Here is a 144,179-nt window from a genome sequence, read left to right as displayed (position 1 = left end):
CCCTGTTATCCTGATTATCCTTTCCAATTGCAGAAGGAAGCATCCGCAAAGTATGTGACATATTCAGGAGTGTGGAATTAGAATCATGGAATTGTGACAAAGGAAAGGTTATGTATTGGCTCATAGGGGGCAAAGTGTGGCACATCTCCCAATTAAGTGGTATGATTTGTCTCAATTTGTCTATGTTCCCCTCTCTAATTATTCAGAACATTGGTGCAGCCCCACCCCCATATATCATGGCTTATCCCCCTCGAATTTAATTAGACCCTCTCTTGCAGACAGCCCATCAGGCTGATGATCCCGAGAAAAGAACAACAGATGAATTATAGGGGAAACCAAAACCAGCTTTCGATGGAGACAACCCAGAGTGTCGGGCACTTTAATTGAGACAAATACAAGCAAATACAAGCAGAGGCACCATTGAGCATCTTCAGTAGATGAGGACGGTCAGGTAAGAAACCGCATCAGATGCATCTCACCTGCAAAGTTCTTTAACAGGCAATTGGGAAGCACCCCCTGGAGGCATTCTTCACAATTATCAGAGGGAAACATGCTCCTAAAAAAACTTCAAGAATTTTTCACTGAGAAGGAGTGAAGTCCTCATTATCCACATCCATAGTAGTGATAACCATCTTCTGCACTTTTGAATGTTCCAAGTGCTTCTCATCCATTATCTTCTTGCAATGAGGTCTGAAATGGCTGCTTCCTCTCTAAAGAATCATGGAGATTTCCACTGCAAGTATTCATGGGAAACAGCTTTCCCATGACTCTTAGATACGGATGCAGCCATTACAGGCTGTGAAAAGTAAGTACTTTTAAAATTCTCCCGGGAGACATTTTTCAAGGTAGAGTCACCAAATTTGCAGCATAGCTTCAAGGGAGTCTCCTTGCATAAACCCCAAAGTTTGGGACAGTTTGGAACAGGGGGTCCAATTTTATGAGGTCCCAAAGGGCTCACCCCCTCCATAGAGAAGCATTGTAAATTTTACAATGCTTCTCTATGGAGGAGGGGGGTGACCCCTTTGGGACCCCATACAATTGGACCTCCTGATCCAGTCATCACCAAACTTTGGGGTTCATGCAAGGAGAGTCAAAGGGGTCACCCCCCTCCATAGACAAACATTGTAAACTTTACAATGGTTCTCTATGGAGGAGGGGGTGACCACTTCGGGACCCCATAAAATTGGACCTCCTGATCCAATCTTAACCAAACTTTGGGGTTCAAGCAAGGAGAGTCCCTTGAAGCTACCCTGAAAACTTGGGAACTCTACATCCAAAAATGCCTCCCCCAGAGCTCATTAAAAAAATTCCCATAGGAAAAAGCTCGGGGAAAGCCGAAGGGGGAAAAAGCCGAATAGCTATTCAGCTGATTCGGCAATTGGCTTTATTCCCAGTTTTAACATTTGGCTTTAATTAAATCTGAAAGGTTTATTTTCGGTTTGGGTTTATTGATATGCACAACCCTAATAACCTAGCTTAATTTCGGTCAGCCCAGATTAGGGTTGCCAAGTCCCTCTTTGCCACTGGTGGGAGGTTTTTGGAGCAGAGCCTGAGGAGGGCAGGGTTTGGAGAGGGGAGGGACTTCAATGCCATAAAGTTCAATTGCCAAAGCAGCCATTTTTTTCCAGGTGAACTGATCTCTGTCTCCTGGAGATCAGTTGTAATAGAAGGAGATCTCCAGCCACCACCTGGAGATTGGCAACCCTAGCTCAGATCTGTGTTTCCAGTGATCAGCTCAGAATTTGCCACTTTTCGACTATACACATTAGCATCAGAGATTTCACAGGTTTCAGACTGCATTCATGCGGTTGACACTGTGAGTTGCTAAGAAACCTGCAGAAGCAAATCAATCCCTGTGCAACTGAAGTGGGCCTACAGAACAAGAAACACACAGCAACCCAGGCAATGGCATTCGTCTGGACAAGCTGATAAGCAAGCCCTCTAGTTACAAAGGATGCTTCCTCAAATTGGCCTCCTTTGACAAGTCTGCTCTGCTTTTGCTCAATTTATCTGTTCAAGCTGAATGCTCAAGCCTGTTGATTTAGAAGAGACCAATGGAACTGAAATCCAGAATCCATTTTATATACCAACTAGCACAGATAAAGGTTTACATCAAAACAGAACCAAGGGGTTTATATTAGGCACATCAATCTGTTATGGATAGGATTGCCAGGTCCCTCTTTGCCAACGGTGGGAGGTTTTGGGGATGGAGCCTGAGGAAGGCAGGGTTTGGGGAGGGGAGGGACTTCAATGCCATAAAGTCCAATGGCCAAAGTGGCCATTTTCTCCAGGCGAAGTGATCTCTATCGACTGGAGATCAATTGTAATAGCAGGAGATTTCCAGCTAGTTCCTGGGTGACCTTGGGCTAATCACTAGGGTTGCCACCTCCAGGTACTGTTTAGAAAAAAACAGTACTCAGCTCTATATGCAAAAATATCAAACAGTGTATTACAAAATAGTGGAGACAACAGTGAAGTGCAAACAGAAACTTACTTACAATCCTAAACACAGATTATATACACGTATATAGGGATATCTTCTACAGAGTCTAACAAGACTTCAACAAGGTCTTTAGTAACAATTGTTTTTAAAGACTAAACAATATCAAAACGCCGAAGTTTCGAAAGCAAGGGAAACAGTCCTGTTTATCTTGGAAGAATGGTTCGATGAGTAAAGTTGGGAAACATTTTCCAGAATTTTCAAAACGTTTTTCGCAGAATTATGCTTCTTCAGCCTGATAATAAAATGTTCATAAGCTTCCATTTACTATGTTATTAATAACAACAACCATTTTTAAAAAAATAATAATTAGTTTGCAGGCATATAACAGACAAAAATAATACCTGTAATAATGAAATTCATGGCGCCATGTATTGGGCTGCTTCTGTTTTCTTTCAAAGGTTCTCTTGTGACTATGTTAGTGTGCTTCAGTACAAATACCAAAACTAATTGAAAGGTCAAATCACAGGTGTTATGTTTTTCAAAGATAGGAGCCTAAGCTGACAAGCGAAAAGAGAGGGGGAAAGAAAGGTCCTAGCAGATATCTAACTAAGCAATAGAAACTACGGTCCTTACAGATGAGTAAATAGGTTGAATGAGATTTAAAAAGGTCTAGCTAAATATGACATGTTAAATCTAATTCGGTATTCAGTGTTAATGTATTGAAGAGATGTATAAATTTGCATTCTTGTCTCAACAAGGTTTGTAGAATGTTAGAAGCATTAAATTGACGGTTTTTAAAGACCCAGATGATGAAAAAATGTAGGTCACTTTCGTCATGTTTATTTTCCAAAAAATGGGATACAAGCGGGGCATCAAGGACTCTATTGCGAATTCTAGAGTGATGCTCACCGATACGAAGTCTTACTGGTCTTGTGGTGCTACCCACGTAAAATTTCGAGCATGCACAAGTAATAATGTAAATGACATTATTAGTGCCACAATTGGAAAAATGCTTCAATTTAAACTTGAAAGAAGTGGTGACAGAACTGAATTCTTTGACAGACAGGCTTAGGGAACAGACACTGCATGTCCCACATTGGTAATGCCGTACTACTGGAGGATTGGGAACTGGCGAAAGAACGTCAGACCTGACTAGTCGATCCCTAAAAGAACAGGATCTTCGTAGACCAAAAACGGGAGTCTGGGAGCATCCTGGTAGACTAGAAATGATATGCCAATGTTTCTTTATGGTATTTTGTATGGCTGTAGAATGCTGGCTGAAAGCTAATGAGCAGAAAATATTTGTGGTTTTAGACTTTTTTTGACATTGTAGCAGGCTGTTACGATCAGTCAGATCTGCTCTGATTTTAGCTTGTGTTATTACCTCCTGTGGGTAATTTTTCTTCAACAAGGAGGTTTCAAGATTTTTAGCTGCTATGTTAAAATCTTGAGATTGGGTGGCATTGTGTTTTAAACGAATAAACTGACTGAAGGGTAAGTTCGGTTTTAAATGTTGTGGGTGGTAGGATGTGAAATGTAATCCAGAGTCACTAGCCATGGATTTTCGATAAGGTTTGACTGCAAGTAATGACTCTGTGGTGACAAAAACTTCCAAGTCTAGAAAGGCAATCTGTGTGGAATGACAGCTGCCTATAAATTTTAAATGAGGATCTAGAGAATTGATCCATGTTATAAAGGAGGCAAAAGATGTTTCAGAATCAAATATATATAGCAAGTCATCCATAAAATGCTTGTACAAAATTATATTGTTTCTAAAAGGATTGTTATTACAAATAAACCATTGTTCAAAATTGACCATGTAGATGTTAGCTATGGCAGGGGTGCATGCCACGTCCATGGCTACGCCACTGGTTTGTAGAAAAAAAATCTGTACTGTACCTAAAAAAGTTATTTTCAAGAACTACCGTATATACTCGGGTATAAGCCGACCCGAGTATAAGCCGACCCCCCAAATTTGAGGCCAGAAAAGGGAATTTCTTATTGACCCGCGTATAAGCCGAGGGTCAATAAGAAATTCCCTTTACCGGCAATGCTGCGCTCTAAAAGGGCGGCCGCCATTTTAAAGCGCAGGGCCCCTGCCCCAGATCGCCCTCCCGACGGCCTCCCAGGCCCTCCCGCCCCACCCCACCCCACCCTCAGTGCCATTCAAGGGGGGAGGGGGAAGAGCCCCTTACCTGGAAAGGCAGCGAAGCGGTGGCGGCGGCGCGGCCTTCCTGGGCTGGCAGGAGGCCCCCACCGGCCGGAGGAAGGCGCCCAGGCGCGCGGGTGGCGGCGGTGCGGCCGGCGGGGGCCTCCTGCCTGGGCGGGAAGGCCCCCCCCCCCGGCCAGAGGAACGCGCCCAGGCGCGCGGGCGGTGGCCGCGCCACCGGCAGGGGGCCTCCTGCCTGGGCAGGAAGGACCCCCCGGCCGGAGGAACGCGCCCAGGCGCGCGGGCGGCGGCGGCGTGGCCGGATCCCCAGAGTCTAAGATGTAGGATTCTGTTGCTTTTGCAAATGGTTGGAATTAGTAATCAAGATATTGCAAAATGGGTTCCAAAAGAGAGCCTCTGGAGGATACAATAGGTCTTCTAGGGGGATTTTTGTCACGTTTATGATTACGAATTCCAACCATTTGCAAAAACATATGGCCCATGGGCTGGATCTGGCCCCTTGAGAGCTCTTATCTGGCCCGCGATCCAGCCAAGGCAACCTCACGCAGCTCCCACTGCTCCCAATCTGGGCTGGCAAGGCATGGCCCGGCCCGACCAAGTGACATTTATGTCATATCTGGCCCTCATAACAAATGAGTTCGACACCCCTGCCTTAGATCATACTCTGCCTGTCTTGAAGTATAAGGGCTCATACTGGGGAAAACCCTTACTCAAAATGTTGGGGCCAGTGGAGCCCCTTTTATATTGTAAATTTGTAATTTAGGAGCAGAAAACTAAAACCCAGGGTACTGATGTTACTCTGAGGGAGATGCTAACGGGGGTAGGATATGAAGTTTTCTTCTTGGTTACTGTTTGGATGAATTTCCCAGGCCAGTGACAATGAGAGGGATATTTCTGAGTGGGCTGGAATGCTGAGTTATTGTCCTGAAAACACTTCTGATTTAACCTGGCCTGGTTGTGAGGGGTCCCTGAGAACCACAGAACAATTTCTTGACAGGAATGTGACATCTTTCCCATGCCCCATCTGGAGATGCACTTACTCTCATGTAGTCCTGATCATGAGTTGATATCAGATGGAGTCTCCTTACACCTCTGGCTCCATAGGGCCCTGGGATCAAGGGAAGCTCTTCGGGTAATGGCTACCAGCAGGGAGGAGTCTATAGTATCCTTTCTGTACCTCCATGTTGGGGGGGGGAGGAATAAAGGTGTTGAATGTCTGCCTGTCATGGAGCTGTTAATGACAGAAGACTCTGCCAGGAAAAGAAAGTGGTAGTCCTAGCCCCAGCTGAGTCTTCTTCCTCCATTGCTTGTAGGGTTGCCAGGTCCTTCTTCACCACCGGCGGGAGGTTTCTGGGATGGAGCCTGAGGAGGGTGGGGTTTGGGGAGGGGAGGGACTTCAATGCCATAGAGTCCAGTCGCCCAAGCGGCCATTTTCTCCAGGTGGATTGATCTCCATCGGCTGGAGATCAGTTGTAACATGCAGGAGATCTCCAGCTAATACCTGGAGGTTGGCAACCCTATTTGCTTGCCAGTTTTTGACCAGACCTGCTCCTGTGCCCAGTCATCTGTCTGAAATTCATAAATTTACCAGGTAAAGGTTTCTACATCATTTTATTACAGAAAAGCTTCTACTGCTAAAAATTGTAGGTCAGGTTTCTGATAGAGGCACAGGAGCAGGGGCAGTTAAAAAGTTGGCAGCTCTAAGAATTAATTCTCCACTAGTGTATCACTGTTCCTTTAAGACAGAATAATGAGCCCCAACTCCTAAATACCGATTACCTGCTATTCCTCTATATAAACCACCCTTGCTTGTCTTCCTTTCATTGTGCTGCCTGGATTGGTGTATCTCTGCATGAACAGATCTCCTGCCAGCCTGTGTGAACTTGAGTCTCTTATCAACTTCAGAGTCTGATAAGCCTCTCATGAAAACAAATAGTTTCTATTTTTCAGTTGAGCCTCAGACATAGATTTTTTTTCTTTCCTCTTTCCCACTCCTGCTGACTTTATTTCCATTTGTCAGAACACTCCAAACCTACTCTCAGTTGGAAACTGAATTGTCTTTCTCCTCCGTATTTCCTTATTATCAGTAAAATATGTTGTTTTTCTCTCTTTCTATCAATGCTAAATTTAAAGTCGGTCTTGGAGTCTAGCAGGCACCCAGTTCTTCTTTTTCAATCCTGATTTCAGTATTGGCTCTTGGTTCAATATACACAGCCAGCTTTAGATATCTGTGGGTGTGAGAATCCTGGGGGTTTAAAAGCAGTGCAGAATGTGGTGGAAAGACCCGCATTGACCTGAGAAAGTCCTGCGGACTACACACAGAGCAATCAGCATCTATACCACATAGTCAGTCAAGAAGTAGCATAACTTACTATATTAGGAAATTGCCTTATTGTAAGCTCATTGTTAGATATTAATCCCAGCCATGGTAGTATAAGAATAATAGTGCATAACAGGGGGAAATAGTAGGTTTATTAAGTTTCCACATATCCAATTTGACCTTTTAATTTATACCTAATAGTTTTGGAATAATAGAAATTAGATGGGTTGTCGACCCGCTTCAGATATTTACAGATAAGTGTCTTGTCTGAGATGTGTATTATTAAGTATGTATATTATGTGTTTTGTATTGTACTTTTTTTTTGTTCTGTGTTGTGCTGAAGAAAACAAATAATAAAAAGAAGAAATAGCATAACTTTTTTTAAAAAAGAAGAAGTAGCATAACTTGATCACAAAACACCAACAAAACACCAAGCACATTTTGGATTAATCTGCCACATTGTTAAATTCACATATTTATAGTGGAGCAATTATTTTTAATAGTGTGTGCTGCCTACTGGTGAACGTGCTTTATTATTATGAATGGTATGATTAAAATTCACTTTGGTTTTTTTATTTGTATATTTCTCTGGCCTCTTTACTTAACCCTTACCTCATCTTGTTTCTTTGGATTGAGTACTTTCTTTTCTCCCACTTTTGTGTTTGTCCTCTTGTCAGTCTGCCATGGTGCTCCTGCAGTCATCTTGATCCTGGGCTTCCTAGAGGCCCCTGGTTGGCCACTGTGTGAACAGACTGCTGGACTTGATGGACCTTAGTCTGATCCAGAAGGGCCTTTCTTATGGAAGAAAGTTTGAAAGAGGGCAACCAGCAGAGCGAACAGGGAAAATAACCATAAGAGGAATTAACTCTTATGCACTCTTTGCTCAGCATACAGCGTAGAAGAGAAAAAGAAATGTATAATAGATTCTAAAACCTGAGCTCCACAGGGACATAACCTCTGCTCTCAGGGAATCCCCCTGAACTCCGCTGAAGGGAATACATTAAAACAGAGGAGCATGCCTATTATCTTAGGTGCTTTGGAACACAGGCAGGATAACGCTGCTGCAGTCGTCTTGTTTGGGGGCTTCCTAGAGGCATTTGGTTGGCCACTGTGTGAACAGACTGCTGAACTTGATGGGCTTTGGTCTGAATCAGCATGGCCTTTCTTATGTTCTTATGTTCTTAAACTAACAAAAACAGCCTATACTAAGCAGGAATGGTGAGATAAAGATTTATTCCAGGAAAATGGGGATGGAGGCAAAAAAGACACATTTAGCATCATAGGATCATAGAGTTGGAAGAGACCACCAGGGTCATCTAGTTCAACCCCCTGTACAATGCAGGAAATTCACAACTACCTCCCCCTGACACCCCCAGTGACCCCTACTCTATGCCCAGCAGACGGCCAAGATGCCCTCCCTCTCATTATCTGCCTAAGGTCACAGAATCAGCATTGCTGACAGATGACTAGGGCTGTTGAATTAAAAAAAATTCGGTATAGTTCAGATTCGGCTGAATTCGGCCTGTTTAGATTCGGGATATGCCAAAGTCCGAACTCCCCCGCTTTGGGTCCGTGCAATTCGGCGGGAATTCAAAGTTCGGGAAAAGATTTCGGCCGAATAAAGCCATTAAAAACACAACCGCGCCTTTCTGCGGCTCTGGGGGGGCATTTTTGGGGGTAGAGGTCCCAAACTTTCAGAGGAGCTTCAAAGGACCCTTCTTGCCAGACCCCCCAAGTTTTGTAAAGATTGGGTCAGGGGGGGCTGAGATATGGGCCCCGAAAGGGGTCCCCCCACCCTTAATGTGCATCTCTGGGCAGAGCTTGCCGCCCCATGCACAAAGCTCCCAGCCCCGACAAACAGCTGATTAGAGCAAGGGCGGGGCAGGTGCTAAGAACTTTGCAAAGCAACACAACTGCAAAGCAACACCTTTGCAAACATGCAAAGGGCGGGGCAGGTGTGAAGAATTTGGCAAAACAATACAACTGCAAAGCAACACAAGCACGCAATGCAACACCTTTGCAACAGTGCAAAGCAACACCTGGGAGTTTGCAAACCATGGAAAGGGACAGAGGCAGCTAGCTATGCATAATCAGCAGGAGGGGGTGGAATTTCTCCTTTTGCATTGGACTTGGGACCAGGCAGATGCATTCTTTAAGTCACCATTTGAAAACCAGTTTTGAGCAAGCATCAAAATTATCTAACTGATCTTATGAATGAGGGAAAACCTGAAGACATAAAAATGAAGCCCCCCCCTCAAACCAGGGAGAGAGAGACTGGAGGGGGAACACACACCCCAGGCAGAACCAGCAAAAGCCCCCTTTGGCTTCCCCCCCCACCCACAGAAACTGCTCCCTCCCCACACACACACAGACTCTGCTTTCCCTCCCACACACACACAGAAAAGAAAACTTACAGATTAAAGCCCCCAAAGGGGTCTTACTGTGGCTGTCTTCTGTTCCATCAGGAGGGGCTGGGAGGCTGGGTAATCCAATATGATTCCATTTGTATCCAATATGAGATCCATATGTATGCATCTCTCGAGGGTGATCCATTCATCCCAATAGGGAAAAGGGGAAAGCCCATATCTCAGGGGGCCCTGACCCAATGTTTACAAAACTTGGGTGGTCTCTTAAGAAGCCTGTCTGAAGCTCCGCTTAAATTTTGGGGTCGGCACACCCAAAAATGCGCCCCCTGCAGCCACGGAAAGAGAAAAGGGGGGAGCCGATATTTCTGCCCCCACTGAACCCATCTTTACAAAACTTGGGTGGTCTCTTAAGAAGGATTGTCTGAAGCTATGATAAAAGTTTGGGGGCTGCACCCCCAAAAAAGTGCCCCCTGCAGCCACGGAAATGGAAAAGTGGGGAGAGGAAAAAGGGGTGGAGCCCATATCTCGGGACCCCCTGACCCAATGTTTACAAAACTTGGGGGGGGGGTCTCTTAAGAAGCCTTGTCTGATGCTCCACTGAAAGTTTGGGGTCGGCACACCCAAAAATGCGCCCCCTGCAGCCATGGAAAGAAAAAGGGGGGAGCCCATATCTCGGGACCCCCTGACCCAATGTTTACAAAACTTGGGTGGTCTCTTAAGAAGGCTTGTCTGAATATCCCCTGAAAGTTTGGGGTTTGTACCCCAAAAAATGCACCCCCTGCATCCACGGAAAGGAGCGAATGTGCACAAGCACCCCCGCACACACACACAAGGATTTCCCTCTCTCTCTCTCTCTCCCCGGCCGGGCCACACATCAGCTGATTCCTCCAGTACTCAATCCTGACTGATTGGCTAGAAGAAGACCCAGCTTGGCCACCGATTGGCCAGGGGAGGAGAATGCTGCTTACTGAAGGTTATGCTGCTTACTGACGGCCCCGAATTGGCCGGATTTATTCGTGAACTCCCGAACTCGCTGAATTCGCCCCCCTTTTCCTGCCATTTTTGAGTTTGGTTCATCCCGAACTAAAAACCACCGAATCAAGGGAAATTTGGCTGATTTTCAGTTCGGGCCGAACCAAATCAACAGCCCTACAGATGACCATCTAGCCTATACTTAAAAACCTCCTGGGAAGGAGAGCTCACCACCTCCCAAGGAAGCCTGTTCTATTGAGGAACCTCTCTAACTGTTAGAAAATTCTTCCTAATGTCTAGACGGAAACTCTTTTGATTTAATTTCAACCCGTTGGTTCTGGTCTGACCTTCTGGGGCAACAGAAAACAACTCAGCACCATCCTCTATATGACAACCCTTCAAGTACTTGAAGATGGTTATCATATCCCCTTTAAGACTTCTCCTCTTCAGGCTAAATATACCCAGCTCCTTCAACCTTTCCTCATAGGACTTGGCCTCACCATTCTTGTTGCCCTGCTCTGAACACGTTCCAGCTTGTCTACATCCTTCTTAAACTGCAGTGCCCCAAACTGAACACAATACTCTACAAGAAGCTGCCCATCAAGTTCTTCTGTACTCCCTATCACTACTCCATCTCATACAGATGTCAATGAAAAACCAAGATCAGCAATTACCTACCCTCTGGCTCCAAACACTAGTATAAAGATCAGATCAAAGCCAGCTCAACCATTGTTGGGAAAGAATTAGATAAGGCAAGACTTAGCCTAAACGTAATTGCTGCAGATCAGGCTATGGTTGAAATTTGCTTCATGGCCATCTCCGCTTGCAGCAACAATGAGGCTACACATCTAAATGCTCCAAAAAGAGCATGCAGAAAATCAGTATGGACATTTTAAATAAAAGTTTTAAAATCCAACTTAGGGCACTGTATAAAAATGGAGCCATAATTTTTTTTTGCCAAAGGAAGAAAAGCATCTCTGAGCAGTTGCAAGATTTATTCTAGCACTGACCAAAGCCTGCTTGCAATGCAAATGCCAGGAGAGAGATGGATGGAAATGTAAGTGACAATAATTATGTAGCAAATGTGAAAGATGATGGGCATCGAGAGCAAATGACATTGACGCCCAAATCTGGCCTTAGAAAAAGCATGATTGGTAGTTAACTTATAAGATTCAATCTTACAATATTCAGCTAATATTTTTTAAGGTATGGAGAAAACCAAGTAAAACAACATCATTGGCACATTGAGTGACCTGTCAATTTAGGGGACTAAAGGGCTACACAGAAACCAATTTCTGTGGAAGGTCATAAATGATAAAATTAAAGATTGGGGGTGCAAGAACACAGCCTTGGCATATGCCCCTAGTAGCAGTGACCAAATTGGAAAAAGAACCTTGGTGCTAAGTAGGGCTGTAAAAAAAAAAAAAATTCGGTACAGTTCGGATTCGGCCGAATTTGGCCCTTGTGGGTTCGGTACGTGCCGAAGTCCGAACTCCCCCACTTCGGATCCATTCAATTCGGCGGGAATTCAAAGTCCGGAAATAAATTCGGCCGAATAAAGCCATTAAAAACACAACCGCGCCTTTCCGTGGCTCTGGGGGGGGCATTTTTGGGCTTAGAGGTCCCAAACTTTTGGCAGAGCTTCAAAGGACGTTTATTGAAAGACTCCCCAAGTTTTGTAAAGATTGGGTCAGGGGGGGCTGAGATATGGGCCCTGAAAGGGGTCCCCCCCACCCTTAATGTGCATCTCTCAGCAGAGCTTGCCGCCCACGCACAAAGCTCCCAGCCCCGACAACAGCGGAGAAATTAGCAAAACAACTGCAAACACAACCTTGTTAAACAACACATTTGCAACACACAACTGAAACCTCCCCCCTCAAACCAGGGAGTGAGAGACTCGAGGGGGAACACACACCCCAGGCAGAACCGACGAAAAGCCCCCTTTGGCTTCCCCCCCACCCACAGAAACTGCTCCCTCCCCACACACACACAGACTCTGCTTTCCCCCCCACACACACACATACACAGGAGAAAAATTATAGATTAAAGCCCCCAAAGGGGTCTTACTGTGACTGTCTTCTGTTCCATCAAGAGGGGCTGTAATCCAAGATGATTCCAATTAGGCACGGAACGTTTTGCTCTGGAGAGGAGATGCACACAGGATCGGCTGCTCCATTCATCCCAATAGGGAAAAGGGGAAAGGGGAAAGGGGAAAGCCCATATCTCGGGACCCCCTGACCCAATGTTCACAAAACTTGGGGGGTATCTTAAGAACACTGGTCTGAAACTCGGCTCAAAGTTTGGGATCTGCACCCCCAAAAATGCACCCCCTGCACCCATGGAAAGAGAAAAGGGGGGGAGGCGATATTTCTGCCCCCACTGAACCCATCTTTACAAAACTTGGGTAGTATCTTAAGAATAATTCACTGAAGCTATGCTAAAAGTTTGGGGGATATATCCCCAAAAAAGTGCCCCCTGCAGCCACATAAATGGAAAAGGGGGAGGGAAAAGGGGGAGAGCCCATATCTCGAGACCCCCTGACCCAATGTTTACAAAACTTGGGGGGTATCTTAAGAACACTGGTCTGAAACGCCGCTCAAAGTTTGGGATCTGCACCCCCAAAAATGCGCCCCCTGCAGCCATGGAAAGAAAAAAGGGGGGAACCCATATCTCGGGACCCCCTGACCCAATGTTTACAAAACTTGGGGGGTACCTTAAGAAGCTTCATCTGAAGTTCCAGTGAAAGTTTTGTGTCTGTACCCCAAAAAATGCGCCCCCTGCAGCCACAGAAAGGAGCGAATGTGCACAAGCACCCCCCCACACACACACACGAGGATTTCGCTCTCTCTCTCTCTCTCCCTGGCCGGGCTGCACATCAGCTGATTCCTCCAGTAATCAATCCTGACTGATTGGCCAGAAGAAGACCCAGCTTGGCCACCGATTGGCCGGGGGAGGAGAATGCTGCTTACTGACAGTTATGCTGCTTACTGACGGCTGAATTTGCCGAATATATTCGCGAACTCCCGAACTCGCTGAATTCGGCCCCCCCGGTTGCCCGCCAGTTTTGAGTTTGGATCCGTCCGAACAGAAAAGAACCGAATCAGGGGAAATTCGGTTGATTTTCAGTTCAGGCCGAACCGAATTGACAGCCCTAGTGCTAAGTTATAACATACCTTCAGTGAGAAAGACATATTTTGTTGCTTAATTAGAAATAACGGTCTAGCGGGCATTGTCGCTTCTAGTTTCTTCCACAATTACATTATATAGATTGAATCAAACACCAGCTGTAAATCAATAAAGGAAGCATAAAACTTTCCATGTGTAAGCAATGAAAATTCCTCTGCCAAATGAGACAGAACTTCCATATGATGCAAAGCAGAGCTCTTTCATGAAGCTAGGGTTGCCAACCTCCAGGTGGTGGCTGGAGATCACCCACTATTACAACTGATCTCCAGGCGACAGATCTTGCAAATTGAAGGCTGTGGCTTCCTTTATTGAGTCAATCCATCTCTTGTTGGGTCTTCCTCTTTTCCTGCTGCCCTCAACTTTTCCTAGCATAACTGTCTTTTCCAATGACTCTTGTCTCATGACGTGACCAAAATACGATAGCCTCCATTTAGTCATTTTAGCTTCTAGGGTCAGTTCAGGCTTGATTTGATCTATAACCCACTGATTTGTTTTTTTGGCAGTCCACGGAATCCGTAACACTCTCCTCCAACACCACATTTCAAAGGAATCTATTTTCTTCCTATCAGCTTTCTTCACTGTCCAGCTTTCACACCGATACATAGTAATAGGGAATACGATGGCATGAATTAATCTAGTCTTGGTGGCCAGTGAGACATCCTTACACTTCAAAATATTTTCTAGCTCCTTCATGGCTGCCCTTCCCAGTCTCAATCTCCTTCTGATTTCTTGGCTGCAGTCTCCCTTTTGGTTGATGGTGGAGCCAAGGAATAGAAAGTCTTGAACAAAAGTGGCCATTTTCTCCAGGGGAGCTAAATTCCTTGTCTAATCCCTTGCTGGTCTCCCTAACACCGTGTTGGCGAACCTATGGCACGAGTGCCACTTCCGGCACGCGTAGCCCTCTCTGCCGGCACGCGCAGTTCCTCCAAGCCGCTGGCCTTTTCGGCTCTGCCCTGCCCCGGATGGGGGAGGCTGTAGCCCAGGGGTGGGGAACCTCCGACATCATTGGCCGTGGCCCCCGGACTCTCCCACAGAAGCTGCCGCTGGAGCGTGCGTGGCCAGCCAGGAGGGTGGGAGAACGGGGAACAGAAGGCAAGCGCCTGCACTCGGCATGGCCGGCAGCTTCTCCGGCGCCCTCTGGGCCTGAGCGGGCGGAGGGGCGTGGCTGGCCGGTGAGTGCGAAGGAGGCGCCCTCTGCCCCACCCCGCTCGCCTCTCACAAGCCTGCCGCTGCCACCGCGCCCCACCGCCACATCCCCCCCTTGGGGCAGGCAGGCAGGCCGGGTGGGAGAACCCCTCCAGGTGGGGGGCTTAGGGGCCTGGGCAAGCCAGGCAGGCAGAGAGGGGCGCTGAGCTAGGCTGGGCTCCCTCCCTCCTTGCCAGACGGGCCTCTTTTCCGCCGGAGCTCCACTCTGAAAGGGGTGGGTGGAGGCGGTGGCGGCGAGGCCCAGCCGGGCGGGGGATCCTCCTCCTCCTGCTGCTTGCCCCTGGCACGTGGGAGGCGGCGGGACCCAGCCCCGTCCATAGGCAAAGGGCGCAGTGGCAGGGCTGGTGAGCCACAGGGCGGCAAGTCAGGCGGAGGCTCTGGGGCGCCTCCCTCCCCTCCCTCCCCTCCCTCCCTCCCTCGCTGGCGGCCGGCCCGGCTGGGTGGGGGCAGCTGTCAGCGGGGCAGGATTTTTTTTCTTTTTCCCTTCTTGTCCCCCTTCGCAGCTGGTGCCTGATTGGGGAAGGCTTCTGGGCCCTTGTCCATTCCCCCCTTTCCCCCCTTGCATGCCTTCCTGCGCTCCGCCCAGCTGGCTGGTGGGCCTGAACCACACCGCCGCATTGTTGGCCTTCCTTGGGCTGCTCTGCCTCTCCTGCCCCTTCACCCTTCCTCTCCCAGCTCCTTCTCCCTCACCCAGGACCTGCCTCAACCCCCCATGGGTGTGTAGGAGCGGGGCAGGACACCGAGCCTCCGCGGGTAGGGAAGGGTCTCCCGGCGCCCCGTGCGCAGCGGGCTGTTCTGCGTGAGCACCCCCCACTTCTCTGCTGAGGGAGGAGGCGGGGGCCGTGTGTGTGTGTGTGTGTGTGAGAGAGAGAGAGAGAGAGAGAGAAAGCAGGAAGGCTTTTCTGTCTCTGGCCACTCAAGCATGGGAGGTTTTGCCTTGGATTTGCTGCTCTGTAGATGCACATTTTCCCCATCCAAATTCTCAAAACTCATCAGTAAGTCCCCATTCAGAGTTTTGAGAATCCGGATGGGGAAAATGTGCATCTGGAGAGTGGCAAATCCAAGGCAAAACCTCCCATGCATAAATGGCCTCTTTCTTTCTCTGTCTCCCTCCGTCCTTTTCTTTCCCTACTTTTCTTTCTCTCCCTAGCTCCATTTCTTTCTTTCTTTCCCTCCCTTCCCTTTCTTTCCCTCCCTTCCCTTTCTTTCCCTCCCTTCCCTTTCTCCCTCTTCCCTTCTTTCCTTCCTTCCTTCCTTCTTTCCCTCCAGCGGCTTCTCCGGCGCCCTCTGGGTCTGTGCAGGCAGAGGGGCATGCAGTCCTGTTCCACCTTTGAAGGGCCCACAAGCCATCCTCCAAACACCTTTCCATTTGTCTTGGTATGTAGAGAGAAAACACTAAGGAACTAGTTGCCAATCTCCAGGTACTAGCTGGAGATCTCCTGCTATTACAAGTGATCTCCAATAAAGATCAGTTCCCCTGGAAAAAATTGCCACTTTGGCAATTGGACTCTATGGCACTGAAGTCCTTCCCCAAACCCCGCCCTCCTCAGGCGCCACCCCAAAAACCTCCCACTCATGGCAAAGAGGAACTTGGCAACCCTAGCCTCCCCCTCTGGGCCCCCTCTGGGGGTGGTATTCAGGTTAAATTGCCGCATTGGCACTCGGCGATAAATAAGTGGGTTTTGGGTTGCAGTTTGGGCACTCGGTCTCTAAAAGGTTCGCCATCACTGCCCTAACATGTATGTGGAAGTTATTTGAGTCTATTAAATTAAAGTTTAGTCAATTAAAAGAATGTGTTCCTATTTGCTCAGCTGCATGCCTGCTTTATGTTTCCAAACATACTTTTTTTTCTGTTTCACACTTCATGGTGTTTTCTGCTGCTACTACAGCAAATCCAGTTCCAGTATAAAGTGTGAAACAAACAACCTTAAAGACAGAGCTGGTTTTACCATGAGACAAAGTGAAGTGGTTTTCTCAGGTGATATATTTTAGGTGGCAAATTAACTGATATTAATCATTACCTTTCCCCACCACCACCACCTTTTTTGTGAATGCCACTGGATTATTTGCCATCGAAACCAGCCCTCTCTATGGATATTTTATTTATTTCAAACACTAATATCCTACCTTTCTTAGTTCTTGAGGAAGCGTACAGTATTAAAACTGCTTCCTCTCAGAACATCTGAGTTTCCCCTGCGGCCCCTTTAACCCTTTTGAGGATAATGTCCATGTACTTTTTTAAAGCCGGGTGAAAGCTTCTCTGGGGAGTTTTTTTTCCAGTGTGAAAATGGCAGAGGAAATCTTTAAAAGATTGACAAAGCAACACCAGAAGCTGCATTTACAAATGAAAAAATAAACATGCAAGAAACCCTAACAAGGAATTGAGCCCTGAGGTATCACAAATTGCAAGTTCTCTATTGATTAAAAAAACACCCATTTTTTTGCATTGGAAATTTGATACAGTCGCTCCGCTTTTCTCTAAATGTGTGCAGGTGAAGCCTTGAAAAACACATCATAATCACACCAATCAGCTATTTGGCAGGGGATGGGGAGGACGGGGAGGGAGGGAGAGAGAGAAGAGTAGCAATATCCCCTCTTTCCCATAACAGTTTATCAGCATAGATGTAGATTTTAAAGCAGAGATTGGCATACACCACCCAATAGGGGTGCCTGCTCTGGGGTGGGAAATACCAGGAGATTTGGGGGATGGAGCCTGAGGATGGCAGGGTTTGGGAAGGGGAGGTATCTCAAGCAGGGTACAATGCTGTAGAGTCCACTTTCCAAAATGGCCATTTTCTCCTGGTGAACTGATCTCTGTCGCCTGGAGATCAGCTGTAATCCCAGGAGATCTCCAGCCACCACCTGGAGGCTGGCAACCCTACCATCCCAGGTAGAAGAAGAAGAGTTGGTTTTTATATGCCGACTTTCTCTACCACTTAAGGCAGAATCAAACTGGCTTACCATCACCTTCCCTTCCCCTCACCACAACAGACACCCTGTGAGGTAGGTGGGGCTGAGAGAGTGTGACTGGCCCAAAGTCACCCAGCTGGCTTCATGTGTAGGAGCGGGGAAACAAATCCAATTCGCCAGATTAGTGTCTGCCGCTCATGTGGAGGAGTGGGGAATCAAACCCGGTTCTCCAGTAGTAGAGCACAGAAGAACCATACCCACATTCATTGCCTCATCTACCTAATGGCAGGTGCCTGGAGGTCTTCCCTCCGGCTGAATTGGGGGTGCCTGACTCTGCTCTTCCTCTTCCAACAAAGGTTTTCTGATCCATCTCTATTTCACCTGCTAGTTAGTTGAGCAGTCTTACAGAATGGCCCAGAAATGCCTTTTCAGGCTGTCCTTCCACTCCACACCTGCATCTTGTCTACAGCACAACAACTAAAATGATTGACATCTGTCAATGCTGAACCTTCATCCTCATTCTTTTTTTATTTTTCTTAGGTAATTGCATCTGAATACTTGTGCTCCCAGAATAGTCATGCTATTCATATTTGTTCCTGAATGCTGAATACAGATTTAGAAAGGTCTATTTTCAGCTTGTGTTACTCTGTCATCATGTGTCAGCTGTGTCAGGATCCCCCTCAAAAGATAAGGCATGGGATGATTCAGTACAAAATAAGTGCACGGTGGAGGAGGCCTGCAATGGGAAAAGAACACTGCCCCTTTAATTACCCTTTTTAAATACATACGTGTATGATTTCCAGTTTCCTGAAATGACAATCACTGTCTTCAAGTTGCAAATAAATAGACCTCTCTTTTAATTTAACAAAGCAACCCAGGAATAGTATGAGAAGTCACAGAGACTAGAGGGTGTGAGCTGATGGTTGTCCACCACCATTCTCTTCCTCCTTTCCAATCCCATCCCAGTTGCCCATCCCACTCTTCTTTCCCTTATGCTGTTCCCTCACAGTTAACCTTCTCCTTTTCTGGAGGACCTCTTTTATTTTATTATTTAACAATCCAATGATCCAGAAGACTTGGACAGAAGCAATCGTATCAGATGACTTCTTTACCTACTCTATCAGATGACTTCTTTACCTACTCAACCCTGTTGCTCTTCCTCCCAGCCAGTTAGAGATGGGCAAAACACTCCCCAGTTCAAGGCAATCTGAAAATAGCTTGATTCAGAAACACCATCACATTCCTTATGAGTACGGCTCAGTGGTAGAGCACCTGCTTTGCATGTAAATGGTCCTGGGTTCAGCCCCTGGCATTTTCAGTTGCTAAAGGATCAAGTGTTGAGGAAAATCTGAGACCCTGGAGAGCAGCCACCAATACTGACCTTGATAAACCAATGGTCTGACTCTTATAAGGCAGGTTCATGTGTTTGGGAGCCAACATGGTGTCGTGGTTAACATGGCAGACTCTAATCTGGAGAACTGGGTTTGATACCCCACTCATCCACATGGACCCTGCTTGGTGACCATGGGCCAGTCACAGTTCTTTCAGAACGCTCTGAGCCCCACCTACCTCACAAGGTGCCTGTTGTGGGGAGAGGAAGGGAAGGAGATTGTAAGCCTCTTTGAGACTCCTTAAGGTAGAGAAAAGCAGGGTAGAAAAACCAACTCTTCTTCTTCATTGGGAGCACAAGTGGATTTCCTTTACCTAGCCTGGTCTAGACTAATAGTAGTGGTGATAGAAGCAACATAGTGCATTGTCATACAGGAGGGTTTTCTTCCTTGCTCCTCCTTTGACAGCTGTAATGCTGGTGGGGCTGTAGCTCAGTAGTAGGGTACCTGCTTTGCATGTACTAGGTCTTCTGTTCAATCCCTGGCATCTCCAGTTAAAGGATTCATGTAGTAGCATGAGACCCTGGGGATTCGCTACCAATCAGAGTAGACAGTACTGACCTTGATAGATCAGTAGTCTGACTCAGTTTAAGACATCCTCTCAAACCATGGAGGATGTGTCTTCATAGTGGTTGTACACCATGATCTATTCAGCGTGTGTGTGTTAAGTGCAATCAAATAGCTTCTGACTCATGGTGACCCTATGAATCAATGTCCTCCAAAATGTCCTATCCTTAACAGCCTTGCTCAGGTCTTGCAAATTGAGGGCCATGGCTTCCTTTATAGAGTCAATCCATCTCATGTTGGGTCTTCCTCTTCTCCTGCTGTCTTCAACTTTTCCTAACATTATTGCCTTTTCTAGTGAGTCTTGTGTTCTCATAATGTGACCAAAGTATGATAGCCTCAGTTTAGTCATTTTAGTTTCTAAGGAGAGTTCAGGTTTGATTTGATCTAGAAGCTCACTTATTTGTCTTTTTGGCGGTCCACAGTATCCATAAAACTCTCCTCCAACACCACATTTCAAATTAATCTACTTTCTTCCTGTCAGCTTTCTTCATTGTCCCGCTTTCACGCCCATACATGATATATGTAATAATAATTTCAAAGAAAGATCAAAATGACCGTAGCATTTTAGTTCACAAAAGGCGGTAGTTCACAAGGGAAGACGCCACATGACAGAGGTTTATAAGGTCATGAATGATGTAAAGAGAATGAATGCTGTTCCTTCCACACAATAAAACTTGAGGACACCCAATGAAATTGGTTGACATAAGATCAGGGAGACAAACAAAAGCAAGTACATCAAGCAACATGCAACTTCAGAGTTCTTTGCCACAGGGTCTTCTGTCAAGAACATGGTTCCCCTGCCCTCACCGTAAGGAAGCCAAGGTGGCAGACATCCTCCCCCTTCTTCTACCTTAGCCTCACAGTGATCCTCTGAGTTAGGTCAAGATGAAAGGGTGAGGCTGGCCCTAGATTACTCAGTGATCTCCATGGCAGATGTTTAGAGGAAAGGACTTCTGTGAACTGCTCCATCAAGTATATTTTGAATGGTACTGTCCCAGAGAGTTGCCTGGTATGTCTGAGTGGTATAGCCAGCTCTGTAGTGGCTGTTCTTTTCCTGTGGCCCTACTTTATGTGAATGAACGGAACACCTTGCAAACAGCATCCTTAAATTCTCTAATGCCACCTTAAACTCTCTAATTCCACCTTAAACTCCCTACTCACAGAAAGCTGCAAATGTATCTGGTGCCCCCAATAAACTCATTTTGCAGACTATTTCCTTTTTAGATCTTTTCCTAGCCTCTTTAGTTGTGTTTTCAGAGTCCCAGGCAAGTGCAGTAAAAGCATAAGTTATTATAACAAGAGAAATACTCTTTGAGCCAGATACATTGCTTCTAGCACTGGAGTATAATATTTCCCACTGATAGCAGGCAACAGGCTGGCCGCAACTTTCATTTACACCATCCAGATAAGAGGAGCACACAGAACTGGGAGGTAGAACAAATGTGCTTGTCATGTGTTTCAGACTTTCAATTTTCTCTTGGATGAATTTTCTTTGCAGCTTCAAGACAGAGGTTCTTGATTACTCTTGCAAGAATAATCTCAGCTTTTCTAAGTGCAGGATAACAAAAGGAAATAAATTTGCTTGGTGAAGAAACTGTGAACGAGAGAATCGTAAGAGCAGAGGCTGAATGTAAAGGGAAGTTTGAGAGATGCATCAAAATGGAACATCTGGAACAAGGGTAAAGGGAAAGATTGAGCTCTAAATTCAGCATTGATCGAATTCCAGGTTGAAGTAGGGTTACCATCCTCCAGGTGATGGCTGGAGAGCTCCAGGGATTACGACTGATCTCCAGACGACAGAGATCAGTTTACCTGGAGAAAATGATGAGTTTGGAAGGTGGACTGCATGGAATTATACCCCACTGAAGTCCCTCTCCTCCTCAAATCTAGGCATCCTCAGGCTCAACCCCCAAAATCTCTAGGTATTTATCAACCTCAAGCTGGCAAGCCCAGGTTGAAGAGGCATTTGTGGAAGTTTTTTTTTTTTTTTATCAACCTTTGTGTTTCAGTACTGATCATCTTTATGTATGAGGTAAAATACTTAACACCCTGCTGTGGCTGGGGCCATGAAGGCTTTCTTAGGGTTGCCAGTTTCCAGGTGAGGTTTGGAGATCTGCTGGAATAACAATTGTTCACCAGACTATAGAGGTCAGTTCCACTGGGGAAAATGGCTGCTTCGGAGGATAGTGTGGCATTATATCCCCTTCCCAAACTTCGTCCTCCCCTGGTTCAATCCTAAATCTCCTTGAATTTCCCAAGTTGGTCGTCTAGCAAGGAAAGTTATGTTTGCCAGTTCCTAGCATGAGGCCTAGGAAGGCCCAAAAATTCCCATGGGACATGTGCCGGTTGCCAGACTCCCTTATTCTTGGGATAGGGTTGCCAGCTCTGGGTTGGGAAATACCTGGAGTTTTGGGGGATGGAGCCTGATGAGGGGAGGGTTTGGAGAGGGGAGGGATTTCAACGCCATAGAGTCCAATTTTTCCAGAAGAACTGATCTCTATTGACTGGAGATCAGTTGTAATAGCACAATATCTCCAGCTAGGACCTGGAAGCTGGTAATCCTAACACGCTCCCAGCGTGATACAGCCACTTCCATTCGGGACTCTCTAGCCATTTCCTCTATGGCAGTGATGGCGAACCTTTTAGAGACCGAGTGCCCAAACTGCAACCCAAAACCCACTTATTTATCGCCGAGTGCCAATGCGGCAATTTAACCTGAATACCACCCCCAGAGGGGGCCCAGAGGGGGAGGCTAGGGTTGCCAAGTTCCTCTTTGCCATGAGTGGGAGGTTTTTGGGGTGGCGCCTGAGGAGGGCGGGGTTTGGGGAAGGACTTCAGTGCCATAGAGTCCAATTGCCAAAGTGGCAATTTTTTCCAGGGGAACTGATCTTTATTGGAGATCACTTGTAATAGCAGGAGATCTCCAGCTAGTACCTGGAGATTGGCAACTAGTTCCTTAGTGTTTTCTCTCTACATACCAAGACAAATGGAAAGGTGTTTGGAGGATGGCTTGTGGGCCCTTCAAAGGTGGAACAGGACTGCATGCCCCTCTGCCTGCACAGACCCAGAGGGCGCCGGAGAAGCCGCTGGAGGGAAAGAAGGAAGGAAGGAAGGAAAGAAGGGAAGAGGGAGAAAGGGAAGGGAGGGAAAGAAAGGGAAGGGAGGGAAAGAAAGGGAAGGGAGGGAAAGAAAGAAAGAAATGGAGCTAGGGAGAGAAAGAAAAGTAGGGAAAGAAAAGGACGGAGGGAGACAGAGAAAGAAAGAGGCCATTTATGCATGGGAGGTTTTGCCTTGGATTTGCCACTCTCCAGATGCACATTTTCCCCATCCGGATTCTCAAAACTCTGAATGGGGACTTACTGATGAGTTTTGAGAATTTGGATGGGGAAAATGTGCATCTACAGAGCAGCAAATCCAAGGCAAAACCTCCCATGCTTGAGTGGCCAGAGACAGAAAAGCCTTCCTGCTTTCTCTCTCTCTCTCTCTCTCTCTCACACACACACACACACACACGGCCCCCGCCTCCTCCCTCAGCAGAGAAGTGGGGGGTGCTCACGCAGAACAGCCCGCTGCGCACGGGGCGCCGGGAGACCCTTCCCTACCCGCGGAGGCTCGGTGTCCTGCCCCGCTCCTACACACCCATGGGGGGTTGAGGCAGGTCCTGGGTGAGGGAGAAGGAGCTGGGAGAGGAAGGGTGAAGGGGCAGGAGAGGCAGAGCAGCCCAAGGAAGGCCAACAATGCGGCGGTGTGGTTCAGGCCCACCAGCCAGCTGGGCGGAGCGCAGGAAGGCATGCAAGGGGGGAAAGGGGGGAATGGACAAGGGCCCAGAAGCCTTCCCCAATCAGGCACCAGCTGCGAAGGGGGACAAGAAGGGAAAAAGAAAAAAAATCCTGCCCCGCTGACAGCTGCCCCCACCCAGCCGGGCCGGCCGCCAGCGAGGGAGGGAGGGAGGGGAGGGAGGGGAGGGAGGCGCCCCAGAGCCTCCGCCTGACTTGCCGCCCTGTGGCTCACCAGCCCTGCCACTGCGCCCTTTGCCTATGGACGGGGCTGGGTCCCGCCGCCTCCCACGTGCCAGGGGCAAGCAGCAGGAGGAGGAGGATCCCCCGCCCGGCTGGGCCTCGCCGCCACCGCCTCCACCCACCCCTTTCAGAGTGGAGCTCCGGCGGAAAAGAGGCCCGTCTGGCAAGGAGGGAGGGAGCCCAGCCTAGCTCAGCGCCCCTCTCTGCCTGCCTGGCTTGCCCAGGCCCCTAAGCCCCCCACCTGGAGGGGTTCTCCCACCCGGCCTGCCTGCCTGCCCCAAGGGGGGGATGTGGCGGTGGGGCGCGGTGGCAGCGGCAGGCTTGTGAGAGGCGAGCGGGGTGGGGCAGAGGGCGCCTCCTTCGCACTCACCGGCCAGCCACGCCCCTCCGCCCGCTCAGGCCCAGAGGGCGCCGGAGAAGCTGCCGGCCATGCCGAGTGCAGGCGCTTGCCTTCTGTTCCCCGTTCTCCCACCCTCCTGGCTGGCCACGCACGCTCCAGCGGCAGCTTCTGTGGGAGAGTCCGGGGGCCACGGCCAATGATGTCGGAGGTTCCCCACCCCTGGGCTACAGCCTCCCCCATCCGGGGCAGGGCAGAGCCGAAAAGGCCAGCGGCTTGGAGGAACTGCGCGTGCCGGCAGAGAGGGCTACGCGTGCCGGAAGTGGCACTCGTGCCATAGGTTCGCCAACACGGCTCTATGGTTTCCATAGAGTTTTCAGAGGAATTGGCTAGAGCGTCCCCCAAGCACAGAGGGAAAAACCTCCTGCTGGTAAGAAGAGGGGACCTGGCAACCCTAACTCTAAGGTCCACGTAGAAAGCCTGAAAGAGTACACTCAGAGCGACAGAAAGAGACAGGAAGGGTTAGGGGATGGGTCCAATTAGGACGGAGGACATCATGGCTGCTAGCCGAGCAGAAAAAAATTGGTCACAGAGGCCCCAGAGTGAGGAAACTGACTTGTATGTGCAAAACGTAATAAACATATTAAGCATGAAGTATCTAGTATTTGCAATAGTATGCAAATTTGCAATGGTATGACATGTCCCTGTTGCACCCACCTTTCTCCAAAATGAGTTCAAGGTGGCTTAAAGCACACAGACCCTACGGATTCCAAAAACAACAGCAAGAATAAAATCAGGTAACAGATTTACTTCCAAATGTGTATGCTTGAGGAACAGAAAATGGGCTTGACATCCTGTATGCTACTGTGCACAAATGGTGGTAGTCAGCTAGGGAGAGGGAGAGAGAAGAGGGGTCTGGGTTTGTCTTTCCTGCATTCGCAGCTGTGCCCAAAGTCAAATTTCAAAAGTGAAATCTGAAAAGATTCCACATTCCAAAACTCATTTCCAGTTCTGAAATCTTGCTGAATTTTAAATTTTGTGACTTTTTTTCAATGCCTTTAACGTCTTTGTGACAGGTATGACCTCAGCATGGATTTACTGGCATAAGCCTGTGCCAACAATGCTCACTGGAAATTAAAATTGGTGGATCAAATAAGTAAGCCATGCTACAGAGGGAGAAACTGATTTTTGTTGTTGTTCTACTTTGGTTATTCAAATTGAAAGCTTTATTTATTTGTCTGTTTATTTGTTTGCTTACCTAATGTGTTTTTTTTACTGGGAAGGTTGAGAGCAGAAGGTTGAAATCCAGCCAGACAGTTCACTTTATCTCACCAAGATTAATGTCCAGCAGAACCTTAAACATGATTTCCAGGGTATGAGCTTTTGAGAATCAGAGCTCCCTTTGTCAGACATCTTGTTGGCCTTTAAGGTGCTACTGCACCTGAATCTTGCTTTTCTACGACAGGCCACCATGGCTACCCACCTGAAACTATCAATCTTACCAAGTTCTTTTCAGTACCCCGGCTTATGATCCACATGGCTTTGTCCATGCAGGTCCCATGGTCTCCAGTAGAGTCTTTTTGCTGATAATTTTCACAGAAAAGTTGGTTGGGCCAACCCACCGCTTCTAAACTGCTGTGTTTTCTGTAGCTAAACTGTTATCATTTCACAGACAGGTTCTAGCCCTATGTTTTCTCTGAAGTACATACCTTTCCACGAAACGTGCTTCTGAGCCAGTCTGCTTTGGGTGGCAGCCTGAATAATAATTCAGAAGCATCCAGTGATGTATAGCTCATTACTGAGATGATTTTCAGAATAGAGTTCAGAGATGAGAAGAAGTAAGCTGGGGTTGGCTTATGAGGAAAAATGACTGCTGTATTTTATTATCGCTGTTGCAGAAAACAAATATCTAGTGCAGAAATGGGCTGACAAAAAGTAAGGAATTAAGAGGAATGAGGGGACTGCTTGCCCGCTAAAACAGTTTTAGGGAAAACTTACCCATTCGGATCAAGTGATAAAAACCTGATGGAACTGTTATCATGACTCAAGTCTATTTACTGTAAACCGATTCCCAATTTGTAAAGCCTTTTCCCTGCCATGTTCTTTGTCTCATACATATGACATTGTCTCTGCTAAGTATGAAAAGTGCCTTCAGGGCAATAAGTTGTTTGCTCTCCAGCAAAAGAAACAGGAACAAAGCTTCCTGCAGGGTTGCCAGTTTAAATCAGTACATCCTTTTGGACTTAACTCATCATTAGACTTATCTAGTTACTTATAGGTTCATTAGGTATCCCTCATTTAACACAATAAATTTGTTTTGGCATATAGCAAATTATACTTTGAAAGTCATTGCAGAATACATACCGCACCCTTACATGTGAAAAAAACAGCCTGTATTGAATACAAAAATGCCTATATTGTAGCTGTGTTCTGGGAACTTGTGATTAATGGACATATGAGTCACATCCCGTGAACTACAAGCTTGTGGTCGGGTAAGTGCATAATAAGTTCATTGTTGAGGAATATGGTTGGTTACCTTGATAATTATTTTGAGGAGTCATACTTCATCCAGCTTTTTATTTCTTATAGATTATATGTATTACACTATCTGAGGAAGTATCGAAACAAGATAAAACCAGTATCTTGTCATTTTAGCAAGCTGCATTCCATCTTGACCAATAACTTCAACTGGTCTCTGCAGCCCAGCATATTTTTTCAGTAAGAGCTGCAGTACTATTAACTAGCTCATTCAGCTGCTCAGAGCTGTCAAGTGCTTCATTCCAAACGGCGCAGAGAATCCATGCTGCCATTTTTGAAAGGAAGAAAAACCTCCCAGCCCAAGATTTACTACTCATGGGGAGTCACACCACAGTTTATTGTGGAATTCAGTTACAGTTCGAGCATAAATCATCATCATTTCGCCTTTAAAGAACGGAACTTTAACCACAGAGGACCTTGAATTAAGCACACCTTAGTGCTCATTCCTTTTCTTTTTAAGGCGTTGCCCTTTTTTTCCCTCTTCGGAGGACGTGCGGCTGCACTGATTGTCAACTGTACTATACTATATTTGCATGCTGTACGTGATTGAATAATGTATGCATAAAAGCCAATATGTATGCTTGACTGTGGAATCTTGTGAGAATGTACATGTCAGGAGACTCCTCAAAAGCATGGCAGATTTCATGATGCCTGTAATTTGGGGAGTGAGGGTTTGGTAATGAAAGCCCCACCACCTTAAATTGTGTTTTAATTTTTAAAATTTTCATGGCAAACCTAATACAAATCTTCATTGCAACATTTAATAGGAAATAATTTGCATTAATAGTTTTATGATTCTCCGGCCACTAGAGGACATAATGAGCATTGTAAAAGAAAGGACATTTGATAAAAGTGTCTTCTCTGACACAAAATATTCCTAACATATTCTTAGCCAATGTTTCCTATTAATTGTGAGGCAGGATGCATTGAATTTGATGTTACAAATCAGGCAGAAAAAGATGTACGTGGTCACTTTAAGAAGAAAAGTATAGCACAAAGATATATTAACACAAGCAGATATTGTGCATTAGGAGGCAATACATTGCATCTATCAGGCCCGTCTAGAAATTGATTTATTAATAGGGTTGCCAGGTCCCTCTTCGCCATCGGCGGGAGATTTTTGGGGCAGAGCCTGAGGAGGGCGGGGTTTGGGGAGGGGAGGGACTTCAATGCCATAGAGTCCAATTGCCAAAGCAGCCATTTTCTCCAGGTGAACTGATCTCTATCGGCTGGAAATCAGTTGTAATAGCAGGAGATCTCCAGCTACTACCTGGAGGTTGGCAACCCTATTTATTAAACTGTAGTTACTTCCTTTCCCCCCACCCATCTTTAACCCTCTTCTCTGGACATACTTGCAGTCATGCTTTCAGTGCAAGCAGTTCACTGGAGAGTAGGATTGCCAACATCTAGGTGGTGGCTGGAGATCTTCCATTATTACAACTGATCTCCAGGTGACAGAGATTACTTCCCCTAGACAAAATGGCCACCTTGGAAAGTGGACTCGGTGGCATTGCACCCTGCTGAGGTACCTCCCCTCCCCCGCCCCCTCAGGCTCCACCCCCAAATCTCCAGGTATTTCCCAACCCAGGGCTGGCAAAACCTACTAGAGAGAGATCAAATGCATTGTCATGCATGTGTGTACAAGATCATAGAAGAGTGCCAATTCTCAGCTTCAATAACCTTTCCACTAGTAGGGTTGCCAGGTCCCTCTTTGCCACCGGCGGGAGATTTTTGGGGTGGAGTTTGGGGAGGGGAGGGACTTCAGTGCCATAGAGTTCAATTGCCAAAGCGGCCATTTTTCTCCAGGTGATCTGATCTCTATCGGCTGGAGATCAGTTGAATTAGCAGGAGATCTCCTGCTACTTCCTGGCAGTTGGCAACCCTATCCACTAGTCTATATGACTCTATTTCTCCCCACTGTAGTACCTATTTTATGTTGTAGAGCATTTTAGAAAGAAAAAAACATCTAGATACTGATCTGAGATTTTTCGCCTGTTACAGCTTAAAACCAATAAGTACATGAAAACAAATTTTGATAAGACCTTGAGCTGACAAGAGGCTCCTTTCATTAGCCTTTTTTAATACGGTAACCCCTAACGGGTTAAATTCAGCATGTGATTTTTCAGGGTTTCTGTAAGTTCTGACACACTCATAGGAGGGAAGGAGGATCGAATCCCAGGTTCCTCTGTATATTACTTATAACACCTGTAGCTAGTGGAGGATTGCATGAAGGAATCCAAACCCAGAGAGGTTTAACGGGAAGCTGACGCAATGTCATAGTGCTAGATTTGAAAGCATTATTTAGGTAACTTTTGAAACACATTATATAATTTATGTTAAACACAGTATTAAAATAATTTGTTAAATGAAACTGTAAATGTAACGTTTATTATTTGTAAAAAATTGTGATTATGACACCTACAGGAGAATTGGCTTTTGCCTAGAAAGAATTTGAGCGGCATAAATTATTTCAACAAAAATTTTCGAATCAATTATGGGTGACTGAAGAAGAAGTGAAACAGGGACGCCTTACTGGAAACCTGTATCACCCCCACCCTACATACCAGAGATGGACTCTATATTGCATTGAAACCACGTTACTGTTGTGATGGACTTTATATTGCACTGAAGCCGCATTATTATGTGATTTCCTATTTTGTATAAGTTTCTATTCATAAGTATGTTTTGTGTATAAATTCAAAGTAACATAATCAGAGGAGAAATACAATATTCAAATGAATATTTAAGAAGCAGTGTTTGACTATAATTTAGCCATAAGAGCTGTATATATATTTTTGCCATAGACTATCACAGCTCAAGTTTTTCGCTTAACTTATTTTGACTGCTAACCTCCAGGTGATGGCTGGAGATCTCCCGCTATTACAACTAATCTCCAGGCAACAGAGATCAGTTCCTCCGGAGAAAATGGTTGCTTTGGCGACTGGACTCTAATGCATTGAAGTTCCTCCCCTCTCCAAACCCCACCCTCCTCAGGCTCCACCCCCAAAATCTCCAGGTACTTTCCAACCCAGAGCTGGCAGCATGGTGTAGTGGATAAGAGCGGTGGTTTGGAGCGGTGGAGTCTGATCTGGGGAACCGGGTTTGATTCCCCACTCCTCCACATGAGTGGTGGAGGCTAATCTGGTGAACTGGCTTTGTTTCCCCACTCCTACACACGAAGCCAGCTGGGCGACCTTGGGCTAGTCAGGCTTTCTCAGCCTCACCTACCTCACAGGGTATCTGTTGTGGGGAGGGGAAGGGAAGGTGATTGTAAGCCGGTTTGATTCTTCCTTAAGTGGTAGAGAAAGTCGGCATATAAAAACCAACTCTTCTTCTTCTATTTCCATGCCTCTCTGCAGTTTACTGTACAATGTATTGTGGTCCACCACTTTTTATCTGCAAGTGTTAGTGCCAGTGGTAAGGCCAACAGAACACTGTCCAAATGAGGGTCCCCAAGTCAAACCAAGAATCAGAGAAGACCTGATTGTCTCCTTAGACTCTAATCTGGAGAATCGGGTTTGATTTCTCACTCCTCCACACGAGTGGCGGACACTGTTCTGGTGAACCCAGCCGGGTGACTCTGCATTAGTCACAGCTCTCTTAGAGTTCTCTCAGCTCCACCTGAGCATATCTTTTGACTTCAGTACTATCTGTTGTGCCCTGACCTGGATTGCCCAGGCTAGCCTGATCTTGTCAGATCTCAGAAGTTAAGCAGGGTCAGCCCTGGTTAGTATTTGGATGGGAGACCACCAAGGAATACCAGGGTTGCTATGCAGAGGAAGGCACTGGCAAACTACCTCTGTTAGTCTCTTGCCATGAAAACCCCAAAAAGGGTCGCCATACGTCGGCTGCGATTTGACGGCACTTTACACACACACACACACACACACACTACCTGTTGTGGGGAGGGGAAGGCAAGGTGATTGTAAGCCAGTTTGAGTCCTCTTTAAGGGGTAGAGAAAGTCGGCATATAAAAACCAACTCTTCTTCTTGATGCCCCTTCAGGCCTAACAGTAAGAAAGATGTTGATGTTGATTATGTCCCAATGGCCTGCTGGGCTAATGTACCCAATCATTTTTCCTAGATAGCTTTATTTCTCTTTTCCTTTCACACAAGTTCCTGGTATACTACATCTCTGTCTTTAGACAGTGAGAGAGTTGCTATATAAATTATACAAAGTGCTATTTTTATCCTGAATTGCCTGCTTTGAAGACAATCTAAAATTAGAGGCATTTGTTAGGGTAATGCATGTTTGCAGAGCAGTAAAAGCAAACAGAACCTGGAAGGAGAAAAATGGAAAGAAAGGCTGCTTGGTTAAGCCAGTCTTCTCTAAACTGTGTTTCACAGACACCCTGGAGTCCATTGAAAGCTTGTCAGGGCTCCTTAATACCTAAGGACTATACCTATACTTTGAATTTTCAAGTCTGGTTGTTCCCGCTTGATTGTTGTAATATATATTGTACATAGTAGGATAGATTATTTCGGTTGTTTGTTCCTAGTGTATAGTTGTGACTCTATGTTATATGTTGTAGCAATATAAACATTTGCACTTTGTTATATTCATTTGCTCCTGTACTGATTTCCAAACCTTTAGATATACGCACAGTGGTACCTTTTTTCTTTCCAACCTCCAGGTAATGGCTGCTAGTCTCATGGGATTACAACTGATCTGTTCACCTGGAGAAAGCAGCCACTTTGGAAGGTGGACTCTATGGGGCATTTTTCACGGTAGATTTTGCTTCTGTTTTGCCACGGACTAAAAAAACACACGATTTAAATGTTTTTTTTCATGGCCGCGATTTATCCCTGTCAATCTCAATGTAGTTTTGGTTTTTCATGGGAACAAAGCACGCTGTATTTGACAACGGTTTGGTCTGTCCCTTTTGCAGGAGGCCTCCCCTTCCAACAGGCTCATTGTTTATGCCTGCCCCCAGCTCCGCCCCAACTCCGCCCAGCAGATTACCTTGTGCGGTTCACCAGCCCCACTGCAAAAAACAAGCACCAGTCCCTCTGGTCTCCTCCATTTTTCTTCCACCCTCGCTCTGTTCTGCTTTTGGAATAGTCAGATTCCAAATTGGGGGGGGGGGGCAAGGCAGCGCTTTCCTCAAAGCTTCCCTCTATTTTCTATAGGTGTGGAACCCATTGCCCTTTAATGATAGACAGGATTTTGGGGGGGGGGGCAGGGAATCCATGTGCCCAGAGAAGTGTTTAGCTGAAAGTGGGAATGGCAGGGGGGGTGGAGAGGAAAGAAGGCCTCTGGCTTGCGCGCCGGCCATGATCCGCCCACAGTGCATCGAGAGAGAGGAGGGAGATAAGAGCAGGCTAGTCGCCCCTCTTCAGAAGAGTGATGGGAGGAAGTTTTGCCTTGGGTTTTCCGCTCTCAGGGTGCACATTTTTCCCATCCGAATTCTCAAAAATCCCCCTCCCTGCTGGGGTAGAGGGGCATGGCGGGGGGGGGAGAGGAAAGAAGGCCCCTGGATTGTGCGCCGGCCATGATCTGACCACAGTGCATCGAGAGAGAGGAGGGAGACCCAGAGCAGGCTGGCCACCCCTCTTCAGAAGAGTGATGGGAGGGAGTTTTGCCTTGGGTTTTCCGCTCTCAGTGCCTTCAAGTCGCAGCCGACTTATGGCGACCCCTTTTTGGGGTTTTCATGGCAAGAGACTAACAGAGAGGTGGTTTGCCAGTGCCTTCCTCTGCACAGCAACCCTGGTATTCCTTGGTGGTCTCCCATCCAAATACTAACCAGGGCTGACCCTGCTTAGCTTCTGAGATCTGTCGAGATCAGGCTAGCCTGGGCCATCCAGGTCAGGGCAGCCTGAGCTATAGTATACCTTAGTCCTAAGGGAACGAATAGTGTTCCTGTTTCCCGAAGTTTCCTCAAAACTACTTTTCTGTATTTGGGGTTTTTGGTTTCTGATGCACGGCAGAGCCTACAGCGAGCTGTTTTTGAAGAAGAAAAATATTCCCAAGGCTCTTCTGGTTTCATTTAAAAAAAAAACCTGATTACCCTGGAAATTCTGAGATAAAGTAACTAGCAGAACTTTTCAACTAAAACTCCCCAACTTGCTCAATAGGAAGCTTTGATGAAGGGTGGTGGTGGTAAAAGAATCCCCACCAAGGATTGAAACAAGATGATCAAAGGTCTGCTGCTGTGAAGTTTTTTTTTTGGGGGGGGGGGACTCAGAAGCTGTCATTATTTGACAACAGCAGCAGCAGCTAAAATGGGTCAAGACAGCCCAGAATAATTTATAAAATAAAGGAGGAAAATTAAACTATCAAAATAAAGCTGGCGGTGGAAAGCGTGCTCTCTCCTCTTCTGTCTGTTTCAGTGTGGATAATAGTTTCTTCAGGTAGGCGGCTGTGTTGGTCTGTGGTGAAAGAGCAAGATTAGAGTCCGGGAGCAAAGACCGACAAGATTTCCAGGGATTAAGCTTTCAAGAGTCAGAGCTCCCTTTGTCAGCTATCTGACAAATGCAGTATGGATAGGGTTGCCAGGTCTCTCTTCGTCACCAGTGGGAGGTTTTTGGGGTGGAGCCTGAGGAGGGCAAAGTTTGGGGAGGACTTCAATACCATAGAGTCCAATGGCCAAAGTGACAATTTTCTCCAGGGGAACTGATCTCTATCAAGCTGGAGATCAGTTGTAATAGCAGGAGATCTCAAGCTACTACCTGGAGGTTGGTAACCCTAAGTATGGATGATGTCACCAAAGTTCTCATAAGAGAAACATACTATTTGCTTCTTCTTCTTTTTTATTGGTTGCCGTCAAGTCACAGCTGACTTATGGCAACCTTGGTGGGGTTTTCAAGGCAAGAGACGTTCAGAGATGGTTTCCCATTGCCTGCCTCCATGTCACAACACAATTTCCTCTTTCCCTCCTTCTGTTAACCCCCAAATCCGCTCCCATTTTCCTTCCTCATTCTCACCTTCACAGCCATTGACCAGCCTACCTTTTATCTGCCTCCCATCTTCAGCTATATTTACTATTTCTTTATTTTATTTATAACCCACCTTTCTCTACAGTGGGCACCATAGCAGCTTACATTGTTCTCTTCTCCTTTTTTCTCCTCACAACAACCCTGTGAAGGTATGTGACTGAGCTTCCACACAGCAAGATAGGGATTTGAACCCGAGTCTCCCAGACCCTGCTGTTAAGCTCTAACAGCTACACTGCACTGGGTTTCATAGGGTGGCTGCTGTTGAAGAACAGCAAGCAGCCAGACCTTGGTGAGTCATGCAAGTCAGGTGGTATTAAGTCACCCAGTGGATGCTGTCAGGCCTGCCTCTGATGAGTTTTCCCTCAAAGGCCAAATACGCCCTGGGAAAGACTCTGCCCCTTCTCCCTGCCTTTTACTCACAGATACCAAGCCTTGGAATGCTGTGGTTGCCTAGCAACAACCACTGAGGGAATCTGTTTGTTAAAGCTACGTAACACTGAACTGATGTCATGCTTGCTTCAAAGGATGGGTGGAGAGTGAATAACTGGAGTTGGGGGAAATGGAGTGGGAGGCAGGGTACTAAACAGTTTCTTCCATGGCATACACATCCTTAATAGTAATCTCTGAGTTTCAACCTTGGAAACTCTACAAAGTAATCATGATTAAAGCATTTTTTAAATGACTGTGCTGAGTTCACCTGGATTGTTAGTGAATTCTGAACCAATGCTGATTATAACTGAATTCCCATTAACTGTTTGCAGTAGGCAAAGTTCAAGATGAAGGTTGATGGGAAGAATTTGAGACAGCCAAACTGGTCACAGCAACATGCTCTAAAATAATGTTTCTAAGACTTATGCTAGCTGATGCATACTTAAAAAAAAATAGAGTTGGAGGCATACTTAACTTTTATATCAAAGATCTATTTTTAGAAAAGTGAAGTTGTGTTTCTCCTCCCTTTCTGTCTAGCATTCTTCTGACAGATGAATCCTGGGAGAGTGTTCATTTTTTCCAGGTCTTTCCCACCAAAAGAAAGAAATGGTTGTTTGCCCCCAAACAAGCTTTCAGTTAGAACCAAAGCTGAACCAAAACCAGTTTCAGCAATGTTGGACGGATTGTGACTCAGTGGTGGAGCATCTGCTTGGCATGAAGAAGATCCCAGGTTCAATCTCCACCATCTCCAGTAAAGAAAAGATATGCAGTGGCATCATTCTCTACCAGCCAGGTGTAGTGGTTAGAGTGTCCAACTAGGATGTGGAAGACCCAGGTTCGAATCTGCCATGGAAGTTTGCTGGGTGACATTGGCCAAGTCAAACAGCATGATGTGGTGGTTAGGAGCAGTGGACTCTAATCTGGAGAACCGGGTTTGATTCCCCACCCCTCCCCATGAGTGGCGGACTCTAATCTGGTGAACCAGGTTGGTTCCCCCACTCCTCCACATGAAGCCAGCTGGGTGACCTTGGGCTAGTCACAGTTCTCTTTGAGCTCTCTCAGCTCCACCTACCTCACAAGGTGTCTGTTGTGGGGAGATGAAGGGATGGAGATTGTAAGCTGGTTTCATTCTCCTTAAAAGGTAGAGAAAATTGGCATATAAATACCAACTCTTCTTCTTCTCAGCCTAACCTACAGTACAGTGTTGCTGTGAGAATAAAATGGAGGAGAATGACATAAGCTGCTTTGGGTCCGCATTGGGGAGAAAGGTGAGGTATAAATAACATAAATAAAGTCATAGTTAGACTTTCTGACTGTAGTTAGATGGGATCTCCCATGTGACGAATATTTCTAAAGTAGTCACAGGGGAACAATTTACTGAACAGAACAGGAAAATGGTGACTGTAGCCGCTCAATAATTCCACCCCACCTAGGGTTGCCAGGTCCCTCTTCACCACTGGTGGGAGGTTTTGGGGGCGGAGGCTGAGGAGGGCGGGGTTTGGGGAGGGGAGGGACTACAATGCCATAGAGTCCAATTGCCATAGCGGCCATTTTCTCCAGCTGATAGAGATCAGTTCACCTGGAGAAAATGGCTGCTTTGGCAATGGGGACCTGGCAACCCTACCACAACTCTGCCCCTGAAGAGGAAGGGGGGAGAATACGAAGCGCAGACTCCTGCTGCTGCTGCTTCTCCTGAGATGATGGAGTGCCCACCATAATCACTACACTAAATCGAAACTATTGATAATTCACCACAGACCTTAAAATTTTGCATTAGGGATGTCCGTAGTGAATTAGAAACTTGTGACAGGTGATGTGGAGACAATTCAGCCAGAAGCCCCGGCCTGCTCTTAGTGCTGTTGACTGTACACAGCTTCAAATTGCTGCACTTTCCCCCCTTTTGAGACTCACTCCTACATCGAAGATCAACTGTAATAATACTTTTTGCCTAAGGGATCTGTGTTTCCGCATTCTGGAACTGCTCCATAATTGCTAGCCTGCCATAATTCATATCTATACCCAACTTTTACATCTGTGTCTCTAAGACAACATAGCATTTGAAAGACAAAAGATGTTACAGACCAAGGCAAAACTACAGAAGAGAGGAGTGGTATAAAATCATTACTTGCTTGAGTATACATGAAAGAAGGTATATCAATAAAACCGTTTCAAAAACGGATCTGGAACGTTTCCTTGATAAACTGTTCAGTGTTGCACCCTCCAAAACAATGCCCACTTTAGAAGAAGAAGAGTTGGTTTTTATATGCCAACTTTCTCCACCACTTAAGGAAGAATCAGACCGGCTTAGAATCACCTTCCTTTCCCCTCCCCACAACAGACACCCTATGAGGTAGGTGGGGGCTGAGAGAGCTCTAAGAGAGCTGTGACTAGCCCAAGGTCACCCAGCTGGCTTCATGTACAGGAGTGAAGAAACCAGCCTGGTTCACCAGATTAGTGTCTGCCGCACATGTGGAGGAGTGGGGAATCAAATCTGGATCTCCAGATTAGAGTCCACCGCACCAAACCACCGCTCTTAACCCCTACACCTAGGGCTGCCAGGTCCCTAGTCTCCACCAGCTGGAGCTTTGTGGGGGCATGTGAGACACACGCGCGCCCTGTGAGACACGCGTGTGCATGCCCCGCATGACTCACTGACATCACTTCCAGGTTTACCCAGAAGTTATGCAGGCACTCTAGCAATCTCTGCTGAAACTTTATGGTTTTCTTAGAGTTTCTGTGGAGGTTGCTAGAGCATCCACAGCACTTCCGGGAAACCCTGGCAATTGGCAGGCCTAACTACACCATGCTGTCTCTTTAGAAAACAATCATTGTTATTGGACCAGTAGCTCCCCACAATCTCATAATTTGTCATTTCTATGTCCAGAGAAGACTCCTAATTCCATGCCTTCCCACAGAAGATTTAACTCTAAAATGACACCTAGGAAGATATGGGGAAAGTCTCAGCTTTACAATTTTGTCCTCACCAGTAGAGTTCTGTGGAAGAGCAGGCTTTACCGGCCCAGTTCCTGAAGCCTATTAGATCAAGGGTGCTTGTTCTACCTGCCCCATTAAGCCTCCACACAAGTACATCTTTGGCTTCTGTCTGAAACCAGGAAGGGTCTATTCCAAATGGAAAAACAAGCACAAAATTAAATGGTAGGCTGCTCATTTCTGTTCGGGTTGTAACTGGAGCTGATGCCTCAGTCTTCCCATCTTGGTTATGCTACTGGATTTTCCCACCACTACCACTATTTGCAAGCAGGGATATGAAGGATGTTGGATAGATCTGGAAGGAGAGCAGGAATGAAGAGATGGGGGAGAGGGGGACAAATAGGGACAGGGAAAACCTCACCTGATCCAGATCTTATTTCCTGCATTCTGCAGATGGCATCTCAAAGTGGCATCCCTGAAAACCTTCTTCTCACATCCCACTCCTGAGTTGTCAGAAAGCGATCATACCGAAATTGCCAGAGGGAGCCCACTGGAAATCAACATGCATTCTGACAAGTTTTTCACCTTCTCCTAATTAACCTATATTGAGAGGATAGCACAGATTTCAAGAGCACCCTTTTCTGCTTTCCTTAAAAGCTGTGAACAGGAAGGAACTGCCTACAATAATACGGAGGGAGGACAGCGCAGAAAGCAATAACTGGGCATGGCGTAGGGGTCACCGGGGGTATGTGGGGGAAGTAGTTGTGAATTTCCTGCATTGTACAGGGGGTTGGACTAGATGACCCTGGTGGTACCTTTCAACTCTTATGATTCTATGATAACTTCCTCAGGCTGGAGACTCCCCACAAATCAGTGCTATGCATTCATACTGTACCCGATCGTTGTTGTTGATGATGATTTGTTTGTTTATTTAATTTATATCCCGCCCTCCCCAGCCAAAGCTGGGCTCAGGATAGCTCACAACATTATATATAACATAACAGCAGATGCTTCCAACTGTATCCAGATCTCTGTAACACATACTGCAATGTAGCCTGTGTTCTACTGGTCATTAGGCTGTGCATTTCCACATCCAACCAATGGTAGCAAATACTGTGGAGCCAATGCAAGGTGGGGAGGAGATGGCCACATCCAACTATAGGGTAAGTTGCACTTTATGCTCCGAAGGAATTGAGGGGGAACTCAGTGTGGGGATACTTTATGTAGCAGTAGCAGCATGTATGCAGAGGACTGAAACCTAAGAGAGTAAAGCATTATTTCCACATTTCCATTGATATTGAGGCACAAAAGAAGATGAAGTGGAAAACTCGAAAGAACAATTAACAGGAAAAGCATTTTGCAGAACAATACTGAAAATGCTCATCATTCGCTTGTACCATTTGAAGACAAAGAATTAGCCCAATTTGTTTAGCTTTTAGCTGATTAATGTACCGAGCTGTGTCTTGACAAGAATATTAGGATGCTCATGGGCTTGCGCACCACTTCAATAAATAACGTGGCCATTTACTATTCATCATTTCACTGATGAAGCCCAACCTCTTATCTGCCTATGCACAATGCAATGTCGAGAGATTAATCGCTTGGTTGCCGAAATCAGCCACATTGCAAAGGGAGCCTTTGCAGAGAGCCCTCTTGCAAGGAGCCCAGAAGACCACACGATTACCAAACCAATAGAAAAAAATAAAAATGTCCAGCCATCTGATGTGTAGAAGAAGACTCATATAAACCACGGAAACAATCAGCATGGAGAAATGGTGTCGTACCCCCCCACACCCCCAAGGAGACCTATCAGTGGAGGTTGGCCGTTTCCTGGGCAGGCCCCCACCACGATGATGCTCTCAAGTGCATTATTTTATTAGTCTTTCTTTCCCTAGATTTAACAGCCTCTGGCTATCCATCAACTACTTCACACTTTAAAAAGGGGAAATGAAATTTAATTTTTCCTTGACGCTATAAAGAGAAAAGTTGCCACATTTCTCACGCAGTTGACCAATCCATTTGACAGCAGATAACACAGTATCCGCTTCTCAGAAAGTGTCTTGAGCTGTTTTAACCTGGGAGTGATATATTTATTTTTTGCAATTTTTTTTGTGGACATGCTAAAACAATGTGGTGCTAGGGAGTCTATTTGATCTGGACAAAACTGACATTTTCGTTCTGCTGCACTAAGTTTATTGTATCGCCCTTGTGTCTCGACTGAGTCTGGGGCATTACATCTCATCCATAAGAAAGTTCGTATGAACTTATGAGTTTCTAACCAGCGGAAGGAGAAAGTTCTGTTGAAGGGTATCTGGAAGGTGAACATTTATTATTTGCATCCTTAAACACTAAGGACAAATCCTCATTTAAGATCTTATTTTGTAATTGTTGACAGCTTGCTTTCTGAGTACTATTCCTTGCAGCTTTCAGTCGCTCTTTTGGAAGGGAAAATCTTTACTATTAATCTTTCCATAGAAAGGTGTGAGACCTTTTGGGACACAGTGTCCTTTTATGCATGGCTGTTTTCCTAGCCGTCACTCCTCCAGCAAATTTGGGTATTTGTTTTGATTATCCATGCTGTTTCTGACCATCAGAGGTCACCTCGCTCTTCCCCTGTGTTTCCCTGCTTTTTGAAATTTGAGATAAAAGAAGGCCCCTGAAAATGTGGGCAAAACACAGGGAAACGCAGGGGGAGAGTGAGGTGGCCTCTGATGGTCAGAAACGGCATGGATAATCAACACAAAGAACCAAAGTCATTGGAGGTGTGATGGCGAGGAAAATAGCCATGCACAAAAGACCAGAAAACAGGTGTATTCAGAACTGACTTTCAGACAGCATGCATCCCACCAAGCATTCTTGTACCATCATCCATGGAAGCCTAAACAAGCACAATGGAAGGGTTGCCAGATCCAGACTGGAAAACTCTTGGAAGAAGAAGGAGGAGGAGGAGGAGGAGGAAGAGGAGAAGGAGGAGGAGGAGGAGGAGGAGGAGGAGGAGGAGGAGGAAAAGGAGAGGGAGAAGAGTTGGCTTTTATTTTTATAAACACCTTCCATTCCCCTCCCCACAACAGACACCCTGTGAGGTTGGTGGGACTGAGAGAGCTCTAAGAGATCTGTGACTAGCCCAAGGTCACCCAGCTGGCTTCATGTGGAGGAGTGGGGAAACCAACCTGGTTCACCAGATTAGCGACCGATGCTCATGTGGAGGAGTGGGGAATCTCCAGAATAGAGTCCACTGCTCCAAACCCCCACTCTTCACCACGACACCACCCTGGAGATGTAGCCAAAGATGTAGCCTGGGGAGGATACTGGTCTCAGTGGGGTTCAATACCTAGAGTCCACCCTCCAAAGCACCCATTTTCTCCAGGGGAACTGATCTCTGTCGTCTGGAGATGAGCTGTAATTCCAGGAGATCCCCAGGTCCCACCTGGGGGCTGGCATCCCTGGCAATGAGCTCCACTGTGTTATGATTACATTTCTGGGAAGAGAAATTGGTGTTAGGACACCAAAATCAGGAACTTGTTAATCATAGAGTTGGAAGGGACCACCAGGGTCATCTAATCCAACCCCCTGCACAATGCAGGAAATTCACAACTACCTCTCCACACACACACACCCAGCGACCCCTGCTCCATGCCCAGAAGATGGCAAAAAAAATCTTCCTGGATCCCTGACCAAGCACCTGGTCAGATACAATATATGGGTTGGATCCAACTGGCTTTCCCACTTGTAAGGGAAAAAATGAAGCAGAGAGTCCCCTTTGACTTGCCCAAAAGCTATGCTGGGGATCATGGTACCTGTATGGGAAAAAAGGCATATGCAGCAGGAGCCATAGTAAGGAAAGGAATTAGGTGAATTGATGGAAAAAGCTGGGTGCATGTACATTTGACATGGCTGGCCACTGACTGTACAGGCTTGATTCAGAGATATTGTTGATTTGACAGCTAAATCTGCCCCCCCCAGTGACCCAAGTATCCTTGTGGAATGACACAGTTTTGCCTCTCTCAAAACACTATGGTGAACTGAAGCTAACTTATTTGCTCCGTAGAATTCAACATGTGTCGGAAAACAAACCATCCCTACATGAATAGCCCTGCTCTTCCTCTACAAGACCTCACCCTGTGATCCCTAACCCATGCTTGTTTGTGATCTAGAATGCAACTGAAGACTAGCTTCTCCATTGCTTTGAGTTATAAATGCAATAAGAGAGACAGACAGACAGAGACTAATGCTCACATTCCTACATCCACACTAGTGATGATGCAAATTTCACTGTGACACATTTGATGGTCAAACTTACCATGTTCAAAGGTAGCAATCAGATGTGAATGCCCGCCAAACGGGTTTGCGTCGGGTGTTTCCAGAACTGCGCGTACACAAGGAAGCTGTTGAATCAAACTAATTGTCAGCCATTCGCATCACCAAGGACTACTTAGCCAAATACTGAAAGGTAGGACTTTACTGAAACACAGCATTTAACAATGGCTGATTTATATGATTTGTGAGTGATCTAATGGACTATTTAAACAATTGCCTGGTGAGCAGAGCAGTTATGTAGCAAGGATGGAAAGGTAAAAGACCTCATTAGGGCAGTGTTAGAACTAGGGCTGTCGATTCGGTTCATCCCGAACCGAAAAACAGCTGAATTTCCCCCGATTCGGCAGTTTTTAGTTTGGATGGAACCGAACTCAAAAAAGGCGGGAAAACAGGGAGCCAAATTCAGCGAGTTCGGGGTGTTCGGCAAATAAATTCAGCAAATTCGGGGTTTGGTGCAGCAGCATAACCATCAGTTAGTAAGCAGCATTCTCCCGCGGCCAATTGGTGGCCAAGCAGGGTCTTCTTCTGGCCAATCAGTCGTGATTGAGCACGTGAGCCCAGCTGCTGCACGGCCCGGAAAGAGAAAGAGAGGGTATCTGTTTGTGAGAGAGAGAAATCCCCATGGGGGGGTGCGTGTGCACATTCACTCTTTTCCGTGGCGGCAGGGGGCACATTTTGGGGGTTAGAGGTCTCAAACTTTCAGGGTAGCTTGAGGGGACGCTTCTTGCAAGAACCCTCAAGTTTTGTAAAGATTGGGTCAGGGGATTCCGAGATATGGGCCCCGAAAGGGGTCCCCCCTTAATGTGCATTTTTATTCCATTTACAGCACACATTCAAGCCATCTCGTGGCTGCAGGGGGCACATTTTTTGGGGTGCAGCCCCCAAACTTTCAGCATAGCTTCAGAGGAGATTTCTTGTAAGAACCCCCAAGTTTTGTAAAGATGGGATCAGGGGGGCGAAATATGGGTCCCCCCCTTTTCCCTATTGGGATGAATGGGATCAGCCGATCCTGTGTGCATCTCGAGAGCGGCAAATCCAAGGCAAAACCTCCCGTGCTTAAATGGAATCATATTGGATTACCCACTCCTCCCAGTCCCTCCTGATGGAACAGAAGACATCCACAGTAAGACCCCTTTTGAGGCTTTAATCTATAATTTTTTCCCTTATGTATGTGGGGGGGAGAGAAGCAGAGTATGTGGGGGGGGGCAGTTTCTGTGGGGAGGGGAAGCCAAAGGAGGCTTTCACCCGTTCTGCTGAGGGGTGTGTGACAGCTCACCTCTGCGGGAGTGTGTGTACTGCTTTTAAAGTTTTAAAGTTTAAAGTTGAGTCTGTGCAGCGGCTAGCGAGTCTCTCTCCGCTCGGCACCCAGGCCGCGCCTCCTCCTTAGTGTTTTCCCCAGTTTTTGCCCCTAGCCTGGGGTTGAGTGCAACGGGGCGGCTTGCAAGAGATCCCCTGCGTCTTGGATTTTTTCCCTGTTTGGGGGGTGCACCGCAGCACCGTATTGGTTGGAGAGGTGGGGGTGTTGCTGGTGAGACTTGCTTGAGTTTGGTGGGGTCGTATGCATAAGGGGGGAGCGTCCCTCCACCATGAGAAGAAGGAGCAGGGCAGAAAATACAAACTCTGGGGAGGGGTTTTTTGCACGGTCTATTTTGCTGCTCGCTCAAAAATGTTTTTGCCTAAACAAGCACAATGGATTGCCTGATCCCATTCATCCCAATAGGGAAAATGGGGGAGCCCCATATTTCGCCCCCCATCCCATCTTTACAAAACTTGGGGGTTCTTACAAGAAGACTCCTCTGAAGCTACGCTGAAAGTTTGGGGGCTGTACCCCAAAAATGCGCCCCCTGCAGCCACGGAATGGCTCGAATGTGTGCTGTAACTGGAATAAAAATGCACATGGGGGGACCCCTTTCGGAGCCCATATCTCGGGACCCCCTGACCCAATCTTTACAAAACCTGAGGGTTCTTGCAAGAAGCGTCCCCTCAAGATACCCTGAAAGTTTGAGACCTCTAACCCAAAAATGCCCCCCGGAGCTGCGGAAAGGCTCGAATACGTTTTTAATGGCTTTATTCGGCTGAATTTTTCCCCAAACTTGAAACTTGGCACCGAATTCCAAGGATCCGAATCGGGGGAGTTCGGACTTCAGCATTTCCCGAATTAAAACAGACCGAATTTTGCCGAATCCGAATTTTACCGAATTTTGTTTTCAACAGCCCTAGTTAGAACCTCCATGCGCAAAAAGCTAGTTGAGCTGTACAGCATGGTAAGGAATACAGTGAAACAATGTATCCAACGTCCACAGATGGATCGACAAACTGTTGAACCAATCATTTAAAAATCATGTCTCTGTTTGCAAACTGGCAAACCGGGCTCAAGCCAAACGGGTGTGGTTTTGTGCATCTGTAATCCAGGCCCCCTTTATGCAACGTCCGTAGAGAGATGTCCACGCTCTTTCCGACAGAAGTGAGCCAAGTCAGATGACAAGCAGTTAAGAATTCTCACAATATAGTATTTTTTATTGACATCAGTGGCATACATTGGAATATAATAGGGTAGTTTTGCACAACCTTTCCCTTTGGAGATGGATTTCTTTTTCTTCAAAAGACACAGATGTTCATAATACAGGTAAGGTAACAAGAGGCACAATACCAAAAACAAGTTTACAATTTCATTTTTTACCACTCTAGATTTCTGTGGTTCTGTTCAGGTGACCAGCATGGAATGTCTGCATTCAGCTTCAATAATAAGCTTAATTCATTGTTTTAAAAACTCATTAAAGTTCTGGGGGAATTTTTTTTTAAGTATATCTTAGACTTGCTTTCTGGTATGTATTTTTAAAAGCCCCCCCTTCCCATTTCATTTTAAGATCTAGCCCAGAGTGCACATTAGTGAGCTCTGTCTGGAATAGGTGGACTTTTACGGTCATTTATCCAGGGCTGTTTTCCCACGGTCACCTCGCCAACTGCTCCGGTGCTTCATTTTGATTATGCATGACTTTCCCGACCATCAGAAGTCGCCTCGCTCTCCCCATGTGTTTCCATGAGTTTTGCCTGCGTTTTCCGGATTCTTGCTAAAACAGCATCCAGAAAATGTATGGAAATGGGCAGGGAGAGCGAGGCGACCTCTGATGGTTGGGAAAGGCATGCATAATCAAATCGGAGCAGTCGGCAGGGGTGACCGCAGTCAGCAGGGAAAACAGCCCTACATAAATGGCCATTTCATCTGTGTCATTCTATACGGAAGGGGGCCTGTCACACCTGTTCCCCTGAACAGGTCCTTTCCTGGATGTGGCTGTCTGTCTCTCTGTCCCAGGGCTCTGTCCCAGTTATATGTTAATCCAGTCTCTTGATAAGGAGTGTGCAGTTGCCTCACTCAAATTGCATAGCATTATTCCTGCCTGATCCTGCTTTCATTGGGTTCTCTCAAGATCACGAGTCTTGTTGTCTTCTACGGAACTGATTATATTAACATCAATGGAGGTAGGGTTGCCAGGTCCCTCTTTGCCACTGGTGGGAGGTTTTTGGGGCAGAGCCTGAGGAGGGTGGGGTTTGGGGAGGGGAGGGACTTCAATGCCATAGATTCCAATTGCCACAGCCACCATTTTTTCCAGGTGAATTGATGTCTATCAGCTGGAGATCAGTTGTAATAGCAGCATTTCTTTGATTTAGTTATTTTAACTACTTTTTTGGCAGTTTTAAAAAAATACTTACCTTTTGGTGTAAGGAAAACAAACAAACCCAATTTGGTCCAAATTTCTTCTGGTTCGTTTGAAGAATATTGTGGCTTTCCTTTCCAGAAAGACAACTGTTTGGTAAAACTGGGGGCAGGGAGCTTCTAGGGACAAAGGGATTGATACATACATGCATTTTCTTTTCACCTTTCATGCCCTGTGTGTATAAGAGGGCTCTAGGCTCAAGCACTGGTATTTAGGCCTTCTGTAAGACAGAATGAATTATACCCCACTGAAGTCCTTCCCCACCCCAAACACCGCCCTCCTCAGGATCCACCTCCAAAATCTCCAGATATTTCCCAACCTAGAGATGGCAACCCTAGAGAAGAGGGACGTCAGCAGGGCACGATGTCATAGAGTCCACCCTCTAAAGCAACCATTTTCTCTAGGGGAACTGATCTTGGTCATCTGGAGACCAACTGTAATAGCAGGAGATCTTCAGGTGCCTCCTGGAGGTCGGCAACCCTATTTAGGGGTCTGAATGCTTTTCCACATTAAAAAAAAAAACAAGTAAAAAGCCAACAAATCAAGTGGTGAAGTTATAGCACAGTTTATTCCTTCACTCTTGTACTTTTCTACATATGCAGTGACCTTTCTTAAAAACAACAGGTGGAGATTTCAAAACAAGAGCCATCTCACCCGCAATCTAGAAGGGACGCATTTCATTCTAATGCCTCAGGACTCTACCATTTCATTCTGCCACCAGGACTGGGGACTGCTGTTCCATGAGAAATTAGGGAAGTCCTGTCAATCAGCATCAACAGCACCGGCCTATACAGACATATTAGTCAGATCGGTTTTTGTTTTCAAAGAGCTGCTTCTGTTACTTGGGGAGGAGGGAAGTGAGGAAGATCAGCACCAGCTGAGAGTTCTATCAGAACAAAATTTGTTTCTCCCTCCTTGCAGGTATTAAAACCCTCAAGTGGCCAGAAGTATTTTTGGCTGGGATGGGGGGAGGAAGTATGGGAAATTTTGCTGGCAGCAAATTAGCAGCAGCTAAATTGCATTTGGGCTAAGCTTGGACATGGCCAAAGCTAACAGCTTCCGGTTTGCAGCCACTACCGTTGGATCAATCAGTAGGGTTGCCAGGTCCGTCTTCACAACCGGCGGGAGGTTTTTGGGGCAGAGCCTGAGGAGGGTGGGGTTTGGGGAGGGACTTCAATGCCTAGAGTCAAATTGCCAAAGCGGCCATTTTCTCCAGGTGAACTGATCTCTATCAGCTGGAGATTAGTTGTAATAGCAGGGGATCTCCTGTTACAAATGTGGGAAATGTTCTTTCTGTAACCTCATCTTACCTGTTAAAGAATTTACTTGTATATCTACAGGCTTTATGTTTAAGATAAGAAGCTTCAACAATTGTGACTCCAGAAATGTGATTTATGTCATCTGTTGTTCTTGCCATCTTTGGTACATTGGAAAAACCATTAGAGCTATTAAATACAGGGTGGGGGAGCACCGCTCCTGTATTAGAAATAGAAATCTGGAAGCTCCAATGTTCCAGCATTTTTTAGACAAGGGCCATAGTGACAATGACTTGGTGTTTTTTATTCTTTGGCGTTATGAGAAACATAGATTTAATCAGACAGATGTTGATAGGTTATTGCATCAACAGGAGGCTAAATTCATATATATGTTTAATATGGTACAACCACATGGTCTTAACACTTCACTTAATTTGACATCTTATATTTAATGTTCCTCCTGTAAGGTTCCTTTAATGTTACTTTGCAATGTCATTTTGCTGTGTCATCTTTGCCACTTACCTGTCAGCACCTCTGCACAGGTGTGGATAATTAGGGCAAGCCTATTTGCTCCCTGAGGACACATCCGTGCAGGGAGAACGCTTGAGTTCCATTCAGCATGAGAACTAGCTAAGGTGCAGTCTATGTGTAAGTAGTATTGTTTGATTTTAGGGCTATGGTCTCTGTGATTCCTTATGTTATTTGTGTGGTATGCTTTGTACTACGATATTGCAACAAGTGAAGTTATATTTGGCATGCACATGTCTTTCTTAGTGAATCCTGATGAAGGTATCCATCGAAACAGGAGAATACCAGATCCCTGTTGAGAGGGGTTCACGGGAACTACGTTGTCCACTAAGCAAAGTCTACTGATGGATCATTGAACCGAGGACTAAGTCCAGCATTTATATTTCACACTCCAGGGAGGTCATACTACTTGGAACACTGGTGCTCTCAAGGAGTAGCTTAGAATCTTGCTTGGACCTTAGCTCTACATTTCATGCTTGGACACTTTGCTGCATTGTTTTTGTTTGTTGCAGATTGTATTTTGTTTGTTGATATGATATGGTGACTTGCTTTGTTATTTAATAGACTTTTTTGATATGCTAACGGTGACTGGATTATTACCTTGTATATATATATATATGTGTTTATATATATTCTTGGCTACTGCTGTACCTGTTTGCTTAACTACCTGGAGGCTGGCAACCCTATCAATCAGCCCAAGGCATATTTTTGTTTTTATCGATTGGTTGATTTATATGTGCCTCTTGAGAACCCCTCTGTGAAGAAATGCGGGATACAAATATTTAAATAAATAAATAAGTAGATAAGTTAATTAAAAAGGGGGATGCCAAACATTTGTTTTTGTGCGGCTCCTTTCCATGGGTAAAAGTAACTGTGCTCTTCTGGCAATGGGCACAGTTTTGAGACCAGAGTGAAACCACTGCAGAGCTCATCCCAGTCTCCAGCCATTTGACTGGATCCTGTATAGCAGTTCAGACTAATAAAGTTCTTCCAATATCTAAACCCACAGATATAATTCTACACGACGCTATCTGTATGAGTGTGTTTATGAATGAATATGCACAGCCAAGAATTTTTTGTTGGCTCTTGAAAATACAATTCATGAACATGTTCTTGGGAATGAGACCTGATTCCTGTGTGCAGTTGCTGTTTGTGCATGGTCGAATCTCCATGAAGTAGAATCTGGGAAGTACCTGGGCTTGGTGGATCAGATTGGAGGTGCGGGGAAAACGAAGCCCAGCATAACAGTCTTTTTAAAATGTGGACTGTAACTCAGAAACCCAAAGACTGCTTAGTTATGTCTTGTCTCAAGTGGACAATGGCCATAGCAAAAATACACAATTATTTGATGTCCATGCATGGAAACAGAGAGCCAGTGTGATGTAGTGGTTAAGAGCGGCAGGCTCTAATCTGGAGAACCGGGTTGGATTCTCCACTTCTCTACACGAAGCCTGCTGGGTGACCTTGGGCCAGTCACAGTTCTTTCAGAACTCTCTCAGCCCATGCAGAGGCGGGCAACAGCAAACCACCTCCGAACGTCTCTTGCCTTGAAAACCCTATGGGGTCGCCATAAGTCAGCTGTGACTGGACAGCACTTCCCACTACTACCATGGATGGAAACAAGTGCTTTGAATAAGAATAAACCAATTAAGGGAACTACTGGAGCTCTTGCCTCTTCTATACCTAGCAGCTGCAGGGACTGTGGCACGGGCTGCCCATTCCTGACCTTTCAGCAACTGGGGATAGCATGGCCAAGGTGCTGCCGCAGCGCCTCCAAAGCCATTTCCTAGCTGCCAAAGGGCTTTAAAAAGCCTTTTGGCGGCTTATTTTTTAAATGGGGCATTTTGCCCCTTCGAGAACAGTGAGGCTGAGCCAGCAAAAAAGCAGGTGCAGCAACGCCTTTCTTCTTGCTGGCGTGCCAAGCTGAAAGGGGACAGGAAGCTGCCTACGGGCAGCTCCACCCCCCAGCACACCCTTGGAATGCCCCCAGGGCGCTGGTGTGGGGATTTGCGCCGGTAGGATGCTGGAGGAAGGCCCAGCTGGTGTCTCTGGGTGCACTGCTGCTGCAGCGCCAGGAGTCTGGTGCCCGAGCCTCCCCACCGACGTTGGGGCCACTCTGCATGGCGTAAGTGGTATGGCCGCCACTGGCTGGCCCACTTACGCTGGCACAGCCCCTTTTTGGCCTCCAAATGACTTTCATCCTTGTAGGTCAGGAATGGGCTGTTAGGGTGGAGGGATTAACCGGTTTTTTGCCATGGAATTACGAACTGGTCCTGGAGGTGCTACTTTGGCAGGGGTACGTTTGGCAGGTCTGCTTGTGTTTCAACCCCCCCCCCCTTTCATTTTCTATCCAGCTCACCGATTGTTTCCTCTGAATAATTTTGGGGGTTTATCATTCCTCTGCTTTGAAAAACAGAAACTGGATGTTTTCCCCCTATCCACACACATAATTCCACATCAAAAAATGTCAGCAAGGTTATAAACATTAACAGCCTTAACTATGAATAAAACAATATATCCTTCCACAAACAATGGTACAGATTTTCATGAAAATTAAGTTCATCTAAAATTGATGAACACTCATTGCAAAATTTTAAATAGGGAACATTTCAATTTTCAGGAAGTGAGAGGACATACTTCGTGTTCACATGTCATTTCATGCCAAAATTTGTAACTGATGTTTAATTTTGATCAGCTTCTTACATTTGCTGCTGAACTCTGTGTAACCCATCAGAAGTTAAAAATAAAAGCTTCAAACATACTATCCCATCATAATTGAGAAAGTGGCCAAATTCTTTCAGAGTGTCATAAAAGTACGAAATGACAAATCTCAGGGATGAATACTGTTTACGATTGTATCATAATTTGGTCTACATGTAATATTTTATTGTTTAACTTTTATGCCATTAAAGGTTTTGGTATTGGTATTGGCTTCAAACATAGATCGTGGATGTCTCAGATCCTGAAAATTACAACGTATTTATGTTTATTTTACAACCTTTTATCCCACTCTTCTTCCAAAGAGTTTAGGGTCTTCCCTTTTAAAGAGAACTATCATTTGCATCAGAATATAAATTCTCCAACTTTCAGTTTGATTCCCACAGCACAGTAGGTAACAGAGCATCACATCTTTTGAAATGCAACATATATTTTGGAAATCAGCCTTCAGTTTGTTAATGCAAATGGAAATGCTCATGCAAATGGAAATGCTTTCTGTAGAATTCCACACTTTCTCTGATTACCTGAACAAAGGGTTGACAGAGACTATGGGCGAAAACGCATGGTCACTTGAGCCTCCTTTAATCCCTGTTTCAGCCAGGATTCAGCCAGCATCGAACGCACATTCGGCGAAACGCATGCGTTCGATCCTGGCTGAATCCTGGCTGAAACAGGGATTAAAGGAGGCTAAAGCGACCATGCGTTTTCGCCCTATGACTGCAATCCTAAGACACTTTCCTAGGAGTAAGCCCCCACTGTGTAACATGGGACTTGCTTCTGAGTAGGCCTGCTTCGGATTGCCCCCTGTGGCTGCTGAAAGGGTCCTAAGAGAAACCTCATTGCCTGGGATGTGTATAAACATATCAATGTCAGGAACAAACAGGATTTTCCGGGGGGGGGGGGGGGCGTTACTTCAAAAACTAGCAAAGCCTTTTTGAACAGAGGCAACATAAGGATATATAAAATAAATATGTATGACATGAATGGACTATGCTTTGGTTGTATTACATTCAACTCTCCAACCCTTTCTCCAACTGTAGATATTTTTTTAAAAAACCCAGAAAATAAGAATGCTTCTCTTCTAATTCAGTCAAAACAATGAATGAAGCACAAACATATACTATTTCTTCTTCCAAAAATCCATTATTCATGGCTCTGCTGACGAAATCCTTGCAATGAAAATGAATCAGCTCACAGCTGCCAGTGAAGCAGATTCTGACATTAATTGGTACAGTGATGAGGTTCACAAGCCCTTCAGCTGAAATGTGGCTAAAAGCAAAATATTTGAGTTCCAAGCTCTCTGTTTTCTTATGTTCTTACCCAGGAGGACAACAAGCTGTCATCATTAGAGTCAAGACAAGCCGGGTTACAATATTTTTACAGGTGCAGCGACTGAACTCTGTAGACCAGCTGAGCAATTCATGCAGATTTCTGGCTCCGCCATCAATCCCCATGCCATCTCATTTTTTTAATATGTAAACATGCTTATAAAGAACAGTAACTTAAAAAGAAACACCTTTTGTGCTTTCTGACAACCATCGTTGTATCTTGTTTCTTTGCAAAATAACACATTGGCTTCTGATGTTCACTCCAGAAGAACACAGAGGTACAGAATTTTGTTAAAATGTATTGCAAGCATGCTGAAACCATATCATTAGCAACAGATTAAAAAATCCAGACACGATCAACAATGAAAACAAAACTTAATTGTAGTAGTACATAACACATTGATTCTCTTGTCTCATTTCCTTCTTTTTCTAGGTGCCCATATAACTGTTGTTGGAAGTATAACGATGAAGGAAATCCATGCAAAATGAGCTTTGTTTGGATACGCAGACCATACATGTCTAGAAATAATTAGTTGTGCTTTAGTCATCCCATTGATTGAAACATGATGATCATCCCAACTAAAGTCTAGGGTTGCCAACCTCCAGGTGAGGCCTGTAATCTCCCACCATTACAACTGATCTCCAGACAACAGAGATCAATTCTCCTGGAGAAAATCTAAATTCGAGTCTAGTACCACCAAGGAAACCAACAAGATTTTCAGAGTATAATCTTTTGAGAGTCAAAGCTCCCAGTTCCTTCATCAGATATGAGTTGGAATAGAGATCTCTGAGTCCTTATATCTAGGGTTGCCAGCTCCAAGTTGGGAAATACCTGGAGATTTTGGGGGTGGAGTCTGAGGAGGGCAGGGTTTGGAGAGGGGAGGGACTTCAATGCCATAGAATCCAATTGCCAAAGCGGCCATTTTCTCCAGGGGAACTGACCTCTATTGGGTGGAGATTGGTTGTCATAGCAGGAAGTCTCCAGCTACCACCTGGGATTGGCAACTCTACTTATATCCTGAGTTCTTATAAGGACTCAGAGATCTTCATTCCAACTCATACCTGAGAAAGGAAGCTTTGACTCTCAAAAGATTATACCTTGAAAATCTTGTTGGTCTCTAAGGTGCTACTGAACTCGAATTTAAACCACCACAGCTATCCTCCGAAATGACCTTTCTGGAGAAAATGGCTGTTTTGGATGGTGGTCTCTATGGTATTACATACCTCTGAGGTCCCTCCCTTCTCCAAACCCCACCCTCCATGGTCTCTACTCCAAAATCTCCAGGAGTTTCCCAACCCAGAGTTGGCAACAATACAGAGTCCCACTAATTTTAATAGGATTTACAAGTGACTTACTTTTCCAGATCAGAGCTTTTGAAAATATACACTGGATCCAGTGACTCCCTTCCTTCTTTCTACTGGAGAAAAACTGAGTATTTAGCAGAAGGGAATTGCTGGGTCCAGTTCCAATTGAAGGCTGTCCCCAAAGTCCAATTTAACTATATATGCTTGGGGGAAAAGTCTTCAAAATGAGATTATTCAATAAAAAGCTGAACAGGGGGATTAGAATGTCAGGCCTCTTTAGGATTCTTGGAAATTTCTGATATCTACCACAACAGAAGCTCAGAGAATGTATACCACTGATTAGGAAAGGTACCACCAAATCTAAGAGGATGCCAGCGTGACTAGCGAGCAAGGTCAAGGAAGCTGTAAATAAAAAGCAAGAAGGCTTCCTTTAAAAATGGAAGTCTTGCCCAAATGAAGTGAACAAGAAGGAGTACAGCCACTAGCAGAATAAATGTACGTTCATGATAAGGTGGGAATAAAGCTGATACAGAAACACATTGCTAAAAGCATAAGAACATAAGAACATAAAAGCCATGCTGGATCTGACCAAGGCCCATCAAGTCCAGCAGTCTGTTCACACAGTGGCCAACTAGGTGCCTCTAGGAAGCCCACAAACAAGATGACTGAAGCATCATCCTGCCTGTGTTCCACAGCACCTAATATAATAGGCATGCTCCTCTGATCCTGGAGAGGCTAGGTATGCATCATGACTAGTATCCATTTTGACTAGTTGCCATGGACAGCTCTCTCCTCCATGAACATGTCCCCTCCCCTCCAAGTTGGCAGCCATATCCTGGGGCAGGGAGTTCCACAATTCAACTATGCATTGTGTGAGGAAATACTTCTTTTTATCTGTTTTGAATCTCTCACCTTCCAGCTTCAACAGATGACCCCTTGTTCTAGTATTATAAGAGAGCTTCTCCCTGTCCACTCTCTCCATACCATGCATAATTTTATAGCATTCAGACAAACAATAAGAATTTCTATAAATATATCATAAGCTGAAAATTGGACAGGGAGGTGGTGGAGCCCTTGGAAGACGAAGAGATGAAAGATTGCTAAACAATTATGGGGGCACTGCAAAGAAATTGAATTAATTCTTTTTGATTGCTTTCACTGCAGAAAATTCCAGGTAATTAGAAGGGGGGAGAGAGAGATCCAGAGAAGATCTGGGAAATTCCAGGCCAGTTAGCCCAAAGCCTGTCCGGGTAAATTTCCACATTTGCAATAGGACTGGTCAGCATTACCTTCTTCCATTGGTTTCACTGGGACCAAGCCTAATTTAGCTGTAGATGGCCTGACAGTGCAATCCTAAGGAGAGTTACTCCAGTTTAAGCCCATTCATTTCAGTGGTCTTAGACTGGAGTAACTCTGCATAGGATTGCAGTGTGACCCCAGCATTGACTTAGAATTTAGACATTCACAAATGCAGCAGCCCCCATATATGCACTTCAGGAACACGTGCGAGCTCTTTATGGTCACAGATGGGGCCACATCGTGGGGAGTTGGCATTTAAAAGAATTATAATGTATGTTATGTATGGCTGCCTATGGGGGTTTTATTCCCCTTGGTCTTTTGCGTGCTTCAAAAAGAGCGGTAGCGCAATGGTGGGACGGGACTAGTTGCCATTTTGGGTACTGGCAAAGGTGATATTTACTGATTCCCCCCCTCCTAGTGTGAACAGCGAGAAGAACACTGTGCATTATTGCGAGGGAGGATTGAGTTAAAATAGCTGAAGTTGTAACGCTAAGCACACTTGGCATGCAGAAGGTCCCAGGTTCAATCCCCGGCATCTCCAGTTAAAGGGACCAGGCAAGTAGGTGATATGAAAGACCTCTGCCTGAAACCCTGGAAAGCTGCTGCCGATCTGAGTAGACAATACTGACTTTGATGGACCAAGGGTTTGATTCAGTACAAGGCAGCTTCATGTGTTCATGCAGAAGGTCCCAGGTTCAATCCCCGGCATCTCCAGTTAAAGGGACTAGGCAAGTAGGTGATATGAAAGACCCCTGCCTGAAACCCTGGAGAGCTGCTGCCGGTCTGAGTAGACAATACTGACTCTGATGGACCAAAGGTCTGATTCAGTATGAGGCAGCTTCATGTGTTTGATTTATGCAATTACACAAATCACAGTGTCCATGGATACAACCCCTCACAAAACATATCTGTCCTTGAATAGTGTTCACTGATCGCCCCCCCCCCATGTGTTTTATGGGGCTTTTGAGAACCGGGAGCTTTATATTGTATGATTCACAGTTGTTGTTTTTTAATAACAGATTCAACACATTCTTGGCTAAACTGAGTCAGCTTCACTCAGTCACCTACTCCTGAGGTCTGACATACTTGCGAATTTACAAATAATAAAAAAGCTATATCGTTCTCTCATTACCGGCTTCAACTGGAATGAGGATACAGTTTGACTTCAAAAGCAGAACAAGTCCTAACGAGCTTTACTGGTTTGCTTTGAAAACTTTGCGGTGGAAAAATATAGAAAGATATCATGCCGAAAAGGGAAATCAAATCACATATTACAAATCAACATAAAACAGAAAGGATCCCCCCCCCAAGAAATGCATAACCACTGCATTGGTTGTGAATTCAGTAACAGAAACCAAACAGGCTCGGCTGCCATTGCTTATACAAAAATTGCATTTCTCTTCTCTCCGATTTTAAGCTTTAACTCAAAAAGCACTACATAAATGGTAAATAGCATTATTACTTCTGGACTTGTAATAGCATTACATTTTTCTGTATTTTGGGGACAGAAGTACATAGGTGTTGGATACAAGCACCAAAGTTTATGCAATACTTTGACAAATAAAAACATGTTTACTATATGATTTAATAGAACAGGAATATACTGAAAAATGGCCTCAGAAGTTCATCGTAAAGAGTGCCTGCTGCTCTCTCACGAATAGGGGGAATATTTGGACATGAATACCTGGATTCTGAAATGCTACAGTTCCAGGTAGGTCACATGTCTTTTCCTGAATATGTAGATAAGCTCAGTGTGACTAATAGGGTTGTCAGGTCCCTCTTTGACACCAGCGGGAGGTTTTGGGGGCAGAGCCTGAGAAGGGCAGGGTTTGGGGAGGGACTTCAATGCCATAGAGTCCAATTGCCAAAGTGGCCATTTTCTCCAGGTATACTGATCTCTATCGGCTAGAGATCAGTTGTAATAGCAGGAGATCTCCAGCTATTACTTGGAGGTTGGCAACCCTATTCTTTCAGCATTAAAAAGTGACCATTGGGAAAAGAAATGATAGAATGAAACAACATATGCTAACTAAACAAAGGAGAGGGGGTATGTGGGTGAGTAGCACATGAGATGATGGAAAAGTGTATACCAAAACTGAGGATAACTTTGACAACAAAAAAACTCTAATTTAAGAAGAAAAAGAGTTGGTTTGTATATGCCAACTTTCTCTACCTTTCAAGGAGAATCACACTGGCTTACAATCTGTTTCCCTTCCTCTCCCCACAACAGACACCTTGTGAGGTAGGTGGGGCTGAGAGTTCAAATAACTGACTGGCCCAAGGTCACCCTGTTGGCTTCATGTGGAGGAGTGGGGAATCAAACAAGTGGAAAATCCGGTTGGTTCCAACCCATATATTGTATCTGACCAGGTGCTTAACAGGTTGGTGACTGTATTGTCCTAACAAAACCAACTACTCTTCTCAGTAACATAATAGTAACACAGTGGAGCTCATTGCTAGGGATGCCAGCCTCCAGGTGGGACCTGGGGATCTCTTGGAATTACAGCTCATCTCCAGATGACAGAGGTCAGTTCCCCTGGAGAAAATGGGTGCTTTACACCAGCATGGTGTAGTGGTTAAGAGCAGTGGTTTGGAGTGTTGGACTCTAATCTGGAGAACCGGGTTTGATTCTCTACTCCTACACATGAAGCCAACTGGGTGACCTTGGGCTAGTCTCAGCTCTCTTTGAGCTCTCTCAGCCTCACTTATCTCACAGGGTGTCTGCTGTGGGGAGGGGAAGGGAAGGTGATTTTAAGCTAGTTTGATTCTTCCTTAAGTGGTAGAAAAAGTCGGCATATAAAAACCAACTCTTCTTCTTCCTCCTCCTTCACATGAAGCCTGCTGGGTGACCTTGGACTAGTCACAGTTCTCTCAGAACTCTCTCAGCCCCACCTATCTCACAGAGTGCTTGTTGTAGTGGGGAAAGGAAGGTGGGTGTAAGCCACTTTGAGACTCCTTTCGGTAGAGAAAAGCGGGGTATAAAAACCAATTCTTCTTCTTCTAAGCATGGAACTCTGCTAGGATTGCACAGTATATGATTCAATATCATTGTTTTTAGAAGGAGCTGCTTTTGTTGCTTTAAACTATACTCATGCATTTTTAGAAAGGGTGGGGGCAAAAACTGCCTACTTTTAAACCCCTAGACCACTATTAGGGGGAAGATGGGAATAGCATTGAAAGGTTTTCCCCCCCCCAAAAAAAAATATTGTTCTTGCCACACTCATTTGTTAAATTTAAAAAAAAATAAACTTCCTTCTTCTGGGAACCAAAAGTTCAGAGAGTCCAAAGAATAAGGTCTGCTGCATAAATTCTGAGGTTGTATTCTGAGGATGAGGTGGGTAATATCCTTCCTTAGGCTGGAAGGAAGCTCTTTAAACACTTTGGTTTTGGAAAAAACAAACAGGTTGGTTGCAGCAGGTTCTTCACTTATAGCCTGAACGCAGTTATCCAACTTGCATTACAGAGCAGCAGGTTGAATATTAGATTGGCGACCTGCTTCCCTACCAAGGTTGGCCAGCCCAAACACCAGCCCCACCTTTCAAGCACCAAGTGCCCTGATTGCCTTTCTCATGAACAGTGTCGGTGATATTGCAAGTACTAGCCAATAGTGATTGACTGCAGCTGTCTTTCCCACTGTTCACGCAGAAACACACATCAGATCTAGAAAATAAATTTGTAATTTTTCCCCCAGCTTTTACCCAAAGAAAATTGTATATTTGTTTAGGTGGCAATAATATTCTCAAACCATCTCCCAAGTCAAAGTTTTACCGGGTTTCGCTCAGTTACATATAGTTTAACAGAGACAATGAAACAAACAGTAATGGGATAATACTCAGCAACAATTGACTGGTGAAAAATGAAGTACAGGTAGGATTGCCACCCTCCAGGTGGTGGCTGGAGGTCTCCTGGGATTATAACTGATCTCCAAGTGACAGAGATCAGTTCACCTGGAGAAAATGGCCACTTTGGAAGGTGGACTCTATGGCATTATACCCCATTGAAGTCCCTTCCCTTCCCTCCCCAAACCCTTCCCTCCTCAGGCTCAACCCCCCCAAATCTCCAGGTATTTCCCAACTTGGAGCTGGCAGGAAGTGGGAAGGAACAAAGACGGATCAAAGCAAGATGCAGCAACAAGAGGAGACAAGATGAGAGAACGTTATATGCATCAAACAAAACTTGGTGCAATTGATTGTCCTCTCCTTTACAGAGATTCACATTACGAGAAACGCAGGCAGCACTAATGCGAAAAAGTAAGTATCTTGAGCCGTAAGACTATTCGTAATAAATTTGCCAAGGATTACCTGCTAAATATCCTAAATATTTGTTCCAATAGGACCTTCACATGATGTTGCAGCAACAATACCATAATTTCACATTTCTAGGTTTGCTCGGACGTCACTGACCAGAAGCCCCATTCTAAGCACTTATGGGGGCTGGTCAACAACAAAGTGCAACAACAAAGGGGGGGAAACTTAACCCTAAAAAACAACAGAACTAAATACCCAAAGGTCAAGAAAAAATAAACACCCAAGGCCAAAATACTTAATACTTGATAACTACTCCAGACTTTAATACTGTTTTATGACTATGAGATGTTGACAATTTTATTTATGGCTGAAATATAACATCCCCTCATTTGAGATGGAAACACATACGGGGATTAATTTCCCATCTGTATGGAATCCTAAAATAGAGGAAGAGGTTTTGCAATTATATATTATTTGTTAGCCGGCAAACACAGTGCACATATAGTCATAAAGAATTTGAGAAATTTAGGTACATATTTTGTAGTCTGGAATGGTGATTGTTCAGACCACTGAGGAATGCTGTATAGCCAAAACGCTTATGGTCAGAGTCTAATTGTGTGATTTTATGGCTAATTGTGTTACATGAGCATGTATATTTGGTAGGCTTCTGCAGGGCCTTATGTGTGTTATATGCATTATTAGATTTTAGCCTGTTATAAATTCATACATATTTGGTACGGACATAACTTTTAGATTGTATAACTTTTGGGTACGTTATTTTTTTCTTGACCTTTGGGTACTTATTCTGGTGCTGCAAGTCTTCTAATTTGGCTGTACCACTTTAACCCCTTAAAACAGTGGAGCTCAAACAAAAGATCCATTTTGTACGTTACCATGGTAGTGCGGGAAGCCATGCCTCTACAGGCGAATTCCCTAGTCATCTGGACAACATGTGTATGGGACCCATGCAGCTCCTCCAGATACACCAGAGTGCTGGGGTAAAACACCATGAGACGTAGCTCTAATACTGCTGTGGTAAGCTATGAATTGGCCCTAAATCATCGAGACAGAGGCCCCTTAATCTGGAACCAAGATCAGGTTCTGGTTCAGTATTCACACAAATGAATGTCAAATAGTTATTTCATGGAAAAACATGCATGGAAACAGTGAAGGGGGGAAAAAACCCTTCCTTTGGAAACTCTTCAAAACAATAGTTCACGGGTAATGGGAAGTGATCTTGGATCCAACAGGGTATAAATACAAAAAAATTGTTTATGGAGTACATACACCCAATGCAGCATCATGTTACTACTGCGTTGGTTTCAAGAAGAGGAGAGCCAGTTTTATTAGACAAGGGTACACTTTCCAGCTCAAGTTAAGCATTTTGAAAGTCTCATGGATTTAACTGAAGGTGCTTACATTTGACTGGATCGTAACCTTACTTTGCTAGACAAAAAGAGCTTTCCCAAGACTTCTTAAGATCCATCATCCTTAGTTCAGACCCTTATTAACCTGTGCGTTTGACATCTGAAACTGCTCAGCGAAAAATGTCTTTCCCCCTCCCCATTACCAGTCCTCATGCATTTTATCATGGAAGGACTTTACCAGCTAAATAATGTCCGTAGCAGCTGTCATGACTCAGATTGGTGGCTGTTGGAGAAGGCAGCATGTGGCTCAATAGTAAAACTAAAGTAAACCCAATTTGGGTTTTACTATTGAGCCACGTGCTGCCTTCTCCAACAGTCTCCACTAGTTCCAGCATAGGTTATGACTCAGATTGGAGCATACAGTGCTGTAAGTAGGCAGACCACGAAAATACAGATTTCTACCAGGCCAGATCTCTTGCACATCTGCATACACCACAACTGGTCTGTAACTCATCTTTGTTCTCCCCCATGGCCCCCTAGATTTTGTCTGAGTGGAGTGCCATTTGGAGAATGCCCGGAAGACAGTGTTCATACCCTTCCCCCCTCCTTTGCTAATTTATCTAATAACATCTGCCCTTTACCATGGGAAAACGAGCACAGAGGTTGTTGTTTTTAAAAAATAGCATTAAAGGTTTCTTTTTTAAAAAATAGTTTTAAAAGAAGAAACTCTGCATTCAAAGGTGTTTAGAATAAATTTCAGAAAAAATCCCTACTACATAGCAGCGAGACTACATTAGACTTTCTGATTTTTCCATGGTGTCCTTGGATAGATACACCACCCAGTAGACCATGTTAAAAGCTCCAAAAGTGACAGGAAACAAAATGCGTGCATATTTGTCTATCTTACTGGTGCCAGAACTTAAGGGCGGAGGAGCTGGAGGAGGGTTAGCCGCCGGCTTTGCAGACGATCCCAAAGTATTTGCTGTCGTCTGAATCTGCTCCAGTCTAGATCCAAGCAAATGATGGATCGCTGGAGATCCTGCTGAGGCTTGCTGGGGGATGTATCCAGTTAGAACTGGAGTTGAAGGAGGGGCCGAGGGCGTCGCTCTTGCAGAAGCCAGCGTCTCTGAAAGGCTAATGCGACTGAACGGGTTCGGACTCGACGCCGAAGGGGATCGGGGCGTAACATCCGAAGGCCCCTGAGTTACTGGAGGAAGCGGCACTGAACTGTTTCCTGTGTCAATTCGCTTCATGTTCTCAGCTTCCGGCTGTACCGTGGTATTAGTTCTTTTCCTCACGTTTGAATTTGAGTCTGTACTCTGGAAGGGTAAAAGGACAATGTCAGTGCGTTGAAAAGGAACATTTTCATTCCGGTCGTGTACATTTCAGCAAAGTATTAACAAAGTATTAACACAGAACACAGATCTTGAGTGTGAAACATCAGCACATTCCTGCAGTTTAGAAGTATGGTTAGGGAATTAAATGACAAAGTATGGATGAACACTAGCAGCACAATCCTGGAGCCATTCTGGAACTGCTTAGGATGGCTACTAAACCCCTACTCTGGTGTAATTCCGGAAACTTTGGTGTGGTGCCTTGCCAATGGAAGCCTGGTGCCAGCACAGCTGGGCCAGCATAAGGGCCAGAAAGGAGTAATGAATGAATACTACACAGCCATAGTACAGCTCAGGATATACCAACTAAATCTGTAGCCAATCACAGGGCTCTTAAATAGTCTGTAAACCCCAGCCACAACACCCATATCTCCGATGATAGGGCAAATCTCCCTGCCCTCATATTGATCATACTTACAACACACAAGTGAGAACATGGATTATGGGAACTCTAGAGAAAGGTCACTCTTCATGCACAAAAAAGAAGGCCTTTTGCACTAACAGCCAAGAATGATCATCGTGGGTAGTCTGTGTTAGTCTGTGTGCAGCAGTAGAGCAAGAGTCCAGCTTTTATGAGTCACAGCTCATACCCTACCAGAAATTTTGTTAGTCTTTAAGGCGCTACTGGACTTTTGCTCTTTTCTACAGCCAAGAACGAGAACAAATATGTAGTCAGTTAGAAAATGGTTGTTGTTTTTCTAAGGCTAGATTCACCAGAATGCCTCCTCACCCAAAACTGTAGCTATTGTGTGTTAATGTAGCTAACAAATATCTTGACTTGATAAGTTGTGGAATTGTTTCCGAGCTATACTACTTTAGACTGCAATACTCCACATAAAAAGCTCATCACTGTAAGGAGTTGGAAGAGTTCAACAACTATGGGAAGCATCCAAATTCCCGCAAAAGGACGCTGATCTTCCCAACTTCCCCTCACCCCAGTGCTCCCCTCTGCCCACCTAAAAACTGCTGTTGAGGATTGGGGCACCCTCCTGAACTGCCATGCAGTATGGGTCCATGACTGGGCAGATGGGATAAGCATTCCCCCCACAACATTTGCCTGACCTGATACCATGCTGTCATTTGTCCTATGGGGCAAACAGCAGCTATGCAGGACTATTTCACATTGACCATCCCCACCATTCCCACATGCCACTGACCCAGTCTGAATTCAAGGGCTTAAGCACCAGCTATTTAAAAAGAAAAATTCTTGGGAACTCATACAGGTTGCGTATCCCTTATATGGACCACCAATATCCAGACTGATTCGAAAACCGGCCCCTATTGAGCTGGCATGCAGGCATTACAGGCCCTCAGCAGTGCCACTGATGGTTCAATATACACATTATTAAAAAATATGGTTTAAAATTACATTCAGGCTATGTGTATAAAGTATATATAAATAGGGTTGCCAGGTCCTTCGTCGCCACCGGTGGGAGGTTTTTAGGGCAGTGCCTGAGGAGGGAAGGGTTTGGGTAGGGACTTCAATGCCATAGAGTCCAATGGCCAAAGTGGCCATTTTCTCCAGGTGAACTGATCTCTATCGGCTGGAGATCAGTTGTAGCAGGAGATCTCCAGCTAGTACCTGGAGGTTTGTGCGGCACGAGAGGCTCAAAAATAAAGCCAAGCTGGAAATTCACCACAGAAAATATATTCGAAATAAAGCATTACATCATGCAGAAATCAGCAAATTACAGTCATGTTCGACTCAAACAATAACAATAAGCCCCCAAGGAAACTGGCTGGTAAAATGGGGTGGGGACAAGCCCGTCTGGCATTACATCATGCATACATAAACAATTGGCTTGTAGAATGGGGCGAAATCAGCCCGTCAAAAATTCCAAAATATGGAAAGATCTGAAATACAGACCACTTCCAGTCCCAAGCAGTCCAGATAAGGGATACCCAACCTGTACATGGAGTATCTGCCCAGTTTGTCCCTCAGCCTAGCATCTCACATCTGGTTTGCACATGCAAGAGAATGAGACTGAAATGAGGTGGTGGAATGTTGAGGGAATAAAATGAATGACACCATCACAAAGATGGTAGGCATCTCAACCAACAGCTTGTGTACATATCCCTTCAGTTTGTTCATTTCCCCCCCATACAACTATCAATGTATCACAGCCTGGTCTTCCTTGAAATCCCTGGTAACCCTACAAAAAGTTGGGGGAAATGACATACACAGTAAAAAAATAAAAATAAAAGTAGGTTTTATGTTCCAAATTGGGATTGAATGTAAAGGTTGAATAATATTTTACCAGATTGGTAAAGGTTGAATAATATTTGATTAGTTATGCATAGAGGTAGTTTCATTAAGAGAATGAGCCCTTATTGACAAATTTCATCCACAAAAAGTTCAATCAAAAATTGTACAGCAGGATCTTTATATAGCATATAAGAAGAGTAATTCCAGAGGCTCTGGCAGCAAAGAACCATTAGTTTCCATGTTACCCTTTAGAGTTTCTCTTTAAGCTTCCCATTCCATTGGCAGACAGGCTCTTTCCACAGCTCCATACACGATTGCCCTCCAAAAGTGCATTCATTCAATTAGTGTATCATGCATTCTAATGAGTTTAGGATGCTAACAATGCACTTGCCTATCCATAGGTCAGAAGCAACCCACGTATGGAAATAAAAAAGATGGCATGCCTGTGTCTAACAGGATTGCACATGTTGGAGCGTGAGTCAGGCTTTCTATATCAAATTGACTCATCAGCTGCCTGCCATACATATCATTTTCTCTTCTACTAGCACACTGAATCCATCCTTTCATTTGTTAATTCTACAACATCTCTGACGCGGACGGAAAATGGCAATTAGAAGTCACTGAAAAGTGGAAATAAGTCAAACAGAGAAATATGCCAAAACAAAAATCCTTTGTTCTGTGCAAATACAAATCTTTTTCCCCAGACTTACTCCTGAGCTAAAGAGTGGCTTCTCCCTCCCCCCTCCAAAGACAATGGTTTCCACGTTGCTTCTCAGAGGACCCTCAATGAGAACATCAGTAATCCTGGGCAAACCTTCCTTCAGAAAAGCTTCCCATCATAACCATCCTTCTCCTGTGCCACGGAGGAGGGTTTGATTCTTCTACATCACAAGGTTCCATGGTCTCTTGAATGCTGGTCAAAAATATATTGAATAGCATCGGAGAGAGAATGGAGCCTTGTGACACTGACCCATACCAGATCCTATTTAGCCAATTCCTCATTTACTTCCATCGCCTTTTGTGTCCAGTAGATTAAAAGCAATTCAGACCACCATAGAGGTATCCCTCAGACCCCTATATCTGATCTCGAATGCTCTAACAGTAGCCAGTGAGATTCCATTTGAGGCGAGGATTTGTCCATATGAACCTGGAGCAGTTGAGACTAGGGAGTACATTTTCTTTAAATGTTCTACATATAATCAGCTTCGACTCGCTATTCTATCCCAATTATTAGTTAATTTACCTGGCCATTGTAATAAATATAGACTTGAAAAATTATTGACAGACGAAAACCCTTTAATTACAAGACAGGTTGCTAAATACTGTGTTGCAGCGATTAAAGCTTGAAGTAGGATAAAAACTAAAGACCTAGGTAATGGCCAGCTTGGTCTACTGAAGTCTACTAGCAGATTATTCTGATGACTATTTTATGCGTAAGATAGAGCTCATAGTTAAACTATCATGCTGTAATCTTTTTTATCTGATAAGGTTTTATATTTTATTTTATATGATATTATGTTGCGTGTAGGTTATTACATATGATATGTATTTATTGGTCTTTGACCGCAAATACATTTATATATATAGTAGCCAGTGATCAACCATATTAGAAGTAGTTTGTAGGACCAGGAGGCATTTGCCTGATCTAGCTGTAAATGAAAATGATCCACCAAGGCCATCAACACTGTCCCTGTCCTAAAGCCAGACCTAAAACCAGATTAAAATGGGTCAAGGGTAGATTTGTTATCCAGATATTCTTGTAACTGCTAATCTAGTATCTGTATCAGATAGGTAACTTGGTAGTAATATGTAGTCAATCAAAACTATTACTCCTCGGATATCTACAACAATCAGGGAATATCTTAGCACATACAAACCGAAATGGTTAATTTCAGTCATTGTGCTAAAAAAAATATCTGGAAACTGAATGGGTTGAATCCGACCAACTTTTTGGCTGCTTGAAAAAAGGAGGATTCCTTTTGCTAACCCCAAAATGGTGTACTGGAGGGTATGCGGCCTCCATTGACAAAAGCTATTTAGGACAGGGACTGTAATAAGGAGGAGAATTGAGCAACACTGAATAGCTGATTGGATCCAACCCAGTCTTTGGGGGGAATGTAGTAGAAAGCATTCCCATTCACAGTAGCCTCCTAGTACTCCCATGGGTTCAGATGTATCAGATTTCCCTCAGTTGTGGGAATTTATCCCTTTACAAGTAGAGGATTCATTCTGTGTGATTGTTATTCGTTGGTCCCTCCGTAAGGCTCATAATCTGAGTGATGGAAAGAGAGGTAAAGAACGTCTAATTCAACCCCGCTCTGCTCTGCTCATTCTATTAAACATCTGGTCACACTGCCCTAGTTGAATTCTCTGTGATCCTTTCTGACTCTCTGTATTGCTGCTTTCCAATATTCCAATATTCACTATACCTGATCCTACAGCTCATACACAAGTGAACAGAAAAGAAGATTTTTCTTACCCTAGAGGGCATCAAAACAGATATTGAATTCATGCAGGATATTAACTTTTCTCTCACCTCCTCTCCCTGAGTAGTAATATTTGCTCATGGGAAATAGCAATGGAAATGCTAACCAAAAGCATGCATGCAGCAGTGTGGAAAACATGCATAATATTGTTAATAACAGTAACTGAATTAAATTGATTGTATTTCATAGAATCATAGAGTTGGAAGGGACCAACAGGGGCATCTAGTCCAACCCCCTGCACAATGCAGGAAACTCACAACTACCTTCCCCACACACACCCAGTACCCAGAAGATGGCCAAGATGCCCCCCTCCCATGAACTGCCCAAGTTCATCGAATCAGCATTGCTGACAGATGGCCATCTAGCCTCTGCTTAAAAACCTCCAGGGAAGGAGAGCTCACCACCTCCCAAGGAAGCCTGTTCCACTGAGGAACCGCTCTGTTAGAAAATTCTTCCTAATGTCTAGATGGAAATTCTTCTGATTTAATTTTAACCCGTTGGTTCTTGTCCAACCTTCTGGGGCAACAGTAAACAACTCAGCACCATCCTCTATATGACAGCCCTTCACGTACTTGAAGATGGTTATCATATCTCCTCTCAGTCTTCTCCTTTTCAGGCTAAACATACCCAGCTCCGTCAACCTTTCCTCATAGGTCTTGGTCTCCAGACCCCTCACCTTATTTGTTGCCCTCCTCTGGACACGTTGTTGGTGGGGTGCCATCGGATTCATATCTTACAGGGCAAAAGATCATTCTCTTGGGTCACAATTCATTTTGCCAGGCAAAAGAAATGCTCAGATGAGTTATTCATTGGTGTTCATTCAATTAAGGTTCTTTCCTAGTTGAAAACTGATCAGTGACATTCAAATTTGAGCTATTTAGCCATGGTAGTTGCGAGTATTAAGGTCAGTCACTCTGTACTATTTCACACTGGGATAAGCATTCCTCGGTACCAGAGTGAGGTTGTGCATAAACAGGTTCTTTTATATCCAGGATTCATATCCAGTTTTGAAATTCGGTACATGTAATTTACACCAGACACAGGCTGGTAACATTCCTTGTGTAGGCCCTATATACGTTGACTCAGGCTGCCATCCTAAGAACACTTTCCATTGAACAATATGAGACTTACTTCTGAGCAGACCTGCTTAGGATTGCCCCCTCAGAGATGTGGTAGAACACAGCTGAACACCTGGGCTATTTCCAGTCATTTCAGTGTGACTTTTGCTGCCGGGATTTCTAGAAGATTGCTCCTGTTATTAGTGCCATACACTGCACATTATGGAGAATTAGGCCTTGTTCGCACATGGGGGAGAATAAGGTAGCAGACAGAAGAGGTGGAAGAAAGAATTGTTTCACTTGAGACTAGGGTTGCCAGCTCCCCCCTGACCACCAGCGGGGGATCGTGGGTAGGGTTGCCTAATCCAGGTTGGAAAATTCCTGGAGATTTGGGGATGGAGACTTGGGGGAAAAGGGACCTCAGGGGGGTACAATTTCCACTTTTGAAAGCATCCATTTTCTCCAGGGGAACTGATCTCTGTAATTTGGAGATGAGCTCTAATCCTCAGGTCCAGCCTGGAGGCTGGCATCCCTACTTGAGACCTCAGCCAGAGATTCATGGAAGATCATGTTTTGGAATGATCCACTGGGTTAAAAATGCCCTGCAAACAGAAAGGTCAGTGCAGCAACCAAAGACAGGGTAGACTGTTACTCTCTGTTTTGGTAGTTTGTTATTTGGATGGATGGCACGTTATTATGGATTGCTTTGCCTGTTTTGGAAAAACTAGGCTTTTCTTCTTACTCTAAATCTTAAACTTAACACTGTCTGTCCCTGTTTGTTTTGGGAGGATGGGTCAGAGATGCTTTCTGAAACCATTACACTCCTAGTAAGCCAATAGTTTAACATAATTTAATAAAAAAATAGGCTGGCCATATGTTTCTGAAACAATCGCCCAGTTTGAATGAAGAACAAATTACTGGGATAGCATTCCAACGTTAATTTGTATTGGAAAGTGGAGCTACTTGATGTAGCTACTTTGCTTTAGCTAAGCAGATGTGGGTCTGGGCAGTGCCTGGATGGAAACTGCTTAAGAACCTTTTGTGGTCTCACTGGATTTCTATGATGGAAGAAAGGCGGTATATAAATGAAATAAAACAATATAACTCGACGGCCATATCAACCATATTGGTTTCAACCAGTTATGAAACTAAAACTTAAAACAAACGAACCTCACGCATTTCAGCCTTAAAAGAAGGATCCTGGAGAACAGCCATTGAAACCCTTGATTATCAAGGGGGCGTCCCCCTTTCACACCCACTGATGTCACATCTATCTTAGTGAACTATGAATCCTGCCCAGCAGAGAAGAAACGTCTTACCAGTATCAAGTCTCACAAGGGCTCAGTGCGGAAGATGGGAGGTACCACTCTGGCTAGTTTCGAACTACTTCTCCATTCCATCCCATACTGGCTTACTTTCACCTGTGCTGACAGGTTCCTTGAACGACTCTCTCTTTAATTCTGTTTTCTAATTGATGTATGCCTGTCAGCCTCTGCTCCATCATATTATATATCAATCATACGCCTTCTCATTTAAGGCTTATTCTATCCCCTTGGTTATCCCACCCTTCTGTTGTGAAGCTCAGAACTTCATATATGGTTCTCCCTCCTCTGTTTTATCCTCACAGCCCTTTGAAGTGGGTTAGGTTGCGAGAGAGAGAGGCTGCCTGACCCAAAGACATTTCAGTGGGCTTAAACTAGAGTCTGCTTAGGATTGCACCACCGAGTATCACATCTGAGTGGGAGTTTGAATCCAAGTCTCCCAGTCGTAGTCTGACACTTGAAGACATTGTATTTGTCCTCCTCAGAATTTTAGTTTGATAGTACCAAGTAACAGGACCCACTCCTGTAGGCACAACATAATGTGTGGCATAACTTGAGACACAGGTTGTACATCAGTACATGTGATCTTCCTAAAACAGAAGACACAAGGGAAGGATCCAGTGTATCATGCACGAAGACACAGACACATGCCCTGAGAGTATGTATGTACTATTGTTGGTTTGTGACAGTGGCTGTTAAGCCCAGAACAATCATCATTATCTAGGAATCCACAACTGTAAAGTGAACACATGAAGCTGCCTTCTACTGAATCAGACGCTTGGTCCATCGAAATCAATATTATCTACTCAGACTGGCAGCGGCTCTCCAGGGTCTCAGGCAGGGGTCTTTCATATCACCTACCTGCCTAGTCCCTTTAACTGGAGATGCCAGGGATGGAGCCTGGGACTGCCAAGCAGATGCTCTACCACTGAGCTACAGCCCCTCCCCAACTAGTCTAACTCTTCAAATGCACAAAGTCAATTACACTTTTAGCACCAAACACTTCAAAAACACGGAAATAAAATGGTTAAAAAACGCCACTGATAATTCTTAATGTAGATAAGAATGTAAAAATTAGGAGAATGAAATACAGCTGATGGCTATTAAAGGTATTCCCCTTTATCTTTATGGCCATTCAGGATGCTCTGTGTGGATGGAACAAGCTGAGCTATCAAGATACCAGGGGAAGAGAATAACGGGGGAGAGGAAGCTTGTTTTCTAGTATGTCTGCCTAAAACATTAGTATTGTTTGTTTACTGGTGTGGTAATTACTGCATTTTCGATTAACCGAGTGCATTTTAATATCCTACCCCCCGCTGAAACTGATATGAAATGTGCAGAAATGAAAATGCCCTTCGATTGAAATGGAATCCCAAATGTTCTATTTTATCAAAGACAGCCTAATTTTTTTCTGGGAGATGTTCTCTGCCATGGCAGTCCACTGAACCTTTGCCCATCTGCCCTGTATTTCAGGTAGACCGCAAGTTGTATTGTGAAGCACGGCTGACTCCTGAAATCCTTTCCAAAAAGCATTTAGTCCTCTCGTGTTCCAAACGACAGCTGCAATGTCCTGAATATTGTTCGAGCATCATTGAAAGAGATTTTTTTGGGATGCCCAGAAATGACAAGGTTTTGACTTCTCATTTGTCACTCTTTTCATAAGCATAGCGGCAGAAGCATTACGAGTCCTTTGGGAGCGGAAAGGTGAGATAGCTAGGCGATCGTCCTTGCAGGCATGTATAAATATTGTAATTAATGCCACGGCCATCTCTTTCCAACTGGAAGCACATGAAATTGACCGTGTGCAAGGCAACGGAGTTTGCCGTTGGCATAATTTGCTGCAAATCTGTCTAATCTATTGTTAAACATTATGGCAGTTCTATTTAGTGAGATTATGTGGTTTACCGTATGGTACAAAATTCATCTTGATGAGACGGGGGGGTGCGAGGCGCTACTGATCTATCACAAAAAACAAACAAACAACTCATAGATTATTCACTGTTTCTAACCTACCCCATCTCAATTCTCTGGTCCTATTGGTTGCCCCCACACAAAAGGGTTGCTCCTAAAGTGTGAGTCAATCGCAGCTATTCAATTTTTAACAAGGTTTGCCCGATAGAAACAGCTGTTCATCTGCAGTGCAAATTTGGGAGAGAGAAAAAATCCTCTGAGCTTCCATAATCCCCCACTTGCGCCTGAAAAGAAAGTATTAGATTGTTTTGCATGTATTACCAGCTTATGACAAGCAAGCCAATTTTGCACTCCAGTGAAGCCGGATTGCATATTTAGCATGAGCCGGAACTGTGCATCCTAGCACAAAAAAAAAAAAAGTTGAGATTTGCAGCAACCGTTTTGCTGGCATATTAATCAGCATCACTGAAATGACAAATGTGAGTCATATAATTATGCAACAAAAGGAACAGGCAAAAGACATACGGTATGTTTTATTTATATGTGGATAAATGTAGATATAGATAGACATACCAAGCATTATTAGGAAGTTTTATATGCAGCTCAGATATGCAGGAAAAAATGTATATGTAACTCAGTCGGGTACGGAACTGCATATCTGAAAGTTCCTGTGTGTTAAAAAATAAAACGCCTTGCACCCAGAAAGCCAGAATGTCATGGATAAAACTAGACTCAAAGATAGGGTTGCCAACCTCCAGGTACTAGCTGGAGATCTCCTGCTATTACAACTGATCTCCAGCCAATAGGTTGCCTAGTCTCCCCACTGCTGGTCTAACTACGACACCACCCCTCTCCCACCTTCTGATCCACATTAGATAGTCCTGAGAAGACTGATCCATGAGATCTTACTAGGTTTAAGTAAAATGACATTAAAATGATATTAAAATCATAGTCTAAAATATGGATGTGATGAGAAGGAGGGCATTTCGAAGGCACTTGAAAACGACGCCCTTGACAAAAGCTGCATCCCAAAAACCTCCCGCCAGTGGCGAAGAGGGACCTGGCAACCCTATCCTCACTGCATATCCCATTCCATGAGGATTTTGACCATACAGGTCCCCAGATTTCAAGCTTAGTTTTTTTTCCCCATAGTTAAAAGGTGGCCCTCTTTCCACTTTCACCAGTGGGGGGGGGGGAACTGGTAGGACAGAACCCAAAGTAAGCACTGAAAAAGCTAGAATCTCAGGTGCAGCATCAAGTAGAAACTTACCATGCCCTCTTAACTTAACTTTAAATGTATGTTAATAGGGCCTAAATTGACAAAGGCTAAGAGGAAGGTTGTAGAGGATAGCTCAATGAACGTGTTTACTCAAGTAATCGTGAAAAGGGCTAATTCTGTAATGGGAACTCTTACGAAAGGGGATGAGAAAAACTGGTCGATACTGGAATGGCCATGAATAGATCTATAGTCTCATTTGGAATCCTGGGTATAGTTCTGGTCACCATATTGCCAAAAGGATATTGCAGAGCTGGGAGAAGTGTAGAAGAGACCAACCTAACAGGCTGAAGCACCTTTCCTGTGAGAAAGGCTAGAGAGTCTGGGGCTTTTCAGTTAAGAAAAAAAAATCTAAATATCTATCTATCTATCTATCTATCTATCTATCTATCTATCTATCTATCTATCTCTAAGGGAGTACACTCTTTCCTGGTGCCACCAAGTGTTTTTAGAAAGTGAGCGGGACCAGATGGGGCTTTTGTCCAGAAGGGCTTCTCATTGGACACTGAAGATCTGATTGGCCGTGTAGGATTTTTAAAAAGTTGTTATCGGCAGTCGCCGCCACCACAGCACAAAGATCTTCACTGTGTGACTGAAAATAAGCAGTGTGTATGAAAGAAAATATTGTTTAAAAGTATACTCATTTAAACAGGTATTCTGTTAAACAGAGCTTTTGCCTGAAATGTGGAAAAGTTGCTGTTTGAGTTATGGATGACCTCTTTCCCTGATAGTTTGTAGCTGGCTCAGTCTGTTGTGGCAGCCATTTTATGGCTGCACCCACCATCCAGTGGGTGCCCACAGGTTCAAAAAGGTTAGGGACCCCTGGGATCGAGGATTATACAATTATGTATGGGTAGACAAAGTTGTGGTATTCACTGCCAGTGGACACAGTGATGGCTACGAACACTAATTGCTTTAAAAGGGAATTAAACAGATTTGTGGAAGATAGGTCCATTTGTGGCTACTAAGAAAAAAACCTCCATGTTCAGAGGCAATATTAGCACTAAATATCAGTGCTAGGAGGCAGCAGAAAGGAGCACCTTGGCCTCTATGTCCACTATATTGGCCCCCCAGGACAACTGTTTGGCTACGATGTGAAATAGGATGCTGGACTAGATAGACCACTGGTCTGGTCCAGCAGAGAGCCTCTCATGTTGTGGGCCTTATAAGAAGTTTAAGCATAAAGCACATGCTCAGCTCTCTTTTCCATTGCAACTAATGGGTTTTAATCATGCTTAATTTTTACTGGACTGCACCCAGTATATTATAATTGCTTGACATACCTTAGAAACAAGTGGAAAAAACCTGTCCAACACTCAGAGACTGTAAGGCCTATTGGTGTAAGGCCACCAATGATCCACATTTTCCCCCAAGCGCCACTCCAATTTTGTCTAGAAAAAAAATGTGATGTGACATCATGATTCTGCACTGCCTATAGGTGGAAAACAATGAATTGGGACAGAGATAAGGAACTGGTAAATGTGATGACACCACAATTAGGGTTGACAGCCTCCAGGTACTAGTTGAAGATCTCCTTCTATTACAACTGATCTCCAGCCAATAGAGATCCATTCACCTGGAGAAAATGGCCGCTTTGGCAATTGGACTCTATGGCATTGAAGTCCCTCCTCTCCCCAAACCCTGCCCTCCTTAGGCTCCACCCCAAAAATCTCCAGGTATTTTCCAACCCTAATCATAATGCATGTTTCTTTTACTAGCTGTTACCAGGAAGACAGGTGTGAAAGAGGCAGATCTGATGGGAGCTACACGTCTCTTTTAACTTCTAGTTGGGTGTCTAGAGGGATTTTAATGAGAGTCACGACTCTCTTCTTCACATTCTAATAAATTCTGTTTTTTTAATGTACAGCTTTTTTTAAAATAATCAAAGTTTCAGTGTGAATCAGGGTCACAAGAAACTGTTTCCTTTTCAGGTAATCTCCTAATTTTATTAACCCTTTTCATAGCCCGCTGGAGAATGCAGTTTAGAAAGTAGGTCAGCTTCAAGCAAACCTTCTTCTACCATTCAGTGTGTGCTCCAAATTAAATAAGATATTTTCCAGTATAAGAATTCAGACAAGCTTACTTTCTTCTTTGATTATTTAGACTAGCATCACCAAGCAGTTAACAAGAGATAGGGTTTTGAGCTCTGTTCAAAATCTGGAGAGAAAGCTCATGGTTTACCCAAGTCCAGAATTTCCCTGTTTTGCTAGGTATGATTCTGTTTCTGTCATAACTGTGCTCCAATATTCTCTTCTCTCTTGTATTAGCGATGCGTTACTAGGTCACGGTGTACTTTATAAGCCTCTCTGGATTGTGACAGGAAGTGGAGCTTAAACCATTTCTTCTGCGACAGCCGGCCTGTGCAATTTGCTAACCCACCACGTATTATGGCCTGTGTGGTACTTGACTTTTTTCAGTCCCTCACAGCCAGAAAATAACAAGAAGGCTTACCGAGCCCCCCACCCCACCCCCAGCTACTATGCCTGCCTAGTACACTTAGGTGCATTCATCTTGATGGGCCGCTAATTGCAAAGGTCCGTCTTAAGAGCTGGAAAGATGGGATGGAGATTCCCAGTGCTTCTCTCCTTTCTTTGTTGCTGGGAAGATGAAATACTGAGAGTGGGATGGTTTGTGTGTAAGCGAGCGAACAGGAGAGGGAGGGCTGTGCGAGAGGAGACAGGTATTGGTTTATATGATCTCAGAGCTGGAAGGGATCACCAGGATCATGTACTCCAACCCCCTGGGCTTAGATGGGCGTATCTCTGAATAAGACTGCACTGTAGGAAAAGAATGTTTAAGAATCATCACTAAACATTAGGGTAGCATAAGAAAGTACTTTTCACTGAGCCAAGTTATTGCTTTATCTAATCAGTGTTATTCATTGTCCACGGAAGCCGCCTTGCAAGGTCTCAGACAGAGGCATTTTCTTTCGCAGTATTACTACCTAAGATACTTTTAATTAGAGTTATGAATAAACCACCTGACACTGTGAACATTATAGCAGAAGACGAGTAGTGCTGAGAAAGCTACCTTTCACAAACATTGTCGGCTATTGCTGAACTTCCCACCAAGGAATTCCTGATAGGTTTAGGGTTGCCAGGTCCCCCCGGCCACTGGGAAGGAGTGGGGGTACGGCTGCCAGCTCCAGGTTGGGAAACTTCTGGAGCCCTCCAAACCATCCATTTTCTTCAGGGGAACTGATCTCTGTTGTCTGGAGATGAGTGGTAATTCTGGGAGATCCTCAAGCCCCACCTGGAGGCTGGCATCCCTAGATAGGTTACTAAGGAACCCCAAGCATAGTTTCTCTGGGCCCAACACAAACATGTAACACAGACCCCCCCCCCCATACACATATCCCATCATGTCCTATCCCATATATGAAATAACATTTTCTTTTTTATTTCTGAAATGACATGGTAACAGGAGGCTACGACATACTACTCCCCCAGCTCCAGAAAAGCTATCCATTCCTCTTGTCCATCGTGGGCCCTGCTTAGAGACCCCCCAAAAAAGTCTGAAAACCCAATGATTTATCGCTTTCCTAGGTGAGCTGTTTTGACACAGATAAGTAGGGTTGCCAACCTCCAGGTGGTGGCTGGAGATCTGCTATTACAACTGCTCTCCAGCTGATAGAGATCAGTTCATTTGGAGAAAATGGCCACTTTGGCCATTGGACTCTACGGCATTGAAGTCCCTCCCCTCCCCAAACCCCACCCTCCTCAGGCTCTGCCCCAAAAACCTCCCACCAGTGGTGAAGAGGGACCTGGCAACCCTACAGATAAGAGGGACAAACGTTGGATGTGTGTCAAGTACAGTCAAGTCGCAGCCAACCTATGGCAACCCAGTAGGGTTTTCAAGGCAAGGGACTAACAGAGGTAGTTCACCATTGCCTTCCTCTGCATCATGACCCTGGTATTCCTTGGCAGGCTCCCATCCAAGTACTAACCAGGGCCGACCCTGCTTAGCTTCTATGATCTGACGAGAGATCAGGCTAGCCTGAGCCATCCAGGTCAGGGCAGACAAAAGATACAGGGGGAATTAAGATGGTCATAAGGGCCAAAACAACCTTCCTCAAGCTCAAACTCCATGCTATAAAGCAAGGCATATATCTACCAGCATCTAGGGTTGCCAGCTGTCCTTGAGAAAATCTACACAGCCCCATTAATAGAGACTTAATTATATGGTATATACCAACAGAATGGTATTTACCTCCATGACATGGAAAACGTCAGCTGCACATTTCAGTATACTAAAGCCTCTATTAAATGGGCAGGATATTTGTCTCCAGGCCTGTGGGCAACCCTTCCAGCTTCCTACGGGCCAACAGACTGAGCTGTCACAAGCAGAGATTGAGAAAACCCCACAGAGATTTTACTGCAGCAAACTGTGTGTCTGCGTGGGGGCTGGGGGGTGTTTTTCATTTAGAAATTCAATGCTGAAAGGCAACGTAAACAGGCCTAACTTGAAACGTCATAAGCAAAAAAGACTTTTAGCTCCATCGTGTGCTAGCACTGATCCTCTGAGACATTTTGCTCTCCAGGTAGTTTTTTTTAAAGAAATTATCCTCAAATGGCAATAAATATTAACTTCTGTAAGCTAGCTATTGCTTAGGGATGCACCACACAAAAGAAAACAGGTTTGAACCCAAGACCGCTCACAGGCCAAACGAACCCTTCTACACATCTACATAATCCATTTGATTTTAAGGCACAAATCACATGAGGCTGGATAGAAGAATCAGGCCTATGAATTTTGCATGATTTTCTAGCTTCTAGGCACCAATTACTCACTCACTGCTGCCAAACGATTGGTTAAAAAAAATTAACAATTTAGAGAAAGCAGTGTGGCAACTCATTGTTTTGACGCTATTATATTATGGGCACCTGGGGACAAATTTAGAAAAGGAAACCCAGAAAACGGCAAGCAAAGCTGATTGGTTTTGTGGTAACCGTAAGGAAAGAGCTTATACAGGCAACCCAGGAGAACTTCTGTACATTTAAAGGAATAAAGTTACCAAATTTAAATTAGCTTACAAAGTAAATGAGAACATGGCAGTTTTGGGTCCAGTTAAGCAAAAATTATTACATAGGCTGATTGTTTTTAAAAGTTTATATAGTTGATGCATTAGGGGAAATGCATACATTTGTGCTGAAAATAGGGGAGGGGTTAATTACAGGCGTAAAAGTTATCTCAGAAGCAAGTAGAAATATTTTTAATGATTTCTAGGTCCCATCATGCTGTTCACTGAGAGTAGGTGCAGATCTCACTCCAGGGGCCCCAGATGGTCCAACCCATTTTGTGACGTTTTACACAAGCCAAATAATGCACTTTCAATCCACTTGCAGTGCACTTTGCAGCTGGATTTTACTGTGTGAAATGGCAAAATCCACTTGCAAAGGATCGTTAAAGTGCATTGAAAGTGGATTGAAAGTGCATTATTCAAGATGTGTGAAAGTGCCCATATAGAGGCAGTATGTTGAAAGAAAAGTGACTGCAAAATATGCTACTCGTGATTTTGTGTATCCATAAAATGCTGAACTTCAGAGGGCGGGATTGCTTGTGACTGTAAAGGAGCTGCTCGAGTACAGCTCCAGAACTTGTTTTAAAAGCCAGGGTCCAGCTATGGATATGTGTGAATTCAAACAGCCACTGATGTTAAGTGGCTACTTCGCACAAAGCGGAGGTTAACATTTGATAAATCAAGAGCACTGTTAGTAACATCCTGCTAACCGGTGCAGAAAATTGAACCTCACAGTTTAGCAAATGATACACACAACCAGTAGTTACATGAATCGCATACCAAGTTAGGATTACAGTTGTCTGAAACAATTCCCAGAGAAAACCGCAATAAACAAATGTATACTCATTGTTTTGTCTTGTGTCTGAAGGCAAACACCAACAAAGAGGTTGTTAGGGCTGCCAGGTGTAGTCGGGTAATCACAGCAATTAACTGACTAACAGTGCGATCCTAAACAGATTTACTCCCATTTAAACCCACTGAAATAAATGGAGTAGCTCTGTTTAGGATTGCACGGTCTAACTTATTCTCAGAGTAACTATACACACACCAAACGCATTAGTGGAGCCAAGTTTGATGATAACCTTTTCCAGCTCAAAATAATACTAGCATGTCTTGTAAACTTGTACCATCCAAAATACTGAAGATCTTGAATTTGTTTCCTTTTAGATTCGAGTCCAGTAGCACCTTAGAGATCAACAAGATTTTGGGGGTATAAGCTTTCGAGAGTCATAGCTCCTTTTGTCCAACTTTGTCTCAAAAGCTTATATCCTGAAAATCTTGTTGTTTTGTAAGGTGCTACTGGACGCAAATCTAACTGTTCTGTTGCAGACCAAAACAGCTATCCTCTGTAACTACTATTTACTTCTAAAGACCATTTTTGTTCCAGAGTTGTAGCAAAGTGCCACAAGATTCCTTTTTATAATAGGGTGTATTCCATATTCCCAAATGTGGTGTTTCCTTGTAATAAAGGGGGTGGCTTTTGTTTGTTAAATTGTTATGCTTTCTCACACTGATAAGAGAGTGTCCGCTTTGTTCATAAACTACAAGCTGCAGGAATTACTCTGCCAGAGCTGTTTTCAAGATCAAACTGGAGCAGAGGTCAGTGTGTGCGGAGCGCTGCAAAAATCAACAGATTCCTCTTCTTCTAGACTAGACCAGAAGGTTGTCATAGCTTGGCCTTTCCTGTCAGAGAGTTGTGCAAAATCCAGCATACAGATTTAATATGTCTCACCCAGCCACATGCTTACCAGACACATTAGGTCAACAAGCCATTAATCCTCTAGCCTGGTGGGTGGGAGGAGGAATACATTGGATATAGGCTGAGGCGGAAGTCTAAGAATTAATCTCATTTTCCCCAAAGGGTCACTGTGCAATCCCGAAGCGGGGTGCCGAAGCTCCATAGGAGCTGGCATGACTCTGCGCCGGCATAGGTACCCTTATCATGGAATAAAGTGGCATTTAAGCCGGTGAGAGGGGCAAACATGCCGGCACCTGGGAGCCATGGAGCTGTGCTGGCCTCAACCGGCAGAGCAGCCACACCGAGAGCAAAATCCTGAAAGAGGCAGCAGGTGCCGGTGTGGGGGAGCATTCTCGGGGGCGGAGCTGACATTAGTCAGCATCAAAACCCCTTTTGCCCCAGGAATGCCCCCTTGAACTGTGGCGTGGCTGCGCCACCTTTTTGGGTGGTGCGGCCTTGCTTTTTGCAATGGGGCATTTCCCCCCTTTTTCCATTTTTCTTTTTGGAGAAATACTTTTATTTTCTTCGCAGCGGCCAGGAAGCCTCTGAAGAGGTGGCATGACTGCATCGTTCCTAGCCGCCGCAAAATGGGATTCTAGCCGGAAGACCTGTCGCTGTTGTGGTTCTGTGTTATATTATCAACACTTTTGCTTTGTGCGTTTGCTCGTTATTTGTATACTGTAATATATGTTTTGCAATGTATTTGAACCTTTGTTGTTACTACTATTTTGAACAGTTTTGGAGTAGCTACAAGTTGTTAGATAAATGCCCTGTAACCTCTGGTGCTTTGCACATTTTTTTCTCCTCTGTCTTCTATCAGAACATTCTCCCCCTTCTTTTTTTTTCTGTTAGTGTATTATAACAACTTTAGCAGCACTTTGGAGAAACATCATCTTAAAACCTCCCCCTAGCTCAAATCAGAAGAAAAGACCACAACACTGACAGTATGACATTTTTGGGATTCCCATTGCAGGTTTAGATACTAGAATCCACAATACATAAACCACCTGGACACCATGCAGAACATTCCAAATACTGAGCTGATAAGTGAACATGGTGAAATAATCTGGATTGGATCCAGCCAGTTTTATCACTTGCCAGATTCTCTTCCCTGCTACAGCCCCAATTCCATATGGCTTTTGTCCATGTGGTTCCCATGATCCCCAGAATAGCATTTTTCTGGATGGCCAAAGGAACCCTCCACCTATTTTCACCAACAGAAATGCTTGCTGGATCCAACCCTCTGTTTATATCACCTGCAGCTAAAGATCCAATTGCATCATGCAATTCAATTACCTTATTTTGGCAGGCATAACACCTGACAAATTTTCAATTGATGTTTGCTGTACAAGTATTAGCTGGAAATAAACCTCCTCTCTATTCTCTGAAAAGTTTTCGCTGCTGATTTCCGCACACCCAGCTGCTGCTAGAAACACAGGAGGAAAGTTGGCTTTTTTCTGATCAGTTGAAAGTGATTGAGCCCTTCCAGGTCCCCTGCCCAATAACAGCAAGCGGACAAGGACTGCAATCCTGTTTCCACTCCGATTAGCCGCTGGTTTCAGTAAATGTCACATAGCAGCCTGAATTCTATGTGAAGATGATATAGTTTAATGACAGCTTGTTCACACTGCACTTGCCAGATGGTCTTCTTCCACCCAAATCCTAAAGTTTGCCCTGCCTTGGACTGCAATCTGGGCTCGTGGGCTGCATTATTCAAGTGCTAACAAACATTCCTAAAATCAAATTAATTTCACTTTCTGAGCTGCAGAACAGTCCCCTTTTAGGCTGTATTTACTCAAAAGGAAAACTAGTTTTTTAACCCATGTCTGCCATTAAGAAAAAGAGGAGTAATCTTAAATTTGCACATTTACAGTAATAAAAAATGTTTTTTGTATAGCGTTCTTTTATGGGGTGTCTTAAATTCAGGGCCATCTTCCTTTTGGGTAAACACGGTCCTGAGTTTTTCGAAAACTGCAAAATGATGCAAGTACATTTTGCATCCATTGGTACATGCGTTCCCAGGGTAATAATTTTCTAGTACGGTAGCAAAATATGCCTAAACCAATGGCAAATTTTGACTGCATGATTTCACTTTGATAATTTAGTTTTATCTCTGGGCCAGCCTCAATGAGCTGAAGTGCCATCCTACAGAAAGGTTCCTCGTTTGGAGGTCTTCTCCCAATCACAATTTAAAGAAGGGCAATTTCCTTACCCAGCCGGGTGCCAGAACACCCCTGGAATGCCTCCGGAATACCAGAGCAACCTGGGAATGCCTCACGGGACACCAGCATGACCTTTGATAGTGTTGGGATGCCGTCAGAAGTCTTGTTGGCATCCTGGCATGGCGCTGCGGTGGCAGCACCCAGCAACTGGAGTCCAGGCCTTCCGACCAGCGTTGCGGCCACTAATCCTAGAGTAAGTAGCCCGGATACTGGCGCTGGGGCCCCGGACGCTGGCGCAGCGTCTTCCTGGCCTCCTAAGGGCTTTCGTCCTTAGAGCTCAGGAATGCGCTGTTAGAGGAGGGCAGGGAGCTGTTCCTGTTGGCAGCAGAGGATAGGACTCACAATAATGGGTACCAGCAGGATGTTGGGGGGAGGGATTAACAGTAACAGTGCATTCCTGAGTGGAATGCCTGTGCTGCTGTTTGGAGGCAACGCAGCAGTGCTGCGTCCAAATAAGGTTTCGGCCCGGCCAAAACCTCCTCACGGTGCCAAAAAAAAAGCCACCTAAAAAAGCCAAAAAAGGGGGGCATTCCCAAGCTGTAACTGCTTAGGAGGCCACCTAATGGCGACCCTGCCCCCCCAGCCAGCGCCGTGACACCCCGGGAGCACCTCCTGGGACCACGACGCAGCCTGTGCCGGTGTCCAGACGCCAGCGGAAAGGTCAGTTGGCGGCCAGGCCTGCACACCAGCACTGGGGCCACAAACGCCGGTGTATGCCACCCAGACGCCGGTGCTGTGGGCCCTTGGGCTGGTGCAGGCCTTCACTGGCCTCCAAAGGCCTTTCGTTCTGGCCGCTGGCGCGGCTCAGGAATGCGCTGTAAGAGTAGTTCAGCAGTGGAATCGGCTGCCTAAAGAGGTGGTGCACTCCTCCTCTCTGGCAGCCGGATGAACACTTGTCAGGGATGCTCTAGGTCAGTGGTCAGAAAACAAACAGCACACAAGCTCAATATTTTACAAACAGATCACTTGTCTTTTATAAAGTAAATTTCTTAATGCAATAAATACTTTCTGTAATGTGTCTTATTTACAAAGTTACAAACACCAAATTTAAGTCTGTGAAAATGTCCATAAGATGAAGGAGACCGCAAAATACAGATCCCAAGGCGAGTTGGTAAGTCTGAGTTCAGACGGGACGTTAAAGGGCAAGAGCGGTTGCGTCAGTACAGATTCCAACGACGTCCCGAAAGGTGCTCAAAAGCTATCCAGAAGAGTTGGTTATAAAGACAGGGGAACAGACTTTGGGGGACTTCAAAAAAAAAGCTTGGCTGATGAAGCTGTTTGACGAAAGCATTTCCGGATAGAACGTTTCCGGATAGAACGTTCCCTTGTTTACCTTCGGTTCACGGCTCTCCACAGCCGCGCCAGGACCTTCCGGTTTCTTGGTCTCGCCTCCATCTCGGAGGTGAACACTTTGGATAGCTTTTGAGCACCTTTCGAGACGTCGTTGGAATCTGTACTGACGCAACCGCTCTTGCCCTTTAACATCCCGTCTGAACTCAGACTTACCAACTCGCCTTGGGATCTATATTTTGCGGTCTCCTTCATCTTATGGACATTTTCACAGACTTAAATTTGGTGTTTGTAACTTTGTAAATAAGACACATTACAGAAAGTATTTATTGCATTAAGAAATTTACTTTATAAAAGACAAGTGATCTGATTGTAAAATATTGAGCTTGTGTGCTGTTTGTTTTCTAACTACTGTATTACAGCATTTTGGTTTATTTACCTAGGTCAGTGGTCGGCAAACTCATTAGTCAACAGAGCCAAATATCAACAGTACAACGATTGAGATTTCTTTTGAGAGCCAAAACGCCTTTTAACAACCATTCATGCACGGGAGGTTTTGCCTTGGATTTGCCGCTCTCTAGATGCACATTTTCCCCATCTGCATTCTCAAAACTCTGCAGGGGGGCTTATTGTTGAGTTTTGAGAACCTGGATGGGGAAAATGTGCATCTGAGTGGCAAACCCAAGGCAAAACCTCCCATTCATAAATAGGCATGCACAAACGAGAAGGAGAAAAGCTATCGTCACCTGCACACGCACCCCCCCACACACACACACGGTGCCCCGCAGCCACGCCCGGCCAAAATTCTCGGACTCCACGAAGCCAGCCCAGCCGCAGCGAGGGAGACTCTGAAGCGGAGGGCGGGGCAGAAGGCAGCACCCCCGGCCCGCTCTTCCCCGCGTCCCCGCCCTGCCCCGCACCTACCTCGGCTGCAGCCGACTCCCCGCGGCTCCTCGCCCTCCAGCTCCAGGGGGCGTGCTCCAGCCAGCCTTGTTCCACGGCTGGCTACTGCCCTGGTCTTCCCAGCAAAACCCCAGCCTGCAAGCAGAAACAAACTCTCTGCTGCTGCTGCCCCCGCCTCCCCCCCGGCCCCCAGGTTTTCTGCTGTCCTGGCCCAGCTTCTGCGCCCTGAACTGCAGAAACGAGGCAGGTGAAGCTAACAGGGGCAGGCAGGACAGGCAGCCTCTCTAGTGTTCTCAGACTCCTTTGCAAAGGCCAGTTTGAAGGGGGCAAACTCACCCAGATTCTAAAGTCTGCCCTCTAATCAGATGGAGTTTGCGGAAAAAGGAGAGGGAGACCAGAGCAAAGGAACGACGGTATCCGTAATGTGCATCTACAGAGTACTAAACCCAAGGCAAAACCTCCCGTGCATCAACGGCCTTGCACAAACAAGGAGAAAAGCTATCATCACCTGCACAAGCACCCACACACACACACACACACACACGGTGCCCCGCAGCCACGCCCGGCCAAAAGTTCTCGGACTCCACGAAGCCAGCCCAGCCGCGGCGAGGGAAACTCTGAAGCAGAGGGCGGGGGCAGAAGGCAGTGCCCTCGGCCTGCTCTTCCCCGTGTCCCCGCCTTGCCCCACACCTACCTCGGCTGCAGCCAACTCCCCACAGCTCCTCGCCCTCCAGTTCCAGGGGGCGTGCTTCCCCAGCCCTTCCTCCGGCCAGCCGGCCTGGCCTGCCCGGGCCACAACCTCGCACCTCTGCCCCCTGGCAGAGGGCCACGAGCCAGGGGGAGCAGAGGCGAGGCAACAGTCACCCGCCCACTCGCCAGCCGCTCGCCGCCTCCACCTGCAGGGAGGAGCCACAGCGCGCCGCCTCCTCCTCCTCCTCAAGAGCCGCACTCAAGGGCCCAAAGAGCCTCATGCAGCTCACGAGCCACGGTTTGCCGACCACTGGTCTAGGCTGATCCTGCATTGAGCAGTGGCTTGGACTAGATGGCCTGTGTGGCCCCTCCCAACTCTATGATTCTGGTTCGTGTTCTGCACATCTTTCACTGTAACCTCCCCCTTTCTGGTCTTCCACAGACGCACCTCGGCCCCCTCTCATCTATCAACCATTCTGCTACCCAAATATGCCTTACATTCTCACCACATGCCACCTCTCCTTACGCTTCTCCAGTCAGGAGTCAGGAACTGCTCAACCCCCAGTCCTCTTTACCTTCACAGCTTTACCTTCACAGCTTTCCATGGGATTGTTCCTCTCCTTTTACTTCTCTCTCTTTGAAGGGAAATGGTGGCTGGCACACACATTCATTCAGCCACAGCCAACGGCTTACACTGTACTCCCACAAACATTGGGTGACCATTATGCTAGCGAGATTTAATGTGCATTAAATCTAAATACCGTGGGCGCCTCTTCTGCACCGTTTTCCCTCTGGATGAGAGTTGCTGGAAATTCGGGGATGGATTTCACAGCCTTCCTTTTGGCTTTTTCCGTTTGAATGTTCGTGAAATAGTTGACAGCCGCAAACTCAATCAGGGCAGAGAATACAAACGCAAAACACACCGCGATGAACCAGTCCATGGCTGTGGCGTAGGAAACTTTGGGTAAGGAATGCCTTGCACTGATGCTTAGAGTTGTCATGGTCAAAACTGTGGTTATTCCTTTAAAAGAAAGGAGACAAAGCACAATTAATTGCTGTGTTTATGAAATTCAGAATAAAATCATATTTTTAAGCTCTCCTCCGCATTGGGCATCACAGACCCTAAAAGAGTACAAAAGAAAGAAGCAATGTAAAAATGTGTCAGTTTTATACTCCATGCTTCAGCCCTTACCATACGGTCCTTGCTCCTTACAAATCAATTGCTCTAAAGAAGAAGAAGAAGAGTTGATTTTTATACCCCGATTTTCACTACCTTTAAGGAGTCTCAAACCGGCTTACAATTGCCTTGCCTTCCTCTCCCCACAACAGACACCTTGTGAGGTAGGTGGGGCTGAGAGAGTTTGGAGAGAACTGTGACTAGCTCAAGATCACCCAGCAGACTTCATGTGTAGGAGTGGGGAAACCAACCCGATTCACCAGATTAGAGTCTCCCATTTATGTAGAAGAGTGGGGAATCAAATCCGGTTCTCCAGATTAGAGTCCACCGCTCTGAACCACTACACCATGTGGTTCGTTAGAGACTACCCCTCCCCATTTTATTTGAAGGTTTTACTACATGGCCACTGTGCTCCTTTAGACCCCATTTGAATGGTGGAATAAAACCCAGTGTATTTCCAAGTTATTGGTGACTTAATGAACCCAATCTGATGAAAATGCTTTTTTAACAGCACAATAGGTAGAGGATGTCAATGTACAGCAATTAAGATGCTAATTATTCAGTGTGTTTCATTCATTCTTCTAGGTCTGTGAGATCTCACAGGAATTAACTCATGGAGCATCTCATTCACTAAAAACAATAATCCTTAACTCTCTTTTTTACATTATATTGGAGCTATTACATTGGTTCAGGCAAGCCTAACTCTGCTTTGTTTTAGAGCCATTACCACCTACATCTTGTCATTATTTTTGTTTTAGAATTCTACCTTCATTGTAATTTATCTGACCCTCAACACCAGATAAGCAAACTCCTTTGCCTACCTAATGGAGTCTTTTGGGTGTTTTCAACTGCAAAAGTAAAAGGTTCTGTTAATGCAGAACTCCAAACGATAGTAATTCCCTTGAAGGTTCTGTTTACAGTTCCCTCCCTCCCTTTTTGGCCAGGCAATAATAAGGAAGAATGTGTTACATGTTGGCTTTAAAATAATATGAGACGGTACATTTCAATAAAGCAGCAGAGGAGACAGCAATATGTGAGCTACTATAACAATACAGTGCTTCTCCCGGCAGTTTTGTAATATAGGTCTAATGATACAGAACATCCACTTACAGAGCCTGGACTGAGGTTGTAGCTTGAGTTAGTACAGTATAATCAACTCTCCATGTTCTTAAATTCTGCACACACAGACATGCACTGATCCAGCAAGAGAAGGCTGTGTACAGAGAGACCTTGCACACAGATCAGGTGCAGCCATGCATCCAAAATCACACCCACAGCGCACTGTCCATCAGGATATAAGCCATCCCATGTAAGTACCCAGTCATATTCCTGGTATCTGAAACAATGGCTCAAAGAAGATCTGCGAACCATTGTCAGGAAACTATCTTACTTAGACCTACATAGTTTGCCCAGTTCAAACTCCACAGCAAGTGATTAGAGCAAACACATGAATCTGCCTTACACTTATACGTGCTTCATCTGCCTTATACTAAGTCAGACCGTTCATCTATCAAGGCCAGTATTATCTACTGACTGGCAGCAGATTTCCAGGGTCTGATGCCCAGGACTTTTGCATCACCTTCTACCTGATTATTTTAACTGGAGATCCAAAGGATTGAACCGGGACCTTCTGCACGCCTGGCAGATGCTGTAACACTGAGCCATGGACTCTAAACCAGGAAAGCTCCCGTGGTATAGCAGTCTGTGTTGAACTGAGATCCGGGAGATCCAGATTTGAATCCTCACTCTGCCACAGAAGCTCTGTGGCTGACTGTCTCTCAGCCTAACCTTCCTCACAGGGGGGTTGATTTGAGGATAAAACAGAGGAAGGGAGAACAATGTTGTTAGCAGCTTTGGGATCCCACTGGGGAGAAAAGCAGGGTAGAAATATCTAAATAAATAAAGGGAGGTGGAAATCCCCGTGAGAGGGAGGGAAGGGAAAATCCGTTTTAAGCCATGGTTTGGTGATCAGTTACCATGATGCCTGGCTCGAGACTGCATAAGTTTTCTCCTTATAGAAAGAGGAAGTATTGCATTATGTAGACATTTTGACTAGGGGCTAAAATAGTAAGGTCATTTATGCATGGGAGTTTTACCTGAGGTTCATTGCTGGCTGGACCCACACTTTCCTGTTGGGAGTCTATGCACCAGCAGTCTCCAAGGTCAAATCAAGTCCCCGCCCCTTTAAATGCTGCTTTGGAGTTGGCTTACTTGTAGTGCTTACTGTGAGAGAAAATCCCCCCCAACCCAATTGCCACATAAAAAAGCATTCTAAGAAAAACAACACCTTTAGGCCAATAAAAGTATTGATTGATTGAAAAACAACACCAAAAAATAATGGAGCAATCTGAAAGGGGGGGGGGAATCCAACCCTCAGTTTTAAAAAGTATTTCTTGTGCTCAGAAAGAGCTCCAAGAAAGCAGGAAGTATTTGAATCCCCACCTCTGGACATGCTTCTTTGTAATTGGCTGTGAGCGAAACCAAGCTTGTGTGCCCCGCACTTGGCCTTATGCATGGGCATTTCACCCAGGCTTTGCTCAGGGGAGAAGGAAGAGTTGGGCTAACAGAGGAACAGGGAGGCCCGGACATTGCAAGGGCTGGCAGCGAGGTCAAAAATTCAGACTGGGGGTGAACATGAGTGAAAGTACCCACTCATAAATGACCGAAATTTAGTTTGAGGCTATCAGAGGCTGCTTTTTGACAAGTTTATTCAGTAGAACATGATACAGCCGCCTCATTGTAGAGTGGGAAGTGGCAGAGATGTTGCGTGGAAACAGCCAGCTTTATTTTCCAGCTAAAGCATCTCAGGTAGGAGAATTAGGAATGGTTGAGTCTTGCTGGGCAGGATGGTCAGTGATATCTCTGCTATCTGGAACAGCTGTGAAGGACTGAGGCAGCTTCTTTAGGCTGTTAATAAAAAGGGTTATATCCTATTGTAGGACAATTATTTAATTTAGAAATTTGCACATTTAATGTTAAAGGGACCTTTCAGATTAGTGTAGTAATTCTGAATACATGACATCGCCCCACGGTTAATCCTTAGAATTCTCTCTGTGATTTTGCTCACAGATGCACAGTGAAATATTTCTTCATCCAGATACCTTTTTGTAAGTATAATCCTCTAATGTATGCTATTATAAACCCAGACTCTTTTTAAAAGAGAAAATCAGACTGCACAACAGGCAGGTAACTGCTAATATAAACTGCTGCAGCCTTGTGAATGTTCCTGTTACTCCCATAATCCAAACTGAACTCGTGACATCTAGTTTAAAGAAAACAATTGACTTTGGTGCTTAAAGAAATGGGTAGGATTGTCACTGGGGTGGGATCACGGCTCAAGGGCACAGCATCTACCTTGTGTTTAGAAGATCCCAGGTTCAATCCCCAGCATCTCCAGCTGAAAGGATCGAGTAGTAGGTGACATGCAATATCCTGAGACCCTGGAGCGCCTCTGCTAGTAAGCGCAGACAAATCCTGATCTTGGTGGACCAATGCTCTGGCTGTCAATATGCAGCTTCGTATGTGTGAGCATTCTTTAATTAAGACAACAGCTCTTTCGCTATTACATTGTTGTATTGAAAGAGGTGATATTCAAGTGGGAATGTGATGGAAATAAGTTCAATGCCATAGTATGTTCGGGAGGTTTTCAGACATAACTATAGTCTATAACAACCAACTGATTTTGTATAATTTGTTTTGTATTGTTTTTTGATTATTTTCTTTTTATTTTGTTTTTGTTACAAAATTCAATAAAAATTTATATTAAAAAATATATAACAACCAGTTCTCAACACTCTGCAGATGCAGAAGAATGCAGTGGGAATGAGGTAGTCCAACAGATCCTACTGCTTCATCTTACAGTTTAGAGAGTCTATTTTCGAATGCTATCCTAAGGGGAAATGCACTGCAAATAGAAAACTAGCACAGCAGGCAGTGTCCAGAGGTAGTTTTGAAGAAGAAGAAGAAGAAGAAGAAGAAGAAGAAGAAGAAGAAGAAGAATTGGTGTTTATATGCTAACTTTCTCTACCACTTCAGGAAGAATCAAACCGGCTTGCAATCACCTTCCCTTTCTGTCCCCACATCAGACACCCTGTGAGTTAGGTAGGGCTGAGAGAGCTCTAAGAGAACTGTGACTAGCCCAAGATCACCCAGCTGGCTTCATGTGTAGGAGTGGGGAAACCAACCCAGTTCACCAGATTAGAGTCCGCCGCTCATGTGGAGGGGTATCAGATGCAGTCTGAGTGTTGATAGTATACGGTACCACCCAAAGCAAATGCCAGGAACCAGTTTTGGAAAGGTAGATAATAGGAAGGAGGCAATGTGCTGAGCTCCACTGCAGAAAAAATATCCAGGTTGTTGCAGGAACATTGGTTCCTCCCTTAATATAAACTTGGAAACTCCAGTTGGTGCGGAATTCCACAGCTTGTCTATTATGAGGAGCTAGACAGAGGCATGCATACTGCTCCCTTTCTTCAATCACTCCATTGGCTGCCCATTAGGTTTTGGCTATCACATACAAAGGCTTCATGGCCTTGGTCCCTCATATCTGTGTGACTTCTTCTCCCCCTATTCTCTGCCAGGACAACTTCGCTCATCTGAGCAGGGCCTTCTACAGGTGCCAGCCTGCAAATGGGCAAAATCAGCAACTGCCCATACACGAGCTTTCTCCATCATTGCCCCCACCTCATGGAATGGCCTACTTGAAGAGGTCAGGAAGGCTCTCCCTCTCCTGGCTTTCTACAAACGATGCAAAACTGAATTATCAAGAGGGCTCTTCTATGCAAGTAATAGAGCTGCACTGTACAAAATGGTTCCCAAACTTACAAGGACAAATTAATAGGGACTGTGGTCTACTCTACTGTGTACAGCTTGCTGTAAGTAAGATCCTACTATGTAATTTTTGCATTGTTTAATGTGTCATGCTAATCCTTGTGCTTTGCTTCAATTATGTTTTTTTTTTAGAGTTCTGGTTGGTTCCAGACTTCTACAATCCTCTGTAGGGTTGTTGTTGTTGTTGTTGTTGTTGTTGCATCAAATAGTATTGCCAGCTTTGCCTTGGGAAATTCCTGGAGATTTCAGGGTGGTACCTAAGAAGGGTGGACTTTGGAAGGGGAGGGAACTCTGCATGTATGTGATGTCACTCTAGGATTTCTGTTTCTCCTGGACTCTATGGCATATTGCAAATTCTGCCCATCTGAATTGCCATTTCTTCCAGAGAAACTGGCCTCTGTAGTCTGCAGATCAGTTATAATTCCAGGAGAACTCCAGGTCCCACCTTGAGGTTGGCAACCCTAGCATCAGCGGTATCATAGCTTTTTATAGAAATGTTTTCAGCCACACAAAAACTACTGGGTTTTCAGAAGCACTTAATGAAAAACAAAAAGAGCATCTTCATGCTTGCTTGACGACAGAGAAATGCAGGTGGGATGGCCTCTCCATGCCCTGCTTGTCCTGAGTCAAATAGAGCAAGATAAACAGAGGCACCTGAAGCTCCTTTCAGGGGAATCTGAGGGACGACGACGACAGAAAACTGAGCTCTTTCTGTGAATGATGGAATTTTCCAAACTTAGCTAAAGGCTGTTAGCTAGAGAATTTCCATAGAAACTAGAGTATTTTGGTAGCATTTATGCTTTGGAACACAAAGCTGACTAGCAAATTATTCCTCTAAATGGCTCTCGTTACTGTAAATGAATTGCTTTCACCGCAGCACAGGAAATGCATTGCAACATGGTCTTCTCAGAGGGGACAGCAAAAGGCAGTAGGATTTTTAAGATTACTCCCACTCCCTCATGTGTCCGGCAGAGCTCTGCCACTATTCCCACTATAACCAGGCATTATTGCCTCACCGCTAGGGTTGCCAGGCCCCTCTTCACCACTGGAAGGAGGTTTTTGGGGCAGAGCCTGAGGAGGGTGGGGTTTGGGGAGGGGGAGGGACTTCGATGCCATAGAGTCCAATTGCCAAAGCAGCCATTTTCTCCAGGTGGACTGATCTCTATCGGCTGAAGATCAGTTGTCAGAGCAGGAGATCTCCAGCTACTGCCTGGAGGTTGGCAACCCTACTCACCACGCCATCCTAACACATCTAGGATCTCCCCTTTGCATTTCCCATCCATTATATCATAGGCATGAAGCCAGTTCCTTGTGATGGGCCCATTAATCACCATTTATTTATCCCGTATATTTTTATCCCAGGAGCTCAGGGCACTGCACCTCAATCTGTGTGTGTGTGTGTGTGTGTGTGTGTGTGTGTGTGTGTGTGTGTGTGTGTGTGAAGTGCCATCAAGTCGCTTCCAAGTCATGGCAACCCTTTGAATGAAAGTCCTCCAAAATGTCCTATCTTTGACAGCCTTGCTCAGATCTTGCAAATTGAAGGTTTTGCTTCCTCAATCTCTCCTCCTGCATTTTTATCTCACAATAACCCAGTGAGGTAGGTTAGACTGAGAAGAGTGACTGGCCTAATGTCGCTTGAAGCTAGGGCATGGTTGGCCACCTTTAAGCTGTGCTTTAGCACTGAGGGGCTCCTAGCCTCTCATGTTGTGGGCCTTATAAGAAGTTTAAGCATAAAGCACATGCTCAGCATTCTTAGGGTTGTTAGATCCCTCTTTGCCATCAGCAGGAGGTTTTTGGGGCAGAGCCTGAGGAGGGCGGGGTTTGGGGAGGGACTTCAATGCCATAGAGGCCAATTGCCAAAGCAGCCATTTTCTCCAGGTGAACTGATCTCTATCAACTGGAGATCAGTTGAAATAACAGGAGATCTCCAGCTAGTACCTGGAGGTTGGCAACGCTATGCATTCTTAAGTAAAATAACATAAATTGCTGGTCAAACAGGTTGTGCAGCACTATAGAAACTTGAAAAACCTGTTTGATCAGAGATAATGGTGACGGGGGTGGGGGGAGCAGCATATGTCCACAACCAACAGTGGCCTCTATTATTATTATGATTTGCCTCTTCCAGAAAGCCAAAAGCACAATCTGATACCAGCACCATTTTAAATCTTCTCAGTATTTTATGGAGGATGCTTAGAAGGCATGGTCATAAGATCATTATCTTGTTCTCCATTGTTCTTTATCATCCAAGATCCAGGGTGTTTTGGAGAACACAAAAGTTGGCACCATTTTGTGTCATTTTGGTTGCTCTTATTCAAAGGTGGCTTTTGTTTTTTTCTAGATATAGCAAAAACAATGTCATTTTTTAAAAGGAGAATACGGAAGAGCTGAATGGGCGACGGGTACGTATTTAGATTTCTCATTCCAATAGAAAGGCTTCTTCTTTGGGTCCTCGCCAGTTTTCATCTCTTTTTTTTTAATAATTTTTTTACTACTTAGATCACATTCAGTTCCATCATTCAATTTAACATAATTGTACAACATAAACAATATTTATCTAAACAATATAAATCCTAACTTATTGACTTCCCCTCTCCCCTCTTCTATCTATTTGATATCTCTGTTCTCCCCTTTGTATTTAAATTCTAATTCATTATAACATTTCATTTATAAATTTAATTACATATCTCATCAACTTAAAATCTAAATATTAACATTAATATTATTTCTAGTTTAATCAGTTGAATTAGATCAAAACATAACCTTTTATATTTCCCAGGTTAAATTCATTTACACAGTATGTTGTCCATGCCTCCCATAAATTCCATATTCTCCTTTTGATTTACTAATGCAGTAAGTTTAGCCATTTCTGCTAGTTCCAACATTTTATTAATCCAGTCAGTCTTATCCGGTGTGTCAGACAATTTCCATTTTGCTGCATAAACCAATCTTGCAGTTGTAGTGGCATATATCAAAAAAGATCTCTGCATTTTTTCCAAAACTTTTTCATATATTCCCATGAAACCATGTCAAAGGCCTTCTCAGCATCCAAAAAAATTAAAGCAGCTTTATGTTGATTATTTTGTTCATAATATTACATTGCATCTAGTAAAATTCTCAGATTGTCTTTTATCTGTCTTCCAGGGACAAAGCCCGCTTGGTCTTCATAAATCAAGGTTGTAATAAATTGTTTTAAGCAATTCGATAATATAGAAGCATATATTTTGTAATCCACATTTAATAGAGAGATTGGTCTATAATTAGTTACTCTTTCCGGGTCTTTTCCAGCTTTATGGATTAACGATATAAAAGCATGAGACCACGTCTCAAGAGAAAGTTCCGTATCTAATATTGTGTTGCATACCTTCAAAAACGGATTCTTCAAATCATCTTTAAACAACTTAAAAAACAAAGCTGTAATTCCATCTGGGCCAGGTGTTTTGTCTATCTTCTGTTTAGATATTGCTTCTTCTATTTCTGTTGTTGTGATTGGAGCATCCATAGCTTTATGTTGTTCGGAGGATAACTTGTTGATATTTACTGTTCTCAAGTATTTATCCATTTTTTTTCTGAAATAAGGTCTTTTTGGTATAATCTGGTATAAAATGATACAAATTCTTTCTGTATATCTGTTGTTGTGTAAAACGGTCCTTTTTTAGTCTGTATTTTACTGATTATCTTCTTCTGCATAGAGTCTCTTAATTGACTGGCCAAACATTTGCCTGGATGATTTGCATGTTCAAAGTATCTTTGCTTCGCATATTTCATATTTTTATTCATTTCTTCCATAACCACCAAGTTGAGTTGATGTTTGACAACCTTAATCTTTAGCAGAGTATTTTTCCTCTGGTCTTCTTTAGATTCCATTATAGGTTGTTGTTCTAAATTTTGTAATTCACAGAGTATATCATTTGTTTATTGTAATTGTTTTTTCCTCCATGCAGTGTTCTTCTGAATCATAAATCCTCTCAGCACAGCTTTAAAAGCATCCCAAATTATATTTAAACTGGTTTCTCCATTCATATTGATCTCAAAAAAGTCCTTAATAAGAGTATGTATTTCTTTTCTTATTTTGTCCTCTCGTAAAAGTCTATCATTCAACTTCCATCTGAATGCTTGTCTATTATTATTCAAAAGAAACCGGATTATGGTCTGAAAAAGTTCTAGGTATTACTTGTACCTTACGTCATTGCGTGAATATAGATTTACTTGCCCATATCATGTTAATCCAAGAGTGTGAGTCATGTCTTGCGGAATAGAAGGTGTATTCGTTGGATGTCGTATTCATTGTTCTCCAAATGTCTTATATCTTAAATTCCTCAATAAGTTGAAAAAAAGTCTTGGGAAGGAAGCCTTCCTTATCATCCTTGGCCTTTGATTTTTTATCAATTGCACAATCTATAACTCCATTAAAGTCACCCATTAACAGTATTTGTTCTTCAGCATGTTGCAATAAAATATCGTGAAGCTGCTTATAGAATTGTGCTTTACCCTCATTGGGTGCATAGATCCCTACCACCAATGTTTTTTGGCCTAATATCTTGGCTCTGATTATAAGTATTCTGCCCTCTTCATCTTTATATACTAGTTCTGGAGCAAATGAGGCATGTACATAGATAACTACTCCTTTAGTTTTTGTATTTGTTGAAGAGATGAAGATTTGCCCCAAAGTGTTTCTTTCTAGGTACTTTTTGTCTTTCCTAGAAATGTGAGTTTCCTGCAAACATATTAAAGAGTATTTTTGTTTTTGTAAAAATTTAAAAATCCGTCTCTTTTCACCTTTTCATTTAGACCATTTACGTTCCACGAAATAACTTTAGCCATATTGTCAGAGTGTTAATATATAGATTGTATAGTCCACCCACTGCTCCTTTCGCTCTGCCATCTTCTTCTTCTTGACTAGAATCTTGCTTTTGGTCTGGTGTAAGGCCTGTGAGTTCCTTTCTGTATTTTCTCAAAAATTTCCCAACATCTTCCATCGTGGTGATAGTATATTTCACTTCTTTGTGAGTAAATGTTAGTCCTTGTGGTAACAACCATCTGTATCTTATTCCACTTTTCCTCAGAGTTGCTGTAAAGTCTTTAAAAATATTCCTTTTTGTCATCAGATGTCTTGGTATATCCTTAATGCATTACCTTCCAGGACTATTGGGTCTTTGTAGTGCTGTTGCATTATTATATCTTTCATCCTGACATCATAGAAGGATATCATAACATCTCTTGCCTTTGCTCTCTTCAATTTAGGGGGCAAAGGCATCCTGTAGATTTTGTTTATTGCATGATCTAATTCTTGTTCTTCTATGTGGAATAAGGCAGCCAATGTTTTCACCAATGATTCTCTTGTAACACCACAGTCTTCAGGTAGATTTCTCAGGCATAGATTAGATTCTCTGACTTTCAAGTCCATCATAACAAGTTGATCTTTCGTCGTTTCCTCTTGTGTTTGCAGTTTTTCCAGTTGTTTTTCATTACCTTCCACTTTCTTCCTCACTTTGTGTTCTTCAGTCATTTTCTTGACAGAGGCATCCATTGTCTTCATATCAGATTGCAATGAAGTAACCTGAGTATTCACCTCCATCACTTCTTTTGTTACAGTGTCCAGTTTTTCAGCTATCATCTCAGTTAGCTGGCTCATTTGCTTTTCTTGCTGTTTGGACATTTGTTCCATTTGTTCAGTAAAAATATCAGTTTGTTTGGCTAAAAGGTCTTGCATCTTTTTGTCTTGTTTCTCCATTGTTATATCTGTAGAAGGTTTAGGTATTGAAGGCTATGCAGTGATCCAGAACGTTGCCATGGAGCAGACATATAATCTAGCAGTAATCTCAATATAAGGGCAGGTCCCCAATCTTTCAGTCCTGAAGTGTACTGATTCTAATATAGCCTCCCAGCTAATTCGCCATATTTTCTTGTGATTTGGCCTCCAAATCAAAGTAAAAATCAAATTTAAAGTATCAAGGCACCATAGAGTATAAGGACGCTCTATGTCGGCTTCTTGGACAGGAAATATGAAGCACCGCGGACCTTCTGTCGTTTCCTTTCTATGATCAGAGAGGTAGGATGAGTTTACCTGTTGCACAGGGAAACGCACTTCCGGTCCTACGATGTCGCTTTGCAGCCAGTTTTCTCTGCCCACACCTAATACAGGGTGCCTCTATCTTGCAATGTGGCAGAGGATCTTTATCGTGGAGGCCATTAACTGGAGGAGGGACTTCTTAAACTTCCTCCTTCTCTCCCAGATATCCCAGCGTTGTTATTGGAGGTTAGTATGTCATTTCAAAGTCTCGTTTGTTTAGTCTATCTCCAGATAGCATTGATAAGCTTCCTGCCGTTTTATTCTGTTGTTTTAACAAGTCCGATAGAATTATATTTTAGGGTGGGAGGCTAGGATTCCATCACTATTTGTTGCTTAAGTTTCATTTATTTATTTTCAAAGAAAAACAAAGGGGTTCTTGACACTCACTCAGATTTTGGAGGGTGAGGCTTTCATTCCTTAAAGTAGTTGCATAGTTGGTATTGGATAGGGAAGAGCGAAGCCTTAATCCAAAGAGATGTCTACGGCGATGTAAATCCCCTCAAGCCGGCGGGACAAGCATCTGAATCTCCGGGAGTCTTAAAAAAGCACTCTCGAAGAATTCAGGAGTCAAACCGCTCTTCTTCGGCAGCAGGAGCATTCCTGTCACCCGTTCCACTATTTAGGAATCGGGCGGGGCGCTGGGGGCCCCCGTTTTTAGACGTTTTTTGGTTCTCCGCCGGGAGCTCCTGGGAAGACACAGTGCTTCGGTCAGCAACCCTACCGGATGTCCTCGCCAGTTTTCATCTTAACCTCTTCTGTTTGTTCCTCCAAAACGTACTGTCTAATAGGTGCTTTAGCTCAATGGTCTCCACTTGATTAATCCGCCTCCAATGCATGATAAAACGAGGTTTCGGAAGATATCGCCTTAGAAAATTGCTTCAGCCACCTCTGCGTTCTCCACTGCTTTGTCAGAAATCCAAGCCATCCCCCCCACCACCACCTTGGCTCCCTGAGTGTTGCCTCCATGCGGTTTTTTCTGCTTCACTTTCAGGGTCCACTCTAGCATCCTCTTGCAAATTGCATTTTAATGTCTTTAGTTGTAATATCCAGTAATCGATTCTCCTAATTGCTTTTTCAATTTGCTCTCACCAAGGTAGGAGGAGAATGGAGACCTTCTCAGTGAACCTGACATTATACATTCAGGCCTGAGGGCACGCTGCTTACTTGGGCAAATCTCCCATTCATCTCAATAGGCCTCCTCTTGAGACAGACAACAAAAGATGAATTCATAATGAGGCAAATGGGGCTTCTGCAGAAGAACTTGCAAATAGGTGTTGGATATGTATACTTGACAACAGAATTTTCTGTCTATGGCCAGGGGGTGATGCAGGACGTGAACTGCAAAGGCAGGCAGCTGAATCCCAATCCAAGTACAATATCTGAACTGGATGTGTGGCAGCAGGAAAAAATTAGCCCCAAGCAAAACGTTCTCCCTCCACCCCTGACATGGAATTACAAAGAGCAACAGTCACTCTAGGGTTGCCTGTTCATCACCACCAGAAAGTTTTGGGGGCGGAGCCTAAGGAGGGTGGGGTTTGGGGAGGAAAGGGACTTCAATGCCATAGAGTCCAATTGCCAAAGAGGCCATTTTCTCTAGGGGAACTGATCTCTATCGGCTGGAGATCAGTTGTAATGGCACGAAATCTCCAGCTAGTACCTGGAGGTTGCAGTACCGAAAGGGGAGTGGTACCTGGAACACACATATACATAAAGGACCACTGATGGACCAAATATAATGGTTTATGTGGTTTCAAAAACGTGATTTCCAACAAATGATTTCCAACAAATGATGCGTTAACTGGAATCATCTGTTGGAAATTACATTCTTAAAACCACATAAACCATTATATTCAGTGCATCAGTGGTCCTTTATGTGTATGTGAGTACCTGGAGGTTGGCAACCCTAAATTACTCCCCAGTAGCACATGCACCCCGCTACACCCCTTAATGTTTTCTTATGTTATGTAAATGGATGCCATGTGGTCTTTTAGGCAAAAGTAAACCACTTTACCTGGGGGCAGTGAGAGTAAAATCTGCCCCCCTGGCATGCCCCCTATCTTGACAATTATGGGATGCCACAGGAGATATTTTGAAGTGTAAGGATGTCTCACTGGCCACCAAGACTAGATTAATTCATGCCATCGTATTCCCTATTACTATGTATGGGTGTGAAAGCTGGACAGTGAAGAAGGCTGATAGGAAGAAAATAGATTCCTTTGAAATGTGGTGTTGGAGGAGAGTGTTACGGATTCCATGGACTGCCAAAAAAACAAATCAGTGGGTTATAGATCAAATCAACCCTGAACTGACCCTAGAAGCTAAAATGACTAAACTGAGGCTATCATATTTTGGTCACGTCATGAGACGTCAAGAGTCACTGGAAAAGACAGTCATGCTAGGAAAAGTTGAGGGCAGCAGGAAAAGAGGAAGACCCAACAAAAGATGGATTGACTCAATAAAGGAAGCCACAGCCTTCAATTTGCAAGATCTGAGCAAGGCTGTCAAAGACAGGACATTTGGAGGACTTTCATTCATAGGGTTGCCATGAGTTGGAAGCGACTTGACGGCACTTAACACACACACAGGAGATATAAAATGTTGCCCTGGGCTCCCAGGCAAATACATGGGCCCTCTCTCCATCCTTATTCTACAACCCTGACTGTCACAGTGTGTGTGTGTGTGTGTAAAGTGCCTTCAAGTCACAGCCGACTTATGGAGCCCCCTTTTGGGGGTTTTCATGGCAAGAGACTAAAAGAAGTGGTTTGCCAGTGCCTTCCTCTGCACAGCAACCCTGGTTTTCCTTGGTGGTCTCCCATCCAAATACTAACTAGGGCTGACCCTGCTTAACTTCGAAGATCTGATGAGATCAGGCTAGCCTGGGCCATCCAGGTCAGGGCGAATGTCACAGTAGCAGGCATTATACTAAGACCTTGGGGGGTGCAGAGAAAATTAAGGATACAGAAGAGATCAACTGCACTTACCAAAAACAGTTCTGGCTGGAACAGACTCCTTATTGATCCAAAATGAAACCTGGGAGAGGATCACAGTCATGATGCATGGGATATAGGTCTGTATCATAAAATATCCCATTTTCCGTCGGAGGTGAAAATACACTGTCATAACAATATATTCCCCTGCAAAAAAAGAAGAAGTGGAAAACAATGTTTTGTGCTCTACCTACAAGTAATACTTTGTCCATTGCAAAACATCCAATATTTTAAAACAAAACAAAACACCACGACCCACGTCGTAGCCACTTGGTCTGGCAGCGCATGATGTGCTTATGTTGTTAAAGCTCAATCAGTGGCAGCTCAGTCAGTGCTCTGGTTGGGAGACTGTCCAACAGTTTCTTGTAAGCCCTTCAGAGCTTTGTGAAGGAACAGCAGGATATATAAACGTAATGATAAATGAAAACCACATTGAGTCAAGGGGAAGCTAAATACATTTCTAAATGCAATCCAGGAGGCAGAATGCAAAATGGGATTCAGGCACTGTTTGACAATCCCTTATGCTTCTGTGTATCACCTTTTTTTTTAATGTGGTTTTATTGGAAGTGGGGAGCACAAAAATGATTAGCCTTCTGTTCTGGTTACTACACAGTTCCGTAGCATCTGGATAGCACATAATTACAACTTCATTTTTATATTGAACTCTTATATCAAAGAAATGTTCTTCATTCCATTTAAAAAAATCTTTTTTTATCCCATAACTACCAAAATTAGGAGTTTTTTCATCTAATATTGACTCATGGCACAAACTGCAGGTAAAGGCAAAGGGGGCGTTCCCGGCCTGAAGGGGGGGCTAGGAAGCCGCCTAAAGGTGGCTCTGCCCCCGGAACACCCCCTGGGATGACAGTGCACCTGGGAGGTCAGGACTCCAGCGGGAGGTCGTGCAAGCATCCCAGGGCTGCGCTGCCACGGCATCACGAGGAGGCCGGTGTGAGCAGCCCAGCGCTGGCACCCATACCACTCCGGGCAGTGCAAGTGACCCAGGCACGACACCCATGGCCTGGGTGCTGGCGCAGGCCCTTGCCCCGCTCCTAAAGACTTTCAGCCTCCCAGCTCAGGAATGAGCTGTTAGACTAGGATATGAGAGACCCAGATTTGCCGTGGAAGCTTGCTGGGTGACCTTGGGCCAGTCACACTTTCAAACTAATGTACCTCACGTGGTTGTTGTGAGGATAAAGTGGAGGCAAAGAGAACCATGTGAACTGCCTTGGGTCCCTCCTGGGGAGAAAAGTGGGCATGCAAATAAATAAATAATAATAACTTCAGTGGGGCTCACACAAGAAACTTTCCCAGTGGATTTGTGTCAACTTCTTTCTCACCCCATCCATTCACCCACAACACAATGAAACCCAACATAAAACAGCTACATGTAGCAGTTACAACACCTGCCACTGCAAATCCTATGGGGAGGGGCTGTGGCTTAGCGGCAGAAAACATGCTTGGCATGAAACAAGTCCCAACCCCTAGTATCTCCATTTACTGTAAAAGACCTCCGGTAGAAACTGATGAGAAAGATCATCATTTGTCTAAGACCCCAGAGATCCAGTACCAATCACAGTTGATGATAACACACTGGATAGACCAATGATATGACCTGGTATAGGATATTTTCAGATAAGCATCATGATTAGTGCTACCCCCACTGGTTCTCTATGAGTCAGGCTTCCACCTACAAGGCTACTCTCTTTGGCATAACACCCATGAGCTTAGCTGTGCATATATTTAATTTCAACAGATCCATCGATAAAACTAAAGAAATAAAGAGGTCATCAGTGTTCGCCTCACTGGACCCTGAAACAGCACCGGCTATTGGGAAGTCCTTCCACACCTGTGCCATGCTGTAGAGTAGCTTCCATTCATTTCAGTGGTACTTGTGCAGGAGCACTTCCCAACAGATTGAGCTACAAATTGTTTATTGGGGAGGGGCTGTGGCTCAGTGGTAGAGCATCTGTTTGGCATGCAGAAGGTCCCAGGTTCAATCCCCGGCATCTCCAGTTAAGAAGAAGAAGAAGAGTTGGTTTTTATACGCTGACTTTCTCTACCACTTAAGGGAGTCTCAAACCAGCTTACAATCACCTTCCCTTCCCCTCCCCACAACAGACACTCTGTGAGGTAGGTGGGGCTGAGAGAGCTCTAAGAGAGCTGTGTCTAGGCCAAAGTCACCCATCTGGCTTCATGTGGAAGAGTGGGGAAACCAACCCAGGTCACTAGATTAAAGTCCGCCGCTCATGTAGAGGAATGGGGAATCGAACTGGTTCTCCAGATTAGAGGCCACCACTCTTAACCACTACACCATGCTGGCTCTAGGAAAGTAGGTGATGTGAAAGACCTCTGCCTGAGACCCTGGAGAGCCGCTGCCGGTCTGAGTAGACAATACTGACTTTGATGGACCAAGAGTCTGATTCAGTATAAGGCAGCTACATGTGTTTATTTATTGTTCAAGTATTTCTACCCCACTTTTTTCCCCATTGGAGATTCAAAGGGGCTTCCAGGGAGCATACACCAAATATTCAGGCAAATATATACACAATAGAACTCCAACAGTCTGGGCTGGCCCTGGACCCTCTGGCCTGGCTCACTTAGGTCCAAGAGTCCTTTGGCTATTGCCCTTTGGCTCATAACAAAAGGCTCTCACCTCTGGCCATGCTGGACTTTAAATACCTGCAGAAGTCACAGAAACTCAGCCCAGATCTCACTCAGAAGAAGAAGAGAAGAGTTAGTTTTTATACCCGGCTGGCAATTGCCTTCCCTTCCTCTCCCCACAACAGACACCTTGTGAGGAAGGTGAGTCTGAGAGAGTTTTGAGAGAACTGAGACTAGCCCAAGGTCACCCGGCAGGCTTCATGTGGAGAAGTGGGGAAACCAACCCGGTTCACCAGATTAGCATCCTCTGCTCATGTGGAGGAGCGCACTTCACCGCTACGCCACACTGGCTCCCCCAAGAGATACTCCCAAGAGATGAGGGAATAATCTCTAATGCGTGACCCCTGTGCAATAAAGACTCAGAGAAGAAGACTCAAATACAATACAGCATACAGATGACATCCCATCACAGTGACACAAGTTTGATGTTCCAAATGCAGCAGTTCTAGCTGAACAGTGACTAAAGCAAATAACAGAAAATACCGTGTGATCCCGAGCACTTACTTTTAAAAACCCTTAATGAAAGAATGGTTTAATGTAGTCTAACAGCATGCATATTAAATAGACATCTTTAAAAGATTAATGTGCATTTTTCATTTATCTTTATAATCACACTGCCATTTGTATTGCTAGATCATTCATAAATAACGACTGGAGGTAGTTGGGTCAGCGTTGGGTTGTGATTTGTATTCCGCACCTAGAGGCTTCCAGGCTTTAAACGGAGGCCACTGTAATAGCAAAAGTGTCAAGACGTGTCAGGAAAGAGTGAAACGACTAAGCCGATTTAGACAAGTCATCGATCAAAACCGACACGGCAGAGAAGTACAATAAAGAGCCGTGAGAGAGAAAATGAATAACAAAAAAAAATAAGAAGGGGGATTTGCTCCATAAAGTCAGTGAAGGGTGGGGGGGAAACATGAGAGTTCTTAGTATGCAAAGAAGGATCATGGGTCTGTATAAATGATAAGAATATCCACATCTGCATCCTGTGAAATACATTTCTTACAATTGCTATTGCAACTATTAAGTATTTTCATGGGAAAAGAAGGGTATCTGTCTTTTGCCTGTCTTATATCTTATGTGTGGGGTGAAAGAGTTACTGATCTGAACTGAGGTCCCGCATGGCTGCAATTAAGCCTAAAACCATGCTGAGAAAATCCTGCCATGGGTCTCCCAGTGCTTCTTCTGATTAGAGCTTGGGTTTCATGAAGCGTAAGTCAGACTCATATGCCTTTTTCAATGATATTGCCTACATGAACGTTTGAACCACCAATTCAAGCCCACAAAATATGTGTTGTAGCCTGCTGGAAACTTAACCATCTCCTCCCATCCCTGTTTTTGGCAGGCAATACAAAATGGGGATTTATTGAACCTAGGGTTGCCCGGTCCCTCTTCACCATTGGTGGGAGCTTTTTGGGGCGGAGCCTGAGGAGGGCGGGGTTTGGGGAGGGGAGTGACTTCAATGCCATAGAGTCCAATTGCCAAAGTGGCCATTTTCTCCAGGTGAACTGATCTCAATAGGCTGGAGATCAGTTATAAGAGCAGGAGATCTCCAGCTAGTACCTGGAGGCTGGCAACCCTAATTGAACCCCTTGTGGACCAACATCAGCTTGGTAGGACACAAGCTGGATGAGCCTGCTCCAAGGGGCAACTCTGCAGGACAGATGATCTACTTTCCCATTGGTCTTTCTTTAACACAATGCAAATTCACCTCCCAAAAACGAAGCATGATAGAATTGCTCAGTTAATTGTCAGTCTCCTGCCCATCTTTCCCCACCCACCTACACAAAGGAACGCTATAAACAACTTGAGCCTTCTGGTGGAAATTCTAGTATGAAATAATCACTCCACATTTTTTTGGCTGCTATTCAAACTTAATTTTAAACCAGGGATTTGAATACAGGGGAAGCAAATATAAAGCCATCTGGTTGTGAAGACCATTCTTTTCACTGCCTCCCGTGAACTAGTATGCTGAACAGATTATAAGCACCCACTGAGATCTGACCAAGTTGATGGAGATGGTTTCCTGGGGAGTAGAACAAGAATCTTGGCTAGTTGTTCCATGATGGATCAATGCTATCTCACTTACTGATAATATCCAATACATTACGAAAATATTACTTCATCTTGCTATCAATAATGTCACTCAGAAATCTGCCGGCTACATCTGCTCCCTCTGTTGCCTAATTCTGTCATGATCTCTGCTATAGCATTTTTAACTGCGCCAAGAATAGAATTTTGAGCAGTGGATTCACATAACCAAGTCACCAATTTAAAGGAGCAACAGCAAATTCCCACAGATCTTTAAACGCTGCTACTTCTCTTGCTGTTGCTACCTGTGGTTATTTTCCAACACTACACAAAGTCAGTAGCAATATTAGTTAAGCTTTATGTGTCCCCTCCACAACAACATTTCTAATACAGATTGACTCAGGCAATCTGCATGTTATTTATGGCATAACAAATTTCACCAAGACACCAAGATTTGTACAGATATGAAAATCTGTCAATAGAGATAACCTTTCTTTTTTACAGGCTACATTTTTTAGTCTTCATTCGGCTTCCAGAAGGGGGTCAACAATATTTTAAACAACAGAATATCTCCTTTAATATAAGCCTGAAGAGAAAAGGCATAAAATCTGACAAGAATATCGTTGGCTAAAAACAGAATGACAATACTAATTCCACATCTCAAGTTGACTCTCACTGATAAAATTCTTACCTGTAATAGATTTAACAGTTTCATTGGATACTGTATGCCCAAGCAGGTCATACTGAACTAAACTGGAAGACTCTTCAGGGACTTCCACAGAATTCTTAGGTCCTTTTGTCCACGTGTAAATCATTTCGCTCTTTGGATACGCATCTGAACAACATACAGATAGAATATATGAACAGGATATTTGCCTGGACAATGCTTAGGTGACTGATCTGATACTAATTAAAGTCAGTGAAAAAATTCCTACTGGTTTCAGTTGTCCTACGTTTTCCAATGCTACAATCACACGTCTCTGGCTATACTCTGGTCTATTTTTTATTAAAAGGTAAAGGTAGTCCCCTGTGCAAAGCACCGGGTCATTCCTGACCCATGGGGTGACGTCACATCCCGACATTTACTAGGCAGACTATGTTTATGGGGTGGTTTGCCAGTGCCTTCCCCAGGCATCTACACTTTACCCCCAACAAGCTGGGTACTCATTTTACCGATCTCAGAAGGATGGAAGGCTGAGTCAACTTTGAGCCTGCTACCTGAAACTGACTTCTGTCGGGATTGAACTCAGGTCGTGAGCAGAACTTTTGACTAGTGCACTGCAGCTTACCACTCTGCGCCATGGGGCTCTATGCCTTGGAGAGACATTATCTTCCCCAGCCCAGATGCTGTCTCCCTCCCCCCGAGACATGGGGAGGGAGAGCAGGGAGGGCAATAGGAAAGTCCAGAATACATGGAAAGATTTGGAGAAGTAGGAAGACATAGGTGGGATCAGAGGGAATGCAAGGGAAAAGAGGCTTTCTTCCCTCTGGAACGAACATGCTCTTAAAACATAAGCTGGGAGCCCTATCACAGCATGTGAAATTTCGTAACAGTGACTTACAACTCCCAAATTTCAGAGGACAAGCATGGCCATCCATCGGGAAATCCACCAACCTCATGGGACACTCGGCACTGATGGTGAGCCTACACGGAAACAAACAGAATTACGTCTTCAACGGATCATTGGTCTCAGTAGCAAATGTTGTCTACCCCATTTTAAAAGTATGGAAATACAGACAGATATAACAAATACCTCATTGTATACAGGATGGTGCCATTTCTCATAATTCTAAAAAGTTTGTTTGGAGCCGTCATATTATGTGAAACAGATTTTTTCCCGTTCCGGAAGAAAGTGTCCGGTGTCCACACTTTTGTAACCATGAGGTTGTTAAGTCTTAGGATTTCAATTGGACCATCGTATCTTAACCGTTTGTCCACCCATGTCTGACGGAAGAAAACATCCATCGTGTACTCCTACAGTAATTTAGAGGTAACACAAATGCAGTTTTATATGCATAGCCTTTCTATGAAAATCCCTCAAGGACAGATTAGTCACTGGTAACTGTAAACTCCCTAAACACATTTCTATCAATTAAACTGAACTGTGTACTCCTTAATACTTTAATTTTCCACATTAGTCATATAAATAAATTGTGATACATATTAAATCAATCAAAAATAATTACTGTAATCTAATAGAACTGCAAGAAGCACGCAATTAAACTTGAACTCCGGCACCGAATTGGAAACAAAATGATTAATTCACTAACATACGGTAATGATTTTTACATCCATGGTATTTTTTAAACAGATGGACAGGCTCAAATGTGCACCGAAGACAATTAACTACTTCTAGCCAGCAAAATCAATTAAATTTTATCTGCGTTCAGGTAATAAAACATAGATTGGATAACCCAAAGGGGGCACAGTGGGCCTTCCACAAAATAACCTCCGATTCGGCCACCAAATGTACAGGAAGTCATACCACTGACTTCCTAATGGCTTTGGGTGGAAGCCTTTGCAAGACTGGCTGAAAGATAGGTACTCTCACGTGGAGCTCTGTGTGATGGTCCGAGGTACATATGGAGCCCCAGAAACCTCAATAAAGAGAGCAGCTGCTCACACAAAAGGATGGGAACTCTGAGCTGTTCCTTCCCCTGAAATTAGCCAGGAAGGCCATAAAATTTGGTGGGGGAGGGGGCTCCTAACAAAATTGACTTAGAACTAAGCACTGCGATGAGCCCGAGAATGTTAACTTGCTGAGCTAATCACAAGCAGTAACAGGCAAACTCCTAGCGTTGCCAACCTCCAGGTACTGTATATATACAAAGTGCAAATATTTATAAGCTACTGAAGTGAAACATGGACCATATACGTGACATATACACAACACAATTATATACAATATGTACAGTTCACACAAAAAGTGTAGAGAAATTTCCAAAGGTCTCAACTGAGTACCAAAAAATATATAGAGGAAGTTCCAAAGGTCTCAACTGAGTACCAAATGAATGCTAATATTGTAATCCTTGTGTAAAGTTCATCTAGAGCCACAATCATCGATGGATACGGCCGTTTCAGATCCACAGCAGTGGAAATCTTTCTTCAGTCCTTAATACAAAAGTGCTGTTACATATTCATCATTCCTTCCCACACAGGGTAAGTATAAGCAATTACAATCAGACGTCAGTAAAGTACATCACTAGCTGCTAGCTGCACTATGTGATGTACTTTACTGACGTCTGATTGTAATTGCTTATACTTACCCTGTGTGGGAAGGAATGATGAATATGTAACAGCACTTTTGTATTAAGGACTGAAGAAAGATTTCCACTGCTGTGGATCTGAAACGGCCGTATCCATCGATGATTGTGGCTCTAGATGAACTTTACACAAGGATTACAATATTAGCATTCATTTGGTACTCAGTTGAGACCTTTGGAACTTCCTCTATATATTTTTGGTACTCAGTTGAGACCTTTGGAAATTTCTCTACACTTTTTGTGTGAACTGTACATATTGTATATAATTGTGTTGTGTATATGTCACGTATATGGTCCATGTTTCACCTCAGTAGCTTATAAATATTTGCACTTTGTATATATACAGTTTCCTGTACTGTTTTTCTAAACCTTTTGGTACGAGTACAGAGGTGCCGTTTTTCTCCCCCCCCCCCCCAACCTCCAGGTACTAGCTGGAGATCTCCTGCCTTACAACTGATCTCCAGCCGACAGAGAGCAATTCACCTGGAGAAAATGGCCGATTCTGCAACTGGACTCTATGGCATTGAAGTCCCTCCCCTAACCCCGCCCTCCTCAGGTTCCACCCCCAAAACATCCTGCCGGTGTTTAAAAGGGACCTGGCAACCCTACAAACTCCCCTCAGGCAAAAAAAAAAATTCTTGGTGGCTCAGAAGCCAGAACAAATGTTGAACAAAACTTCCAGCAATGGGGATGGGCCTTCAGTGCCCTGCATAGCTTCTTGTCCCTCTCTCTGTGGCTAGTGGAAGCCAAATAAACTATGTGAAGCAAGAGAAATCAAGCAAACATGCTTAATTTGTATAATTTAAGCCGGTCACAGTATCTAGTGTGTTGGTGCAGAATTTGTTTAGGACAAAGGGGCCTTACCCAGGTAACTATGGCACCTAGGCTCACCATTATTTTGCCTTTTGTGAGTGATTCTGTATTGGGTAGCTTAAGCTTCCAATGCAGGTGTCGAGCTGCTGCAACCAAGTATGTTACGTTGGTCTAAATCCAGCATGCATGGGAGGACCAGAATCCGGGACTGCTGCATCTAAAAATAGCCTGGAAATTAAGCTGCCGCTAATCTTCCCTACTTTGCATGATTGACAGCAGTGCACAAAGCCATTCAAATCAGGCCTGCCTCTTCAATGGAGTTCATTTTCCCCTCCTCTCAAACCCACAAAAATAAAAAGACATCAGGAAATACGTACCATCTCTACATCAGAAACGGGTCCAAAACTGGTGACATAGATATCTGTTTTGACTTCAGTAACAGAACCTAATGTAAAAAGAGGAAGTGAGCGAGGGAAATTGAAATGTTTCACGTTAAACAAAAGGGGGGAAATGTGCTGACAAACAATGCCACATCTTATGCAGTTGTCACTTTGACAATTCACTGGACGAAAGGCAAGCAGCATGTACTTCTAATCAGGACTGCTGCACTTGGAGATTCTTTCATAATGTTGATTTTCATACAACTGTTTGCTTACGCTAGATTGGTATAATTCATACACCGTTTGGAACGCATCATTAATTTAACATTGACATTGGTAAGAAAATGCACACACGTGAAGATCTTAGGGAACTCATAGCAGTGGCTTCATCCTTCCAGCCACAATTATTGGATCAACTTCAAACCAGCGGTAATGGAGTTCACCATCTGCTGTATTCACAGAGTGTGATCCAACCGCACCAGACGGGTGTAGCATAAGGCCCGAGACTTTCACAGTCCTTTTGGGGGGTCCCCAAGTCGATATGTGGAATCCCTAAAAATCTAGTGAGGTTTTGCTGTTGAGACAGTTTCAGTGAGAAAATATTGTTAGGACCCCTGGGAATTTCTTGAGTGAGCAATCGGTCCCTCCAGGCCTTTTGTTTTTACAATCCCGAATGACACTGAGTGGTAGAAGCACTTTTATGACAAGTGGAAAGTACTGCTGCTGCTGCTGTTGTTATTTTCATATTCCTGCAGCTTACCAGGCCAGACTTTCACCAGAGATTAGACATACACAAAACTCCTCTGTTCTGTGACAGAAGTGTCTACGAAGGGTTGCAGTCCTAGATGCTACACGGGATAATTTCTTATAGCTTTCTCCTTATAGTCTTGGACAAGTGTCATGTATCTTCTGTTTCCTCATAAGCCAGTGGGTACAGTTTTGCTGACATTACACAAGTACACATTAACAGAGATGGTGCTCAGCAGTCAAGCTCTGTGGTACTCAAATCCTTAGGCAGCCCTTGACGAATTGTAGAAAATTTCAACTATGCCGCTTTAATGGATGAAAAAGTCACAGCTCGAAATACAGTTGTCACCCTCTAACTGGGCAAACTGCACTCTGTCCAAATCATTCATTGTTTCAGTGAGATAAAAAGGGTAGAACCTCAAGGGCCTTATTGTGACCACAGCATGTCTCAGATATTAAATATGAAGATGGGGGGCGATGTCCCCAACCACTAGCACCCTGAGGTCCCAGTCCTCTCCAGGATTCATCCTCAAACCTCCAGGAGTTTCCCAGTCTAGATATGGCAACCCTACCCACCTATCTTCCACCACTGGCCAGGAGGAACTTGGCAACCGTAAGTGACTTCTGAGCCACTGAGTAGTATCACAGTTCTAAGACACGTGAGGCCTAAGCCACTCCGTACTTCAAAGATCCTAAAAGAAACAGTAGGCAAAACCAATGAGGTGTCATTTGATTCCAATGTATTTCGATTCCCAATGATTCCCAATGTATTTTTCCCAATGTGTTTTGAAATTTTTCTTCAGAAATATACACAACTCTACTCCGCCCACATTATTTTATCATGTTCACAAAATAATACCGCACATAATAAATATATTATTCCCTGGATAAAACAGATAATGACACTTTCTGAGAAGCGGATACTGCGTTGTCTGATGTCAGTGAATTGTGTGAAAGATGTGACAACCTTTCTCTCTATAGTGTCAAGAAAAAACTAATTTTCATCTCCCCCTTTTTCTTTTTCTTCAAAGTGTGAAATAGTAGATGAATAGCTAATGGCTGTTAAATCCAGGGAAAGGAAAAATAACTCTACTCTCTCTTTCTCTTTCTCATCACAGAATACTCCAACAATAATCAGCCTCATAAGTTAAGATGTTATCACATTCATGTAGTAATAGACTGGATAAAAAGATTAAGAAAACTTATAAAGCAGCAAAAGTCCTTTCACAATACAAAAGTAGCTAACAAACAAACAAACAAACCCCTACTTTACTTATCTTGCCTTCCCCCACAATCTCCCCCACGTAGTTTATGTACAAACATATCATAGAAGCAGTAATAATAAAGTACCAATCAATAGGGTTCCCTGATGCCAGCTAACGGCAATCGCCTGCTGATTCCAGCGTTATGGGGAAGCGTTGGCATTGCACCAGGGGGGATGCTCTAGCACAGGGGTGTCAAACATAACAGCCCATAAGCCGGATCTAGCCCCTTGAGGGCTCTGGCCTGCAAGCTAGCCGAGGCAGCCATCCTTCCAGTCCCGATCTGGGCTGGTGAGCTCGCTGTGGGCTCATCAGCCAAGTCAGCCACCCCCTCTCACTCTTGATCTCGGCTGGTGAGCCCGCTGCAGGATCACCAGCTGAGGCAGCCATCTCCTCCAGTCCCGATCTGGGCTGGCGAGGCATGGCCCGACCAAATGACATTCATGTCATATCCGGCCAACGTAACAAATGAGTTTGACACCCCTGCTCTAGCACTTGCCCCCCAAAATTTGCCCCGGTTTGATGCCAGAGCTACTGCATCGTGCCAGAAGTGACATCATACATACACCCTGATCGCCAGCAACAAAAAGAACCCTTCTGACCTCCGCAGTTACTCTATTCCAGAGGGTCAGAACAATGACTGGAAAAGCTCGCAAAAGCTGCAGGGGACCGCATGTACCTATGCAGCCATATTGTAAGAAGAGAAACAAAGAAGAGAAACAGGTTGTCAAGGAAATGAGTTCCCATAATTCCTTGCAGTTATAATTTCTTTGGTTCAGGCTTTTTGGCCTACTCTAGATTGATATTAGACTCTGAGCGGTTGGCATACAAACATTCCAGCCTGCAATTTATTGCCGTGGGAACGGTTTCACTTTTGAAAGATTCACTCCTGTGGGGGGGAGAGATAAGACGCAGCTGTGAAGCCTTTACAACTTTCTTCCTCCCTAAATTGAAGGTCATTAGTCACCAGGGCAACTAATCTGTTGGACAAGGCCTTATCTCTTGCTGATGAGTACCAGGTGAATTGAGTTCTGCAGGCCCAAGCTCACCTTTTGACATACCCTGATGCAACAGTGGGGCAATGTTTGACATGACAATTAATTACTGGTTTATGGATCTCCTTGCGGTCTCATTGGACAATGTGAGCTCACTCTTTTGGGACTACGAGGATAAAAATGGCCAGTTGATAGCCATAATCGATGAATGCTTGGGATATGCAGCGGCATGTCAGCTTCATCAAAAACCCATTTTGATTTGCCCTTTTAGGGGTACTTGCTCTCAGACTGACTATGGAAACAACTCTGGATGCTGAACCAAGATGCTATGACTTTTTGTGGAACCGGTAAACCTTATTTGAAACTTGCCTAAAGCTTTGCCAACTTTTGAACCTAAAGAATCTTACTGTGTAGTTAGCTGTGTTGAACCTGTTGTTATTTTCTGCTTAAACCACTTCATTAGTCTTTTGCTTTTCTGTAGCGAGCACAAATCTTTGGAATAAATATTTAGCCTATATTTTGGTTGTGTTCTTTGACTTTGGGGGCTTCAAGTCTAAATCTGAGAGCCTTATTGTTTTGTGGGTCCACCTACCAACACCCAAACTTTTGTCTGTGTAAATTCTCCCCCTGCAGAGCCTCCTACCTTGCAGGGTGAGTTTTACACACTAATTTGGTATCAGCAGGCAGAGGTTGCCCTTATCCTCTGCCTGAGGCTAACTGATTGAATAAGGGATGGTGGCAGCTTACCCGCTGAGCTCAGGAAGGCTTCCTGTGCTCAGGGTTTTGGTTAGAAGTAACTTTGGGACCACCTTTACAGAGGACTGCCCAGCGGAGGCTGGGTGGCTTTCCTCTACACAGGTATATACAGAGAAGATGGTCCTTCCATTCGCATCTGTCCTTCAAAAGCTAAAACAATTCTACACACACAGGAAAAACAGCACTAAAATTAAATTTCACTTTAAAGTTACATTTGGCAAACCACCTCCAAACATATTAGAACTGGTAATATCAGCACTTACAAGTAGACTTCTAGGAATAATAAAATCACTTCTGATATTTTCTAGATTTCCCTGAAGATTTCCAAAATTAGGAATTTTTCATTAAAAGGATTTCCTTGCTGTCTCTTTTCTGGCTTTTAGTGCCCCCTCCAATCTTTTCATTGCTTTGTCAATTATCACCAACAATTTTGGGACAGTTTATGAAACAACTAGGGGAAAGTTCTATTTCTTAGCAGCTTTCTTCCTTTTTAAAAATATTAAAAAAAAGTTAAGTTGTAAGTTGTTCAGATCCTTAGAGATCCAAATAAAAAGAAGTAAGCAAATATATAGGGATAATATTTTTACCCCACCCTACTACTAGAAGTTTCCAAAGTTTATAACAAATAAAGCTTAAGCAATAGAAAATACAGCAAACAGGTGACTAGTAAAACAGATAGAAATGGAGCTATTTGAAAGGAAGGGGGGGAGCCCAAGACTCGATTTTAAAAGCCTTTCTTTTGCTTAGAAAGAACTCTGAGGAAGCAGGATGAATTTGAATCCCTGTTCCTTGACATGCTGCTTTGTAATTGGCTGTGCTGCTTGCAGTGAGAGAAACCAAGCTTCTGTGCCCTGCACTTTGCATTATGCATGGGGATTTCACCCGGGCTAAGTTCAGGGGAGATGGAAGAATTGGGTTAATAGAGGGACGGGAAGTCCCAGGACTTGTGAGGGCTGGCAGCAAGGTGATCTCTAATGGACGGAAAACTCATGCATAACTCCAAGGAACAACCGAGACAGAAGGGGGTGAATGTGAGTGAAAGTACCCATAAACGGCCAATGTTCTCTACTTTCCAAAGCCTTCAATCCTCCAGGTTATTATGTTTATTAGGTTCTTTTTAAACAGCTCTTGCAACCTTGCAGACATCATGACAACATTCTTAAAATTCTGTTACAAAAGCAAAGGGGTTGTTTGTTTTTTTGCCTTGTGCATAAAGTTGTTGTATGCAGAAATGTCACTATATATCAAATGGAGAAAGAAAGCAATAAGCAATGAGCAGACAAAGAGAATTACCACTTCTCATCAGCTTGGTATGCAGGTTTCAAGCAGCTGACTCAACACACACATGCACACAAGCCGGTGAAATTGTCCCACTCGGGTTTGTAAATTATGGTAAAAGATCAGTCAGGAAGAAAATGAGAGCAGTAATCACTATCACTTTACAGCAATAAAAACAGGAATCTGCAAGGGTATTCACATCACTGTCAATGAAATCAACTTTATTGTTTTTATTTTTTAATGGTAAGCCACTTCAAGCAGGTCTCTGGAGAGGCAGAATGTGTTTTTTTTCTAAATAACTGCTGCATTTACTTTACTCTGAAAGAAGACGACCCTGAATGTAAAATGGAATTACAACTGACTCCAAACTACAGACACCAGTTCTCCTGAAAAAAATGGCAGCTTTAAAAGGTGGACTCTATGGCATTATACTCCACTGAGCTTTCTCCCCAGGCTCCACCCCCAGTGTCTTCTGGAATTTCCCAACCCTTAGTTGGCAACCCTATATTGTATTGTGCTGAGATCCCTCCCCTCCCCAAACCCCATTCTCCCCAGGCTCAACCCCCCAAATCTTCAGTTATTTCCCAACCAGAAGTTATTTCCCAACCAGGACCTTTATGAGAAAATTCTCTGTCTTTGAACAAACTACCAACTTTACTTGAATACCTTATTTGCCCAGCTCGCATAGCCTGTTCTTTCTCTTGGTCTGCTCTGGCCCAGCTCACGAGAAACAGAATTCCTAGCTCTTCCCAGGAACTAAACATTTTTTTTCCATGTTGCTATAATAGGGTTGCCAGCTCCCTCTTCACCACCAGCGGGAGGTTTTTGGGGCAGAGCCTGAGGAGGGCAGGGTTTGGGGAGGGGAGGAATTTCAATACCATAGAGTCCAATTGTCAAAGTGGCCATTTTCTCCAGGTGAACTGATCTCTATCAGCTGGAGATCAGTTGTAATAGCAGGAGATTTCCAGCCAGTACCTGTGGGTCTTTTGCCGTCCAAAGACGCAGGAAAGGTACACTCCTTTAAGCGCTGAATGAATTTTGCACGGAAAAAGAACTTGAGAAAGTTCACACGAAATGGAACTATACCGGATTTCCATTGTACCACGTCTTGTTTCCGTTGCCATGTGATGCAATATTTATGAACTCTATTTACAACGAATATGATAAGAACTGAGCCTTGTGCCAGTATATTCTTATATTTTGTGTTTATTTTGGGATCATTTTTGACCCATTGCTACATATTTGTTGCTCTAGAAGTGTAATTGTATCCTATTTGTTCTCAATATATTCTTCTAATAGCAAGTATTGCATTGTTATTTTCCTATTTTGGAAATATTTGTCTTGTGCCATATTTTGAATTCCATACTCCTGTAAGCACTTGCAAGCCGTTTATTTGATTAGTACCTGTAGGTTGTCAACCCTATGCCAAAACAGGGGGGATGTTAATGGGTTGAATGTGACTAACTTTACTAACATGTAGTGGGATATCAAAATTAGGGGGGTCACAAGGGGAACAAAGGTTTAAATGGGAAAGGAATGCAAAGTGGGGTTCATACAGCACCAGAGCCTAGGCAAATTTTATTAAGGTGGTGTTTCTCTAACATTTGAATTTAGTCTATCTCTGGGGCCTTAGCAATTCAGTGCCAGCCATGTCTTTTGTAGGCAAACACATGGAGACCCTAAGCAAAACCAGGAACAGAGTGGGGCATTTAGGGATGTTAGAGGCAGGCAGTGGCAAACCACCTCTGAACATCTCTTGCATTGAAAACCCTACAGGGTCGCCACAACTCAACTGTGACATGATGGCAAAATCACACATCTAGGGATGCCAGCCTTCAAGTGGGACATGGGGTTCTTCCAGAATTACAGACATCTCCAGACTACAAAATCTTTGCTTATGCTGTTCTATAAAGCTTCCTGTACAATGTTGACACTACTTCAATAATACAAATAATAACAGCCATACAAAACACATACACATCTATATTAAATATTCAGCAGCAGTGTATTTATACCCTACCTTTCTACCAATATTGGCATCCAAGGGGGCTTTAAAAATATCCCGTCAGGTGGAATAATCTCTCTAATGAGACCAGGGCCCTGTGGGACCTTAAGCATTTCCGCAGGGCATGCAAGACAGAGCTATTCTACCAGGCCTATGATTGAGGCCAGCTATGGTTTCTTCTCCATCAATGCTAGCTTCTCTACCCTACCCCCCCCCTTCGAATTTATTATTATTTGGTGCGGTTTTTGACTGCCTACAGACCCTACTGTGGTTAGGGTTGCCAGGTAGGGTTGCCAACCTCCTTCAGGTACTTAGCAAATCCAAAATAGCAGCAAATCAAGCATTCATTAAATGCAAAATAAATCTTTGTTCATTTCAGGCATAAAGTCATCATACAACATACAATTATATAGTCATTGTTTGTGCAGTATTATGCAAAATAAGTCATAAACAACTCGTAGTCACAAGGTTCAAATTGAATTCAAAAAGTCTTATGCGAATATAAGACTTTTTGAATTCAATTTGAACCTTGTGACTACGAGTTTATGATTTATTTTGCATAATACTGCACAATGACTATATAATTGTATGTTGTATGATGACTATATGCCTGAAGTGAACAGAGATTTTTTTGCATTTAATGAATGCTTGATTTGCTGCTATTTTGGATTTGCTAACTAACTATATAGCAGGCTAACCTTTATTTACCCAAAACCTCCAGGTACTAGCTGGAAATCTCCTGCTATTACAACTGATCTCCAGCTGATAGAGATCAGTTCACCTGGAGAAAATGGCAGCTTTGGCTATTGAACTCTATGGCATTGCAGTCCCTCCTCAAACCCGCCCCTCCTCAAGCTCCACCCCAAAAACCTCCCACTGATGGCAAAGAGGGGCCTGCGGAGGGCGGAGTTTGGGGAGGGGAGGGACTTAAATGCCATGGAGTCCAATTGCCAAAGCAGCCTTTTTCTCCAGGGGAACTGATCTCTATCGGCTGGCAATCAGTTGAAATAGCAGGAGATCTCCAGCTAGTACCTGGAGGTTGGCAACCCTAACTGTGGCCTATATGTCATAATTAATGTGCACCATCTGATACAGTATATGCTGACATTATTTATTGATTTATGGGGCAGGTTTTCATCATTGTTTTACCTAGATTTTACTGTGTTTTATTATGTGACCCGTCCTGAGCCCAGCTTTGCTGGGGAGGGCTGGACACAAACTTAGTAAAATTAATTAAATAATTAAAAAACCCCAATTTTAAAAAATGTTAAGAAAATTGCCTGGGATGGGACCAAACCCCCCACCCCCACCCCCACGTTGTACTGCAGCTAGGGGACTAGGAAGACAGCAATAACAAAAGTCCTCTCCTCGTTCCTCAGATGGTCTAGTTGCTGCCCCAGGAGCAGAGTCGTACCAAGCAGCGTTACACCTTTCTCAGTGAAGTCGATGGGCTTAGAAGGGAGCATCTTTGCTTAGGGTGGTACTGTTGCGAGCCTGTCCGATGAGACCTATCAATAGGGCTGCCAACCTCTCGGTACTAGCTGGAGATCTCCTGCTATTACAACTGATCTCCAGCCGATAGAGATCAGTTCACCTGGAGAAAATGGCCGCTTTGGCCCTTGGACTCTATGGCATTGAAGTCCCTTCCCTCCCCAAACCCCACCCTCCTTAGGCTCCACCCCAAAAACCTCCTGCTGGTGGAAAGGGGGGACCTGGCAATCCTAGCAATCAACTAAAAACCAACCTAATGCTATGGGAGTCAACCTCTCTGAAGTGTGAGAAGGTGAGTGGTGAGGAAATCACTAGGATTTAAAAGGTCTGCTTAAAAGCACTACAGAGAAAGCCTTCGCGTTTCTCCAAGTGTCCGTCTGCTTGCTCAGTAGTAAGACATGATATGTCCAGTCAAGACAGACCATATAATCCCCAAATTTATTTTGGTTAGTAACTTAATATACCCAGGATAAGTGACACAATTGTGTGTTTAATGTGAAAAACAGTTTAATTACAAGGTCTTTAAGAGAGAGAGAGAGAGAGAGAGAGAGAGAGAGAGAGAGAGAGAGAGAGAGAGAGAGAGAGAGAGACTAGCTACAAGACAGTATTGAACATACAGATGTTAAGTCATACAGAACACAGTTGGGTTTGATTAAGTTAACAACTGTTTTTCAGCGGACCTTCTAAAAGTCTCTGTATGCATTTCATTGCTCTAGGATCTATTTACGGATTCCACGGTGAGCATGTTTAATGTCAGCTAAATAGTAGGGGAGCATTACACACTGCAATGGGCTCAGTCAAGGATGAATCACAAGTTGCATCCCCATGCTGAATCCAGTTATTAATCAGCTTCTCATCATTCTGAGACATTCTTCAGCACCACAATAAATGGGTTAGCCAGGAAGTCACTGCCCAGGTCTCTGCAGATCACATAGGGTTGCCAGCTCTGGGTTGGGAAATACCTGGAGATTTGCGGGGGTGGAGCCTGGGGAGGGGAGGGTTTGGGGAGGGGTGAGGGTCTAATGCCATGCGGTCCAATCTCCAAAGCCTCCATTTTCTCCAGGGAATTGATCTTGGTCATCTGGAGATCAACTGTAACAGTGGGAAATCTCCAGGTGCCACCTGGAGATTGACTGATTGATTGATTGATTAGATTTCTCTCCTGCCCTTCCTCAACCAGGGTCAGGCTTGGGGCAGCTTACATCCAATATAATAATACAGATAGTGCAAATTCAATTTAAAACAATAAAGTAATACCTAATAATTTACCATTAAAATATCTAATAAAATCTACAATTTATACACTTATCAATTCCAGAGGCACCATTCAGATCATTAATAAAGTCTCAGTCTGGACTCAAGGTGAGTGGGCAAGATGGAACCACTCTTCAATATGCAAAAAGCAGGATCACGGAGGCCAGTTATGATGGAAACCATTGCTGTCCTCAACCCTACATATCTCTAGGGTTGCCAACATCCAGGTAGTAGCTGGAGATCTCCTGCTATTACAACGAATCTCCAGCCAATAGAGATCAGTTCACCTGGAGAAAATGGCCGCTTTGGTAATTGTACTCTATGGCATTGAAGTCCCTCCCCTCCCCAAACCCCGCCCTCCTCAGGCTCCACCCCAAAAACCTCCCGCCGGTGGCAAAGAGGGACCTGGCAACCCTACGTATCTAGTTTGACCCTGAAGGGCAGCCATTGACTCTCTGAAAATCCATATTACTCCAGTTCTTCTTTGGCTTCACTGGCTCCAGTCCCTATCACATTCTAGAACTCTTCAGGGTGCTGGTGAACACTATAAACAGCTTTTGCCCTTGTACTTTAGGAAGCAATTTCAGCAAAATGCCCCTGCCTGTTTATCTAAAACCTGGTACAAAGCAGAGATGGTGTAGTGCAGTAACAAAGGGCCTAAACACACAGTGCATTGTTCCTGGATCTGCCTTTGAGTCTACATCTGGGAATTCCTGGGTGAAGCATAGCTGCCATGCATGTGCAGGGCCCAACTGAGACTGGGAACACTGCATGCAGGAAGACGAGGCTTTCCCTACAAATGCCATTTTCCCAACGGGAAACTGCTCCAGGGAGCTACTATTTGTCCCGCTGGGGAACCTTACATATAACTAGCATTGCCAACATCTAGGTAGTAGCTGGCGCTCTCCTGTTATTACAACTGATCTCCAGCTAATAGATAGGATTGTCAACCTCCAGGTACTAGCTGGAGATCTCCTGCTATTACAACTGATCTCTAGCCGATAGAAATCAGTTCACCTGGAGAAAATGGCCGCTTTGGCAATTGGACACTATGGCATTGACGTCCCTCCCCTCTCCAAGCCCTAGAATAACCAAGTCTCCTCTGACGGTTTCTGGGGGGTACCTAAATAAATAGTCAATAATGGCAGACACATTTTCCTAAAAGCTTATTCACCACTATTGACTCCCCCCCTCAGGGGAATGCTGGGTAAACCAAAATTGATAAATAATGACTAGACTCAATTTGTCTACCCCTTTGACCTCTAGTGTGCTCTAACATGCCTGAGAAACTTTACAATACTAGTGTAAATATACCGAGAACCACCATATATCTGACATTTGCCTTACCACAAATCCAAAAAGATCATTTCCATCAACAACGAAGCAATTTGCTTCATCCCTGCTCAACTATTAGCCAAGGAAGCCAACAAGGTTGATAATGGGGGCCAAGTTCGTGACTGGGACACCTGTCCACTGAGGACAGTGCTAAGAATACCAGCTAGTTTTGCCAAGGTCGCTGAGCAGCTGACAGATGGTAATAACTTCAATCACCACTAACCTGGGAAAGGAGTCAAGAAAGATGACTTACAGGTAAACAGTAAATAGTTCCATATCCTAACTGTCGTCCCCTGAGTCATCCAGTTTTGCCAACTGACAGGGACTGGACAGCTGCCTGGAAGAGTGATCAACCACACTTCAGGGCTCACACACCAAGGCTGTTCACATTTCTCTTTTTCAAAAGTTATAACTGTGATGATAAGCATGGTTTTAATTCCCATTACTCATTATGCAGCTATGCTCTCTGATCTCTAAAACCACAGAAAATCTTATAAGTTTTTTCCCCTCTCCATTGGTTTCCCGATACACTGGAATCCAGGATTACAATAAAATACTCGTTTACTGGTGCTACAAGAACACAAAATTACCCGCAATTACCCGCAAGAGTGTTCTTAGAAACGGATCTTGCGTCATCATTTGTATGAGGGCAGAGACCACGAGATCCATAGACAAAACACAGAAAAGGAGTGCTAAGTGTATGTTTCAAGAGATTGATGCAAGGAATGCATCAGCTGTTTGGCTCTGCTAATATTATATCATTTACATTTGAATGGTGCTTTTTTGAGTTTTAAAATAACTTCACTTATGCGTGTGTTAAGTGCCATCAAGTTGCTTCCGACTCATGGTGACACTATGAATCAATGTCCTCCAAAATGTCCTATCCTTAACAGCCTTGCTCAGGTCTTGCAAACTGAGGGCTGTGGCTCCCTTTACAGAGTCAATCCATCTCTTGTTAGGTCTTCCTCTTTTCCTGCTGCCTTCAACTTTTCCTAGCATGATTGTCTTTTCCAGAGACTCTTGTCTTCTCATAATGGGACCAAAGTACAGTAGCCTCAGTTTAGTCATTTTAGCTTCTACTTCTAGGGTCAGTTCAGGCTTGATTTGATCTATAACCCACTGAGCATTGCCATGAAACCATCACACCACTTCCAGGTACACACCCAGAAGTGATGGGATGTGGAGAGTCGCAGTACAATGCTAAAGACACTTTCCTGGGGGTACGCCCCACTGAGTAAACTTGAGTAGGATTCTAAGTTGACCTTCTTATTTGTTCTCTAAGTCCCTTCTATTATAATACTATTATGTACATGCACATTCCACTCTCTGCTAATAGTTTTGTTGCTACTTCTTTTTTAACTGGAAAAAGGCCAATAATCAAATCATCAAAGTATTTCTTCAAGTATTACGACTCTAGGTAGCTAAGGTAAAAAGTCCAAAATAGTTAAATCATTCTAATAATAATATTATAGAAGAATACAAAGTATGTGGTGTGGTGTAGTGGTTAAGAGCGCTGGTTTGGAGCGGTGGAGTCTGATCTGGAGAACCGGGTTGGATTCCCCACTCCTCCACATGAACGGTGGACGCTAATCTGGTGAACTGGATTTGTTTCCAAACTCCTACACACGAAGCCAGCTGGGTGACCTTGGGCAAGTCACAGTTCTATTAAGAGCTCTCTCAGCCCCGCCTTCTTCACAGGGTATCTGTTGTGGGGACGGGAAGGGAAAGTGATTGTAAGCCGGTTTGAGGCTCCCTTAAGTGGTAGAGAAAGTCGGCATATAAAAACCAACTCTTCTTCTCTTTTTCCTCAGTGATCAAAATGCTTCACTTACTTTTTCTTAGTTATTGTTAAAACAAACCTGGAAGGTGGTATTTATTTTCATATTACGACTGAGTCTAAGACTGATGGGCCTATCACATGCAAATGGACATAATGAGGGATCCAAAAGTTTATATTTTAAAAAATTAAAAAGCAGATTGGTGGGAGACAGTTTTGACCACAGGAACCATAGGTCAGCAGGGTTAAATTTGTCACCACTAATTGTTTTCCTAAAATCATCTCATTCCCCAAACTGTTTTCCTCCCACTTTGACCTAACTGTGATTGCCCAGCATAGCTAGGACACCAGCAGGAGACCAAGGGGGCAGAGGCATTGGTGATGTCACACCTCTCTAAGAATCACCAACAACTCTATAGTAAAACCATAGTTTCCCACAATTCCTACAGGGGACTGGTCACTTTTGGGTTTTCCCCAGAAGTGCTATCACGCCATTGGCCTGATGGCCATTTTTTCCCCTTCCTCCACAGCTCCAAGCTGCAGCAGGAAATGAGAGTTGGGTGTGGGGGAACTCCACTCCCAAATGGGGCCTGGCAACCCTGACCGAGATTTTTTCTGCAACAGCAGGTGCATCTGGAGAGAGAAAGAGGTCTGGAGGAGGGGAAGAACAAACTGAAAAGAGAAACAATTCCTTTCCACCATAACTCCCTAACTCAAAATGCCCCCTCCCCAATTTATTTTTAATTTATTATTTTTCAACAAAAGACCCTTGGAACTTTATTACATTACATGCATCTGCTGGTAACAACTGTCCTCTCAAGGGCCTTGTCCAAAGCTACTGGGAGCGTTTATGGGTAAGCTAAATATGAATCAAAGACTTTCTGGCTCACAGCTCGTGCTCGTGGCTACGACGGGTTGCAGTTTTGCTTCACTTGCAAACTCTTACTTCTACCTTAGGAGTGTTAAAGGCTATTTTCAGCATTCATGTATTGGAAAGTCAGCATATTCTTGCTCTAGCTTAAAATAATGTTTCTTACATTTGAAACATTTGCAAATGTTGTGGAACTGGCCTTCTCAGAGATGTTTCAGACGCTTTTCCTGACATTTTAGTTTCATATTTGAAAATATTTTTTTCCTTTTTCTTGCGAAATTTCAAGGGAAACCATGCAGGCTGTATTCTGTTCAGTGACTCAGTCAGAGAGAACCAGTTCCCAACTTCCACTTTCTGACTGAGTACTAAGAGATTATGATAAGAACTTGGCTTTTTAAAAATTATATTACATTTTTGTTCTATTTCCAATTGTTTAATATATTAAATAATCTTATTTCAAATATGCTAGACGACAATATTATTGGATTTATTGCCGTCCTTGTACATGGCTTTATACAGGGTAGCATAAATTTTAAAATGCCAGCCCTGAGGAAAATCTTTAGACTTCATCAGTTGGAGGGGGAAGGAGATTGACAGCGCAATCCCGGGCGGGGGGCTGTTGCATAGCATTTGGGGATGGCGTGGCTGCGCTGCCTCCTGAGTGGCTTCCTGACCCGAAAAAGAAAGCAAAAATGTAATTATTTCAAAGCCCTGCAAAACTGCTCCAAACCTCACCCACGGGAACGCCCCCTTTGCACCAGCATGAGCCTTTGCACCGGGGAAACGATGCCACGGCGCCTGCACCGGTGCCTATGCGTGGCGCTGTCGTAGGGCTGCCAGCCTCCAGAGAGGATCCCCCACGAATCCCGTTTGCAACATTGACAAGGTGCAGCTCGTTTCCATACGCATTGTATTTGCAGTATTGACAAGGCTGACAAGGTGCAGCTCATTATCCGGTTTTGTGCAATTATATGCCGCAATTAACTTCTACGGAAGATTAATCAACATGGGCAAGCTGATGAAAGTTTGAAACGTGGACAAAATCGATGACACGTTCTTGCCATCTCCGGCCTGGGGCATTTTGATTTACAGGCTGCTGCCTTCATAACGTTTGTTCCCCAGACTTTAAATATATGCACCTTTTGGTTGCTCTTGCTTGCAATTCCATTTTGTTACTTGGAACAATCCTTTGTAGTTCTTGTAAAGTTGAGACCTTATCAACTATTTTCTGTTTTTTGGGATATTCATTCTTGATAGAGACGAAGTATAAGTCTGAGATAATTTTCATTTATGTTTGAGACTCGGTGTAAGTCTAAGAAAATTTATTACAAATTGAAAATTGTTGTTACTTGTCTTTATGATTTTGATATTAAGTGAGCCAATCGCGCTGTGGGTTATTTAAATCTATACTAGTTCAGTGCAGGTATTTGTTATTTATAACTTCCAGGTAATGGCAGAAAATCTCCTGCTATTACAAGTGGTCTCCAGCCGACAGAGATCAGCTCACCTGGGCAAAATGGCTGCTTTTGCAACTGGACTCTATGGCATTGAAGTCCCTCCCCTCTCCAAATCCCGCCCTCATCAGGCTCCACCCCAAAAACCTCCCACTGGTGGCGAAGAGGGACCTGGCAACCCTACGCTGCCGTGCGGCTCCCAAACACCAGAGTAAATGGCCCTGTGCCAGCATTAGTGTTAATTTAGCCAGCACAAGGGGCACTAACACCAGCACTGGGGTCACACCTAGGCTTGCCAACCTCCAGGTACTATGGCATTAGGGTTGCCAATTGCCCGGTGGTGGCGGGTAAACTACCGCCCATTCACCGGGCTGCCCGTCGGCCAGCTGAGGGCCGGTGGGCCCTGTGGGCACGCATGCGGGCACTGCAGGCACGCGCGCACAGACGTGGCGCACGCGTCACTTTTGGGTAAACCTGAAAGTGACGCGGACGCTCTAGCACCCTTGGCTAAAACTCTATGGAAACCATAGAGTTTTTGGCCGGGATCGCTAGAGCGTCCCCGTCACTTCCGGGTTAAACCGGAAGTGACGTAGGCGCATCGCGCGCTAAGGCCACGGCCCCACAAAGCTCCCGCCGGTGGAGCTGCAGGGCCTGGCAAGCCTATACGGCACTGAAGTCCCTCCCCTCCCCAAACCCCACCCTCCTCAGGCCCCACCCCCAAAACCTCCCGCCGGTGGTGAAGAGGGACCTGGCCACCCTACCCAGAATTGCCCCGTTGGCCTAGCTCGATACAAGGCTTTCCTGAACCACAGGCCTGGATGGATGATGCTGGGCTTAAACAATCCTATACTTTCCTCGCAGCAACTGTTTACCCTCAAGGGAACTAGGGCATGATGCTTCACTAGCACTTTATTATGAACTACTATGGGAAGCAGTGCTTTTCCCTCACTGTGCTGATATGGCGTAGGCCTCCCTTCATCCACTTTGCCCCCAACCTTCCCTGTCTCCACCACCACCAAATTTGTGGCACAGGACCTCAGCTCTAACATTAAAATAGCATCTTCAGAGTGACCGTTCTAAGTTATCTAGATGTCTTCCTCCCTCCATCTCACTGTCAGGCTAGGGAGGTGCAATACAGCCAAGCAAAGGATAACTCTTAACTGTGTCTCCATAGCAACAGTGACATGTTCTCCGGTGACCGAGGCCTGATGTGACACTGGCAAGAACTTGTCCTTTAATTTACCTGTTTAATTTCCTTCATGGAAATTGTGTTGCTGCCCTTGTAAAGTAGCTGTGCGTGTCTAATTAGCATGCCAGAGATCCACAGCCTGGGAGGCTGTTGCGCTGGCGGGCACACTAAACACTTGTGGCTCTTTGCACGGTTGGCAGCCCAGTTTAAAGGAGACCCTAGGCACGTGCAGAGTTGCACAAGCGATTCCTTCTGCCTCACCACGACTGGGTTTAAATTAGGCTTTCGTGGAGGCTTCATAGGGACCACTGGCTAGGGTTGCCAACCTCCGGGTACTAGCTGGAGATCTCCTGCTATTACAGACGATAGAGATCAGTTCAGCTGGAGAAAATGGCCGCTTTGGCAAATGGACTCAAGGGCATTGAAGTCCCTCTTCTCCCCAAACCTCACCCTCCTCAGGCTCTGCCCCCAAAACCTCCCACCAGTAGCGAAGAGGGATCTGGCAATCCTACCGCTGGCTCAGAGGGGTTTGAATCCACATCTTTCATATCCTCAACCCTAAAGCCAGCAGACTATACTGACTGGCTAATACAGCCTAGCTGCTAAGATCATCAGTTCACCTGTAGGTATTAAGGTGTTTTTTTAATGATGTAATTCTCCTTTTTGCCACAAATCCTTCAGATGGACATGAACAAAAGCTCCGTTCGAAGGCTCTAGCTCACGAAGGCTTATGCTACAATAATTCTGTTAGCCACCAAGGAGCCATAAGACTTCTTTTTTTGTTGCTGCCTTTCCTACAACAAGCTGTCATCGCTTCCCTACTAGAATTAGAAATTATAGGCCTCCTTGTGTGTGCAGACATAAGGATTGTTGCAACGCCTCTTGTTCTGCTGTCCACAGACTGAAAGAACTCTGGGGATCAGTGGGAGTAGTCAAATGCTGCTGCTGGATTGCATTAGTAACAATTAAAATGCATGTAAAAGATTGAGGGTGCTTTCACGCATGCTGAATAATGCACTTTCAATCCACATAGGGCGCTTTCACACACGCCAAATAATGCACTTTCAATCCACTTTCAATGCACTTTGCAGCTGAATTTTACTGTGTGAAATGGCAAAACCCACTTGCAAACGGCCGTTAAAGTGCACTGAAAGTAGACTGAAAGTGCATTATTCAGCATGTGTGACGCACCCTTTCAGTGCACTTTAAACATGGATTGAAGGTGGATTTTGTGGTTTCACATGGTAAAATCCAGCAGCAAAGTGGATCGAAAGCACCCTAAAACAAGCATCTGGCACTCCTTGTGTGTACGTAAAGTGCCGTCAAGTCGCAACCGACTTGATGGCAACCCAGTAGGGTCTTCAAGGCAAGAGACTAAGGGCGAAAATGCACAGTCGCTTTAGCCTCCTTTATTACCTGTTTCAGCCAAGATTCAGCCAGGATCGACCGCATGCTTTTCGCCGAACGTGTGTTCGATCCTGGCTGAATCCTGGCTGAAACATGGTATAAAGGAGGCTAAAGCGACTGTGCGTTTTCACCCTAACAGAGGTGGTTTGCCATTGCCTTCCTCTGCACCACAACCCTGGTATTCCTTGGTGGTCTCCCATCCAAGTACTAAACCAGGGCTGACCCTGCTTAGCTTCTGAAATCTGACGGGATCAGGCTAGCCTGGGCTATCCAGGTCATGGTGGGTCCTACTTACAAACTTGCAAATCTCGCTGAAGAGAAGGCAAACTTGTAAGTCTTGTCAGGACGACAGATGCATGAGGACAGAGTAGCTTCAAATCCAACCTGACAGTGCTTGTGATTGTGACTTAAATAAGCAATACGTTGCCTTTAAAAAGACCTTACCATCCAAAGAAATCAAGAGCACAGGAACTAGAATATACCTGGAGTTTTCATAACCTAACACCTGTAATTATCCAGCAGCATATGCAAACATCTTACAAATAATAGCTATAGAACAGTCTACCTGTAACATGTTTAATAACAGTAATAAGTCTGATAATTATTGCTTACATATCCTATTTCAAGTGGTGAAACTGCTTCACACACAATCTCAACAATCCTTACAACAATCCTGGAAGACTGGCCCAGTATTATTATCCCCTCGACAGAGGGAGGAAGGCTGAGCAATCTAAATAGAGTTATCCTCTTCTGTGCTCATTGACTGTAATGGACTTAGAAGGGTATAACTCTAATTAGGACAGCACCATAGCCCTGTTCACATGTTACAATGGATGCACATACAACCTGCATGGGCATGCATATTAGGGTTGCCAATCTCCAGGTAGTAGCTGGAGATCTCCGGCTATTACAACTGATCCAGCCTACCGAGATAAGTTCACCTGGAGAAAATGGCTGCTTTGGCAATTGGACTCTATGGCATTGAAGTCCCTCCCCTCCCCAAACCCTGCCCTCCTCAAGCTCCGCCCAAAAAAAACCTCCCGCCAGTAGCAACCCTAATGCATATACATGTTTGTAAGAATAGAGCCCTGTTCCCAAGTTACACTGAATGCATGTACTGTACATCCTCCATACATGTGCGTACATCTGTTTATAAGAAAGAGCCAGTGCACATTCATTTTTCAAATGAAACTGGGGACCAGTACCTGGGTAAATGTGTGGTTTCAATCACACATTCAGCTGTACACACATAGAATTTAACATTCACCCTGATATAACTAGTTCTGTTGCAAGATTTCTGGCGGAGGTGATGGCGCTTAAACTTCAAAATAAAATAAGCACATAGGCTGCGAGATGAATGTTGGATTAAATTATATGATTTGAATGATCCCAGTTCAATGAGGCTGGTTCAGGGGGAATACATTGATTGTTATGGTATTAGTGATGCTATGTTTAGTAATTACATTTCTACTGTGTTTTAACTTTTTAGTATATGTTGGGTATTGTAAATTGATTATTTGGTGTTGTTTTATTTTATGTATTATGTATTATGGTTATGGTTAAGCTCAAGACCTTTGGTCAAAGGAGCTAGTAAATAAATGGAAATGGAACATAGAATTTAACATGAGAATTACTCAACACAGGCATGAAGAAAAATCAAGTGTATACTGTACACGGAGTGTACGTCCATTCACTGTAACTTGGAAACAGGGCTACAGCCAACGTGTGTTCACTTTGCAAATGAAACTGGGGATGAATATGTGGTCTGAAGGACACGGTGAATGTTGAGTGTAACATGAGAATTACTCGATGCACGTATCAAGAGCATACTATATGTGAATTGTACATGCTTTCAGTGTAACTTGAGAACAGAGCTCATGAGAATGAGATTTGGCTCATGAGTTTGTGGCTGGGTTGATATTTGAAGCAGAGATGCAAAGTTCAGATGATTTCCCAGAATGTATGTGGTCAAACAATAAATGGCACAATTGTGGTATTTGGTAGCTTTGGTAACCCATCCATAGTTGGGCAATGGAAAAGCTGAGAAAGGGAATACAAAATTCAATAATGCTGTTTGTTTGAAAGCCAGTGTGTGTGTGTGTGGGCGGGAGAGTATATTTGTAACATTTTAAAAATCTTCTTTAAATAAAAGAAGGCCACTGGATTGAAACACCATAGCCCATAAGCCACTAAATGGCTTCCTGGTTAATTCCTCATTGGTCCTTATTTAATCATGGCTTCACGATCTGAAGTACTCAATCCATTTTTGTTTTTTAAAAAATTCTGAATTTTCTTATTTTTTCTTGCCCATATTTAAAGTTAATTTTACCAAATGTTTTGTGCCAACAGGAGGTGAATCCTCTCACAAAATCTATTGCAATGTGGCAAGAGACTTCACAAAATTCCAGCAATGCCATATTTACTCCTTGTGTCACACCTAAATGAATGTACCATCTCACACAGTTTTATTATTACATGAAGAAAAAGCAGGAGCTAGTCCAACTGCCCCAGGATGTGGTGTTGGCTGCCAACTTGGAAGGCTTTAAGAGGGGACATATTCAAGGAGGAGAGGGGTATTCATGGCTACTAGTAAAAATGAATACTAGTCATGGTGCATACCTATTATCTCCACGATCAGAGGAGCTTGCCTAATGTATTAGGTGCTGTGGAACACAGGCAGGATAATGCTGCTGCAGTCGTCTTGTTTATGGGCTTCACCTGGTTGGCCACTGTTGGACTTGATGGGCCTTGGTCTGATCCAGCATGGCTTTTCTTATGTTCTCTATGCCTTTTGTTGCTTTCAACAACCATCTTGAGTAAATGGCTGTATGAAATGTATATCATTAAACAAACACTGAGTATAAATATATTCTTTATCTAAAGAAACTGAGACCTGATTCTTCGCTAGCCATGGAGGACCATAAGGTCATGCTTAGCCAAAAATAATAATGCTGCCCATATAAAATGAGAAAGTTGTAGTTAATGGTGTTGACTGTCACTCAGCTCCATCTAAGGAGGAGACTCAGATTGAGAGTCAACACTAAGATGCCTTTAAAATATGCAGGGGAGGGACTGTGGCTCAGCGGCAGAGCATCTGCTTGGCATGCTGAGGGTCCCAGGTTTGATCCCTGGCATCTCCAACTAAAAGGATCATGTGGTAGGTAATGTGATGGACATTGCCAGTCTGAGACCCTGGAGAGCTCCTGCCAGTCTGAGTAGATAATACTGACCATGATGGACCAAGGGTCTGATTCAGTATAAGGCAGCTTCATGTGTGTACTGCTGATATTTACATTCAAGGACTGTTTTCAAAGAACAATGTAAGCCACAGCCGCCACTTAATGCCTACTGTTGAGACAGAGCTATGAGTTAGTTGAGAGGGTTCAGAAGGCTTTCAAAGGCCCAATCAATAAATCTCTGCACGCAATCCCTATAAATCTGTGCCTCTTTTTGCCAATAAATTAGTGGATTCAGATCCTATTGACTTTAACGATGAACTTTGCAACACATCAGATGGAGTTTTGTTCTACCTAGGAAAGTGACTAAGGTTCATTTGATCAATGCTGTGGTAGTTTGAAGATGAACCAATATGCAGTAAGAAATACATCATCAGTGCCCCCAAATTAACAATACCAATACCACCAATCCTCTCCCTCTCTCCCTCTCTCAGTCCCAATCGATCAAATGGCATTTACACATACTTTCAATACTTTTAAACTTTTGTTTCTCATATTCTGATCTTTTTTTCTATTTGTGCTTGAAAGTTCTGAGCAGCCCAGAATGAAAAACCATAATCTCAAGCTATTCAAATGGGAACCAGAAAAGACAGAAGACAAAAGGGAAGACAAATCTAGCAGCTGGTCAAAATATACTTTTATAAATCATATCTTCATAATAATAGAAACTAGGGTTGCCCACCTTTGGGTGTCTGAAAAAGGCATAGTGCATATCAGGAGGATCAAGGCGAGTGCCCACGCCTTGTCTGCACAGTTGGATATCTCCAAACTTAATATCTAGAAAGATCTTGCATGGGTCATAGATCTGCCCCTATGGTATGTTCTCCTAAGCGCTGTCCCTGAAGTAAATCCTTACTTTTGAGCACCCCTTTTTCACAGATAATTGCGAGTTCTGACTAAAATCTCTTCCTCCAGGATTTACCATAATATTACCTTACTGCCATCAGATCTCTACATGGTATCACTTTACTCTGCTCTGGTTGGACCTCACTTGGAGTACTGTGTTCAGTTTTGGGCACCACAATTTAAGAAGGATGTTGACAAGTTGGAACGTGTCCAGAGGACAACGAAGATGGTGAGAGGTCCGGAGTCCTATGAGGAAAGGTTGAAGGAGCTGAGTATGTTTAGCCAGAAGAGGAGATGACTTAGAGGTGATACAATAGCCATCTTCAAGTATTTGAAGGGCTGTCATATAGAAGATGGAATGGAGTTTGTTCTCTGTTGCCCCAGGAGGTTGGCCCAGAACCAACGGATTGAAATTAAATCAAAAGAGTTTTCAGCTAAACGTGAGGAATAAATTCCTGACAGAGCAGTTCCTCAGTGGAACAGGCTACCTCGAGAGACGGTGGGCTCTCCTTCTTTGAAGGTTTCTAAGCAGAGGCTAGATGGCCATCTGACAGCAATGTTGATTCTGTGGACTCTGGCAGTTCATGAGAGGGATGGCAGGAAGTGAGGAGCCAGTGCTCAGCTCTCGTGGCCCATTCTTGCATGTCCAGGGTAATACCACTTTGGAGTCAGGAAGAAATTTTCCTTCAGGCCAGATTGGCCAGGGATCCTAGAGTTTTCTTGCCCTTCTCTGGGCATAGAGCAGGAGTAGGGTTGCCATGTCCCTCTTTGCCATCGGCGGGAGGTTTCTGGGGCAGAGCCTAAGGAGGGTGGAGTTTGGGGAGGGGAGGGACTTTGATGCCATAGAGTCCAATTGCCAAAGCAGCCATTTTCTCCAGGTGAACTGATCTCTATTGGCTGGAGATCAGTTACAATAGCAGGTGATCTCCTGCTAGTACCTGGAGGTTTGTGTTGCATATAATAGCTGGCTAAATCTCCTGTTATCAGTAGTTGTGAATTTCCTGCACAGTTAGGGTTTCCAACCTAGGTACTAGCTGGAGATCTCCTGCTATTACAACTGATCGCCAGTTGATAGAGGTCAGTTAACCTGGAGAAAATGGCTGCTTTAGCAATTGGATTCTATGGAATTGAAGTCCCTCCCCTCCCCAAACCCCACCCTCCTCAGGCTCTGCCCCAAAAACCTCCCACCAGTGGTGAAGAAGGACTTGGCAACCCTATGCACTGTGCAGGGGTTTGGACTAGTTGGCCCTTGAAGTCCCTTCCAGCTCTATCTTTCTATGTGATTTCTATTCGAGACAGCTCACAGCACACCCCATTTGCCATCTAGAATCTACCCTTCAAGTCTCAAGAGTGCTGATCAAAGCTAAATTAAAGAATCCAAATCTATAGTCTGATCCAACTTCTACTAAAGCCAAAGAGAATTTGCTTTCTTTGTATCTGGATGGAGCCCATCTTTAGAAAATCATCAGAAAGCCAAGAGTGTTTTCTGCTTTCCCTCTCCAGGAAAACTCCATCACTAATTGCTGACCGGGAAAAAAAACTGCATTGGAGGAACATTTCAGAAAGAACTTATGACTTGGCTTAGATCCATCATGTCCATGATGGTTTGTCAAAAACAAAAAGTCTTAACCCAGAAAGCAAAGTGTTGCATAATTAGTTGCTGTAATAAAGCAAGTTAATTTGATCCATAACTTGAAAGAGGCACAGTCCATCAAAATTTAGACCCCACTGATTTCAAAGAAAAATTAAGTCCACATTTACCCCTCTCTCACTGAAATCAACAGAATGTAAGAACATAAGAACATATGAAAAGCCATGTTGGTTCAGACCAAGGCTCAAGTCCAGCAGTCTGTTCACAGAGTGGCCAACCAGGTGCCTCTAGGAAGCCCACAAACAAGACGACTGCAGCAGCACCATCCTGCCTGTGTTCCAAAGCACCTAATATAATAAGTATGTGCCTCTGATACTAGTAGGGTTGCCAACCACAAGGCTCTAGCTGGAGATCTCCTGCTATTACAACTGATCTCCAGCCAATAGAGATCAGTTCACCTGGAGAAAATGGCTGCTTTGGCAATTAGACTCTATGGCATTGAAGTTCCTCCTCTTCCCAAAACCCACCCTCCACAGGCTCTGCCCCAAAAAGCTCCCGCCAGTTACAAAGAGGGACCTGGCAACCCTAGATACTAGAAAGACTAGAGAATAGGTACGCATCATGACTAGTATTCATTTTGACTAGTGGCCATGGATAGCCCTATCCTCCATGAACATGTCCACTCCCCTCTTAAAGCCTTCCAAGTTGGCAGCCATCACCACATTTTGGGGCAGGGAGTTCCACAATTTAACTATGCATTGTGTGAAGAAATACTTCCTTTTATCTGTTTTGAATTTCTCACCCTCCAGCCTCAGCAGATGACCCCACATTCTAGTATTATGAGAGAGGGAGAAAAGCTTCTCCCTGTCCACTCTCTCCATACCATGCATAATTTTATAGACCTCTGTCATGTCTCCCCTTTTAATCGCCTTCTTTCCAAGCTAAACAGCCCTAAGTGCTTTAACTGCTCCTCGTAGGGCAGTGGCTCTAGCCCCCCTGGTCATTGTGGTTGTGCACTAATCTAAACACTGGCTGGATGGTGTGGGTTGTGTTTTAACAGCAGAAACAGCACCTCTGTATTTTAAGCAGTGTTATCTGCACCGTACAACTTCAGTTTTAAATGGGAAAATGAAATGTTCTTGATAAGACTCAGTAGGTCCTAGCTCTGAGAAACAATTTTTGGACAGGGAGTTTCATGGCTCTGAGAGCTACGGAAAGGAGGAAACGTTTTTCACAGGACAAGTTTTTCCTAGCCCCTTTGAGGCAGTACCTAAGAAGGCAGAAGCTGTATAGTGGCAAAAAGATTGGCACTATGAATCTGGAAGTCCTTGGCCACAAACGTGCCTTAGTCAAGATACTCTCCCTCAGTGCGCACACACCCCAACTGTAAATTGGGGGTAACAGAAACCATGCAGAATTGTTGTAGGGATTGCAACAAGATCATGTAGCACTCCAAACACTTGAAAGCATGATTATAAATGCTTAGTATTATTGTTGTGCAGTATTGTGCTAAGTATTATTATTATAGAGTATTACTAGACTGAGTATTAATAATAGGAAGTACTGTTATGTTGAGTATTATTTAAAAGGTAAAGGTAGTCCCCTGTGCAAGCACCGGGTCAGTACTGACCCATGGATAGGATTGCCAACCTCCAAACAACCTCCAAACAAACAGCAGCACAAGGCTCATTATCTATATATCTATTTATAAAGAGTCAATTCAAATGTGCAAAAAATAAAATTGTCTTATACATTCAGACAACTACGGTAAGTAAATATTCCGATTATGTACAATAACCACGATAGTCTTATATATTCAGACAACCAAGGCAAGTAAATAATGTTCTTTCCTTGTTCTTCTTTTCAGAAAGGTAACACCCAGTTGAATTCACCAGCAGGCACAGTTCCATGAAAGTCCCAAAATAGTGCAAAAGTCCAAAATGAACAGAACCAAAGTCCAGAACTGATAGAGATCAGTTCACCTGGAGAAAATGGCCGTTTTGGCAACTGGACTCTTTGGCATTGAAGTCCCTCCCCTCCCCAAACCCCGCCCTTCTCAGGCTCGGCCCCCAAAATCTCCTACCAGTGGCGAAGAGGGACCTGGCAACCCAACCCATGGGGTGACATGACATCCCAATGTTTACTAGGCAGACTTTGTTTACGGGGTGGTTTGCCATTGCCTTCCCCAGTCATCTACACTTTACCCCCGGCAAGCTGGGTACTCATTTGACCGACCTTGGAAGGATGGAAGGCTGAGTCAACCTTGAGCCGGCTACCTGAAACCAACTTCCGTCGCGATGGAACTCAGATCGTGAACAGAGCTTCTGACTGCAGTCCTGCAGCTTACCACCCTGCGCCATGGGAGTCATATTACCTAAGTATAATTATTATTAAAGGAAGAACATGAGGATGGCTCCTCCTCTTTTGCTATTTGTTTCCGCTCTTAAGACTGTCCAGTGGGTGCTCATGTGCCCCATCATCAAAAGGTTGGGCAGAGGCTATAAACTAAAAACCATTGCGGCATTCTGCCAGTGGAACTGCGCCCCGGGAAGCTTATCTGATCAGCTCACTCCTGCATTTTAGAGGATTGGTAAAGACATCCTGGCTGTCCGCTGTTCCAAGAACACAAGGCTTGTTTTAATTCTTCATTTATGATATTGCTTTTTATTGTAATTTTTTATTGCACTGCTATTTAAAAGACTGTTCGCTAAGTTGAGAGCCCTGTGAGTGTGGAATGAGGGCTTGCCCAATTTAGAAATAAAATGAATTATTTTGAAATAAAAACTGGGATTGTCAAAGAAATCCCGATGGGAAAACAAGTTCTACAGTTAACAAGATCCCTGCAGATGCACAGGTAACTCTTCAAAAGCCGGAGATATCAGACCAGCCTCTGTGGAATTTTTATAGAACTTTCTTGGAGCTAGATTCGCTGTGGATGGTGAGTCAGCTTCCATATTAAATATTCTCTTGCTTGTCAACACGCAACACAACTTTAACATTAACTTTTCTTCTTTCGGTGAATCTCGCCGTCCTTTCTGACATTTGTTTACTATGCATCCACTGGTGAATGACCCACTTTCTCAAATGCGAGTCAGTTTGGCCATAAATATTTATTAGCAAACAAGCCCAAAAGTAGAGAGAGAAAAAAATACTTGATTTGGATAGTAAATATTTTAATGATTAATCAACTGCTATTACTCTGAGGTATGTCAAAGAAACTGACGTCCGCAGCAAAGCAATTAAATGGTAAAAAGCATTCTTTCCAGTTCAGTTGAAAACTACCTTTGCTATAAAAAGCAATGCAAGGGTGAGTTACTACCTCCAAAAATCAGCACATATGCTTCAATCTATCTTTTATAAGCTTTAAATCTGGGAGAAAGATCGCTATTAGTCTGCACTACAGGAGGAAATACAAAAAAAAGCAGTCCAGAGTTCATACTTATTTTGACCTGGACTTTTAAATTTATTTTGAGTTCACTCTGGTTTCCTGCAGTTTTTATGTTTTTATGCTATTTTGTCTGGGTTGCTTGTACTATCCTGTTGGGAACAGTCAAACTAGTAGAAACGTCTGTGCAACTATGTACTCGATATGATGTATCTGGTATTGGAGCTATATTACTTGGAGTCTACATAGTTGTTTCTTCATCCCTATGGGAGTATTGAATCGAACTTGGGTGTTCTTATGTACATATATTGAAAATTCTATTTGAACGGAAGTGAAGAAGAAAAAGAAACGATCGTCTTCCTATCGACTTCTATATGAAGAAAGCTCTTGTTGCATTACCATTATAGCATTCTTTGGACACTTGTACCTTTTTGGACTATTGAAAGAATTTTTTGTATGTTTTGTATATAGCTCTGTTAGTCTTATTTGTTGTCTTTAGTGCACTTAATACACCTTGTTATATTACTAGTTCTGTCAGTTGTTTTTTGCCAGTCTGTCCTGCACTAACTTCCTTACCTTTGGTACTGGTGCAGAGGTGTTTATTTTGGTTGCTCAACCTCCAGGTACTAGCTGGAGATCTCCAGCTATTACAACTGATCTCCAGCTGACAGAGATCAGTTCACCTGGAGAAAATGTCCGCTTTGGCCATTGGACTCTATGGCATTGAAGTCCCCTCTCCAAACCCCGCCCTCCTCAGGATCCATCCCAAAAACCTCCTGCCAGTGGTGAAGAAGGAGCCGGCAACCCTATTTCTATGCTGCTTTTCTTTCTGTTGCGGGTTTTCCTGGTTTTATTGCATTCAATGGAGTTGGATCCCAAATTTAGTTCCCACTGATGGAAAGAACTTCAAGTCAACAGAATGGAGCTTTCCTGCCTCCCCCCGAGGAAATTCAATGAGTCCTGTGAGCATCCTGAAATGCTACTCCTAGGGGACAAGGGACCCTCTGGGAGTCTGCAAGAGAGGAAGAAATTAGTAGACAACCCCCACCCCTCCGCTGGTGAAAACTGATCATGGATCCAACCCCATGTTTTATTGGAAACCATCTTGGGCCACTTTTTCCCCCAAAAGATTATAAATCCATTAAATAACTTGCATAAAAGCCTTGCATAAAAGCCCCAACTTGCATAAAAGCCTTCATTTCCTGTGCTTTCTCTCAATTCTCCTTCACTTCCAGATATGAAAAATAAATTAAATCCCATTTTATGTGCCTTAATTTTCCAAGCCACCTGATCTAGAAGTCACTTTACACAGCACGTGACAACAAACTCAAGTTTGCTGCTCAGTCTACACTCAACAAGAAACAACCCAACAGCTACCTTGTGTTTGCCATTATATTAAAATAGCTATATCCCACCTTTTCAATTGATTCGTTCCTTAAGGGTCCACACAAATGGATAAAACGTGCAATAAAAGCAGCTTCCCAAATTACATGTAGCAAAATAGATCTCATCAAATAGCTGCAGGCCACAATATGTCAGTTTCATATTGCGCACACTTTTAAATGAGCCCCAAAGCTTGCCAAAACAAGATGATCTTAACTCGCCTCTTAAACAGTGGTAATGAGGGAGCCATATGGACCTTCCCTGGAAGGGTATTCTACAACCTCGGTGCCACCTCTGAGAAGTCCCTGTCATGTGTTACCCCTACTGTACCTTTGGTGACGGGGGCACAAAGAAGATATCTGAGGGGGATCTATAGACAACCCTGCACTCTACAGGAAGCTGCAGTTAACCCTCATGAGAGTGCCTGTAAGTGCTTTCAAAGTCAAGTTCCCCATCTGCTCCATCTAGACCTATGCCAAATATTTATGACCCAACAATATTCCTCCAAGCAGCAGATCATTCCTGCAGACATCTTTCAGTGATATGATTTATATGTACTCTGGTCATTCTTGAAGTCATATCGAATCATAGAATCATAGAGCTGGAAGGGACCACCAGGGTCATCTAGTCCAACCCCCTGCACAATGCAGGAAACTCACAACTACCTCCCCCACACACACCCAGTGCCCAGAAGATGGCCAAGATGCCCCCCCATGAACTGTCCAAGTTCATAGAATCAGCATTGCTGACAGATGGCCATATAGCCTCTGCTTAAAAACCTCTAGAGAAGGAGAGCTGACCACCTCCCGAGGAAGCCTGTTCCACTGAGGAACCACTCTGTTAGAAAATTCTTCCTAATGTCTAGATGGAAATTCTTCTGATTTAATTTTAACCCATTGGTTCTGGTCTGACCTTCTGGGGTAACAGAAAACAACTCGGCACCTCCTCTATATGACAGCCCTTCAAGTACTGGAAGATGGTTATCATATCCCCTCTCAGTCTTCTCCTTTTCAGGCTAAACATACCCAGCTCCTTCAACCTTTCCTCATAGGACCTGGTCTCCAGATCATGCAAGGTCAATTCAAAACCCCTAAAATATTCACTCGTTATGCTTTTTTCCTCTAAACAGACCAAGCAGAATTTGAAATATTCACTAAGGGGGGTTTTTTCACGGAGGTTTGCGGCGGTTTCACGTCTGTTTTACCGGGTTGCTAATTTTTTTATTTTTCATGACAGCTTCAGATTTGGCCAAAAAAATCACGTCATCTCCGCGTCTTCTCAAACCTGTGTTGGTACGATCTTTGATTTTTCCGTGCGGTCTTTGCCACAGGCCTCCATGAAAAATTTTCCCTGGTTCAAACTTCGCATCAATTTTCCCACCCATGCCAGCTAATTTCTCCTCCCCTGTGAACGGCAATTGGCTGGAGGAGTTTCACGCTCGAACAAGAATAACGCCCCTTTTGCTGCCTGCCTGCCTGGAGTTGTGGCCCGGGATGGGCCTTGGAGCCGGGCCCACACCTCCAAGCCCAGGGGGACACCGGACGGACGGCTCCAGGGGGAGGCCGGCAGGGCCATGTCATGTGCGCCTTATGCGCCAGTGGGTGGGGGCAGCTCGGTGTAGGGCAGCTGGATCCACGGGGGGGGGTTGTTCAAGGGAAGGGGCTGTTGGCCCCCCTACCCCAGCGGGGAGGGGAGGGGGAATTTTTGAGAACTCGGATGGGAAAAATGTGCATCCTGAGAGCGGAAAACCCAAGGCAAAACTCCCTCCTATCACTCTTCTGAAGAGGGGCAGCCAGTCTGCTCTGGGTCTCCCTCCTCTCTCTCTCGATGCACTGGGGCCAGATCGGGGCTAGCGCACAAGCCAGGGGACTTCTTTCCTCTCCCCCTCCCATGCACACAGGCTGCATTGGGGCCAGAGCGTAAGCCAGGGGCCCTCTCTCACGATGCACTGGGGCCGGATCAGGGCCGGCGCGCAAGCCAGGGGCCTTCTTTCCTCTCCCCCTCCCATGCACATGGGCTGGATTGAGACCGGCACTCCAGCCAGGAGCCCTTTCTGCTTTCTCTCACGATGCACTGGGGCAGGATCGGGGCTGGCGCTCAAGCCAGGGGCCTTCTTGCCTCCCCCCTTCCCATGCACACGGTCTGGATCGGGGCCAGCACGCAAGCCAGGGGCCTTCTTTCCTCTCCCCACCCATGCATCCTGTACATCCCCAATCTGGTAAAAGAACTGACCAAAGGAACTATGGAAATCTTGGAAAAGGGGGAAAGCAATGTGTGCGGATCGGCATGCTGTGAAGGGAAGGCAAGGGAGAGTGTTTGGCCATTTATGCACGGGAGCATGGTAAATACAAAAATTATATAAGGAAACCAGAGAGACTGGTGCTTGGGTTTTTGTTGTTGTTGTTTTGTTTTGTTTTGTATATTGGGGGGGACATAGTCTGGGAAATCGCTTTAATGCAACAGGTTTACAGTGGCCATTTATACATGGGAGGTTTTGCCTTGGATTTGCCGCTCTATAGATGTACCTTTTCCCCATCCAAATTCTCAAAACAACAATCATCCCCCAGGCAGAGTTTTGAGAATTTGGATGGGGAAAATGTGCATCTAGAGAGTGGCAAATCCAAGGCACTCCTCTTGAATCGGCACAGGTTGGAGCTGCTCCATTCCAACTTTCAGCTAAATACTTCTCTGGGCACATGGATGCAACTCCTGCCCCCCCCCCCAAATCCTGCAAGGGCAAGGGGTTCCACACTTATCGAAAATAGAGGGAAGCTTTGAGGAAAGCGCTGCCTTGCCCCCCCCCCTCATTGGAATCTGACTGTTCCAAAAGCAGAACAGAGAAAGGGTGGAAGAAAAATGGAGGAGACCAGAGGGACTGGTGCTTGTTTTTTGCGCTGGGGCCGTGCTCACAGAGGTGAACCACATGAGGTAATCTGCTGGGCGGAGTTGGGGGCGGGCATAAACAATGAGCTTGCTGGAAGGGGAGGCCTCCTGCAAAGGGGACAGCGTGCTTTGTTCCCATGGAAAACCAAAACTACATCGGGATTGACGGGGATAAAGCGCAGCCATGAAAAAAAATTATAAAACTTTTTTTTTTTTTGCTCCGTGGCAAGAGAGCATCAAAATTGTCCGTGAAAAGTTGGCCTGAATGTTCAGTGCTGTTTGGATCGACTGGATCATATTAGCATGTGGTAACCTCGGGATCACACAACTGACATTAGCTCCCACATTGCTGGACATCCACGAGAAGGGAAACTTACATTCAGATATGTGGGCTTTAATGAATTTTATTTTAATTTTATTTGCACAGAAGCCCACTGTGTGTATAGTGCCATCAAGTCGCAGCTGACTTATGGCAGCCCAGTAGGATTTTCAGGGCAAGAGACTAACAGAGGTGGTTTGCCATTGCCTTCCTCTGCATAGCAACCCTGGTATTCCGTGGTAGTCTCCCATCCAAGTACTAGACAGGACTGACCCTGCTTTGCTTCTGAAATCTGACGAGATCAGGCTAGCCTGAGCGATCCAGGTCAGGGCCAGAAGCCCACTAGGGCAGGGGTCTCAAAACTGCGGCTCCAGAGCCGCATGCGGCTCTTTGGCCCGTTGAGTGCGGCTCTCCGAACTTGGTTCTGAGCCCCTGCTCTTGCGCCCGCTCACGCCGGCAGCTGGGCTGCGGAGCCGGCGCGCCTGAGAGAGCGGGCAAGCGGGCACGCTGGCGCGCTGTCTTCCCCTTCCCACCGTGGAGAATGGCCGGGTCCCCCTTTCCCTTGCCCTCAATGGTTGGGAGGCTAAAGCCTCCCCTCTAGCCGCGCGATTGCTGGGCGGGCGGCTCGGCGGTTCCTGGGGGCCCCTGCCTATCAGCTGTTAGGCGGGGCGGGCTTCCTTTGGTAGACCTGGCCTCCGGCTGAGTCCCATTGGGAGGCCATGTCTACCCACTGGCTTTCTTGGCAGTAGACCTGGACTCCGAGGAGGGGGAAAAGTCCCCCTTCAGAGGCCAGGTTTACCAATTGGCTTCTATGGGCCTCCGGAGGCCAGGTCTACTGCCAAGAAAGCCAATGGGTAGACCTGGCCTCCCAATGGGACTCAGCTGGAGGCCAGCTCTACCAATAGGCTTTTATGGCGGTAGACCAGGACTCCAGACGAGGACTCTGGACGGGGAGGGGGAAATGGCAGGGACTTACAATTTAATTTTTATCAATAAATAAGATCACTATTAAGTATGATATCAAGTTTTATTCAGTGTACCTATAGTTTAATTAAGACTTAAAACTTTAATTAAAGTTTATTAAGTTAATAAACAGTGTACCTACCTATATAGTTTAAGTTTAAGAAATTTGGCTCTCAAAAGAAATCTCAATCGTTGTACTGTTGATATTTGGCTCTTTTGACTAATGAGTTTGCCGACCCCTGCACTAGGGAATTAAAAAAATGAAAGATCCCATGAGGGATTCTAAGTGTGACCATTTCTGTTTGTTTTGCAAACTCTACACACCTATTTATCATTTGATTAAGGCATCTGGGAAATGAAAATGGGTATGGTCATCTCTTTCAGAGGCCAACTTTCATTAGTCGGACAATGGCCATTTACGCATGGGAGGATTTGCCTTGGATTTGCCTCTCTCTAGATGCACATTTTCCCCATCCAAATTCTCAAAACTCAAAAATAAGCCCGATGCAGAATTTTGAGAATTCAGATGGGGAAAATGTGCATCTAGAGAGCGGCAAATCCAAGGCAAAACCTCCCATGCGTAAATGGCCGCTGATGCCTACTGAAAGAGGAGTGGCCAAGCTTAAGAGCATCTTCAGATGAATTCATAAGATAACTTATTCTCAGCCATTAGGAGACCACAGTTATGAAGAACACCAATATTTTCAAGCCACTTAAGATAAATAACATTGTATTTGTATTTAGGTAAATAACATTTGTATTTAGATGAATAATATTTGTATTTGTATTAAATATTAAAGCTGCATCCCTCTAAGCTTTTCTGTGTTTCAAGATATGTAGTAAAAAAAAAAAGAAAAGAAAAGATCAGCAGGAAACACCTAAGTTAAGTTTTGGGGTCAGTAGACTAGTCTGTACCCTGACCTGGATGGCCCAGGCTAGCCTGATCTTGTCAGACCTTAGAAGCTAAGCAGGGGAGATTCCAACTAGTACTTGGATGGGAGACCACCAAGGAATACCAGGGTCACTATACAAAGGAAGTTAATGGCAAACCACCTCTGTTAACCTCTTGACTTGAAAACCCTACTGGGTTGCCATAACTCTGCTGCGACCTGATGGCACTTTACACGCAGATGATGTCAAGTTCTTGTGGCCTCCTATTGCTCAGTGAGCAAGCATGTGTTGAACACTCGAAGCTGCCTTGAACTGAGTTGAGCCATCACTCCATCAATCTTAGTTCTGTCTGCTGTATCTGGCAGAAGCTCTCACGCAGAGGTCTTTCACTTCACCTGCAACTGGACCCTTCATAAGTACATAAGAATGGCCATGCTGGATCAGACCAAGGTCTATCAAGTCCAGCAGTCTGTTCACACAGTGGTCAACTAGGTGCCTCTAGGAAGCCCACAAACAAGACAACTGCAGCAGCATTGTCCTGCCCGTGTTCCAAAGCACCAAATATAATAGGAATGCTCCTCTGATCCTGGAGAGAATAGGTATGAATAGTATCCATTTTGACTAGCAGCCATAGATAGCCCTCTCCTCCATGAACATGTCCACTCCCCTCTTTAAGCCTTCCAAGTTGGCAGCCATCACCACATCCTGGGGCAGAGAGTTCCTCAACTGAACTATGCTTCTTAACTAAAGATGCCAGAGATTGAACCTGGGACTTTCTCCATGCAAAGCAGAGGCTCTGCCACTGAACCTTGGCTCCGACCTCTGGGTTTGAAGTGATGAAAATACTTTGTGATGTAATCAGTTTGGTCCCACACATAGAGCAAGACCAACACAGCTGCTGAAGCAACTGGGCACACCCAGTGGGATTTTTGACTTTCCCCCACTTAAAACTACTTTAGAAATGTCCCCCAATTCCAAAGACAGTTTGCTACTGGGAAGGGAGAACTGTAGTTTGAGAACCACAAGCCCAAAGCTTCCTTGAGTATGTGGACCTGACGGCACAAGTCTTCCGGTCCTGACCCAGAAAATTCACTGTGTTTCCATTCTTCCTGGCCAAGAAACCAGTTATGTGTTTTCAAACACAACACATATGACCAACTAATATGTTTCTGATCTGAAAACAACATCTTCACACACACACACACACACACCTTGGAGAGAAGCTTACAGAAAGAGTTACGAAAGTTGAGTAGGAAAAGAAAAAAAAGAAAAAGGTGGAACTCATCCTCCACGAAACTTGGATAAAAGTAGCTTTAGCTATACTTCATGTTATTAAATAGACCTCAGAGAATGCTCTGTTCCATTGGAAAGAAATCTAATACAAGCCAAATTGCTTTCCATTAGGTTTATACCTGCGCTGGGTACCAGTATATATGGAAATGACTGGCACAGAACCCAGCGTAGGTGTATCCTAAAGAAAGCACTCAAGCAAAAGAGTACAATGTTTTCACAGAACAAGCCTAGGCAAAGTCTTCACTCAATCCTGACTGCATAGTGGCCACAGAAATATCTTCCGGCCTTCATCCCACACTTTCACAGAGACCCATCTCAAGCCACAAGGAAGAGCCGCAACCAAATCTGAAAACTTTATCCTCAAAGTAGGGGAGAGGACGGAGATTCATTAACCCTATCACATCCTCACAGGTCTTCAGCTACATCCTCAAAGGGCATCTCTCCAGCCCGCCTCTTTGGCTTCACGCAAATTTGGCCTTGGCTTCACACACATTTCGGCCTCCAAATTTCAGTCCCCTTCTAAATCTGAAGAGTGAACAACTGATCTTGGGGATGGGGTGGGGGTTAAGTAAAGCGGGGTGGGGGGGTGTCGGACAGTTGTTGGGTAACCAGAAGGAACACATTAGTTGGGAGACAGATAGACAGAAATTCCAGATCTAATCAGCCGCATTTCAAAAGCAGCCTTGAGGTTTTCTGCCACTATAATCTGCAAACGACGGGCTTCCGAGAACGTTGTTGCCAAGATCAAGTCAGATGCAGGTGCAAGAATTCAAGCTTTCTTTCCCCCCCCCCTCCCGTTTGTCACTGCTGGAGTGCCGGAGTGTGCGGGAGTGTTTTTAATAGAGAGGCAGCAGCTGCACATGTTCTCCTTTGACAGCACGCCAAGCGGTCACTGCCCCCAGAGCGGCAGGATCCATGCAAGCAACTCCCCAGTTCTCCCCTGCCATCATGCGCACGACCCACGGCTTATGGGGGAGCAGGAAACAAGAGGCAGTCCTCAGTTTTCTCTACTAAGGGGGTAGCGTCACAGGGGTCCAGAAACGGCACAGCTGCTGTCAGATCAGGGAGGGGTGTGCAAGTTTGACAGGGAGGAGGCGGCAAAACTTCCTTCCTACTCGTCCTTAGATGTAGGGAGATTTTTTGAGAAGTGCCCCGGTCTTGGCATTTGTGATACAGCCAATGGGCGACTCTGGCCGTTTCCTGGCACAGAAGGACCAGGTTTGGGTGCCACAATCTGGACTGGCTGGTGGGGGGGGGGACGACCCAGCGGGATCTAAGTATGCCTCCCCTTTAGTCCCTCCCCTCCTCCCCCTCAAAGGGATCAGCTTTTGGAGAGCTGGAGGAAAAGAAGGAGAGGGGAGGGGGTCCAACAAGCCTGCAATTCGTCAACAAGAAATCATCGTTACTTCGGGTGGGTTTGGGGGTGGGTTTGTTTCGAAAGGCACAAAAGCATACCTAAGGCGGATTTTTTTCCCCCCACAGACAAGACACACAGGCAGCAGGGAGCGCGCACAGTGACCATACCCCCAAATCCAGGACGCAGCCTGTTGTCATAGCCATCCAAGAGACGGTCCAGGATGCGTGTGAAATTCTCCGGCCACAACCTCTCCTCCTTTTTGAGCTGTCCCGGGAGCACCGTGAGGCTGCAAGGCGGGAAAGCAAGGCAACAACCCCCCCCCAAAAAAAAATCAGCATTAGATGGGAGGGGGAGAAGAAGAGAGGGCAGGAGCGTGGGGGGGTAGTCCCCAATTGGGGGCGAGGGGGAAGGGTGTCAAGATGATGGGGGGGGCTTGGATCTCGCCCCGCGCGGCTCCCCCTGGCCTCTCTCGCTGCCCCCTTTCCCACCCACCACAGTCCGGGGCAACTGGTAAAGGGGGGGAGGAAATGGGGGGTGGGGGCGGGTGGGGGGCGCCCCTTCTCCTACTCACCAGGTCGCCAGGCACAGGAACTGGACGAAGGCGACAGACAGCCTCCAAGACATCGCGGCCGCTGGCTCCTTGGCAGAGACCATCTTTGCTGGCCATACTTCAAGCCTGGTCGCCCGTTTCCCCCCCGTCGCCCCCCACCCCACCCCCAACGCCGGGTCCGGAGCGGAGATCGCGCCGCCGCCGAAGGTGGGGATGCGGGAGGCGGGCGGACGGGTGGGGACCGGGGGGGGGCGGGCGGAGGAGGGAGAGAGGGAGGGATGGAGGGGAGCCGAGCCGCCGCCGGCTGGCACGCACGCCCTCCCCGCAGCAGCGCCTCGCCTAGGAAGACAGGGAGGGGGGCCCGGCCTGCTTGGGGTTGGCCCCCCCAGCCAAAAGCCGCCCGGGCACGGCGCTACATCCTCCGCGCGCGCCGAGCTGCCTCTTTGCGGTCGCTCGGGGGAGGGGGGAGAGGGAGGGGGAGAGGGAGGGGGAGAGGGAGGGGGGAGGCAAACCCCACCTCTTCCCCCGGCCCCTTCCCTCTCCCCTGCCTCGGTCTCCGCCCCACCGCTCCGCCGGAGGGGGGGGCTTCTCCACTGAGCCCTGGGGAGGTTGTCGGGAGGGGGAGGGTCGCGGAGGCTTGAGTCCCCTCCAGCAAGATTGGGGGAGGTGGGGGGGTGGGAAGGGGGCCGCCGGGAGCCGCTCCTGCGCTGCCCCGCCGGAGAGGCTGCTGAACGGGGCGCGCTCCTCTGCGCGTACGCAGAGCGCCTGTCCGAGCCCTCGTGGGGAGTTGCCTTCGACTGAACCAGACCCTTGGGCCGTTCCGAGGCGGCATTGCCGACTCAGCCCGGCAGCGGCTCTCCAGGGTCTCAGGTGGAGGTCTTTCCCATCGCCTACTCGCCTAGACCCTTTAACTGGAGAGGCCGGGGGTTGAACCGGGGACCGTCCGCATGCCAAGCAGAGGCTCCACCACTGAGCCACATCCCACCGTGAATTAGCGAGAAGGACTCCCAGGTTCTGAAGAATCGCCTTGCAGGTGGGGTTTTAAATCCCCTGCCACCCCTTCTGTGACAGTGTAAAGAAGGATCCCATGCCGGGATCTGATGCGAAACACGCGCATTCAGTCTCTTCAT

At 44.8% G+C, this 144,179-nt stretch overlaps 1 protein-coding gene across 1 annotated transcript; it reads right to left on the bottom strand.

Annotated features, from left to right (window-relative positions):
- Positions 1-59,417: 59,417 nt before the first annotated feature.
- GABRA4 (gamma-aminobutyric acid type A receptor subunit alpha4) lies at positions 59,418-143,153 on the bottom strand. Its single transcript, XM_056855185.1, has 9 exons — positions 143,071-143,153; positions 142,667-142,785; positions 106,529-106,596; positions 103,829-104,049; positions 103,637-103,719; positions 102,766-102,909; positions 97,374-97,526; positions 83,077-83,336; positions 59,418-60,118 (listed from the first exon to the last, which is right to left on the bottom strand). Exons 1-9 carry the CDS (start codon positions 143,151-143,153, stop codon positions 59,588-59,590), a joined length of 1,662 nt encoding a protein of 553 aa, XP_056711163.1. The 3' UTR covers positions 59,418-59,587.
- Positions 143,154-144,179: the final 1,026 nt, after the last annotated feature.

This window comes from Euleptes europaea, chromosome 9 (genome assembly GCF_029931775.1).
Source record: "Euleptes europaea isolate rEulEur1 chromosome 9, rEulEur1.hap1, whole genome shotgun sequence".
In the NCBI taxonomy this organism is placed as follows: Eukaryota; Metazoa; Chordata; class Lepidosauria; order Squamata; family Sphaerodactylidae; genus Euleptes; species Euleptes europaea.
Note: the sequence above shows the minus strand (reverse complement) of the source record. Positions and strands in the feature narration are given on the sequence as shown.

Coding starts and splice junctions, on each gene's coding strand:
- GABRA4 (XM_056855185.1), bottom strand. CDS start 143,153: ATGGTCTCTGCCAAGGAGCCAGCGGCCGCGATGTCTTGGAGGCTGTCT. Junction 106,597..142,666: donor GCTGCGTCCTGGATTTGGGG/GTATGGTCACTG, acceptor TTTTTACATTAG/GTTCTGTTACTGAAGTCAAA. Junction 103,720..103,828: donor ACCATCCTGTATACAATGAG/GTATTTGTTATA, acceptor GTTTCCGTGTAG/GCTCACCATCAGTGCCGAGT.